At 27.1% G+C, this 117,928-nt stretch overlaps 3 protein-coding genes and 1 pseudogene across 3 annotated transcripts; 2 read left to right on the top strand and 2 right to left on the bottom strand.

Annotated features, from left to right (window-relative positions):
* Window positions 1-15,233: 15,233 nt before the first annotated feature.
* LOC107169535 (uncharacterized) lies at window positions 15,234-116,875 on the top strand. The gene is made up of 15 exons (XM_089226592.1): window positions 15,234-15,322; window positions 15,407-15,699; window positions 53,558-53,694; window positions 54,740-54,843; window positions 67,008-67,106; window positions 68,460-68,558; window positions 77,648-77,851; window positions 105,047-105,244; window positions 109,717-109,815; window positions 109,889-109,987; window positions 110,114-110,212; window positions 110,918-111,013; window positions 111,165-111,381; window positions 112,513-112,641; window positions 116,196-116,875. The coding sequence occupies exons 3-15, from the start codon at window positions 53,589-53,591 to the stop codon at window positions 116,273-116,275; spliced, it is 1,629 nt and encodes a 542-aa protein (XP_089082718.1). The 5' UTR covers window positions 15,234-15,322; window positions 15,407-15,699; window positions 53,558-53,588; the 3' UTR covers window positions 116,276-116,875.
* On the top strand, window positions 78,856-81,733 carry LOC149056446 (uncharacterized). The gene has a single exon (XM_089227816.1). The coding sequence runs from the start codon at window positions 79,130-79,132 to the stop codon at window positions 80,960-80,962; it is 1,833 nt and encodes a 610-aa protein (XP_089083942.1). The 5' UTR covers window positions 78,856-79,129; the 3' UTR covers window positions 80,963-81,733.
* Window positions 85,310-91,368, bottom strand: LOC149056444 (uncharacterized). The gene is made up of 8 exons (XM_089226547.1): window positions 90,936-91,368; window positions 87,556-87,770; window positions 87,272-87,481; window positions 86,858-87,124; window positions 86,544-86,758; window positions 86,284-86,446; window positions 86,044-86,146; window positions 85,310-85,464 (listed from the first exon to the last, which is right to left on the bottom strand). Exons 2-8 carry the CDS (start codon window positions 87,767-87,769, stop codon window positions 85,359-85,361), a joined length of 1,278 nt encoding a protein of 425 aa, XP_089082673.1. The 5' UTR covers window position 87,770; window positions 90,936-91,368; the 3' UTR covers window positions 85,310-85,358.
* Window positions 88,181-90,325, bottom strand: LOC149056445 (uncharacterized; annotated as a pseudogene).
* Window positions 116,876-117,928: the final 1,053 nt, after the last annotated feature.

The raw sequence follows: 117,928 nt of genomic DNA, 5'->3' as shown, positions 1-117,928 counted from the left end.
TTTAAGATCTAATTTGTATACAGGCGTATAAATAAATTTCAAACCGTTATTTTATGGGTTAATAATTTATAATATTTTGAAAGAAGCTTCAAGTATTTCATAAAATATATACCCAAGACCCAACCGATATTGATTATCTGAAAGTTTAGTCAGAAAATAAATAATATATAAGTCATATAAGTATTCAATTTTTACGAATGAAAAACACATTTTATAATTCTCACATGTTTTCATTTTTAGCTTACGAAGTAATAACGCAGCGACGGCCTGATAGAAATTCGAGTTACATAAGATGTAAACCATAATATATAAAATATTAGTGTTTTTATTTTTATTTATTAGGAATAAACTATAAAGTGGGTTAAAAGTCTTACGTGGGCTTAAATTATACAAGTTGTTTTACATTATACTGATAATACCTTGGGAATATGATTTTAAAAATGTATAGATACTATACCTGGGTATTTACATTTGAAATGTTTACTTAGGTAGGTACATCGTGTTTATATGTCTAGTGGTATTGTAAAAATTATAAAGTTGATTCAGAGTTTATAATAAAAACTTCTGCAAATGCCATACCTATTATTATTACTCGAATTAATATCGTTATTATTTATAAGATGATATTAAACATATATCATTTTGAGACAGCACTCTCCAACATTTTGAACGCAAAACAATAGGTGAAAAGAAACGGGTTAATTATATTTGGTCGACAGCATTACTTGCGCAAAACGAAGAATGTTCTTTTCGGACGAAAGGAGTATTGCCTACTATATTGCTTGGTTCGCTTACTAGCCTACTGGTCAACTTAACTTTCCGACAACCTATACTACCGAAAGGATCCACATAAACTCAATAATATCATTAGAGTTTACCGTAACGATAAGTATATGTTGAGATTTCGTTTGACGGATTAGTCGATGATAGAGATGCAAGGGCATTGAAGGAGTCATTTATGATTAGTGCTTTACTTATAGAAAAGGATTCGGCCAGTATAATTGCTTTTTCGATGAAAAAGTTTTCTGCCGTAAAGAGTATCTTCAGCTAGTATGGCCTCAGCAGGTAGTTTGTAACCTTTTTACAGTTTCGGAACAGAATACTCTACCTGCAGTGCCATTTTTTTTTTTTTTTTTTGACGATTCTGTGTTGGTAAATAAGATTAAAGTGACAAAAATCTGAGCTAATAGTTTCATTAAAAATCTAGATGATGATGGAATGATGAGTGGAATTTTCGTTGAAACAGTTTAGTATGAACTTTAGAATTGTTTATCCAAAATATAGTTGATGATATCTCGATCTTACGTGCAGTGTATGTTTCATTATTGTTTCTAGTTCTTTGTGTTTTCTTATTTGGATGTTAAATTCAATGTCAGGCTTTTTGAAAACATTTTAAACTTAATTTATGGTTAATATCATTACACAATACTACACATATTTGACATGTTTATCAGGTAGGTAGTGAACAATAAACAACTGTCAAGAACATCATATGCAATCACATAAATAAATATAATAATCACAGGTAACTATATAAGACCCTTCGTATCTATTATCTATGCATTAAAACGAATAGATTATAATGCACTTTGTGCATATCGAAAAAGATTATTTACGGATTCAAATATTTTATAATTTATTGCAAACATTTATATTTTATGTAATTATTTTCATATATTTTAAAAGCGTAATTTAATTTAATCCTATAGTTGAACAGAAAAATGAATGTTGCAAAAGCGTACCTATACTAAGACGATTTAAAAAATTTGACTAACTATTAATGATTTATTTATTTATTTGTGTAAAATCAACGGGTCAAATCCCTTTAACAAAGAAAGAAAATATATTACATATAAATAGGCACAGTATGAACACTAATAGACGAGTGATAATAATAAAAATAACCAGAAATTCAAAGACAAAATTTTAGTCTATAAAACAAAACTATAAAATAGTTATTATTAATTTTTTTTTGTTTTTTTCCAGATAAATGTGTTAAAACAACAACAGATAATTATTGAAGCTAAGTTTCGACTCATACGAAATGACAACATGAACCGTACACGCAAAGTAAGCATGGAGAAAGAAAAATCTATTTTAAACGTACCATTATGATCGTTTCATCAACAACAAAATTAACTTGATTGATTATTTAAAAATATTAGGGTGTAAGTTTATTTCAATTTAATTATATATATTTAATATACTTTTTAAAACAACGAAATTATTGTTAATTAATACATTTTTTTTTTTTTAATAACATTAAAATATATTTAATTTTTAACTGTCAATCAAATGTGTGCAGTTTTGTACTATAGACCTTTCAGATTTATTTTTTTAACAATAAGAATAAATATGTGCGGTATTGAACGATGTAAAATGTGTGGTTATGAACGGTAAGTGTGTGGTTTTGACGATCACCGACGTTATTAACGGAAAAAGATATGAACAGAAATTCATTAAAGTAATTCTATATCATTAAAATACGTGCATTCCACTATTAACATGGCAGTGCTTGAGAGGTGTTGGAATTTCATATAAGGATAGAATAAAATAAACTTAATTTCATGGTGTCGATTTCTCGGTTGTTGAATTATAATGAACGTAATATTTTTTAGGTACCTATATAATGTATATTATATTTTGTAACTCAGAACTCTGGCTGTCAAGAAGTATCTGCAATATGTCTAGGTATACCTTAACTATACCGAAAATATTATTCTTGTGGCTAAACGATGACATTTCGACGTACATTTCGGGTAGGTATCAAATATTATAACAGAACATCCTGAATTAAATCGTATTCTCTAATAAGAACGAAAATACGAAGCGCCATCAAGAGCCGAATCGATAAATAGCAAAGTATAATATTACGGCCACTTTTATTAAACTGCTGAAATAATGCAAAAGTGCATGGCTGACGAAATATATAATCTAACGTGTGTTAAATGGCAGTCAATTAATGTAATAAAATTAGATTGTTTATACGGGCGTATATCGATTCCGCCGATTTTATATCAACTCCGTCGGCTACTGTTTATAATATCTACACATCGATTACGCCGGACACTTTTCATCCCCCCTTCACCATTTTATATGTATTTTAAAACATATAGTCTAATTAGAAAGTTTCTAAGTTCACTTATTTAAAATACGTGTCCAAATATTATCAAAAGTAGTTACTTATATACATTTTAATTTTATACCTACATACAATTATTACTATCAGTTTATTCAATTTAGACATGTGACCAAATTTGATCAAAAGTAGTAACATTTATATATTTTTATTTTGAACTATAAAATTTAGATTATATATTTTATAATATATTCACATATTAGTTAGATTATGCATTTTCATTTTGAATTATATAATTATTATAGTTTTATTTAATTTAGACATGTGAATTTCAATATTTCATAAAATTTGATCAAAATTAGTTACATTTATACATTTTGAAATAGACATACAATTTGTGGTGGGGGGGGGGGGATGAACAGTGTTCGGTGGAATCAATGTGTAGATATTATAAACAGTAGACGGCGGAATCAATATGTAGATTTTATAAACAGTAGCTGGTGGAATCAATATAAACACCTTTTTCCTAAGCAGGTAATTTCGGTGGAATCAATAAATCCCCGTTTATACTCTCCGCACCTACTATCCAGCACACCTAGTTTGTCAGTTTTGTTATTCGTGTATCTATTATTTAAAACAATTTATAAATATTGTACTGATAAAAAAAATAATCCGTTTTATGAGCTAAGTGATAATGTATTTTTTTATATGTGTAACAATGCTCAAATTGATATAGCATGACTACCTGTATACCTGTCCTTACCTTTTTTTCTCCTGTTCAAAAACCAGGAACGGGTGGAAATTGTTCAACACAATACTGACATCTGTTTACAATTCAATTTATACAAAAATGGGGACCTCTAACCACCCAGAAAAGTTGGGCTTCGGACCACAGAAAACAACACTTTTTATCCTACCTGACGTGCTCCCGACAGTGCTTGGGCCATGTAGAATGACACATTTACTACCCTTGACTGATTCACCCACCTCCGGATATCCGGATTAACTTCCACGTCCACGCCGTCTTCGTTTGTGGTTCCACAGTTCCTGCCACTCGCGCAATATGACCTCCAGCTCTTGCCTCTTGATGACTGCTACCGTCGTAATTTTGCACTTGCGCTCCTTGATTCTGAACCGCTCTTCGGTCAGAAAGTGGCCAGGGGGTATTATAGCCAGGATATAGTAGGTACATACCTACCCCTATCTAGTAAGTAGGTTAGGTTAGGTTAAGATCATTGTTCTACTATTTTACAAGATAATATACTTGAATAATATTTATAGTTTACGTTTTAATAATATTAATTTGTATAAATAAATCTTGAGAATTCTTTGAAAAGAGATGTCAGTTCAACAAGTATTGCAGACCGGTAGATGGTTTTAATCATTGATAAAAAAAAAAAAATGGGTTAGAAAAGTGTGTAGAGTTCTCATCCTAGACGTCTAAGAATCCGTTTTACAATCATAGTTTAAACCTCGGTTATGCTTGAACCACTCATTTTACCGGCCGAATTCCGTGGTTTAACCGGAGTTCAACTATTGTAATACGGGCCCTTAGACGTCTTGGTGTACCATTGTTTATCAGAACCACGTTTCATTATGTCACTAAATTCGAAATTTAAATACTAAACATGTTAATGTATTTTGAAATTACAAACAATTATCTTAACACTTTTACAGCTTCGTCGACAAGAAAAAAATGTAATAATTATTAATTATAGTGAAAACATTGAAATGATTTTGATTCACGTTGGTGAATATATTGAGATTTATCCGACTTTTGGTCTCAACCTGAAAGATAATTTTTTGGTATGGTTATACATACATAGTTCTGTTCATCAGTTTGTATTCATGAGTTAGTAACATATTTCAAGTATGAAAAAGAATTTAGAATATCCTTATTCAAATAAAATAGATTTGAAATGCTGACAAATATTTTAACAAAAAATATCACTATTTGATTGTAGTTATAATGTTAATAATATTAAATTTAAGTTAATACTACAGCAAGTCTTATGTTATGAAATATTATATTAATTTAGACGAATTAGCTACACTTATAGAAGAAGATCCAATTAGATGACCTACCTATTTAAATATAACATATTATATTGCAATAATGAAAAAAAATCAAAACTTATGATACTGAGAAAAAAAATTCACAATATCAACATTTTATATTAGTTGCGACAAAAAGTTAACAATGACATAAAATATGGAGTCAACAATTTCAAAAAATAAATGGATAAAAAGCTTATATCTACATAAGACAGTTGTTGTACATTTGTGCGAAAGGATTTCCTGTTTCGTAGGCTAACAAATGATGTAGAAACGCAGGAAATGCATTGGAACTGTTATAGAGGTAAACACTATTGTATTCAAAAAAATAACAATATATATTAACTTTATAAGTAACAGATGATGACTTTTATCAGTGAAGTGCGAGAAAAAAAGTTCGTAAACAGTTGTATGTTAAAAGAATATTTTATTGTGCGTGAGAAAAATATATTGACAGTATACGAAGTACCAGATAAAATAAACACTTGAAGAACAGCGTTGATAGTAAGAAATACACTCGTCACGAGTGACTCGAGAATGCCAGATTTTATCTAAATAATATAAAAAAAAAAAAAAACATAGTCTTGCTATTGAGCAGGTCTTTGTAATCAATGTGTTAAATTTAAATCCAATATAGGTAACAAATCATAGTATAAAAAAACGATTCTGGGTTGGAACAGATTCTATTTTTAATGATTTATTTTTATAATTCATTCATATGACTATGTATAATTTTTTTTCGATAATAATTTGTGTAGTGATAGTGTAATACGCTATATTGAACTGTTTTTTTTTCCAACAATATAGCTTAAACATACCCGGCAACCCACAAAAAAGGTTGAAAAGGCGGTGGTGTAGGGACCTATTAGTCTTGATCAATCTAACTCCTTTTGTTCTTCTTTCTATATCTACCTTTGCTATTTCCACTTATCTTTCCTTATGATATTTTTTAACATTGTTTAACACTTTTTTTTCTCATCTCTAACTGTAAAAGTGCCTTCACTGGAAGGTATCTTTAATCCGTCCTTCACGCCACAGTTATCTATTTCATCAATTTCATTTATTGTTCAAAATGTATGTAACAGATTGTGGGTTAAATATAAATAAAGTAAAAAAAAAAAAAAACAATATAGCTTACATATTTCAAATGTTTATAATAATATTTATCATAATTATTTTTTTAATTTTTAATTTTATTGATCTTATTTTTTAAAAATCAGCAAATATGGTCATGCCATTACCATTTTGTAGAGGTGTTATGGTAAGTTGAGAAACACGTGTATGTGTGGCAAGAATTCGTCACTAAAAAACATGGTGGCTATACCTATCCGAGAATGAGCAACGTCAGCCAATGCTTGTCCTCAAAATACATTTGTGATTGAGACCAATTGCTGAGCCTAATATAACCTCACCACACCAGCCTCTAATAATTGTAATGTTTTTAACTCACGATAATGGTGTAATTCACTAAAAAAAATGAATATCTTCACGTTCAAGTTTGTTTTTTTTTCAAACGAACTAGTTCACGTTTACGTTCTTTGAAAAAATAAACGTGTTCATTAAGTAATCGATTATTTTTTTTTTATGAATAGTTTACCAGCAGTTAATATAAAAACTCATAAACATATATTAGGACTCAACCCAAAAATTAAAACACAATTTAGACTTTAGAGCATATAATATTTTCTAAAGTATCTAAATTATATACATACATTTTATCAAATAGTTAATAAATTGAGCGTCTTAAAAATCGTTCTAATTCATTAAAAATATAAACGTCGTTTACTTTCACGATCTATTTGAAAAAAAAAAAAAACGAGTGATGTTCGCGGATCGTTCAACAAAACGATAAACATGAACGTGTGGATGTGCGTTCACGAACGACGATCTTTCCTAATACTGGTGTAAATGATTTTGAAGTATAAGAAGCTCATTGTATTAAGAATAAGAATTCATTGTGTATAAAAACCAATAAATATATTTGCGATGTTTTTGTTGGTATTTGGTTGTTAGTACAATACATTCCTAAGCTTTAGTAGGCCAGATACAAATTTAATGATTGCTTTCGCATTCTTTCCAGTACATGCATACCTATTGCAAAAAGGGTTCCTATTTTAAATCAATTATACATTTATTTAAATATTTATTTCAAATGGATACTGTTTTTTGAATTCAATACCTAGGAAATGTGCAAGAATAGATATATTGATTTATTTTGATACCACAAGTGTCTATGGCCCACTGCAAACATTAAATTCCCAGTGATTATAACGTATGTATACGATTCTCCCTTTGATAGTTCCAAAATAGAACTGAATAAAAATTAATAAATTTACATTTATTCCGATGAAGACACACGAGACTGTTTAGGTGAAATGGTTGAAAATGTAATTTATATCTCTTACATATAATAAATCTACTGTATTAATATTTATTATGATAAGTTGTTGATAGTATGAACAAATTGAATGGAGTTTAATAACTATATCATACCTAATATAGTATTTCAATGCTTGCGTTATTTTTATTTAAACATAATATTATAGTACACAGTTTTATGGTTATTACTTCTCAACTTGTGATAAATTGCCTAATTTTACTGTAATATGTAATCAAATGTTTTTTATCAGTATGATTTAACCATATTAGGTTAGGTTCAATGAGAAATAACTTATAATACTTATACATTAATATAATATATATTACGGTACCGATATGTTCTAAACAACAATTTCTTTGATGTTAGTATGTTACAAAATTATTGCTTGTGGCGTTCGAACAAAATGTTTGATCGTTTTACAAACGAGAGCATAATTATTATTAGCTATTAATCGCATAAATTGGTTATGAAGAACTATATAATCGGGTACGTCGTAAACAGATTTTTCGATATCAATAGGTATAGCGTTGGTTATATATTATATTTTGTAGTAATGTTTCTAAACCAATTGTTTCTAATATTATGCTTCATTCAGTTGTTCTAAAGGTTTTAAATAGTACGTACATTATTCTTAGTAATTTTTTTGAAACATATTTTGAAGTTAACCAGTAGAGCCGTAATCATTATATTGTGTTACTTTTAAACTATGGACGGAATTACTAAAAAGTTGGTATAGGAATACAATATTATAAGTTAACTCCAAAATTCTAAAAACAAAATAGTTTAATAATTATTCTACATGCATATTAAAATGTATAGTTTTATTTAAAATAATATGTACTCGTATGTAACCTGTAAGTTACATTAAATATTATACTCAATTTGAGGAAAGTTACATTTTTTGATAATTAAATTGCATAACGAATACACTTTCAAAATTGTAATTAAATTATTTTTAAGTAACTTTTGTTATCTGGCTAACGGGCCAAGTCATATTACGTTTTAAATAAAAAAGTAACTTCGTTACAATTAAAGTTACTTTTATTTTCTAAATCAATACATTAATGGAATAATGACAATTACAATATATTTTTTTTAAATTTTTATTAGACATAAACAATCTGTAGAATTAGAATAATAAGATTATAGGTAGGTACTATAAGAAGTTTCATACGAAACTACTCTACGGACCCCGGCAACAAGAGCTGTAATCGACGACCGGTACGAACCCGTGCACAACTCACATCGAGATTTCCCGCAAATCGTTCATACCACACGACGACTCCTGGGTGTTGCGGACTGCCAATTATTTATCTCTGTCCACGGAGCTAATCAAGTGGTAACCTCTCGTTATATCCGACGACGGAGAATGGTGTAAACCTGAACTTCGACGCGGATACTCGATGCGCCACACATAGATTCGTGGTGGTGGTATAGAGACATAATCCGGCGACCCCGAAAATCGCCAGAGTTCTACGCCAGGCGTGTACATCGAGCGAATCATAAGACGGGGGAATCGTAAGTTCTTACACGAGAGTAACAGGTAGACAATTATATACGTTAATTCTTACCTATGTGATGTGTAAGTTCCTATACGAAAAAAAAAGTTACGTATGTTAGTTCCTACACGGCGGAAGACAGATACCTATGTTAGTTCCTACACGACGAAAAACAGGTACATGTGTAAGTTCCTACACGGTAAAAAAAGGTACACGTGTAAGTTCCTACACTAGGAATATTATAAGTTATCAATCTAATAACAGTTATATCATTATTTTTAAAATTATTAAATATTATATAGAATGGATAATTTATATTTATATTTTTTTCAATAAATGACGAATTATTATTATATTATTACAATTATTATTTTTAAAATTATTAAATATTATATAGAACGGATAATATTTTATATTTATATTTTTTTTCAATAAATGACGAATTATTATTATATTATTACAATTATTATTTTTAAAATTATTAAATTGATAATATTTATAAGGTAAATTATTAAATATTATAAATAATTATATATTAAATAGAATAAAGGGTTAAAATGTATGACAGTATTAAAATATGATATATCATTATAACTAATATCATATTGATAACTTATAATATACTTAGTGTAGGAACTTACACATGTACCTATTTTTTACTGTGTAGGAACTTACACATGTACCTATTTTTTACTGTGTAGGAACTTACACATGTACCTGGTTTTTACTGTGTAGGAACTTACACATGTACCTGGTTTTTACTGTGTAGGAACTTACACATGTACCTGGTTATTACTGTGTAGGAACTTACATATGTACCTTATTTTATCGTGTAGGAACTAACATATGTATCTTGTTTACCTGCAAGGTCTCGTGTAGGAACTTACATTCGCCCATAAGACGAGCCAAACTCAAAACTGTCCTTTTCAGGACAACCCGTAAATAAAACAAGTCCCCCCAAGCGCGCCTACCTAGGCTACGCTTAATTCGAACAAATATTGTAGTTAGACGCCACTTATTTGAGCGGGCCTAAAAAACAATATTTTTGTTCATTCCATTAAATGTAAAAATAATTTTATTATGTGTATATTTGTATTCAACTATTTATAATGTATTTAGATATATGATAAATAAATTACATTATTATGAAAAAGGGACGTATTCATATATATATATAAATACAAAACAATTACATTGCTACACGGTGTGAACTGTTACAAGTATAGGGAAGAAAAAAACAAAACAAAAAATAAAAATAAAGAAAATTACGATATGAAATTTAAAAAAAATAATAAATTGTTTAAATTATAATATATTTTTATGTATTTTTAAAATGTATTATAATTTATTTTCCAAATTACTAATTTAAAATTTCAACTTATTAAAAATAAACTTTTGTTATTAAAAAATCATACTATAAGTATAATACGTTACTAAATTACTTATGCTAAAATACAATTAAATTACTGTCAAATTACTTAAGTAGTGATTTTATTACAATAACTTCTAACTTAAGCTACTTCCCAATATTGGTTAAACTTATATTATGTAAATTAGGTGAAACATAACAATCTTTTTTATAAAACACAATATGATATAAAGTGTAGACGGAGGCTTTATTTATAATTGATAGTAATTCCAATGAGTAATATAATGAAATATTTCAAACCACCCAAACTTGTTGACGTACAAATTTTAAATACAAAGCGATCACATGAAATCTACCACGAAAGTGCAAAAAGAAAAACTTTAGCTAAGAGTTTTTGAAAAACTCACTGGTTAGAATACGGGTGAATACATTTTTCTATTTTTTTTTAAATTGTTTTATTTATACAATACTCTTAATTTATTATTATTTTATTATTATCAATGATCTGGGTTATGATCCTGTGTTATTACCGACTTTTGTTTACCAATCCATCACTAAATCGGAGGTATTTTTCTCCCCGAAAACAGTGTGCACTTTACAATATTGTGGTTTAACACATTTATGATTAAAATGTCAAGAACATTCATACTTATATGTCTGGTCTTTTCATATGTTTGTCAATAACGCTCAAAAACCAATGTTAAATTGTTGTTTTTGGCGATATTAATTTTGGATGGATTAATAATTTATCATCTAACCGTATTTTGTTGATTTTTATTGTAAAGTTAATCGATCGAATCCCTGCATGCAGGTAGCTAACTAGCAGAATGAATTGAGAAAAAAAAATTATATCCCATGTCATCAGACATTCGATTCAAAAGTTTAAGAATAAACTGAAATCCTCTTGCATTAAGATCCATATAATAGCTTAAGGTTTTTCATATAAAGACACGGTGTACGATGATAGGTTCGGATATGATATATAATATTTTATTATATAATAATATCCATTAAAAATGAGATTGGGTGATATTATGATCATTGAAAATAACTTTATTTACACTGTTGGCATATTTATGAATTTATTGAATTTTATATTAATGTTCATGCCGTGAACTTCGTGGTGTGGTTCATTTAACTAATAACTCCAACTATGTGGGCTCGGACAGAACCATAAACCTACCTATATAAATCACAAACAATAAAACTCTAGGTCATAAAAAAAACAACTACAAATTGACACAATAATCTAAAATAGTTTTTATTTATTTCATATACACCACAAAGGTATGATTTTGTTTTAATTTATTGATTTCGAAATATTTTTTTAAATTGTTATGCATATTAAAAAAGTAAAAACCGTAATTCATTGTAAGTTTATGACAATTTATAAATTGATGACACCGAATTGATACTATAATTATTGCTAATAACATTATCATTTTTGCTGTACCTAAGAGCAAATCACAGAAAATTTATTTTTTAAATTTTACTTAAAGCCAATAGTTATCATTCATAGAAAACAATATATCACTGCACACTGGTTAAATCAATCTTTTGTCTGTAATGTGAATAATTAGTCAATAGTCTTATATTTTCTAGTTTGCAGAAAGTTGCTTTTCATTCGATTTCCTTGTTTAAATATTAATCTTGTTACATCAAAAAGTAACAATACCAATCGAATGTATGCTATAATAATATAGTCGCTGTCACTAAAATCGTTTTCGTAATGAACGTATCGCCTCTGTTCTCAGACAACATAAAAATAAATCACCAACTGGATAAAGTAGTTTAGAAGTACTGCGCGGGACACTGATAATTTATTGTAAAACACAGGTTAATTCGACAACAACAGAAACTGTAAAATAAACAGTGAAATATCAGAGCAATACGTATACAATTTTACATAATGTAATCAAACTGTGTAATAATGTTTTTTGGAAAAGCTATATTTATCATTACATTTTAATAGGAAACGTTTATAGTAAAGGTAAAAACACAAAAATCAAGTAATAATAATAAATGTCAACTAAATTATAAATCCGACAACAATAAAAACAATTTTAAATATTAAAACTGAATTTGTATGACTTTTTATTTTCAAATGCTATATAAGTTTTTTTTACATGCACACATATAATATTATTATGTAAAATAATTATTTAGAAGAGTCTAAAAAAATAAAAAATATAAACAAAATGCATGGAAATAATAAATTACGTATAAAATATCAGTCTATTAATATATTATTATAAACGCATTTAAACATTTTGCTAATAAATTATTGATTTATGATTAGTTGGGTAAATTTCTTGCGTTATTGTGAGGTCTAGGACAGTACGATAGCCAATTTTGGTAAATATTTTGCCATTTAGGACATTTCCTGGGGTACACTACGTGACGTGGAAGCGGTTTATCGTTGTAGGTATCCCAAATAACTATACAGAGCTATAGAAAATACAGTGGAATGTCTTAATTCATTAGATATAACACGTTTAAAAGATAACACTTGCCAATCACACTCGCCATTACTAGTTAACCATTGCTACCTTATTTATAATATGATGTAATTTTTTAATTTATTAGCTTATTTAATACTGTATTATGTTAAATCGTTAATTTAAGCTATACAAAATAATGAAAATAAATCTTTCTTTTTATCTTAGAAATTTTAAGATGTATTTTTTAAAAACAACTCATGGCAAAGTTTTACGACATATTATTATGTATTTGTTGGTATGAGAATTTGGTAAGGAAATTGATTTTTTTCATTCATAATGTATTGTCATGTATAAAACAAAGTTTGGAGTTTGCTGGGACGTCCGAAATACGAAAGCTTTACCTTTACCATTGTATATTGTACCATCCTTCATGTTTCTGTCGTATCTTTAAACGTAAGTAACGAAAACAAACGAGAAACGACACGTGTTACTGGGACATTTTCTACCACTGTTTAAATAATAACGCGTTTGTAAGAATAAAACAAAAAACCCAACACCTTAGTAAAATTTGTTTACGCTTTCGATACGGAATTCGCGAAAATTACACATTTACTTCTGGGTAGATAAAAGGGTGAATTTTTTAACATAATACGATACGAGATTTTATACCTCAGCGTAGTAGTGGAATTTCTAGTAATATTTCGCTGTATTAATTTGTACTACTTATGTATGTATTTTTTGTTTTGTAGGTAACCAGAATAAAACTAAAAAACTATCACTATTTCGAAAACTATAAACGATTTTGAACACGTTATTTTTACATAATCTGAGTTCATTACTACAGATAACATTAATAAAAAACATATATTTTTATTATATATTATTAATTTAGTTTTCTGAGAATTTTGATGTGTAAAGATTTTAAAACAGTAGTTATGATATTGGTCACTTCATCTCATCCAAATTTTAATTATTTGTAATTAATCAATTACTCGTTCACTATTCAATTGATTTTTATGCATTGAATTTATAAAAAAAAAAAAAAAAAATGTAAGCTGACATTCAAAAAAGGTAAAAACTTAAAAAATAACCTGAAAAAAATGTTTTCAAAAATTTTGTTTCGTAATTCCAAATCATAGTATTTTCAAATTCGTTAGTAATAATAAGTGAGTTACGTTGAACTACGTATCACTTTGTATGTATTTATCTATAACACACCAAAATAATATAAGATTTTTAGTTTTTGAATTTTATTTTTATAATTATTATTATTATTAAAATTGTTATTGATTATAACTATAATTTTCCACAAATACTCTTTGAATGAAATCAGACTATAAATACGATATTTAATATAACGATATTTCCAAAAAATTGTTATTCGTTGTAGAAAACTTTAATTTCACGAGTAACCTGAATTATATGTTTCTATTCGTTAATATTACTATCAGAATGACGTAAATCCATTATTTTAGGTCTACTAATTTGATTATTATTTTTTTACCAAACAATTTATTTTCATTCTATACAGTACAATTTAGTACATTGGGTAAATTCGATACAAGGTTAATAACAGGAGGTATCGTTTATGGACAGTGCCACTCGACTAGGTACTATTTAGGTATTGCTTAATGTAAAATTTTTATTATTTGAGTAGGTCTCTAAAATACTGTATTTCTAGTCTTTTGCGATATTAGCGAGAAGTGAGGTGGGAAATAGTTGTTTAATTAATGGGCTATGAGAGTTTAATTTTGAATAAAATGTAAAGTCATAATATAATTTTGATAGTTGATTAAAGGTAGGAATTTTAAAATCTTTGTGAAGATTATTTTGATATTTATTAATTTTTATTGAAAATTTATTCAAGTTTCGGATATAAAGGCCATTAGCTTTGTGTGAAGTGTTAATATTTGTTTATAGGTGATATTACACCTATTAAATTACGGATATGTTATCAGACCTGATACTAAAGCGTCGCTCATTGACGCGTGTTGAATATTTCTATTATTATTGTTTAACAAAAATTAAAAACGCTTTGAAAAAACTTTATTTTTGTTTCAGTTCTTTCACTGCGTGCTTTTATTTGGCCACACGATGCTGATCGCGTCGACTGCGGAAAAAAAACCGGACGTAAAACGCACCGTTACACGCCTATCCCACGCGTGAAATCATTGCCTTCCGACGTCTCCAACCCCCAATGCCACCGCTTTCCCCTTACCTATGCCATTTGCTACCCCCACAACCCCTCCTCCCAACCAACCAACATTATCGTCGACGACTGTCTTCGTCGCTCTTCCACCGTTTAATAGAGTTCGCTGATAGCGTCGGCACCAGCGCAGGAGACATCCACCCACTGCCATTGATGGGGGGTGTGGGGGCAGACGAGTACACGGCGAACACCACCAGTGTGCGAGTGACGAATATCCGCCGCAGTCGTCACCGCCATCGCCGACATACATGTCCGTCAATATCCCTGGTCATATGGTCTGCAAAATTTCGGTATAATTTTGTATACGCGCCTGATCGACGGACGAGACACGTCTAATACAGAACCATAAAACAATTTTTTTTTTAAATTTTCAGAAAAACCATAAACCACTTTTGGAGTGACTGCTGCACGCATACTCGAGAGCTCGTGCAACAATGCTCCGAGCCCGTTGTCGACGTTTATAGTATTATTGTTATTATAATCTATCCGAAAACAGTGTATTCGCATCAACTCAACCGGGTTCAGACGTTCGAACTTGTTTTTGTATAAACTTAACTACCGAGTGCCGAACAAAATAAACAATATTATTGTATAGGTACGTAAAACCGTGCTGGACTCGCGTCATCATCACGCTGTCAACGGACACCAGGATCGCCGCTCGACCCAAGTGAGTGATTTTGTATACACAAATTTTATTTCTATTTTTTTTTTGTACCCATACGAAAACACGTGCAGTGGATCTCGTTTGATCGATTGTTCAAAAGCACGGAAGTATGATGGCATTGCACAAACAAGACCGTTATCAACGATTTGTTTGTTGAATTAATGTATTATTTATGTACAATATGTACATCCATCGACCGACTATCATCGTCGATATTATTATTATTGTTATTTTACGGACGAGACTTGTTGCCCTCCGTGTAATCAGACGTGCTGGCTGGTTTTTCAAACGGAATTAATCACTGCACTTTCATGGTAAACGGGACTGATACGTGCATATCAATCACCCGGACTATTGTTTTTTTTTTTTTTTTTTTTTTGTAGTCTGCAGGACGTATAAAAAAATAATAGTATGGATGAGTATTATAATTTATTACGATTAATTGATATAATATAAGCAGACAGAGGGATTTGAATAGGATTCGTGAACACAATAGATTATATTATTTAGATATATTTTAAAATAATATATTATTAATTATAGCGTCAGTAAACAAATAGGTTTAGTAGTTTTTAAATGATTTATTTTAAAATATTAACACTTAACATATCCATACTCAAATAAAAATAAAAATATCGCAAAAAACTAACGATTGAACACTTAGAGTTCTTACGTTTAAGTTTAATAATAGATCAAATCACTGTGATATTTAAGCAAACAACATAATATTATTTGAAAGCCTTAGACAATATATGCGGGTACAATATCATCTTAAAAATGATGGCATGATCAAACTCTAATATTTTGATACAAAATTCAACAACTATCATTTTCTTTTTAGTGTTTTTAATGTGCCCAAAATAACTAATAAGCACAAGTTTAATAAACTCTATTTTGCTTATAGTATTTAAAATTCAAAGTTAACGAGATATCAAACTGGGAAAAAACATGATTAAACAATCACATTTATTTAATATTTGAAAGGATAAAATTATGCTAAATGCTTATAAGAATATTAAAATTAAATGTGCCTATGTATACATGTATATACATAATTACATTGTATTAAAAAGGAAACCCGAGATTAAATAGGATATCTGAGCAACAAAATATTATAAGAGAAGTCAAATTGAAAGTAATGTATACAATTTATTCTAAGCAGGGGTTAGGTAAAAAATGTAAAACTATAAATTTCTTAAATACCGTGGATCTCAATATATGCTATTATTGTACCTATTTGGTTTTTATTTCATGAAAATATTTTTGGAACTCTCGATATAGTATATACCGTTAAAAATGTACATAAACTAAAAGATAAATTATTTATGAATTTCGTTTGGATTGACATCAAGAAATGTGGATTAATCGAACAAATAATTTATTAGTTGGAGTTTGAAAAAAATGTTCATCTAACACTATTACAGTGAAACCTTTATTAAAGAAAACTTCTAAAAATAATGGACACTGCACCATTAATATTGGGCGCCGTTAAATTACCCTTCCAACAAAATACACATGTAATCTATATGTTGTAAAATCTTAATAATGGATGTTCATTGTTCTTAGAAGTTCACTATTCGCTGTGTAAATGTACAATACAAACTGGTCCTAATTTTAAAATTTTCTCCCTCTTTTTGGGACACATTATTAAAATTATTTAATAAAAAATTATTTATTTTTCATGTTTTTACACGATTAATAGATATTATTTCTATATTTATGCCATATTTAATAAACCAAAACAATGTAGGTCAATGTGCAATTTTGAAAATACCAATTTTGAGTGAGTTATCTATTGTATGTAAACAAAACACTAGCCACATTAAAAGATATAAACATATTACATGTACATAACGAACAATAACAGCATGTTAACATTTATAACATATTTTTTTTTATTACTCATGACTGTCCAACATAAAGAGGTACATAAAGCATCAATAAATAAAGTACCATTATTGACAGATACGTTAGTATAACTAATTTGAAGTTTATATAAAATCGACAAATAATTGTTGTAAAAACAGATGAATTTTAGGAAAAATAATTTAGTTTTTTTGCACACTAAACACTTTAAAGTTTGTATCACTAACTATATCTTCTTAAAATACGTATTATGCGAGCGAAAATCGTTTGTACAGTATACTTTTGAAATCTTAAGCATTTTTCATAAATTGTATTATACCTAAGTAAATGCTTAGAATGTGGAGAATTACGATTTTTTGTCCAGTTTTAAAATACTAAAGATCCTATTACAATGATTAAAAATGTTTACAAGATTATTGGTACAAATAAATATTAGAAACTACCACCTGATCCTTTGCGTTAGAAGTAACACAAATATTAAAGGATAAACTTGTTATATTAACATTAAAATAAGAATTTTTTAATAACTATACAAGATGATTTATCAAGTATGCTCACGCTCATACTATTTATTCAGTTATGGAGTTAAGTATTCAAAATCTAATTTTTGAAAATTTTAAGTATACTTGAAGATTACATTAGTCATTAAGATTTTTTGAACTACCTACTAAAGGAGTGCAGTACTATGGAGATACAAACATTTGTTTTTCAAATAAGAACCTCCATCACGCCCAAATCTCAAAAATTTGAATATATAATAGTCATGAAATATACGTTAAAATTTTAAATATCAGCATTTAAATAAATTAATTATCAATTTTAAAATAGATATGAGCAATGGTTGGATAAATCACTCTGCATAATAATATTATTTTTTTTTTAGTGTTATACATGCTATCATTTATATAAAGTCATGTGCGCTAATTTACTTTTTTAATTAAAATAATATACTACGAGGTAAAACAAAAATATCATGTCAGTGTTTTGATGTTTAAAATATAAATTAGTAAAAGATTAATATAAAATATAATTCTTCAAAAAGTATCAGTGTTAGTATTTATTAGCGACTCATGCTGATTTTTAAATTGATAAGTAAATTGGTTATAAAGTTTTTATTACAGTCACTGCATCGGAATAAAAACATAAATCGTGAAAGATGGAAATTTTTTAATTATTAATAATTACTAGTCATATTCACAATTTGTATGATTGAAAATATAACTAGATTTTGATAAGATTATTCAAAACTTCACTATTAAATTTAATCAGAAATTACAAGCGATAGCATTATATTTTCTTGAATACCATTTTTAAAATGTAGGCATAAAACTACAAAATTATAACACATTATTGGGATTAAAGACTATCATTTTATCATTTTTCTCTTGCTCTGTAAGTTAAATCAATTGTGTAGATTCTTAGGACCTACTATTAAACATAAAGTACATAATATATTAATTGTACCTCTGCTTTTGGCATTTTAAATGTTTGATTCAATTTAGATATGATAGATATTTAATTGGTATTTAAAAAGCATATTAATAAAAATGAATAAATTATGTTAAAAACTCATCGAGTGAATAAAAATAATTACGAAACGTTTTAAGAAGTTTAAATTTATTTGAATAAATTACTTAAGGTTTTATCAATTCATTTAATTGAAACGCATTTTTTTTTTAAATTTTAAGTTTTAAACCTGATGTTATAAATGCATATTATAAAATTCAAATTAAATCTTTTGAGATTTTTTTCCTTGAGTGCTAAGCATTTTTACAACTAAGTAATACTAGCATATGTAGTTTTTCATTACTTTATAACGTATATAAAATGATTTATTTGTATATGGATACTAAAAACTTAAATGTACATTTTATGATGGTAAAACGTTAGCTGTATTGTTTTGAAATAAAACATATTATCATTATTTGGATTATTTTGTAACATAATATTTTTTTTTTTTGGAATAATAGCCCGACCTCTAAAGTGTATGAATCGTATTATTAAAAATCAAAAATCAAAAAACAATATTATTATTATGATAATATATCATTTGTAACACGGCGCTTTGTATAGGCAATTTAGCACAATGCGCGTATATTATTCCCTATTTATAATCAAGCACAATAATAATATTAAAACAAAAATAAGTCAAACTTTAAATAAAACATATCTTAATATTGGATTCTAAACGTTTTACGATGATGTTACTAGTGTAGGTACAACAATTATTTTTATGATTAGTCAATTTGAAGATGATTTTATACTAACCTGCCATAACTCATAATTCTTAAGGTTTTGAATAAAATATAACCTTGAATAAACATAAAACATGGTGAAGAATGAATATAATATTTTCTTTTCCCATGAGACATCATAATAAAATTATCATTCTTAATTAATTAATTTTTTGTTTATTAAAATATATCCTCGGTAGCAGTGGATATTGGGATACCTACTCGTAGACATTGATTCACATTGTAAATTTATTTTATTTAATAAATAAACGGATAATGTTTAACTTTGCTTTTTACATCAATAAAAATTATAATGCAAAACATTTTATATAGCTATAAAATTGTTTTTTTTTTTTTGTTTAGTCGAAATTAATTAAGTAGAAAGTTTCATATTATTAACTTGGTTGCAAACACGTTTTGCTATTTTTCCAATATTTATATTTAATGGTACGTAACTCATGACCTGGAAAACTAAATTAATTCAAATTTAATCTAATATTTCAATGCAGCTTTTAAGTTTTTGTTGATAGAATACACTACCTATATAGAAATTGATAATTTTTTTTGTTTATTTGACGAAAACAATAAAGTAATATTATAATAAATAAAAATTTAATTTTTTTTTTTATTAGAACTTTCAGTGATAACTATTATAACTAGTTCAACAATTACAATTATAACAGTGATACAATTGTATAAGACAGTGATAATACATTTATAATACATGGAAATGAAGCAATTATATAATATTTAATGTGATAAATAAGTCAGATCAGAAAAGACACAATATTAGTGTAAGCATTATCATGTAATACAAAAATGATTGGAATAGATGCACTAATTATTTTTTATTTGATATGGTGGAAAGAAAGAAATTATAATTGAGGTTAAATTGGAAAAGAATTTTGAAAGAGCTAAATTTAAATTAGAATTATGTGATTTAAAATTTGGTTAAAAATTGAATTTAAACATTTAAAAATTACAATTAATTTGATATCTGTGTAGATCAACGTTTGTTAAACTGTGTTCCGTAGATCACTTCAGGGTTCCACGAAGCTTAAGTAATTTTTTTTAAATTTTCAAGAAAGTTACTTACTTTAAAATATCCATTGTGGAAAATAGTTTATTGTTTATTAAATAATAATGTAAAAGCCATATGGAATAATCTATCAGCTAACTCTATATATTAAATAATCTATACTTCTATACATATTATTATTATTTATTTGCAAATAATCCTAAAAAAAAACTAAAAAGTTAAAAAGAAGTAGGGGTTCCACGATAAAAGTGGACATCAAAAAGAGTTCCACCGGATAAAAAAGTTTAAGAAACGCTGGTGTAGATTAATAACTTATGTTTCATGTTTTTGTTTCTAGTATTAATATCCAAAAGTTATATCGTTCAAAGCTGATATAGGTATTTTTATTTCCTTATAAAGTTATAACATATAAATTTTGATAATTATGATATAGGTATTTACAGCATACAAACTTATTTATTATTATACATAGCTTGTGCTAAAGTTAAAAAGTTTAAGAGTAATTTTCAGTTGATTTTTATGCTAATTAATCAACTTATTTTTCTTCTTTCAAATAAAAGTTATTTTGATCGAGAAAAAATACTGCCTACTCATTATCTTTTTTTACTACCTACTAAATGTATTATAATGATATTATATTTAGTTAAATTAGTTAAGTCACTATATTCATGTACAAATATTTACCGGAATAGATTTTATTCTTCAAACATGAAAAGGGATAATAAAGATAATAAAAATATTAAAATCTTCATGATTGGTTATGTATTATTGCTTTTACTTTCTAAAAAAATTGTTAAATTTTGTACAATACCTAAAATTTAAATTTAAATATTTATGTATCGACATAACTTACCTACCTTACTTAATTGTTAAAAATATTTTGTTCTGAAAACTATGTTTTATTTATTTTGTTTTAAAATTGTTTAATTATAAATAAAAATACATTTATACATTTTATCTAAAAAATAGGTTTTAAATAACAATGATTTAGTTTGTGGTGTTTGTTGAAATGTTGACTCATACCTCTACTAGTTTAATATACTAAATTGTCTGTAACTCAATGATTCATGCCTTATACTTTATGCATATTAATACTAAATTTATTTATAATCATTTTTACTATTATATTGTAGTAATTTAATTTTAAATCATACACAAAGCAAAGTTTGTCATAATGCCATGAGATATTATAATAGAGAATATTTAATTCACATCTTAAAACATAATTGTTTTCTGTAGTAAATAAATATTGTTTAAAATACTGTAGGTAACTAAAAGTTTATTCTATAACCTCCAATTTTAATTAACAATGAAAAGATTCACTGGAAGTAAAAATGATTTAAAAATTTTGTTTCTTAGTATATTTTACAATAAAATAATATTATTAATTTTACTTCAAATGTCTTAATAAAGTATTTTTAATAACATTATAATATTATATTGTATCATAAAGGTATTACAATATTAAAACAAAAATTATTGGGCATATTATGTTTGTCTTAATAAAGTAATAATTTTCAATTAGTATGTTTTTATTTTGAAGCAATATTTTTGTTATAGGTAATTTAGTATCTAATAAAAATTTAACTATGTATGAAAAACAACAACATAATAAACTGACGTTTGTAATAACTTTTGAATTTAGATTTCAGTATAAATAGTAGTTATTGAAGTTCCGTTAAACGTAATATTTGGCTTCAATTTATTATTGTACAATATTAATTATTATGTAGATATCTAAATGTGTGCAAATATTCGCTTTTAATATAACTTTGATGTTATAATTATTGTTCCATATAAATCATCTTTGCGATGTATAATAATATTTATGTATAACTATAGATAATTTATTTTATAATTTTTTTTCCTTTTTTTAATTCTAAGACAGTTGAATAATATTCTTATAATGTAGTGACATATTTTTCACCGAAGAGACATTATGATTTGTTGATAACTGAGCCAAGAATAGAAAGAAAACCTGAAATGCTTCATAAGAAACTTGAGCACGTACCGAAAAGTTATTATAAGCCCCAACGGACGTAGAATGATATTTACTCAAGTTTCCCCAAAGAAAAACTTTGCAGTTAACCAAAAACAAAAAAATAAAATATTTTAACGAATTTATCATTGACAGTAAACATTTATTTCTTCTAAAATACATAACAAGTTAAAAATCACCTGAAAGGCGCCGGACACTAATCTCTATACAAGGTGTAACAGATATAGAAGTGACTTTTGGAATAACTTTTGTTCAAATTAATTTTTTTGTTCATTAGTGACCCTAGTGCTATACGTATAATCCTTTTTTTATTTTTTAGTTATATCCTATTTTTGAATCTGATATAAGAACAATTTTAATGGTAGGTAAAAAGATTTATCTAAGTCAAGTAGTTAAATTTTTAGAATTTTTTTTAAAATTCAATATTTTTTTGGTTAAATTAGTTTTAAACACAATAACTGTTTTAAAAATATGATTTTTGAGAATTTGCTGACATGAGTATATTTATTAAATTATTTACTTATTATATAATATCAACAGTTTTTGTCATACGATGAATTGGAATATTTTTTTATTTTTTTTTGGTCAGGTCTTTCCGTTACACCCTGTAACCTACATTTGCTTTTAAATTATTTATTCCTTTATTTTATTATATACGCCTCAGGAGTATGGATAATTGCAATGTTTGTTATAACGAACTATGGTTTACCTTACCTACTATGTGTTGACTTTGTTTAAATTAACTTATTAACAATAAAAAAATAACATTTTATATTCCAATATAAATATAAAGTGGTCATCTCAGTCGCATGTGTTTTCTTCGTACATTTTGTAACATGGAAAATTAACATTTAGTAGCTATAATTTAATTTTCGTCAGTTTAGTAAGATTGCATTAACAGTTTTTAAATTTAAATACCTATGAACATTTAATTTGTTTATTTTATTTTTACGAGGGTATTTTTTAACGTTTTAATTTTTTAAGCAAGTTTTAAGCAATAATTAGATTTATATTATATAGTGATATATTGTACATCTATAGTCTTATTGTTTAGAATATGGTTTAAAAATAAAACCTTCAAAGTATGATATTACTTTATGTTTACATAGGATATAGTTCGTTTTGGTAAGATGCTACACCCCCATAATATGTTGTTACCATTTTCCATACCTATATACTTGTAACATATCAAATTTGCGTTCTTTAAAACCAATTTTGTGTTGCTATCGTCAACATTACAGAGAATTGACGTATTATCATTTTAAAAGTAAAACATATATAGGTATATTATGTGGTGCATCATGTAGGTTTTATTGATGTTTTCATATTTATGTAAGTTACTAGCATTTTAAAATAGTAATATTTTAAAATGATAGAAAATTGTCTAGTTATGTTTTTTTTTTTATTATTATTATAAGTAGGAACCCATGTCAAAATAGGCCATTGCAATGGGTGTGAGATAGTACGGTAGGAGTTCTTTTTGTCTATTTATTTGTAAATTATTAAATTGGTGAGTTGTAACACGTATTTGTGTATGTTTGGCAAGCATATTATGTTACAAAACATCCCAGGTGGTCACCCATCCGGGAGCTAACAACTACAGCCCCGGTACATACGCTCAGTGCATTTCCGCAGATTGAGCGCAAATTGTCCACGTTGTACGCTTGTTAGACGGGAAAAACTTAAGCGGGCTGTCGTTTGGCTTCTTCTCGAGGGTTAATAAAATACAAATTATATTAAAAATATGTAAAAATTAAATTAAGTATTTACTTTATTTATGTGCGCTGAAGATTATATGCGTATTCAGGTAATAGGCATAATAAACTTTTTTTTAGGTAATAAAATATTCAATTAAATACATGTTTAATAATAAAAAAGGAATTTGTAACGAATTTTGGAATAATTTCATAGAAATAAATCGTAGAAATATTAATCAACATTAATATAAGTATGTTTTATTAAAATTGATGGTATTCTTTATTCTTTAATCGTGTATTTATTTAAATCTGGTAAAAATTAAGTAGTATCTAGAAAAAGAATATGCACCGAAATGTTAGGCAAATATTTTGCTTACTATTGTTTATCAAATTACTTTAAATGAGATTCGACGTGAGTCATTCGTATTTAAATAGCGAATGTAGTCTTATACTCAATTGGTGTGTTCACGGAGAGTTTTAAATCGTCAACGTAACTAAAGATAATTTTATAAATAACACAAATTATAGTTTCTGACCTGATTAAATACCAAACATTAAATTGGGAAATTTAATACTTATTTTTACTATAATACAATCACATAATTTTATTTACATTTTTTTTTTTTTTTAATTTTACTTACTACAACTATAAGACACTAAAGTTAATATAATTAAAAGTTGTAAAATAATGCAAAAATAGTTTTTGATAGAAAATTCCAAAAATGACCTTTCTGAAGTACTGTTGTCTACTGTAGATATACATTATACATACTTATTATATATGTGTCTAATGTCCAGTCTACTGATGGTGAATTTCCAAAATTTTTTGAATATTTCTTCTTTAAGAAGAGTACATGCACAACTAGAAATCACATAATCTTAACAATAGATGATTCTTTTAGCTTTAAAATGAAAAAGGGACCTTCTTAAACTTATTGATTTAAGGCTTATAATTGTTGAATACAATTATCGCAGATACATATTACATATTTATTAAATACACTTAATATACTAATTTTGACTTTAAATTAGTATTTAATTAAATTTATTTACATGTATAATAATATATTTTTATTTTATTTATTTGTTAAATAATACATTCATTATATGATTATTAAACAATCCTATAAAAATCATGAAATTATGATAAATCAAAAACAAAATTATTCTTATATATTTTATTAATAACCAATTAAATTCCGATCATTTTACGATTTCGTATATTATATATGATTTATAAATTATAAAGTAAAAACAAAATATTCTGGATAAATTGATCTGTGAAGTTTTGGTCAGGAATAGGCGAAATTAAGCTATTCTTAAACTTGATTCATAGATGTGTGATTAGGTCCAAAGAAATTTATTATACACGTAATATATGCTCCGGTCTGAATTATCCAGTGGGTAGTTTAGACAGTAAATACTGTATATGAATGAAAAAATATAACTGATATTATTAGTTGCATGTCAATGAAATACAAACAAATAGTTTATCTTTAGAACAAAAAAACTGAATGCAATTAATTTAAATTCAACTTTTTAAACATTTTCTTTTTTGTATTATTATATTATTTTCTTAAAACTTTATTTTTGGGATTATTAATTTATTTAAACAATAGTTTCTTTAGTAAGTAAATTACTCTAAAAAAAATGAAATTAACTTTGCACAAACAATAAAGACCTCAAAATCGTGGAATCTTACGAGTAATGACATATAATAATCAGCGGAGAAAAACAATAAAATCAAATACCCAAGATTAGTTAGTTTTTAGCCCTCGAAAATTGACCCATTCAATTGCAGTCTTGTCAGACGGAGGAAACGATTGGATTTATTATATTATTTAAAAATAATTCGAGTGTAATTTAATGTTATAGTCTAATGTAATGTTCGAAACGAATCCTTATGCTTTCAAAGTTTCGACATAGGTAGGTACCAATCAACTCCAGATGAACAACGAGAACGTTCATTCTTGGCTGATACATTTGTCTTTTGTAGACTACAGTGTATTCTTTATTGTTTTTCTTTCTTTTCATATAACTATACTAAATTGGATTTGAGCCTTTTCTTCTTACGTAGGTACTATTATTATTTTACTGTTAAACTGTGCAAATGCCAAATGTACGTATAAAATGTGTGTATAATATTTTATAGGTTGATAGTATTCTTATGCTTTAATATCATGATATATCAAAAGATGAGTCTCCATTTTGCTGTTTCATAATATGTATAACTTTATAAGTGTATATGCACTGCTCGTAGAAATAACACACGTAGTGACGTTAATATTACGTTCAACTGCACACACAGGCATACTTGTTTTTTACGTACTTCAATTTCTCCAGTCAAGAATATAAATACTTACGTTTACTACAGACTCGTAAAGAATACTTTTTTGTCGTATTCCGAATATCTAACCAAATTATTAAAGAACATAAAATACGTGAAAAATGCTATTCGAAAATCGTATTTGAACTATTTGAGTATATCTACTTTACGATGAGCCTACGTACTCTGAACTATTATTTAAACAGGCATAATAGCGATTAAAATATTATTTCATCATACATTTTTAAAAACTGTCATCGATCTGAGATTGTTATTTAAAGTTTCGAAACAAAAAAGTAAAACCTGGTGTATAAAATTAAAAATTGAATCCCCATATTTTTACTTCATAATTTATTTTTAGGAGAAAGCATGGGTACACTTATATTTAATTTATTATTATTTTTTTTTTTAAATTTAATTCGACTTTCTTCTTTTATTTTCTACCTATAGTATCAACGTATAATAACTAATAAGAAGTATATTGAATTCAAGAAAAATAAATCCCAACACACCATAATATCATAGGAAAAATATTATGTTCTAAAAATAATATAATATTGTTATAAAATGTAGTATTCAAGCATGTAATAAAAGTATAGTACAAGTCGATAAAGTCAAAAACCAAATATTTATTTGTATTTTAATGTCGCATATGCAGGTCTATTGTAAACATATCTATCAAAACTACATTGAATTATTTTCACAAAACTTATTGACTTTTCCCCGGTATGATTTGAAAACGAATAGTAAGTCAAGGTCACAACGATGAATGAATCAATCAATAAATTGGTCGGTGGTTTCGAATAAAATTAAAATTACAGCTTGGTATAGTTGAGTCTGAGTCACGTGTACGTGACGTAATAATAACACGAATGTCACTTGCGCACGATGGTATAAAATGTCCCACGTGTATTCAAAATTATTATCATAAAAATAATATTAACACTTATCGAGGGCTTGGCATGACGTGGTTGCTGTAACCAGTCACGCAACGTAATTTAGAGTACGCACCACTCGCTGCCTCTATTTACTGGATGGGTGACCACTCGGTTCTTATAGAGGGATAAACCGTGTCACACGTGTTGTCAGCTTACCAACCCTTTCAGGTAAAAATCTACTAACTATAAGTTAGTAAGTATTTTTGTAAAATATCGTCTTTATTTTTCAGAATAGTTGAAAGTGTACTGGGTGGAATATTAAATTGCTTGGCAATTTCATTTTTTTGTTTACCACTTTTTGTCACCTCACTTATAATGTTCACTTTTTCAGCAATTGTTAATGTAACCAATTTACGTTTAAGAGACATAACTACAAATTGTACACGCTACACAGCGAAGATATACGGCAACTTCCGATTATTTTACAGCACAACAGTGATACATGGGATAATTTAATTTGTACATTTGTGATTGTAAACCGGTTATTCTAACGATAAAATGTAAGAAATGACTTCGAGTTATCTATGCTCAACTATTTTTATATTTGACTTATCGCGACAAATATTGCATTGAGTGTATAGGAATTTCCTATATTTATTTTTACTACTAGAAAATATTAAATATTAGATATCTATAAAATATAATATATTATATAAAACTAAATATGTCTTATATATGTAAATGTGAGTTGTTATACGTTCTATATTTTCCACGTGTGTTATGTATAAATGCAGTTTGGTTCTAATGTGCTTATTAGATTGTTTTATCATTATCCAAGACACGATGATTAAAAATATACCAGTGACGCTTGAAAACAAATTATTAATAATTATCGTTAAGATAGCGATCAACTACGAAAAAAAAAATGTGGGTCATTAGTATATGTTTCAGGGCACTAAAATTCAAAAATTTTCCAAAATGGATCTTACTACACAAAGTTTGAGAACCTCTGAATTTTTGCATTATATTATCATAATAATAATGTTATCAGTGGTCCGACTGTCAGTGACACCCATTACGTACTTTGTAGTGATGCAACTAGATGGGAAAAGGCCTAGGGCAGTTGATAAACTAGGCCCTTTTATAAATTTCGGATGGGCCACGGTTAGGAACTTAAAATAACGATGTTTACCTTGCCATCATTCGTTTATATTATATGAAACAAAAATATGAGTGTATGGCGTGTTTGGCCAATAAAATTACTGTGAAAAATAATTAAAAACAATATTTGCGAACAATTATTATTTTTATAATAATACAAAACATACACGTAACAAGGTTTTTTGAGCATGAACACTTACTATATTAAACAATACATTTAAATAATTAATAAATACACGACATAAAAATTAATAAATTATTTACGTGTACCTACTATGTAAACTGCAGTGACATTAAACTGATGCTTCTTTTGTGTGTGTCACCCAAGGAAAACCATATCGTAGGCCATTAGTTCGATCATTCTAAGTTTGAAAATGTATAAGAACTTGAGGTGTGATAGCTAATATTTGTCAACAGAATCCATAACACTTCAATCTTCTAGAACGAGTGAGATTTATGATGGTCAAAATTATATACAATATTATTATTGTCGCGGTGAATGGGAAGATGGTGGGCATATTGGTCTAGTACTTTCAGGAATACACGACAATTGGTTTGACAAAAAAACACAAAAAAGTTGGAAAAATGATGAGGACCAACAGAAATTCTCGCTGTCGGTGCACTACGTGTGTGTATTCATTACTATATGTATCTAACCTACCTACGGGCTACGACTTATATTGTTTGAAAATATAAATTGAAGGACTATTACTTGAAGATAAAAAATCCGTTTTAAACTCTGCAAGAGTTGTGAGTGAGTGTGCGCGTGTGTATGTGTCCATTATTGTGCAATATGTTGTATATATATAAACACGAAAAGTGTACACAATGATTATTATATAGGATGTATAGTAATATAATATAACAAATGCGTGTTCGACTCTACTATTGTTCACGGAGTAATTTAAGATTTGTGTCCAAACAGTTTAGAAATTTCTTCTCTTTTTTTGTTTTGTGCCAGCCGGGACCACACTCGACTTGAGCCACCGGAAATACGGTATACTGCAGCGCTTTTTATATATATGAAAGTGATGTATTTACATGGAAACGATATGGATACCTGCACTTAGCAAAGTAATAATTTTAAGTTATTTTTTTAAAAACTTTTCAACTCTGAAACTTTTGAAATATTCTATATTTTCTACCAAATGAAAAAAAAAAAAATACTCGCCGATCTTACGAACGAGGTAAAACGTTCACTGTATTCGAATATTTGCTACGTAGTATAAAAGGTATGTGTTATATTATTATGCTTCACCATTGTGTATATTTCCATCCCAAAATCTTCGAGTTACTTATTTATTTTATATTTACAATAATAATTCACCTTGTATGTACATTTTTTCATTATTATTATTTAATTAAATATTTTAGTCATCATGTCCGATGGTCTTGGAGTTTTCGTACAATACATAATTTATTGTAATCATAGCGGCGGAACCTACGCCTGTCAGGTTTTATGTAAAATTTTCGTTGTTGGGCTGATTTTATGTGTAGTGGTGGTATAAATTAATTCACAGTGAATCTTAAACATTTCGACTTTAACAAATTATTAGTTTATTACTTTATACACATTTTAATTAGATTAACTATTCATTATTAATAATATTTACCAACTATAATACATATAACAGAAATGTATCATTATTATTGTTATAATTACGGAGTAAAACTTTTGACTGAATATTACCTTATTTCACATTAGATATTATGAGATTTCTTGACGTGTAATGCATCATGTCAAGACATCAGTCTTTCTAACGATACGTTGTACATAAAAGAAAGTTAACACTCATTATTTCTAAGTTTCTATTCGGCATAATAATGATGAAAACGTCGAACATTGATTTTCAAAATTCATACGCATAATAAGTATATCCTGCGCATTATATTATGATGTACGTGACATTTTTTGTGTTCGGTTGAGAACATTGATATTTAATATGCTACGTAAAAAAATATTGCTACACCATGTCATACCAACATTATTTTTATAATTACGTCCAATATTGTTTTCATATCGTTGTTATTTCATCGAATTATTGTCAATGGAACATTTTTGGGTGGGTAAAAGCGACAGATGAATCATACTGCATCGTTTGGTTTTTTTCTCGAGAGTATAATAATATACAAAACTTGTATATAAACTGTTATGATAACATAATTATAAAATGATGAAATTAAAATTCAAAAAAAATTACAAAGGTAACTGTTAAAAGACAGCCAAAGAAGTTTATACAAAGCTATTTTTTAGGGGGGGGGGGGGATAATTTTTACTGTGCATTACTAAATGCGGTGTAGGTAAATACTATTAATTGATTTTTTTTTAATGGATAAATAGGTCGTGCACGTTGTCGATCCCCGCACCGTCGCAGTCGAATGTAATGCGTCCATAGAGAATAATAATAATACACTGCATAGCAGGGTGATTGTAATTATTAAAATGACAGCATATTTTATTTGATATGATATTCCCACAGGTTGACCGATCGATCCTTTGCACGCAGTTTAACGGAAAATGTAAAATAGGAAAATTAATTTAATAAACCGACATGGTGCGGTTAGGCTGTAAAACTAAATCTCGTTAACGAAAAACAAAGGGTTTGTACACTGAGTTCCATAACTAAATCGTATGTGCATATAATTTCAATCGGAAGTTTGTGTGAACTTGTTTTACAACGTTTTATGAAGTCGTTCGACGTTCGCATTAAAACGCGCCGCCCTTCTCGTACCCGTTGTAATATTATATACAATACAGTATTACGTTCGCGACACGGCGGGAACCACGTCATAAATAATGGAACCATATACAGGGCATATCAAAAAGAACATACTAATGCAATAACTTTTGCTATAAACATGTTGTTGTTCTTTATTATTTTTATCATTTGTAAATAATACTTTATATTATATTTATTTGGTATTAGTGTACAATTTATAATTTTTTGTTTTTTTTTTTTTTAAATGAAAAAAAAATTGGTTAAAATTTGTATGAATGATTTAAAAAAAGCCAATCTGTATGATTACAATAAACATTTTGATGATTAAAACGTTTATTTAAGAAATAAGTAATTCATATTTTAGAATTTTTTAAATATCAATATTTTTTTTTTTGATTAAATTATTTATTGTCCATACAATTTTCAAAATTTTTATCACGCGTATAACAAGCTTCATTTTTTTTTAAATCTGATCTTTGTGTTATATACCCAGCCGAAAAACGCATATAAGTAAGAAAATAAGAGAATATAATATATAAGTGCGTTTTAAATAATATATATTATTAATTATGTATACGATGTAATATTATTGATATACATATGGAATCGTTCTATCGACATTTAATATTTAAAAAACAATGATATATTATTACCTAATAGGAACGTAGTATAAGTAGGTATACAAATAGTATACTACTATTTCCGGCCTTAAGCCGAAGTGCATCAATATAACAGTTGCAGCTGAAACAAAGCTGGTTTGTTTTAAAACGAATTTTCGCTTTAGAACTTGTCATTTCCACACATGTATTGATGTTACAACGATATTATATGTGTTTGTTTTTATTTTTCGAGTCTGTCATCATATTTAGAGCAGAGGGAAAATGCATCGACTTTCAAATTTGAGGTTGGTTCTTGTAAAAAATTGTACCTAGCTGTTATCGAAAAACACAAGTATCGAAAATACGCAGTTAAAACTTTTACGTATTTATTTATTTATTAAGTATTAAACGGGAAAGGCCCTGTTACAATAAACAATAATATTACAATTATTATAATGTATAACAAGAAGAATAGCTTTGATAATGATAATAATAATAATAAGTAGTATTAATAGTAAACATAGACATATAAATAAAATGTCTATGGAAATTGGTTGAGATAAAAGACAATAAATAAAAATTATAAAAATAATATAGTGTGTTTAAGCGTTAAGAGTTAAATAATTACAATATGATTTAAATGAGTCAAAATTTGGTGAGCTGAACATATCAATTTTAAATGTGTTAACAGTTTTCATTAATCTATTGCAAGGAGTAGGTATTATTTGCATAATTAGTAACTTGTAGGCTTAAACGAAAAGTGTTAGTCGATCGCGTGTTAAAAGTGGGAGTATAGAAGGTTAAACGGCTTAAAAAATCGGGACAGTCCACATTACCATTCAAACCCTTATAAAGGAAACATAAGTCAAGACTTATACATCTGTATTCCAAAGTCTGGAGGTTTAATAAAGATAGGATTGGATTGTATGTTGTGTGAGGTTTTCTAGGTATGGAACACTTAAATGATATAAAGCGTAAGAATTTGTGTTGTACTTTTTCCAATCTTGTTTTTTTGCCTGTCTGGTAAGGAGACCATACAATAAAACCATATTCACAGATGGGACGTATTAACGAACAGTAAATTGATTTTAGAGTAAATTTATCAGTAAAATCTGAACAACTGCGATTAATAAAACCTAATAATTGATGTGATTTGTCAATTATCATGTGAATTAACTATACGAAAAAATTTAATATCATCTGCAAACATTAGTTTAGAACAGTTATGAAATTTTATATCATTTATAAATAAATTGAATAAAATTGGAGCTAAGTGAGATCCTTGCGGAACACCAGGTGTAATACGCATTGGGGTAGAACTATAACCTTTGTAAGAAATAATATGAAAACGATCTTGGGTAAAGGAAATTAGCCAGTTAAGGAGGAAACCATATACGCCAATTTGTTCTTATTTTGTAAATAAAATCTGGTGGTGAACTTTATCAAAAGCTTTGGAAAAATCAGTGTAGATAACGTCAACACTATTACCAGTCTTAAGAGCATCAGATAAGAAGTGTTGAAAGACCAGCAGATTAGTAATGGTACTCTTATTACGACGGAAACCATGCTGATCATCAACGATAACATTAGCTAAAAGAGGTACGATTTTTGCGGCAATGATAGATTCAAATACCTTGGGTATAATAGAAGGTAGTGAGATTGGTCGGTAATATTAGACAGATCTGATGATAATTTAGGTACATGGCGAATATCGCTAGTTTTCCATGCATTAGGAAAAATACCAGTAGAAAGCGACAAGTTAAATAGATATAATAAGGGCGGAGAAAAAGTATAAGTACAGTTTTTGAAAAATTAACAAGGAATTAAGTCAGGTCCAGGACATGAGCTAGAAGTAAGTGAGTTAAGCGAATTAAAAATATCAAGTAGGTCTATTGTACATGAGTGCAAAGGCGACAGGAGTACTTTTGGTTGATTAAACTGGCAATAATTTAAATTAATATTAATGTTATTTTCATATACACTAGAAAAATAAGCAGAGAAAGAATTGACAATATCATTTAGGTGAATCAAATTTTTGATTGTTTAAATACATACAATTTGGTTAAAAGTTAGTTTTGCGTTTGTTATTTATACATTTACCAAAAAATTTTAGGATAGACCTTTAAGTTTTTTTGTAAATTATTAATATAAAGTTGATAATCTGATTTTGAGTAGAACTTACATTTGGCACGAAGTTCTGAAAACGCTATGTAGTCACTCACCAAACCGGTACTCTTATACATTTTATGGGCAATTTTTTTCTTAAAAACTAGAGATTTTTAATTTTTTGAAAACCAAATCGGGTAGTTTGAATGACGTTTAACAATTTTAGGAACAAAAATATCAATGATTTCATTTATAACACAATAAAACATATTTACAGCATCATTTATAGTTAATTTTTTAAATAGATTATTTCAATTAACCGAAGCTAGAGTGAAATTAATATCATAGTAGTTACAGTTATAGAAATTATACGTACATAAATTATATTCAATAGGATTAATTATGGTAATGGGAAAAGAAATAAGTAAGCCTGGATGATAGTTATCACAAGGTAGAAGCGGAAAATCTGATCGATTGACTGAAACACTGTTTGCATCAGATAAAATTAAATCTAAAATTGAACCATTGTTATTTACAATATGGTTAAATTGATAAATGTTTAAAAAAGATAATTTTGACAGAAATTCAGACTCTATTAAAGTTAAATTGGATAAACCAGGGAAAAAGCCTATAGGGCTAGGGAGCCAAGTTAACTTTGAAAGATTATAGTCACCAACCATACTTATATTTTTTACATATACATGTACATTAGAATCGGATAAAAATTAGCAGTTGGAATAAATTATGGTCTAACATTTAGAATTTAAAAATATTGTTTCCCAAACGTATATCTAAATAATATTATGGATCTTAAACCTGTACGAAATCGTAAACGAGTAACTATATCACCATGGAGTCAGTCGGGATTGAATCATGCGTAATGCACTTATACGTGTATTAATATTAGAGCTTATCAATGTGGAATTAATTTTTGTTTTGAATAGATTTATCAACATGTCTAATATAATATAACATGCAGTATTCATGACGGTTTTATGTAAAATATACATACGTAATATATATATACAGACGTATGTGATGATTATAATATCGTCCAACGATCATACACATTCGTGTCGTAAACAAGAATAGATTATTTTACTGAAATCGCTATAAAAATATTGTGTCTAGACCGAATGAGTTCTGCTGTGTTGTCCACAAAATGTCACCCTTTGATGTGACGGCTCAAGCATCCCTGTCGTCCGGTTTTAAGAATGTTTCCGGACCAGACTACGGTAATAGAGGACGACTACTACGACGACTAGTCCGTCGTTCGAGTTGGAATCAACCGTTGGCGGTGCCATCGGCTTGTTCAACCTTTGAAGTCACCGCCAAAAGTTCTACAATTTCAAGGACCGCTACGAATATTATGTATTATAACGCTCACGTGGTGCGGGAATTCGTTGTTTTGTGGGTAATATATTTTTCAAAATATTTGCTTCCAACAAAACCATTTTGCAGAATCCACGTCGCTCTGACCATCACGCGATACAATAATTGTCAGACGCGGACGACTTTATAACATAATATTTAACAATAAATTATTTTTGAGCCTCCATGGCTGTAACTAATGACTATAAAGATGCCGGGTTGTATTTAAGATCAATAAAAAAAAAAAATAATAATAATTAGTATTAATATTATATTAGTCTATGCATGATAATATGTGTTTGGCTGTTCCGTATAATAATCCAATATAACCACATCGTTATTTTCTATTACCTATGACATACATATAGAACTAAGGGCACAGCTTTTGCGGACTATATTGTGATATATAAATAATATGACAACGATATGCGTGTGCGTATGAGGCGGTTAGGTGTGGGTTAGGCATTGGCCATATAATAGTGATTATATACTGATAAGCTGAGCGTTATGAAATTGTTTATCTAGTGTCTATCTTCTATGACCCGTCTACCTATATAATATATTTTGCGGAGGAGTATTTTCAATATTTTAACACTGCAACACTGCAATATGCGCGATTTACTATTTACGGGTGTAAACACTTTGATGGTTAACTTATAGATTGTAATATATTGATATAATAGTTGTATTGATTCAACAAAATATGTATATTTTATGTGCAATGTATGGAAATAATAGGACTGCCATAGACCTAATACAAAATAATATTATGTTGCTTATTCATAAAGGTTAAAAATATTTTGTTCATTAATTGCAATTTAAACTGCATTAATTGTTGTTTATTGATTTAGAAGTTCGAAAAATGTTTGTTGCTCTCGTCAAAATTTCAATGTATTTGACGGTCAAAGGTCAAATATATTGAAAAGACGGAAAAAGTTTTCTTATTTTAGTTACCTTCACGAAAAATCAAAATATCATAACAAATAGTCGCCAAAAATAGTTATGAATATAATGTAAATGATAAATTTCGAGTGACCACTTTTATACTGGAAAATGTATCGTAATATTTAATGATATAATAATCATTATATTATATTTTCATAAAAATGGTACCTATATAATATATTATAGTTATTTAGATGATAGTTAAAAATAAGTCTACAATCTAAAAAGTAATACTAATATTTTTTATTTAATATTCTGAAGCCACGTGTTTTTTGTTCATGTCGGTAAACCAATACCTATAGATAATTGTTTTATAAAACTGTAATGTAAAATAACATGCATTTTTTTTTTAATTGTAAATATGTATACCCTCAGCAAAATAGGCCGTTGGGCTTAAAGTGAAATATTTAATTACATATCAATTGTGTAGTTACTAAATCTAAATGTTAATTATATTTTTGTTTGGAGATTGGCGGCTTTAATGAACTGGATATCTATAATATAAATTATAATAATAATTATGTGGTAATAATAATGCGTCACAATATAGTTTAGGCCTAAGGGTATTTTCTGTCCCCCATCTTTTATAAATTGGGAACGGTTATAGTGTTGTAAACAAAATTAAAATTAAAATTAAAAAAATATTGGTAGATATTAGCAATAGTGAGTATTTTTAATTTTATGTTCATTGTTCATATACATTGAATTGTTCAGTTAATTATCATCCTTCTTCAGAATTTAAAACAAAATACGTGCCTATATGGGCTGACATTTAAAAATAATATCACTTAACCAAAATTAATAAAAATATAAATTTCTAAACTACGTAATACACATTATACCTTCTATAATTTCTTCGGTTATACGATACCATGAATACAATACAAAATTGAAGACTATAGGAATATTGTGTTTTCGTGTGAGTTGATAAATCTATTTTATTTCGTTATGCGTATTGAATATGAAACTAAATTGCATCTCTGTTTCTAAACTATAACAACGCAATATTCTTACGCAACGACCTAAACTTAAGACCTAACTTTTAACAATATATTATATGATATATACAATCTTCTTGAAATGTACAAATGAAATTATACATATAAATTTCTCAAAATTAGTAATTACACATACATTCCCATTAATTTTAAATACTAATATGTATTTATAATCAATGTAATTACTAACCATCATATATTAATATATTATTATATGATACTCTATGCATGCAATTTAAAATCCAACAAGAACAATAGACATCAACAATTGAATAGGTACAGGTAAAAGTTTATTGTTTTGGTAGGGTACCGTTATGTAGGAATTCACAACGTCTCACCATATCAATTATTAAAACGATAGTTGATAACATTTTGGTGGCTTGCTTTATGAAGAAACTTTAACAAACAACTATTAGACATCGATTGTATAGGCGTTTAAATGAAAATTTCGTTCAGTGTACATAATATTTAAAATATTTCACGTTCAAATACATATTGTATTTACAGCTTTATAATATTTAATATTTTAGATGATTTTAAATATTATAAACAGTATCACACGTGATTTCCATTTCTAGTAACGTAACGTATATGGTTTTAAAATATTATTCTTATACATTGAAAAGAATATACTCTTATTTATAATAGAAAAATAAAATTCATCTTATTTTAAACTTAACAATATGTGTCATTAATTGTTTTTTTAAAAACATTTAAATTATTCAAACATTTCAAACTAATTGAAAACGTTTGCTTTATCAAAAAAAAAAAAAACTTTCAAGTAATCAGCTAAAGTGGAGAGGGCAATTCGAAAGTAATAAGAAATATCGGAAAAATGTATTAATCAATTCTAATTGATTTGAATGTATATTATACTGTATTATATATAAAGATATTTTAACTGTTTTTAAAATCGTAAATTATTTATTAGTATTAAAAATTTATTTGTAAGTGTATTTCATTCGACTATTATACTCGTATATATATTATTTTTTTAGTAAGACGTACAAACATTTATTTCAGGAAACGTTAAGTCAAAGACTAATATTTAAATTTGATATATTTTATTTTACATACTAATAATATATCTACTAGACAGTTATATAAAATCTTTCAATGGTCATAAGTTTTTGTTAAATTACATTAGATTTTTAATAATGTTATAAAAAAAAAAAATTGAAACTATTAGCTAAATTTTAATATTGATTCTATTGATAAGACTTTTCAATAAACTCTACACTGCAAATAAGCACAACACATGTGTAAAAAAATAACTAAATACCTACCTATTATACTATGATATTCGTTCAAGTAGTACACATAATTCAGGGTTCGCTGTAGGTTATTTCCTGGAATTAAAGCATAACATTTAAATTTACGTAAATCTAAAAAATACAATGAGAGTTTTTAAACACCTCATTAAACTAAAATTCTTTTTCCCAAAATATTGTGGATATATATGTTTAAAGTATTCCTGAAATAGTAGACAAATAAAAATAAAAAATGATATGGAAAATTCACATTAGAAATTTGAGATACGTTATATTTACCTACATTAGTTTTCGTACCGGAAAATTACGTTATTGATGATTTCAAATCTGCACATCCTAGTTGGGTCACGAGTACTAGAGTTAAATCGTAGGTACTACACTAGTTAGGTCCCGGATTTTCACAAGTACTACAATAGTTTGGTTTGGGATTATTTTAAGTAAATAACAATGTATTATATATAAATATATAATTAAAATGAAAAATATTGTCATTTATTACATTGATAAGCTATACAGTGTGTTCACCAAATTAGGGAACATTGAATTTCTCGGTCGGATTTGTTTGGAATAAATCGATAATTGATTTTTTTTTAGAAACTGGTGGTATACACATTTTTCGAGACATTTCAAAATTTTTTGAGGATTTGGTCTACGCATGCGCAGTAAAAAATTTTTTTAAAATAGAAACAACTATTTTAACACCATATTCGGATAGGCCTATTTTTCTAAAGTAATTTTCATGCAACAACTATGGCTCTAAGTTCAATATTGACTGAATAAGAGCCATGTCAATTATATTAAATAATACATTTTTAAACATTTATAAATTTAAGGCCTATCCGCATATGGTGTTAAAAATAGGAGTTGCTATTTAAAAAAAAAAGTTTTTACTACGCATGCGCAGACTAAATTCTCAAAAAAATTTGAAATGTATCGAAAAATGTGTTTGTAAATAAAAAATATATTTATTCCAAACAAATCCGGCCGAGAAATGCAGTGTTCCCTAAATCGGTGAACACACTGTATTCTTAGTTATTACTTTTTTGATATTTTTCTATATGAAATATATCAGTGCCCAATTGACAATTATCTAAGATTATCAATACATTTAAAAAGAGGATATAATAAAAATAAATAAAATTGTATTTTACTAAAAGAAAAATTAAAAAAAAAATAAAATTAATGAAAAAATGCATGAATTAATCGATTTGATTTTGAAATATTAAAATTTTTTACCAACACATGAGTGATTTTTTTAAAGAATATTTTAAGTCTGTTAAAAAAAAATGATATTGTGTATAACTCACAAAAAAAAAAAAATTAAAAAAATAAGGACCTAACTAGCATTGTACTTGTGAAAATCTCGGACCCAACTAAATAGCAATTTTTAATGCGGGACCCAACTTGGATGCAGCCTTTCAAATACCATACGATAGTACATTGACCTCTACTTAATAGAGATAATAAAGTTATCAAGGCATTAATTAACCACTTTCAAATTACTAGTTGGAAGATATTTGGATCGGTCGTCCATTTGGTCGGAAATAGAGAAACTTCTGATTTACCATTAAATTATGAAACTTTTATACCTAAACTTTACCACAACTCAAACTGGTATACCAAGAATTAATTATATTGAAGAGTGGAATAGGGGTTTTAATACATAAGTTAGCTTAAAAAAAGAGCAAATATTTAACGAAATTAAAATAAATCAGTATATCTCTCTAGTGAGTACCATATTTATAATGTACAAAAAAAGAAAAAGGGTTAACTTATATGAAGATTTGTGAACAACGAAACGTCTATAGTCAACACAATTTTTCAGAAGGTGCTTAAAAATGTTTTAAAAATTAATAAAAGATTGAATATACTATATATATAAATTCAAATTAAACTAGTAGAAGTAGTAGCCAGTGAAATATTGTTAAAATCACATTTTAAAGATCTCAAAACAAAAAAAAGAGGATATCGCACTGCTGTAATGTGGATACAAGTGAGTTACAGTAATGGATGGAATTAAATTTGAATCCAATGATATTAAATCATTGTATACGAAAAAAATATTCTGATCGGAGACGGTTTATCTGTATAGGATATATTATAGATTATTATTCCTCATTATTAATACTTATTAAAATATTTGACTTTCTGGTGGACATTTTTTTTTTTTTTGTTAAAGGTAGACAAACTTATAAGGAATCTTAAATTAAATTACAAATCTTAAATTTAAAAATAAAAATTTTTGTGAATTTCTATCTAAATTCTAAGATAATTTGAACATCACCGTAATTTTTACGTATTTAGTCAAAATGTTAACTTTAAATGCTCATAAAAAAAATCGTGCCTATGTATTTTTAATATTTTTCAACTTCTATTGAAACAATATGTTGAATGCCTCGTATTATATTTTGAAACTTTTTGACCCAACCACTAACATTAAAAGAAAAAAAAACTAAAAAAGTTGAAAAATTAAAATGTCAGTACACAGCTCAAGACTAATTAAAATATTTTGAAAATCTTATCAAATATAGAAAATATCTATATAAACATTCGGTAAAAATTCCATGTATCTATGGTCATTTGTTTTAATGTTACACTAAAAGCCAAAATTGATTTTTTCAAAAACTGATTGTGCGTGAAATTTCCCGTTTTTCGCTTAATTTTTAGTTTGTTTATCCCGATTATTAAGAAAAATATTGGAAATTTTTTACTTTCGATCTCCATAAGTAACAACTAGATTCACTTTCTAATCTAACAAGGTACTGATGTCGAAATTCAAAGCATTTTTACTTACAAAAATAAAGGAAAAAGAAAAAAAAACACACATCATGATAAAATCAATACATTCCTCGATCCGCTCAGATTCTAAAAAAATAAAACTGAATACCTATGTCTTATTGTTGCTGCACTAGAAATAATTTAGACATACTCGTAATAAATAAATTATATTAGTGCAAAAACGTTGCCTGGATATTTCTTTGTTTCACTAAAATCAAAACCGGACATCTCCATTTGTATATCTTATCTCATATATATCTTTGGATTTTAGAAATAGGACTTTTCTGAATATTTCGTTGTTATGACGCAGATTAATTTTCTTAACAAAATGTAATCAAAAATTAATTTTGTCCAAAATATGGAGATGTTTTGTTGTTAATCTAGGTTTTCGTATTCAAGTTATTAATGATGATCATAAAAATAAAGAATACATTTATATAAATTTGAATGAGGTATTGATCCAAATTTAATCTTAACGATAAAACGTGTTATTGATTTTGTGGTATAAATATTTTGAAATCTAATATTTTTATTTTTTAACTCAATAAATTGATCATTGTTGACGACTATAGAAATAGAAAAAATAAACTATAATTTATGCATACCTACCTATACTTATACGGCTATATAGTTAATGACGTTTTTTAAATAATATTTTTGTCATTGACGATTTTACGTTTCGAGATTTATACATTTTCTCTGTTATGCTGTCTTTCAACACTTACACGAATGCCAATAATTGTCACCCATTCAATACGATTTGAAATGTTAGTATTTTTTATTTTTGTTTCATAAAATATTTTTCATGTTTTGCTGTATGTCGGTAAAAGAAAATAGTTTTAAAACGTTTACGATGCATGCCGTATAGACATTCCGCATGTTTACGTCGCTGTTATAATTTATGTGTGATTCCCCAACGACTTCTGTGCAGCTGACATATTATATTTGTATATATTTCTCGCAATAACCCTCATCAATGAGCGTACATATTACATATTATGTATGTGTGCCAATGTATAGGTATCCGATATACCATGCACGTGTATTAGGTCCTACTATTGTGCTGCACACGATGCACGATAATGTAATAGCAAGTGGAGTGTGTATGTCACATGTCTGCGAACACAATGGGATTGGCATTCAATGATGAACATACGCGTAAACCAAGTAGTTTCCAATTACAAATGCGTTCTGTTTCCGTAATGTTTGAAATTTAGCGATACGTCCGTGTGCGTTTAAACACGTCCACACCCGCGGGTGATGGTAAATGGTTATATTATTCGTATAATATTAAACATTTGTGACATATTATTATATGCTCACTACACGTTATAATATTTTGTAAAAAACCGTATTTCTGAAAGTATCATTGTATGAGCGTCCATAGGCAAAATTTTAAGAAGGGTCAAAATAAAAAAACTCTCAAATATAAGATAGTAAAGATTTAATTTAATTTTCACATATGAATGTAAATATGTATGTTATAGGTACAGTTGATTAAATAACATGTTAATTAGTATAGAAAAAAAAATAGAAAATCTAATAATCTAATCTAATAATATATTATTCCGTATCGGTAAATAAGAACTGCAAATTTCTTCGTTTTATTCCAAACATATTAATGGCATCCTGAATGAAAATATCCTTGTTTATATTTACTCTTTCACGACGAAGGCTCATCATACACAACCCATTCATATTATTTTTTGTCCAGGGGGGCAAGTGCCCTATCTCCCCCCCCCCTCAATGGTCGCCCATGTCAAATCGGTAAATAGTTTGTCAAATGGCTAATCAATTGGTAGCGATGATAATACGGTAATGATGGAATGAAACGTCTCTTTATCTTCGTCCTCTTTTTACTGCAAAAACGGATAAAAAACGAAAATTGTTCAACGCACACAACTGGTTAGCTGCTCTTATCCGCAGAAGAACTTGATGACAACGATATCGTAATCAGAAATATTCAAGCACTACCAAAAATAAAATTTTTTACATAAATCTATATTTGTGTTTGTGTTTAAGGTATCCACGACCACACAACAACTTGACGGATAATTTAAGAATCTTTAAATAAAGACACACTGTGAAAAAAAATTAAAAACTTGGATATTTATATTTTTTTTAAAGCTTCTATTCATAATATTAACATCAAATTACAGCATAATATTATGCCACAATTTAAACGGTCTTTTCGTTTGATTTCTCTATTTATCAACAGTATTATGAAATATTAAGGCGGTCATATGGAAATAATGAATGATACAAAATGATTACAGCCCAGTGGTTTTTCATTTTATCCTATATAATAAAATATAGAAACAGTTCGCGTGTTCAGCTCAACCGTCTCGGTCGCACATAGCAAAGTCCAACCGTACATCGATAACGTCTCTAACGGCTCAACTCGAATAAAAACAGACTGCAAATTTAAGGTTAGTGAACTTAAAATAATGTAAAGCACACCAATCCCACAATGAGCATTAACACTAAATCGCCCATAAAAAAGGGCCAAAACAACTTCTTTGCCTCTAAAGCCCCAAATAATCTTCATCTCAACAATACAACAATTAAAACACCTAATAATAACATAAAGACCATATCCAAAACCACAAACCCCAAAACCAACTCAACTCCACAGCTCAACAATAATCCAAACCAAACCATAGCAAATCAAGCACCTCCAAATATAAAAGCTAATGAAAACCAAATCTCATTCGCAAATGCAGCAGCTAAAACTCGAAACCCCAAAAAAGAACAAGCAACAATAATCGAAATAACCGACGATATTCAGCAACACGAATATGTATATGCAATAGCAGAAATAACCAAACCAGAAAACATATTATTTATGTCACGCATATCTATAGATAGATTCTGCATATTCCTATCATCAGTAGAACTGGTAGACTGCGTCGTTAATAATCCAACACTAATAACAATCAACGAAAAATCAATTAAAATAAGAAGATACTTTAACCCAGATAAAAGAATAATTATATCAAACGTATGCCCAACAATCCCAAATGAAACAATTCTAAGCGAACTCAACAACATTGGTATAAGCCCCACCAGCCAAATAATCCACCTCAGAGCCGGTGTTAAAAAAGACGGATTCACTCACATCCTAAGCTTCCGAAGACAAATGTTTATATCCACAGAAACTACCGTTAATCTTCCTTATTCTCTCAGAATTTTTTTCTCAGACGACTCACTTACTTGCTTCAAATGTAAAAAAATCGGACACACATCCTCCAGCTACAACGAATTCACAGAATCAACCATAAAAAATCAAAATGACTTAGGAAGAATAAACGACACTCAAATCACACAACAACAACACGCAATAACAACACCTCAAACAGGCAACGATCCAAAAGAACACCCTATAGAAATCCCAATTAAAACCACCGATAACATGGAAATCGACCTAATATCATTTATCGATAACAAAAGGCCCGCGCCCTCCTCTCCAACGGTGTCTCGAAACTCCGAGGAAGATACATCAATCGATAATGAACTAAACACAGTCGCTACAAAAATCCATAAAGACCTCACCGTTAAAAAAGCAAAAATAATACGTTCAACTCGCAAGCAACCATCGAGTTCAACACTATACTAGAACCAGCAAAACAAATCTTTAACGCCAGTAATATATCAATCGGTTTTACACAATTTAAAGCGATTTTAGAAAACGCTCAATCCTGTAACGATAAACAAGAATTATGCGACAACTATAATATCGAACCCAACCACCTAATTAAAATTATCGAACTCGTTTACCCGCTTATCAACAGCAAAGCAATTAAAAACAGGTTAACACGGCTGTCTAATGCACTATTCGAATTAGACATACCTATTAATGAAGATAATGACAAATTAGAACATCAATTATAATTAACTCAAACAATCAAGATAAATACACATTCATTCCATTAATGACATCGCAAAACTTTAATTTAATACAATGGAATCTTAATGGATTCTACAAAAAATACAGCGAATTACAACTAATCATTCAAAAACACAACCCAAAAATATTATGCTTACAAGAAACCAATTTCAATGACAATTCAATAGGAAACGTTCCAGCATATACAGGATACCATAAAAATCGTACAAATGCACTTCGGTCCAGCGGTGGTGTAGCCATCTATATCTCCGACACTCTCTATAGTACACAAATAAACCTATTAACTAATTTAGAAGCAATTGCGAAAACAATTCACGGAAAAGAAATAATTACAGTATGCAATATATATCTACCTAATCAAACATATTTTAACGATAATGACCTAGCCCAAATAATTAGTCAACTTCCTTCACCGTACATTATCACTGGCGATTTTAATAGCCACAATGAAATATGGGGCTCATTAACAACGGACAAACGCGGCAAAATAATAGATATATTATTAAAAAACGACAATCTAACCCTCTTAAACACAGGAGTCAACACACGACTAAATCCCCACAATGGAAACTTCTCAGCAATCGATTTGTCCTTCTCCAACTCAGCATTAGCCCAACGAATTTCTTGGACAGTTGACACCGAAACATACAGTAGTGACCATATCCCAATTTTAATATCCATTATACCTAGGATATGTGACACAAAAGATATCCCCGGCACAAGATGGAATTTAAAGCATCCAAACTGGCAACTCTACTCAGATATAATAGAAAAAGAAATACAAATGAAAAACTCAACAATCAATAATTCAACACCACAACAACTAATCGAATTTTTCACAAATCTAATTATAAATACCGCCGAAAAAACAATCGGCAAATGCACAAATAATTACAAGCCAAAAGTGCCATGGTGGAACGATAATATAAAAACAGCAATTAAACTAAAAAACACCGCACTAAATCATTACAAAAAAACTAAAAATTTCAACGACTTCATTGTTTTTAAAAAACTCAGGGCCCATACCAAATACTGAATCAAAAATAGCAAAATTAACTCTTGGCAAGATTTCACATCAAATCTAAACTTAAAAGTGGACCCATCCAGCGTCTGGAATAAAATAAAATCTTTAAAAGGTCTAAAACGCAACAACCAAATTAACATACTCAACAATGAAACCATAATCTCTCAGCAAGAAGCAGCTAGGAGAATACTTTCAAAAAAATAGCAGTAATTCAAACTATACTACCGAATTTAAAAATAAAAAACTCAATGCAGAAAAATCACAGATTCAATCCAAAATTAACCAAAATAATCCACTTCAAATACAACTCAACGAAGATATATCAATCAATGAAATACTCTATGCCCTATCCAAATGTAAAAGTAAAAGCTCCGGTCCCGATGGAATACCATACTCTTTTATCCACCACTTCCCCGTCAACGGAATGCTCCTTTTATGTCATATCTACAATGTTATCTGGAAAAACAACTTCTTCCCCAAGAACTGGCGCAACTGTACAATAATCCCGTTACTGAAACCAAATAAATCTAAATTTCAAGTGGACAGCTACAGACCAATCTCCCTAATTAACAATATTAGCAAAATCCTAAGAAAAATTGTAAATTCAAGACTATCACGGTACTTAGAAAAAATAAATTACCTATCAACTTTCCAAAACGGGTTCAGAAAAAACAAATCCACTATCGACAGCTTAGAATATATTCAAACTGAAGTAAATAAAACATTTTCCGAAAATCAATCTATGAGTCTTATAAGCTTAGACATAGAAAAAGCCTACGACTGCACGTGGAAACATAGAATAATCTCAAAATTAAGCACAATATTATGCAACGGTAACTTATTAAATTATATTAAAAACTTTTTACAAACCAGATCATTCCAAGTAAAATTAAGCAGCACAACTTCGGAAACATTTTCTCAAGAAAATGGAATCCCACAAGGTTCAAGTCTATCCCCAACATTATTTTTAATAGCCATAAACGATATAACAAACTGCATTACGGAACCTATCAAGTACACCCTCTTTGCAGATGACTTAAATATTTTTTACAGAAGTAAACAATCAAGTACCATCCAAATTTTACTCCAAGAATGTGTAAATAATCTAACAAAATGGTCGTCAGACACAGGCTTCAAATTTTCACCCAGTAAATCTCAGAGCATCTGTTTTACGAAAAAAAGAAAACAAGAACCTCCCACTTTCAAAATAAACGAAATAACTATCCCAAACAATGATACAATAAAAATTCTAGGCATTACATTCGACAAAAAATTATCTAATACCTCATCTAAAACTCATAAAAAAAGAAACATCGCAAAGAACAAATATCATAAAAATACTTGCACACACTACCTGGGGTTCCAAAAGCAAATTACTGATTCAATTACATAAAGCACTTATCCGGTCAAAATTAGAATATGGCGCAGAAATATACCTATCAGCCAAAAACAGAGCTTTAAAAACAATAGATCCAATACATAACACCTGTTTACGTCTAGCCATCGGTGCATTCAAATCCAGCCCGGTAGAAAGTATCTATAATATATCTAGTGAACCCCCTCTCTGGATACGAAGAATCAAAATAGCACTCAATTTCGCCGCAAGACTAACCAGAAATAACAGTGAAAAACTAATACCAGAACACATCAAACAGATTATCACCAAATTCGAATTAGATTTTTCGAATATGATAAAAAACTCAATTATACAAGCACCACCATGGTCTACAAAAATCGACATAAACGTAGAACTTTCAGAAAAGAAAAAAAAAGAAACTTCTCCTGAAATTTTCAAGAACCTGTTTTACAATCTAAAAAGCAATATAATTGTACAAGATATATATACTGACGCTTCGAAAAGCGAACAAGGATTAGGTATAGCTATTATTATCGATACAAAAATAACAACATATAAACTGCAAAAGAATTGTTCAATATATACTGCTGAAGCCATCGCCATACTATCAGCAATAAAACTTATTGAAAATGATACTCATCAGTATTACAATATTTTCACGGACTCCTTAAGTACCATAAACTCCATCCAAAATACATTTCATACAAACGACATTGCCACCACAATCATAAACCAAATAGAAAAATTAAAAAACCTAAACAAAAATATCAAATTCATATGGACCCCAGGTCATTGCAAAATAAACGGGAACGAACTAGCTGACCAACACGCAAAAAAAGCAACATTATCTGAAGTCCCCAAACAAAAATACAACACAATAATAGACACAACAAATCATATAAATATTTTAACACGGAACATATGGCAAAACCACTGGGTAAACCAAAAAAACAAACTACGAGAAATAAAACAAAATATAAATCCCTGGCCACAAACAAAAACAACCAGGAAAACAGAAATAATAATAACCCGACTAAGAATCGGTCACACCCTCCTCACTCATGGTCACCTTATGAACAACCAAACACCAACAGAATGCCCCTCGTGCGGAACGACCCTCACTGTTAAACACTTGCTGACCGAGTGCAGATCCAACGAGGAAGAACGTAAAAAGCATAACATACCTTCCAACCTGTACGAAATTATCGGTCCCGACTGCCAACCAGAAACCATCATATCTTTCCTCAAGGCATTAAATTTAGAAAAAAGCATATAATAATTAATAGTAATAAGTCACTAATATTGTATAAACTGTTTTTTTTGTCTTCCTATTCTATGTAAATATTTATAAGTATATAATTGTATAAAACTCAAAGCTAATGGCCTATGCTGCCGAAGCTGTAACGTTCAATAAAAAAAAAAATAAATAGAAAATTCAATTTGTACAAAATCCTGACTATCATAATAAGGTTTCATCATCAGAAAAACATAACTATGTAATGCTCGAAAAATCTACATATAGTTACTTACTAACATTTTTTTGTTTAGTGGTTAAAAAAAATAATTTTAAATATATAATACAGGGTGTCCTACAGATATCTGACATTCTGACAAATTAAATAACTTTTGTTCTAATCAATATTTTTTAAAAATTTCTTTTAAATATAATCCATAGAAACTTGTGCTACATTTTTAAAATCCATTTTTTATTTTTTAATACTGAAAATAAAAAACTTAAAAATTGATAAATTTTTTTTTCGAAATATTCAATATAGCCACTTTGTATATTTGATTTTCAGAAAAATTTATATGGTAAAAACACTAATTTAAGTCAAAAGGCTGAATTTTTAAAATTTTTTTAAATATCAATATTTTCGTTAGGTAAATTATAGTAATTTATAGTTTATACATCACATATTATTAAAATAAATACAATAAAAAAATAATTAGATTTTAACATGCACTTATTTAAAAATGTTCTTATAAAATATTTTTAAAAAACTTTATTTTTATTTGAAATTACAATGTTTCTAACATAAACTAGATCGTAATTTACTTAGCGAAAATAGAGATGCTTACTTTTGTTATTGGATTTGGTAGATTACTGTAGCGTATGAACTAGAGCATAACAATATAATAACATTTGATTATTTAAATAAGGTATGCACTATGATTATCTGAATTACGACGAATATTGCACAGTAGAACATAATGCCATAAGCACGCTAAAACACAAATTACAACCATCACAATACCTACCGCGTATGCTGTGCAGAAATGAGACTTATCGCGAAAATGTTGTAATTAAAACGAAATGGGTGGATTTTACCGCTGGGCCATCTAATACACAAACACTAATAGTAGTAAGATATGCTAAGATTGTATAAAGTTATGAAGTTTAACGTACAGAAACAGACAAAATAAAATGAAGCTACTCTGTATACAATAAACACAGTGCGCACCACTATATTATGCCGCACCAGTCTCCTCAATTAAGAAGAATAAATTATCTATTTACGTTGTTCGTTGCATTGTCATTTTCAACAATAATCGGCAAGATTTAACCATGCGATTAGAATTATTTACCTAATTAATAATATAAGTGTCATAAATATTATTTAATAATAATAAGAAAAATAGATGGTACTATATAGTTAAAACATTGTTCATTGTAAACTAAAATGAATAATATATGTTATAACTATAATACGACTCTATTAGGTTCTTACGTCACGCAGCATATTACATTGTTGATTGTAATACATACAGTAAAACCTCTTTATAACAGACCCCTATAAGACGGAAATCTCCATATAACGAAAAATAACAACAGTCCGGTATAACCTAATTATGTCCCATATATTTTAGTCTCCCTATAACTGGAAACTCAAGGTACATCAATTAAATCATTAATAATTGCATTTTTATATTTTTACTTAGGTTTCATAATATTATGGTAGAGTAAAATAACGTATTTGTTAAATTCAAGTTGTTATTATATTTTGATCGTTGAGGATGGTTTTCAATTAAGTCAACACTGTGAGTCTACATTCTACAATATTAATATTATATTAACTAAGTATGGATCCAGGGCATGAACAGTAAAAAATAAATGTAATATTTTTTATATCATTTTAATCTATATATATTTTTTGTCATTTTTCTTTTATATTCTCTGAAAAAAAGTTTCAAAAGAAAATTAGATTATATCTTCATTTTTTACATATATATATATATAAACATGTAAGTGGTTTTGAGTATACGAGTATGATCATAAAATTGCTGAATAACAAAAAATCACTTTTGTTTACTATTGTCATGTAAATATATACACCCCATGAAGTAGGTATTTTAAAATACTTCAAACTAAGTGCATACTTCAAAATAAAACAGTATTAATTACTTAAGTGAGAATTATTTTTAAATTTGATGTTAAACATTTTATACTATTTAGTTTTACATTCTGTTAGCTGAAAAGCATTAAAAACATTAAAACATCGACGCTCTAAGTCAATGTATTTAAGTAAATTTCAATTCATAAGATGTCTGTAAAGTACTATTTGTTTTCTTCGACTATAACATATGTGCAACCTAAGGCAAATTTTGGAAACTGACAGAATCAATCTTGAGTTGTTTAATTTAAAATAACAGTAAATTAGCATAATATTATCAAAGTTTTAAACTTAAAGTTATGAAAATTGTTTATTGTAGTTGCCAGATTAATCTTATCATGATATTTACATTTAATTTTCTACGATATATGTTCATTTTATATTTTACATATTTACATAAAAAGTTTAAAATCATAAAAAACCAACGTATCTACAAACATAGATAATGCTTCCGACCCGATGTTTCACAATAGGTCAATCTGCATTAGTTTTAATTTTTAATTTTAATAGATACATTACTAAGGGTAATTTTATGGCCAATAGCAATTACTTAGTAATAATAATAATAAATATTGAATATTAATTGAAAAAAAAATTAAGCTGTTAATTACTACCTGGATTATTAGAAAATATTAAGTAAAATAACATTTAATTCTAAAGATAAACACGAAACTTGTATATAGTTTTATATGTTATACAAACATTATGTAACGATTTAATTGTGAATAATATAAAACGAATTTTTTTTTTCATATCGGTTATAACAACTATACACTGAGATGCTTCTCAATAAATTGAAACAAAAACAATAACAATTGTCGATGATGTGATTAAAAAAAAAAAAAAATTATTTTATTAATCGACAGGACCCTATTTGATTGTATATTGAAAAATTATCGAGAAAAACAATATATAGGTAGTGAGCTACCATTGATTAATTGTAACATACATTATGTTTGGGTATTTATATGTGAGTAAAAAAAATTAATTGGAATACTATTTAGATAATGACGATAATGTAGTCATTGCATTTTTGTATTATTCGTATCTCTTGTAATAGTAATATAAAACTAGGCCGTTAACATTACAATAAACAAGATATTATTGTATAAAAATATTATCATGCGGTAAACAGTTTTGAAAACTGTGTGTTTACCCGCATTTTTTTTTTCAAGAACAAAATTATAATATTACTATTTTTATAGGTAACATAACAAATATAATTTTTCATAGCAATTTGTAATATGTTACAATTCATCAAAAGTTTGATCAAATTGTGTTTTTGTTTAATAGTAACATTTTATAACTTGTGTTTTTAGTTTATTACCAGGAAAAAAAATGAAATTTAGGTACTACTTTTCGCACATTCTTAATGTTTTGACGAGTTTTCACTTATTTTAATAAGTTACAAATGGAAGACAATGAAAGGGCATTGAGTAATGCTTTGTTATCATTGAGCTTTAAAAAAATACTACAAGCTTTAATGGTTTTAATTGAGTGACTATCATTTTTAATCATCTTCATCACATAAAATGTATGGTATACATTTTTGTTTACCAAAAAAAAAAAAACCTTAATAATAATTATCGGTAAATACTGTGGGTATTGAGTAATAATATATAATTAAATATTATGAAATATACAATTAAATTCATAATGTTTTGTCATTCGCTTTTGTGGGGTAGAAAAATTGTATAACATAATACGTCATACAGTTAATACACTACATATACGTACTATTTCTTACTTCCTATAAAATATCTATTTCAGATGAAAACGAATTGACGTGTTAAATCTGTCGTTTGCACAAATTACATAACAACTAAACACAAAATAAAGAAAATCTCAAATTACATAGATATTATATATATTTTTGTCTCGCTCGTGTACATACATTTCGTCATTATTACATAACCGCGACGATTGGTGGTGATGCGCCCTAGATAAATATTTGCAGAAGTGAAATAATATTATTATCGGCTTAGATGATAATATTATGCAGACGCGTAAAAGCAGTTCGGTTTACGATCGTTTAACCCGTTTATCGTCTGCGAGCGCGTACATGATATTATTATAGTGTTTATTTTGTTATCGTCTACATTTCAAAACCGCCTAAACAATATTATGCTATATTGGCCTGAATGTCTGAATGCGTGGTATTGATATTAAACGTTGTGTGTGTATTGATTTCAGATGCACTTCGGGTAATGCCGGTAATAATAATATGCTCAGGGTAGACGACTGTGTGGTGTTGAGACGAGTATCCATGGGTGGTGGCGAAGAAAATCCAGAGCCACCAACTGAAGTAGGATGTCGTCGGACAAGCAATGGTTTGTATTGTATTTTATATTATAATAATAATCTATAATTATGAATGTGATTTGTCCTAAAAAATGAATATTATAATAAAAAAAGAGTGTGGTTTATGATTAGGCACGTTTTCAAAAAGTTCGTTCCTGAAAGTGGGACTCTAAAGCTTTAAACGCAGAATCGTAATTTTAATACAATCGGACATAATGTTATTAGTACAAAACGATTGGTACTATAATTAAGATATTATAGTGTTATGTTAAACAATCGCATATGGTTCTCAATTGAATTCGTTGTGACAATAGAGTCAAATTAAACTAATTAAGAGTACTTAAATCAGCTCTTTAGCTGTTACAATAGCGATAACAAAATGCACCTCACATGAATCAAAAATATCTACGTGTAATATTTTTAAGCACCAATTTGTTATGTTTTATTTTAATATATCTATTTTATTTATAATTATGTATGGTGAGTTTGGAATTTAAAGTAAAAGGAATAATACATTTTGAAAAAAACAGTTGAGAAACTCCTTAATAAACTAAAAACTATATAAACATGATCTTATGTATATTGGATGGTAGTATTATATATTAAGTATAATATTATTTACCATCTTATAATAGCAATAGCATAGTGCGTATCATCATAATCGTTGAAAATAATATATAATTTTAACTTGTGACACTGTACTATAAAATAAAGTGTAAACAATTTGAAATTTGATTAAAATTAAAAAGCAATATTTTTAAATCGGTTTTGAAGTGAGAATTGTATTAATATATTTTTTATAATTGAAAAATAACAATTTGAAATTTACAGATTACAATACATACTATATACATATATATATATATATATTATATGATTCTTATTATTTGTACATTCGTGGATTCCAATTAATGCTTAAACTGTTATATCGAACACTTAATTTAACTACCACAATATTTTGTTTAAATTAAAATTATTGTTCATGTACATTGATCATAATTTCAGATACAAACACAATTTAATTTTTTTTCATTAGCTGTACTTAATAAATGATATGTTTTATATTCATTTCAGTACTTAAAAACGAACTTTTGTTACACGAAGCTGTTATAAAAAATGACCCAGATGCCGTAAAAAGAGTAATCAAAGAACCATTAGATGTAAACTCCCGAAATAATGTGAGTATACGTTAATACTTGTCTTATTTAATATTATGTTGAAATATGATGAAATATATATATATATATATATATTATGATATTTATCATTATTAAAAATAACGATGGTACTACAATATTATTGTTATTTCATTTGATAAACAATAAATTCAACATTTTATAATAGCACTAGTAAATTGCTTAAAATCAATTTTGAATAGTATACAATTATGTTTAAAATAATATGATCATAATTATATATATATGACTCACGTATAACATACCAAAGTATTTAATGCATTTCATAAAATATGGAACCCATAGCTCTATATGGTATTATTTAATTATGTGCTTATTTTTTTTTTTTTTAATAATGAGAAATTCGATAGAGTTATTTAAATAAATTATACTTAAGAAAAATATTAAATATTAAATATATCTGTCGAAATCCAGCTAAGTTATGTCTTGTACGTTTTAAGCTATACATTTAGATTTACTAGTATAAAGAAACAGTAGCCGTGAGAATAAAAATATTCCCTAAATTTATATTAATGAACACAGATGAACTTTTTAAAAATAACATTATTATTTATGGTATTTCCGAGACATTGAAAATGTAAACGAGAACGTGTTTGAAATACTTAAACATTTAAGCTTTAATTTTGGAATCCCTGTTTTTATATACGAAACAACTATTTGTAATTAATCAACGTATAATTTAAATATAAACACTCTATAAAAATGAAATAAAAATGAATATATAAATCATCATAAGATAGAAATCCTCTAAAAATATTGAACGGCGTAAACAAGGAATATTAAGTTTCAAATAAAGTTGTTAGATTTTGGTTACTATCATATTAAGATATAAAAATTTCGAATAGTTTTTCTTTTTATAATTATGTAACTGAATGCGTCATGTAATATAAAAGTTATGGTATTATCACTAATCAGATTACCTTGCTTGATTCAAAATATGAGCTTAATAATTATATTTGTATTAAATTATTAAATTAATAGTTATTACATACGAACTGCATTAAATAATTGAAAATAAAACAAAAATTTCAAATTATTTACCATCGTTTGAATTTCTAATGTCTATAGGTATTACATAATTACGACTGTAAAAATGATTTATTTGTTTACAATTATTTTTTATACAGTGTTATTAATCTTTAAACTTTCCGAATGCGTTGGTCCCATGGTGCGTTTGAAACTCTTTTAGAAGTAGTGTGCCGGATTCCCAATTGTTCATATTATTATTATATAAAGCTGCTACACCACGGGATACTCCATGTTGTTAAATCCCAGTTGCCTTTAATGTAATATTTGTTGAAGTTTTATTGATTTTTTTTTTTTGTTATGATTCAACAGTAATTATTAAAAATGTCTTTATGTAAAATCTTGAAAATGAAACCAAATTACCCATGAACTAAAAACTATGAAACTCGTAATTATGTTTACGGATGTTAATTTTTTCATTATTATTTTTAATCTTTTCAACACCCATCAAGTTTATTGTAGTTTTTTTGTAGAATTCAAAATTCGTGAATCTTTAAAACCTTAAGCTACTAAAAATTAGATAAAAAAATTAAAATGCATTTTTTTTTCATTTAATTTAACAACAAAGTGTTACTATTCGTCCAGACTTTTAACATAGTAATTACGCATTCTTCCCAATAAAAAATCCAATGAACTGTTACCCATATTTATAGAGTTAAATATGTATACTTTATTTGTGATATTACACATAACAGATACAATTCATTTGCTACAACCCATATGTCCAAATAGGAGCTTATTAAATTATCATACACAGTAATAATGGTCAATGGAACAATTATTATTTAAAAATGACTACTATTGTTCTGTCGAATCTTAAGCAGCGTGAAAATTCAGCCTAGTAACTCATGGCTGAATAAAAAAGAAGATGAAAAAAAACACATAAACCTAGAATTACAAGCTTAAGATAATAGTGGATTATATAGTGTTAGATTTGCATGGTCCGGCTCAGACAAAATAAATACACAAATCTCAATATACTGCTCAAACACTAAACAATAACCAAACTATTTAAAATGTGTCTTAAAAGCATATGCCAGACAACTGTTAAGAACTTTCCAATAAATGTTCGAAGACCCTTCTTATATAGGGATATGAATATTAGGTGGAATGAAGCGGGTAAGAATAATGATCAATAACATAGTACAAAATACTAAGTAGTATATCTTAATAGAATCCTAGCTATTGCCATCAAAACAAAAATATCGATACTTAATAATAACTTATATGCAATATGTATATAAAATGATCACAGTGCTTAAACAAACTACAGCTATATAATATGCTAATATAAACTATACAATATACATTATACAAATTATAATTACAACTTATAAATTACGAATTAAGTAGAACATTAAATTACATAAAATACAAATAATATTATCATAAAACAACAATTTCAGGTAATCATCTCTTCTAAAGTTTAAACCTGATTTGTGAACGATTGTTGAGCACAATTAACAACAACAAAATAAATGTATATTTGCATAACATGTAAGATAGAATATATTTAAATCCATCTTTATATAGTTAAATATTAATGTTTGAATGTACCTACGATATACAACTTTTTATCAAGACCTATGCATGAAATATTATGACAAAAACAAACATTTATTTTTTAACAAATAACGATGCGACATGTGTACGCACGAATATCTTATTTAACTGTATTATTTACAATCTTTTATTAATATAAATCAGACCGGAAAGAAAGTTATTATTTTGTTCTAGCCATTCCTTTCTTAATGTACGTATAATAGTATAATCATTCTGTTATTTAGTAATAAATAATAATTATTTGTAAATTTCACAAGAAAATATATGAATAATTATACATTTTATTTAATGGTGTATTTACTGTTTTTTCTTATCGTTTACATAGTTCTCAACTTTTCTAAATATATAAAAGTTAGTTTAATGAGATAGAGTTCAATAATAAGTCCTATTTATAATAGTAATAGCTTTTTATTTAGAAAAAAAAATCATTATTATACGAAAAGCATTAATATGTTTTTGATTAATCTCTTCAATCTAAATGAGAGATAATTAGAGGATACGTAGCTTAATTTCATTTATATATATACGGACGTGAATTTTATCTTAGTTGATAACCATTTACTTATTTGTCAGAACAATATAAAGGTGATAAAGCAGTTTTTATTTAATTACTATTCAATTCTAATTATAAAACAGCTTGGCTTGCAGGGTAATACTTGGGACCACGGTGTCTTTAAAACAAATTTTAAATATAATGAGTGGTAAACCATGGGGAAATTTAATTCTAGAATTACCAAACGAAAACGACGAATAAGAATGGGTTATATAAGTAAAACATACAACGTGCATAGGTGTTGAGATGAGAAAACTGATATGAAATCGGAGTGGAGAAAATCAAATTTGACACGAATCAGGTATTTTTAAAAGTTTGGATTTCAGAAATACCTCTATCGGAATAATCAAAAACGACATCTACCGCTACGGTCTGGCATAGGTACATAATATTATTATAAACAAGTATCGGGTGAGACGAAAAAGAACCGTTGATATCCCAAACGTCACAAATACAATCTAAATGTTTGGACCGAAAAGACAACCTGATATTGTAAATTCATGTCTCTTGTGCTTAAATATTCAATTCAATTTAATGTATATTGGCGTGTGATAAATATAGTAGTAAATAAAATACCAACGGTCGAGATATCAAAGTGAAATAAAACAATGAAAATAAAAGAAAAACAATCTACATGTTACACAGTTTTCATGCGCAGGTATCATATTAAATGTTTTTTTTTCAATAGGCATACATACATGTAACTAGTCGTAATTTATTATAAATTATTGGTGATAAATATACAATATTGTAATCCATTTGTCTATGAAAATAATATCAGCTACGCAATAATAATTAAGCCATCAGATTCATTTATCTAAATTATTTGGTGCATAATATTTTCATAATATCCTTGACCTTAAGAACAGGTATTGATTATTTACTATATTTTTTAACTCGCAGTATTAGCCTGTGAGCATTATTTTATAAATATACTTAAAACAAAACCACTTAATACATGGAAAACCTGTGAACGCTTTTGACGTGATTTAGTCATTTTTTGTACTTACTGGTAACTGTTTCGAGATAATTTTACCTGTTAGAACTTGGCCCCCAACTTTCATTTTTTGATTTCTAAATTTTCTGATAATTTACGAAATCGGGGATTGAGTTTTCAATTATCTAAAATTGTTTGTAATACTGTAAAAAATTTTTCCAAAAGATCTGGTAGTATACTTACTTCATGTTTTAGATTCTAAGTGGAGTAAGGAATGTATTGATTTTACCATGATGTGTGTGTGTGTTTTTTTTGTGTCTATCATCACGTTTTGGGACGGTAAAAATGTTCGATTTTTATCTTCAGTACCTGGTTTGATCAGAAAGTTAATCTAGTTGGTACATTGGAGGGGGGGGGGGGTCAGGTTTAAAAATTCCCAACATTTTTCTTAATAATTGAGATTAATTAATAAATTGAAAATTAAGGAAAAACGGGAATTTTTATGCACTATCAGTTTTCGACAAAATCGATTATGGATTTTGATGTAACTTAAAAAAAAATTACCATAGATACATGAAATTTTTACTGAATGTTTAAATAAGTATATCCACCATACAATTTTTAAAACATTTCGATTTAAGTTGAACTATTTATAGGCATATGCAATTTTTGATCATTATTAGTTTTAGATTCTGAGCGGAGCGATGAATGTATTGATTTTACCATGATGTGTGTTTTTTTTTTTTTTTTTGTGTCTGTCATCACGTTTTGGGGCAGTAAAAATGCTTCGATTTTTTACTTCAGTACCTCGTTCGATCAGAAAGTGAATCTAGTTGGTACTTTGGGGGGTCAAAAGTAAAAAATTCTTAATACTTTTCTAAATAATTGAGAAAAACAAACTAAAAATTAAGGAAAAACGGGAAATTTTACGCACACTCATTTTTCGACAAAATCAATTTTGGTTTTTGATGTAACTTTAAAAAAAATGACCATAGATACATGAAATTTTCACCTAATGTTTATATAAGTATATTCTATCCACCATGCAATTTTCAAAAAATTTCGACTTAAGTTGAACTATTCATAGACATTTCAAATTTTCGATCATTAGTTTTTTTTAAATTAATATCGATAAAAATTTATTTGTTAGGCAGAAAAGCTTGAAAATTTAATATAAGGCTCTTAACATATTGCTACAATAGCAGTTGAAAAATAAAAGAAATTCATAGTCACAATTTTTTTTTATAAGCATTCAAAGTTTGAATTTTGACAAAATACGTAAAAATCACGAAAATTCACAAATTATTTTAAGCTAGAAATTCATAAAAAATTTTCTTTTTAAATCTAAGATTTAAAAACAAGATTCCTTATAAGTTTTTCAATCTTTATCACAAATAAAAATTCCACCTGAAATTCAAATTAAATTTTAATGAGCATTTGAAATTTAAATTTTTACAACATTGGATTTTCACTTTTAGCGATTTCCTTATTTTGGTGTAACTCTAAAACAAATTACCGCAGATACTTGAAATTTTGACTGAATGTTTAAATAGGCGTTTTATATATTTGATAAAATTTTCAAAATATTTAGATTTGTTTTGAGCTGTTTACTGACATTTTAATTTTTCAACTTTTTTAGTTTTTTTTTCTATAAATATCGATAAAAATTTATTTGTTCGGTAGAAAAGCTTGAAAATTTAATACAAGGCTTCTAACACATTGTAACAATAGAAGTTAAAAAATATTAAAAATTCGTAGGCACGATTTTTTTTTATAAGCATTTAAAGTTCAAATTTTGACTAAATACGTAAAAATTACGGCAATGTTCAAATTATCTTAGATAGAAATTCATAAAAGTTTTTCTTTTTAATTCGAAGATTTGAAAATCTAATACAAGGCTCCTAACATATTTTTACAATAGAAGTTGAAAAATAAAAGAAATACATAGTCACAATTTTTTTTATAAGCATTCAAAGTTTGAATTCTTACAACATATTATGTAAAAATCACGAAAATTCGTAAATTATTTTATGCTAGAAATTCATAAAAATGTTCCTTTTATATCTAAGATTTGAAAATTTAATACAAGGTTCATTATATATTTTTACAATAGCAATTGAAAAATAAAAGAAATATATAGTCACAATTTTTTTTTTATAAGCATTTAAAGTTCAAATTTTGACTAAATACGTAAAAATTACGGCAATGTTCAAATTATCTTAGATAGAAATTCATAAAAGTTTTCCTTTTTAATTCTAAGATTTGAAAATTTAATACAAGGCTCATAATATATTTTTACAATAAAAATTGAAAAATAAAATAAATGCGTAGTCACAATTTTTTTTTTACAAGCATTCAAAGTTTGAATTTTGACAACATATGTAAAAATCACGAAAATTCGCAAATTATTTCAAACTAGAAATTCATAAAAATTTTTCTTTTTAAATCTAAGATTTGAAAATTTTTAATAATCTATAATATATCCTAGACAGATAAACCGTCTTCGCTCAGAATCGTTTTTTGTATACAATGATATAATATCATTGGATTCAAATTTAATTCCATCCATTACAGTAACCCACTTGTAACCTACTGTACAGCAGAGCGACATACACGACTTACCCGCTTTTTTTTTTAAATTAATATCATTAAAAATGTATTTTATTAGGTTGAAAAGCTTGAAAATTGAATACAAGGCTCTTAACATATTGTTACGATAGCAGATGAAAAATAAAATAAATAAATAGTCATGATTTTTTTTACAAGCATTCAAAGTTTGAATTTTGACGACATACGTAAAAATCACAATAGTTCGCAAATTATTTAAATCTATAAATTCATAAAATTTTTCTTTTTAAATCTAAGATTTGAAAATTTTTAATAATCTATAATATATCCTAAACAGATAAATCGTCTCCACCCAGAATCGTTCTTCGTATACAATGATATAATATCATTGGATTCAAATTTAATTCCATCTATTACAGTAACCCACTTGTAATCTACTGTACAGCAGAGCGACATCCACGACTTATCCACTTTAAAAAAAAAATTACATTGAAATTGTAATTACGGTGACACGGCGTATTGTATAGGCAATTTCGCTACATGACTGTCGTACATCCTTTTTTTATCGACATTTACACGCCGAACACTCGTACATCAAAGATTTTCGTACTTGAGCTGTACCGCTTGATGGCTAGACACTCGTTACACCTTTATGACTTCAGTACATTGTATTCCACCAACCTAGTCAGGATTTATCTTTAAAATATATATAATAAATGAAATGTATAAAAATAACCTGCTTTATGAGCACTGAATTCAAACTGACGTAACGCATTCAAATCACATTTTTACCAACAAATTCCAATTTTCTGGTAGATTCAAATCACTGATCACTGACGGTTATTAAATCGCCTTTACATTGGTTATATTATACTTTGGTGTTTCCGAAAAAGAAAATATCATAAACATAAAAATACGATAAAGTTATATTACTTGATCAGACGTGTTTTCTGTAGACTATATAATGAGGATAGAATAAAGAGAATTATTATTTTTTGAGGTAATTTTACATTGGGGCAATTGCAATATTGTTCTCAAATGTTCTTCGTACCTAAATTGCGTATACGGCAATATACAATATGTATGCGGAACACGTTTTAATATAAGATTCAACGGTGGTTAAGATAATAATATGTACGTCCGTTATCCACCACTGGCGTAGCTATTATATTATTGTATTGTCAAAAAAGTTGGATTTGAATATTCCATTTTCAATCGATTATCGTGGACGATGTATACTTATCGTATCATATTAAATATAATACGATACTAATATATTATATTTATTTCATTAAATTTTGAAGATAAGAACAACATGGTTTAAAATCAATATTTAACGGATTGTTCTAGTCAGCTGACTATAATTCCTTTCTCATATATTATTTTAAAAATCATTCCAATTTACTTTCTTGAAATTATTATAGCATGGTACTCATGGTATTACACGATAGTTCAATGTTCAAAATTCAGCAGTAAATCGTTAAAAATGTTTTTAAATGAAAATGTATCAACTATAATGATATTAGATTTACAGTGAAAAATAAATATAATAATTTAAAAAATAGTATTCAACTATTTTATAGTATGTAATATTATTTGACTCTTTTTATTTAACAATATGATATTCTTTTTTATTTATGATGATTTCTTTTTAAATAATCAACAAAATCTTCAAAAAATAATTTCAGTTTTTTTTTTTGTTTAATATCAGATAACTGTTTTATTTTTAAAATGATATAAATTTGATTATTGATTATTTTTTATACTATCATCATATTTGGTTTATATTGTATTTTCAATATACTTGTAGAATACTACAAAAGTATGACTAACATTTTAATAAACAAAAAACAATATGTCACTACTTTCAAACAACTCTAAAATAAATATTTTTATTTGTTTTCTAAAGCCAAAGTTTTTCAATACCTACTTTATTCTTATTTTATAGATCCTTCATAGAAAAAAAGAACTGTTGCTTTGAAAAACAATGGGTCATTATTTCTAAGCTTATAAATAAAAATCAGAAAATGTATCTATTTTTATCAACTCATTTTTTTTTTCATATAATAATTTTTTCGTTTAAAGAAAAAAATTGTAAGTATTAAAATAATCATTAGGTATAAAAATGATAACATTGTGGTACTTCGATGTAATGAATTTTCAATTTATTTAATAACTTCTCTGTAAATGTAAGAAAAACTACAAGATATATATATATATATGCAAAATATAACAAAAATTTGTTTTAAACAATTGTGGTTTTAACCGAATTCTGTTAGAAAATTTATTTTTAAATGTGATGGAATATACAAAAATATGCATATAATTAAAGTAAAACGAGTGATCAAATGTAGTCACTGCGTTATGTCCTAATTTTAATTTAATATAAAAATAATTTCACAAATCAATTTTTAAAAGTATACCTAATTTAAGTTTTCAATCAAATAATAGTTTCACTAATCACTATCTGCATGTGCAATAAATAATTCTTGACGTGTAAAATTCTATTGCCTCAAAACCAAAAATAAAGATGTTTACTATTTACTTATTTAATAATTCAAAAGTCTTAAAATAAATAAGTAAGTAGTTTATAAGGTAAAATAATACGGTGATATTAAGAAATTATACGCGTCATTAATCCTCGTGTTATCTTATTAGGCATGGGCAACAAAATAAATCACAGTTAAAATATACAAGACATAATGAAACGATCACGTTACGTTAAACTTTCTTTGAATTCCTACGTAAATATTGCTTAGTAAATGTATAATAGTAAATAGGGTCAATAGTATATTCTATGTTAGCTGCATTGATGTTATATATCATTAATCAATAGTTTTTTTAATTACAGTCCACGTGTTTCGGAAACACATAAACCAAATTAAATGGTAAACTCTATATACTGCTCATGTAATACGGCTAGTGATCGCAAAAACATTTAGTGTCATCTAAACAAATATATGACATATTATATAATGTTATTTTGAAGTATCAGAGAATGATATATTGTGATATTACAGTGGCAACTAAGGCAAATGACTTCGTACAACTCCGTTGCTTCCAATCAACAATAGTTCGTTGTGCAGTGAAAAAATATTTTCAGCTTAATAAATTCTCTTGTAGGTCTTTGAAATATCGCTGTTTTATACAAATTGCCATACACTTTAATATCGTCCTTAGTTTTTAGATATTATGTGTGTTAGAATATTATAACTATGGCTTAAAGAGATGTGTAAGGTGAGTAAAAAAAAAAAAATAATAATAATAATAATCCAATCCAGGTCAATTCGCAGTAATTGGGCCGTTTGTCTTTAATTGGACGGTCGATTACTCGCACATTATCATGGTTTAGCATGAATAGGGATCATGGGACTGTTTTCATGCTAAGTATCTGGTGTTTCGCTTGGTCGGTTATCAAAGTGCGTCCGACACCACCGAAAACAAATTTAACGATATAAATAAACGTCTTAGTAGAATTTTGATAGGTAGTTTGAGTTTGCAAAACTCATAATCGTACGGTCTATAACGGAATCGTTTATGTAAATTTAAGAAATAAACTTTCTAGTATCATACTTTAGGTACTGAGATAGACCTTTATTGCTATTTTGTATCGGATAGGAACATGACATCAGACGCGAAACGTTAGATAAATAAATATGTACCTACCTAGTACCTATGTACCTTGTTTTTATTTCTTGAACTCTGAATGGGGTTAAATTAATAAATTATGATTTGAAGAAAATAATGATTAAAAAACATTTTTTTGACCCGATGGACAATATTAGATTTTCATATAGAAACTATAGATTAGTATAAAACTTTTCGCTTTTAACAAAATAACTTATATCAACTATAATAATCGTTTGTTAACGGAAATATTATTTTGTATATCAACTAATAAAAAGTAATTAAATTATTAGTATAAGTTAAAACATTTGATAGTTTTAATTTATAATTATAACCCTCTACCTTGAGCTTTTACTTGAAATACAGAGTTATGGATTGTATAGACAATGAAAAACTAACAGTTGGTAATAATTAGTGTACATAGTTAATGCATAATATTATTATGGGACAATAGTTCAAAAAACTTGTACTAAATACGCACATAATTATATGAAAAATGAGCATACATTTGTTTTTTTTCTGTTGAGACTATAAATTATTCACAATTTATTAAATAATTAAGAGATTCAAGCTCAAATTATGAACTAAAACCTTTTAAGTTCATTTTTGAATATTTATATATGCCATATACATTATAGTATTAAATAAATTCTATGAAATGCATTAAGTGGTTTTTATTTTAATGTAAGTACTTATATGCCGTGGATTTATTTTTGTAGTGTTTATGCTGTTTATTTTTAATAAAGTAAAAATATAAAGATGGGGAAAATTCAACCTTATAGGTTTTAGTGTCTAACTTACCTTGGATAATCTGGGATAAAAGTAAACTATTATAGCATTTGACATTTTTCCTTAAACCTTTGTGGTTTCGAGAGATGCGTTAGGGTCTTAAAACCGTTTCATGGATGTGCTGGTTTTCAGTTTATGGGCAATGATTTTATCTTTTAAATTCTTCTTTGCTTTTATTTTATTATTATTTTAACTAATAAAACTCGAAGATACATTTAAGAAATTACTCACAGACATATGTTTAATAATTAGAATTAATAATTTAATAAAATGTTTTTATTTGTTTGTTTTTAATTATTTTGAATAAGTGCTATAAAAATGAATCTGCTGAATCGTTACTTGAAAACGATGTACTTGTTCTATACTTGTACTATTTTGTGAAGGTATATGTATAATACATCATGCTTGTGAAACATCATTAATTCAATTTTTTTAGAGAAAATATTTATTTTTTTTAAAAGCTTAAATTCATCCAAGTATTTTTTTTAAATTGTTCAATTTGTGTAATACCTACGTTAATTATTTATGATTAATTATTAATAATATAAAACAAAAGGAAAATCTGTGAATTCACTCAATCGAGACGCCTACCTAATGCTTTTAAAAGTTATTTAAATGTTCAGGTCGTGAAATATCTACAGTTATTTCTGCATTGGGGACGTTGTTTGTTCTCTTTAAGTGTTCTGGAAGCTTGATGGTTGTTAAGCTAGCTGAAATTGGATTGAAATTTTATACGGAAATTTCTGTAAAAATGTGTAGCCATTTAATTTATTGAACAGATTTTGGGGTCAGATTTTAGTATTTGGTTTAAGATAAAACAAAGAACTTCTTCTGGATTAAGCGAAAGCATATATTTTAGAAAAATTAAATAGCTTTTCTATTGGAGTTCTTAACAACAGCCTAGATGGCAATACCATAGTGGTTGTAGTACAGCATAATTAAAATGTAGTTACATTTTTATAGTTAAATTAATGCTGCATTAAAAATTTCATTTATTTATTTTTTAATATTAAATACAAAAAAATTTGTTTAATACAGTTGAATATCTTATTCACGTACAACAATATTTTATTTTACTTTCAGTATGGCAGAGCTCCTATTCACTGGGCATCTTCAAGAGGAAATACTGAAATTATGGAGATGCTTATAAATGCGAAGTGTGATATTGAAGCCAAAGATAAAGTAATTATATAAACACAACCATCTATAGATGGTATTTAAATTTTAAATTATGTAATTTATTATAATTTACAATAAACTATTTAAATACTATGTAAACACATAATCAAAATTGTAAATTTATGACATTGTAAAAATACTTGGTGTATTAACACAATTAAATTAATAAATAAAAAAAATAAATTATTTATAGCAAATAATATGCAAAGAGTATCATGGTATATACGCCATTATAATTTCTAATTAATTATATGTTTATTAATCATATTTAGTTATGTTTTGAATATTTTGAATTTTATTTTTCATTATGGGTTCCGTAATAATACAGCGTATATGTATATTATTATAAAACGTTAATACTTTTATTTTATGACACTGCATATTGTTTCTAAATGGATGACACATTTAAATAATTTTCAAATTAATGTTTTTTTGTTCCAAAACGATATTTCTTTTTATTTGTTAAGCATCAACTGCACAAGTTATTAGCTTTTTACAAAAATTCAATCAAATTAAAATAACGTAAACCAGATTAGATTTTGTAATTGAAAATTATAAAATAAACTGGAAAGATTGACGTTAATTCACTGATTCCGCTCTGTTTATTTTCGATTATTATTAATTTGACAGCTTATAACAATTTTTAGTATTTAAATTCTAATGAAGTATTAGTGTTTTTTTATTGATGAAATTTCAATTGTAAGCATGCAACACTAGTTAAATATATAATTATTTATTATATTATTTAACGCCATTAACGGCATAATAAATACCTCGCTAAAATGTTCACTAACTGACTAACCATATGGGTTATAAAAATAATTACAGTTTTTTAATTATAATTATAAGTAGGAGTTATATTAAATTAATGAAGTACCTAGTTTAACTGTTTGTAATTTAATTCAATGATTCAAATGACGTTATCCTTATTGTTTTAAACAAAAATAAATATTATTATATACGGGTGGAAGAATTTCGAAAATAATAATTTGATATGATATATCTGAGATACATACCTACACTTAATATTATCATTGTACACAATGTTTAAGCTCTCTTTCAACGTTCTATTACATTATGTCCGGTGTTTTCGGTGAACACGCAAACTTCATATCTGTAACAACAAAAGTATAATAATAATAATATATCATCTGCTCGTTAATGATAAATTTTAAACCACTGACCGCGTGCTTACTGTCCTAAATTCTACAAATATCTTTGACTATTACGATCCTGCGTTGCAAAGACTCAGCGCGGTGCGTGTTTGCCTCAAATATATTATGAGCACTGAACGTTTCCATCAAAACCTTATGGTACGTGTGAAATTTAATAAATCGGTCGTTTAAAATGTTTCAGTACGGGATGCGTCCAATATTAATGGCCGCATGGCATGGCCACACCGATGCTGTCCAGATGCTTATCAACTACGGAGCGAGTGTAAACACGATAAATAAGGTGATATTGAATAATAGCTATGATATGATGACGATAATAACAATAATATTATGTTGACAATAAAATGTTAATGCGTTTAATGCGAGAATATTCTTAGACTAAAAAAAGTATTATTATAGATGCACTTGAGATCACCTATTTTACTATTAGGGTCTGTTCTAAAAAAACTCGATTTTTTACCTTCTGAATAATAATAAACAAAATTCACCTAAAAATTGTTTGTTTTTTTTTTCTATTCAGGAGTTATAAATTATTACTTCTGAATTCAATAATGCCAACCGGTGTCTACCTTTTTTACCTTCCATTATTTATTTATTTATTATTAAGGTGGCTTACATTTCAAACTATTTTCCGAATCGACCTATAGTGCGTAGCCTAGCGTCGTTAGTATATTTTTTTATTTACTTTTCAGTCAGTAGGTACTCATATTCAAGACCTATTCAAACTTGTAATATTGCCTGTATCCCACATACTAATATTGCTACAAAAAAAAAATATTATTTTATACCAAACTTCAACATTATCTTCAAATTCTATTTCCAAATAGTTTAATATTCGAATTCTGTAAACGTACTAAAATTATTATTGTTGTCCGTATATAGGTATACATATACACTTTTTTGATTCCCATAGCCAAATTTTGAACGATTAAATAAATTTAATTAAAATAGTTTTTAATCTACAAAAACATAAATCAAAAAACTGTCGTAACATTGTGGAAACTGTTTTTATGCGAGGCAAAATACGTGATGTTGGAGAATTTTTATTTTCCAACAAATTATGACACAAATATGTAAATTATAATATTAATTTTATATGTTTCAAATTGTTGTAATTATAATTGGAATAAACTTTTAGATGTAGGCTAATAATCTTTGTAAATGAAACCTTTAAACAAAAAAAAAAAAAAAATGTTTAGATATCATAATCTAAAATGTAAATATATTTTTCCCTTAAATTATTTCCAATTATTTAATTTTTAAGGTTATTATTTGTTTACTAAAAATTATTTATACCTTTAAAAATATCTAAAAAACCTCGAACTTTCTTATATTTTTATATAATTTTTTTTTTATAGTCAAACTCAAAAATTAATATTTATAAATAATTAAAATGTAATTATGTAATACTGATGACTAACAAAAATTATATATATATATTAACTAATAATAACAACAATTTTACTTGGTATAATGTGAAATCTGGTCAGCTATTATTTAAATGTGACCATATTCCATAACGTTGTATAAAAAAAAAAGGAAATAATCAATATAATTTATAAAATATTAATATCCCAAGTTATGAAAAAAATCGGTACTACGGGAGCGTTTATATCCCTATCAATTGTCGTTATAATATCAAAGTAAAATAAGAAAGACAATTAATTAAATAAAATAATTACTAAAATAAAATAATTTAAATTTTTAATATTATATGTATAATTTAATTAAAGTACTTATTAACAAAAACATGTATTTATCATGATTATAATTACATCTGTAAAATTGAGGATGGTCACTGTAAGTTATATGGTTTTTATTGATATAATAAATAATCATACGATTTTTCAGTAAACTTATACCAGTTTTGAAATTTAAAAATCGCTATTTTATTTTACATCCAATTCTGATCTATATTAGATGGTATGAGAAACTTTTGAAGCTAACACACAATCTGAAATTCACTTGTTATTAGATTATTATTATTATTACTTATGTGTACAATTATAAAATAATCATTATGAAATATTAGAATATGAAGTTCTCTATATGTGGTAAATACTGGTGATTGTGATAGCAAAACATATTATTGATAATGACCAATGCACCAAATAATATTAGACTAAATTATATTCAAATATTACAACGAAATAATTATATTTTAACGTGGTGATAGTTTGGAGTTTCGCGTGTAGCAAAATGTATGATTAAATGATTTTATTTTAATATTAATATGAGTTTCCCAAATTATTTGAGTCATCTTTTTAGAAAATAGCTAGTGGTCAGTCGCAAGTCCGATATGTATATGATATATGGGATTTCGAAAGTTTGATTGGTTTCAAAATATTTGAACCACATTAAAGATATTCTAGAATGAGTAGAAACACGCGAGTCTCCTTAGAACATCGTTTTAAATGTGTGTTAAAACATTAAAATTTAAAACTTAATAATAGTTGTAAGAATTATAATTAATATAAATGCAGAGATTTTGAAGAAAGTGTAAAAATACATTTTTGTATGGTTTTATAATACGCATAAATACAATAATACAATAATCTTTAATTAAAATATCAAATCCAGTTATAAAATGGAAAATTATTTACGTAGCTGTAACTTATAATTAATGAAATAATGTTTGGTACTTTTAATTATTAAAGTGGATCTCAATAAAATATTATAACTGTACTTTGATTTATTTTTCTTAGAGTGTCTATACATACTTAGTTGACGAGAATGTAAAAGTGGTTCAAGTGTCATTATTTTTTCAAGCTTTTGAGTGTTGGTTGATTTTATTCATTTCAGTAAAGCATAGTCCCACTTCGTTTTAATGATGGTGAAAGATGAATTTTCTTTGCGTTATCAACACTTCTTTTGTAAGAATCAAATATGTCATCCAATCTCATAATTTTAATTTAAGTTTCAATCATGCTTAACTCCCCAAAGTTTGTTTTAAATAAAAATTTTGAGAAGGAAAAATTAAATCGTAGAAAAAAAATTATACTTATAATAATATTGTATATATTTGAGTTTTTTTCTATTATAATATTTATATATTATTTTATGATTATTTAAATGTAAAATCTTTGCAATAATTTTTTTTTTATTAAATATAGGCAATCACGCGTAGGTGATTATAGCGAGACTTTGAATGTTTCGAAATATTTTGATTAATTTTAAGCTATTTATGCCTCTACCTATTCGAGCATTTATGAGATAATATAAGTTAACAACAGTTAATAATATTATATGAAATATGTTGCTTTAAAATTTAGATCAACATCACTTAGAATAATTAATATAGGCTAAAAGACCATCTCTATTCATTCGTTTTTCGTAATCCAATGATTTATCACCAAATTTAGATTTAATATATTATCCTCAGTGCCTATGGTGTTAATTATGTAATGACAAGTTAAATTCAAAACCGTTTGGGTAGGCTTTTTGTTATACACAGTAGAATGAGTGACAACACTTTCCCGGTCTTATACAATATTGTATCTATCAGGTTTTATGAATATTGTATACAGAAAAATAACTGAATGTTATAACATAATCAATATCTAAACGGTATCGACCATCGTATACCATCCTATATAAACAAATATAAATTGATTTTTAATAATATGTTATCAAATGTAAGTTTACAATCACCAAACAATGATATTATAATAATGTATAATGTATGTAAGTACAAATCAAATACATTTTAAGGGCATAATTTAAATAATGGGTACAATTATTATCAAAGAAAAAATGGGTTTCCTATAAATATTAGGTTTGGGTTTCTAATTTTCTTTCAACGAAGAATATTGTATTTTTATAACTTAAACCCAGATGCGATGAAATAAACCAATCACATTTTTTTAATAGATAAAAAAAATATTTCCATTGATGAAATCCTTTATTTCTTTACAGCACAAACCAAATTATTGAGAAAAATTGTTTTTCCATATATTTGTTTTTATACACGTCTCATCGTGGATTGCGTCCGTCATACAATCGAATTATAAAAAAATTACTTTTAGTCGGGGCTACACTAATATTTATTCGTAAATATTAAAGATTCTTTTAAATGCTTGAATTGAAAGAATACAACTTTGACAGCTGTAATATGTACGGTAGATTTTTTAATATCTTAATTTTTAAATTATTATTATTATTATTATTATTTTTTTTTTTATGGTTAGGGCTTCGACAACTGAGGTCATTAGCCTGGGGAACTGTAGTGGAAGGTACTGTAGGTTAAAATTATTATTATTATATATTATATATTATTATACAAAAATATTTAAACTACATTTTATATTGCAAAATAAAAATAGAAAGAAAAAATTCAATGATTAATCGTTGACAGTGTTTTTCATTTTTAAATTTGATAATAAGAAATAAATTCTAATATTTAACCAATAATACACAAAAAGTAAATTGGTTTTGCTGCGTTCCAAGGTTTGGTGTCAAAACAACTGTGTACGCGTGGCTGTAAAACGTATTGTTTCATATCATAATGATATTAACGCACCTACGTCAAATAGATCAGAGTTTTTTTTGAGATTTATTAAAAGGATAGTAATGGATAAAAATCTAATAAAATACACATTAATTATTTATTTTATATAGTATCTTATATGCTATGAGGCGTGTAAATCTTAAACTTGTTTGTCTTAAGTTTAACACTCATGGCCATAAAAATCAGCAATATGATGTACGATCATCTAAAATCTTTTCTCATGAAATATAAAACTGAATAAAAACTTACCATGCATTCACTCTTTACAATATGTTATAGATCTATAGTAATTATCTAATAATCATAAAATGTTACGTTTTCTGCAATAGTAATAAAAGGAAAACAAATTTACGCGACAACACACGCTTTTAAGCAGTTAGTCAGTTATAAAGATATATAAATGTTTATTTTCACACTTAAATCGAAATTCATACAGGTAGTTTGTAAATTAATAAACTTTATGCAATAAGGAATAATACATGATAATATAGATATAAGTTTATGTGGAATAGGCTAATTATGTAAATAATAATCATAATTATTAATAACAATAAATAGTACTTATTGATCATTTGTAAGAATTTCCCAATCATAATAAGCAGATACTAGATTAAATATAACATCTATTGTATAGGTACCTATTTAATGTAAGTGCATTATTAAGGATGTACTTAAAGTTTATTAACTCAAATACTGCTATACTTGATTAAATTATAATGTGTTAGTCGCGTCACAAGTATACAACATGATTATCGTTCGAATAAAATAAGTTTGTATCATGCAAGATGTATAACATACTTACTCCCCGCAAACGGTAAAACAAGTAACTTAATTAAAAATCTATAGATAAATGGTCCGTACCTACACGCGCGTGCTAAAAAAAATTCTAAAAATCTTGATTTTGATACCTAACATCATTGAAGGATAAAAAAAAAAAATGAACAAGCGTGATCGGTAAACCATTCTGTATAATATGATATCAAACAAATTGTATATGGCGAGCGTTACGCGTACGCATAATACATAGTAGGTAGGTCTACCTATCGTTTCATATTTAGTATGGAAAAGATAAAAAATTTTACACCAGTGTTTAATGTTCGTGTCAGGCCATATTATAAACGTGTCGTTTTTGACAAATAGGTCGAAGATTGATCGGTGAAATGGAACTAACCAAACATCGTGCGAGCCATCAAAACTATATATTATACAGGGTGAAAAGATTCCAGGGCGTAAAGGCGTAACGGACGGGTTCGCATTATATCGAAATGCTGTCGTAAAAAAGTCTATATTTTCATGCACGCGTGTCCCATAAAAAGGGATGGCTGTACAGTCGTATACCCATCACCTGTATGTAATACTATATCGTATCATATTATACGCTAGTACGCTACTGATGTTGAATATCATATTATTCATAAACTGCTATGAAGTCGAACACATCATATTATTATTATCATTATTATATTTTCGTGCCGGGTACAACATTAACGCGAATGCGATATGCGCTGATGCCGAACTCGTAAAGACGAGACGTTATAGTATTTTCTATAATATATAAATAAAATATAGAATATAATGTGTGTTATATTATAACGATGCAAGTGTTTTCTTCTTCCACCGAGTGATGCAATAATATTGATATCGTGGTTCGTGGTTTGATGTCATGACGTTTAAAAACACGATCGATTCACAAGTTAGTCATGTATGTAAATAATGCAATGGCGGCCTTTTGCATATAATATCATCATCCGTTTCACTCAAAGTTGCTAACAATCGCATATTAATTAACGATTTCGTGTAGGTACCACAGTAGTAAATGGATGTTACAGATGTCAGTATCGACAGTAACCTTTAATTTCTGTCCGTGTTCGATATTAGAACTAGAACGCGTTTCATCGTAATATGTTTACAGTGAAAATTGTGTTTACGACTTAGGCCTTCGAATTTCAGCTGTCTATTACACGTATATAATTCTAAGTTTAAAACCAACACAAATGGCTTGACATCACTCGAGTAAAAACCATTTAAAACAGCACTGATAATGGTCTTTATCTACCATTCTACCTACATAAAGTAAAGTCGAACTGTTGAACCCACTCTCGTAGATACACCTACGTAAATTATTATTAAATTTGTTACACAAAATTATGATCAATTATTACTATCAATGTACCGTCGATATGTCTAAAATCGTTTAAATTCAATTTATTCCATAAATGGTGCACCCTTCGGTATAATTATTGTTGGATGTGTACATATATAATATTAATATAATAACACAATATAATGTAGAACATTCCAGAATACGTGAACAGTTGTAGAATTTCAACAGCGGAAATTCACATTAATAACTTACTAATTAATAATAAATTAAACGACACACTGACTTTGAGACTGCAATACGACAATATGGCATTATAAAATTTGTTTTTCTGGTTGGATGCGCACAGTTTTCTGACGTTGTTTTCACATAATTTTTATATTAACCAAGTTATAAGTGGTACATTAGTGCACTACACTCTAAGCCCACCCAAAGTATAATCTCTCTCACCCGAAATATGTGATTTCTTAAGAAATTCAAATTCATCTGTTTATTTTCCATCATTTACTTTACTTATAAATATAAATATAACCCATAAAATAAAACTTTTAACCCTACATAACTATACATTTCTGGGAAAAAATAACGAATTCAAAAAGTAATTTGTTTATTATATATTTACTATTATTATTATTATTCTTTGACTTTACAACACTTGATTACAATCGTGTAAAATATGTACTAAAAATTCACTTTAACGTATTCTTGTAACTTTGGGTTTTCACGTCGGTATTTTTTTTAAAATAAATAAATATCAATAAAATATAAAAGTTGTTAAGTGTCTTGCGTAGGCATATAATGTTAAAATTTAACAGCATAATTTTACACATCATCATGACAGTATCGTCAGTCTCTTACAGAATAACAAGATCAAACTTAATTTAGTTTTAGATCAAAAGTGTTATGAGATAGGTAATCAACAAAAGTTTTGCGATTTTTGATCATATAATTAATGCATAGCCTACATGTCTGCCTATTAGATTTGCAGGTTGATTTATAAAAATCTGACAAGTAGTGACTGTTGTACACTTAATGGTGAGCATAAATTAAAACCAAACCTAGATTGAGTTGCCTAGTCCGTCGGGTATCCGTGGTTCGTGATGGTATAGAAGCACGGTTTGTACATAAATCTGTCACAGTATTATGCATAATTCAAAACGTTTATGTAATGCGACGGTCCATATAATATAAATTTAGACTGCGCGGATAACGTTCCTGGGGAAAAAAACAGCGATACGTGTGGTTATACATACATAGATAGGTTAAGTTTAAAATGTCTAGAAGATAGAAACAAGAGTAATTTTTACTTTCAAAAACTAAATTTATTACCCTCACTACATTTGAACCCATTGGCGTAACCCTATCGCGTAAACCCCTAACATTTTATTTACTTCACGCGTTTAGTGACGTAGTCTGTTTTAAATATTATTATACGCATACTAAGGAACTAATGCAGTTACAGGTATAATAATATGTTATACATTAATTGATAATAAAATATTTTTTTAATGTATTTATTTATATTTCCATTATATGCTCAACAATCGGTCTAAAGTTGATAAAATGTGTTCGCTACCTACCCAAAAAGTTTCACTGAGATAATCTTGTGCCTTTCATTATACGTAAGATTTTCATTTACGTCTATAGAGTTCTGTTTTAATATAAACTTGTACAAATATCATAAGGTATTGTTGTACTCTATTGTATTGATAATATATACAACCTAGATTAATACAGTATTTAAAAATTTCACGACGAATTTTACTTTGGTGAAGTAAAACACAAGAATGTTTAAAGGTTTAAACACCTGTGAATAATATTACTTTTCCTTGATAAAATAAATATATTATAGCAACAGATTCATGAATAAAAAATGTTAATTTACTTAATAGGATACAAAATATGTTTAAGCTCTAAAAACTTTACGGATTAAAATATTTTATAAAACAAAAAAAAAACAATTTTGAGGGAACCATTTATTAAATATTACATCTTTGAATTTGAACACTTAAAAAACATACTATGAATTGTTAATTTTTAAATAAGTCTATTTAAAAGTTCAAACACAATTTAATTAAATGACAACTAACAATGATAATCAACATGACTACCCATTGTTGAATTCAAATACTATATTATTCAAAATAATCATTGAAAACAAACTATTCTTTTCATAAAACAATTTTAAAAATTATATTTCTATTTTATCATATTAAAAAAAAAAGTAGATAATATTTATATTTTTAGTACGTTTATAGATATGTTCAAATATAAAGTGTAGGTTCATTTTAATATAGTGAAATTATTACACTTTTTGTACCTAGAAGCTAGGGTAACAACGTTTACTGTCTATATATATTTTTTAAACAATTTATAGAGTTGCGTTCATTAAATTAACACGATTCAAATGTTTATAATATTATAGAACCAGAGTTTAACAGCCCTTAAAAAAAAATTTTCAATAATTGAAAATGGGAGATTATTTGAGTGCAACTTGTGATATAATAAAATTACGGTCGATATACCTACAATATTATGATATATCTATTCGAAGAGTGGTTGAGCTGACTTTGTTATTATTGTAGATTTATAATTTATACACGATTACATTGAAGTCATATACTTGGTATACATTTTTATCTTAAGACCTAAGAACATTTTATTTTAAAAATCCGATATCCGTATTATTTCGTAGATAATATAATGCTTGTGAATGTTTTTCTAAAAAAGTTTTATACGGATGTGACGATATTTTCCACAGAAACAATACACGTTGCTGATGTGCGCGGCAAGAAACAACCGTCTGTCGGTCGTCAACTTCCTGTTGGACACCATCGAGGACGTTGGACTGGACGCGTTTGACACGGACCATCAGACGGCACTGCATCACGCGGCGATCGCAGGACACACTCACGTGGTGCGTAGGCTAGTGCACGCCGGAGCCAACACGAGCACCACGAACAAGGTATATAGGTACAACATTATTTTTTTCGCGGTATAATATAGGAACTTGCAGGAATCTCAATACACGTGAATTTCGAAAAAAAAAACTTGAATATGAGATATCGTCGAGTTCAATAGTTTCATCCCCTAAATAAACATAACGTATGACGTTATGGTAGGCGAATGCTCCGAGTGGGTAACGCCCTTCAGTCGTCGCGGTTGCTGTGTATAATATTGTCGTTAAAACCTATTTTCGAAATGCACGATTGAGTGACAATCACGTGAACAAATGGTATTTAGGGAAATTGAGTATAGTACCGATATTGGTCCTCTCGACAAAACTTACGAGTGGCTAATTATTAGTATTACAATACGTCAATACGCCAAGTACATAATAACATTATGATATTCGACTTCATTGTTGAATTATATATTTCGCTGAAATACGATTATTTTTAAAACGTCATCGTCAGCCGCACAACCTCAAAAAATTAACTTTATACCAACTAGGTACTAGGGTGGTCCTTATTTATAGAAGTAAGAAAAAAATATTTATATTTTTAATGTAAGACCCCCTCATTTTTTTCATTGTTATAAGAAAATAATTTTGGTTAATTTTGGTCGTGACTACTCACTCCCTTCCCGTGCCCCTGGGGGGTTGAAAAATAGCCAACAAGGGTAGTTTTATCATTTTGTCGACCTAACTAAATAAATATGATACCTAGCGAAAAAATGTATAGAACTTAAATTGTAGAACGTAAAGTTTTCAATAAAAAGTTAAAGTATATTATTTATTGTAAGTCTATTACTTTCGAAGAAAAATAACAAAGTACAACATTAAAATTTTTTTTTACCAAATTGATAATTTGTAGTTATTTGAATATATTTGTTGAACGGATGAAATTATAAAAAAACATTTTCTATAAAAGTTATGTAAAATTAAATTTCTCATTAAAAAGGTTATAAGTAAAAAGTTCATATAGTTGTCCATTTTATTGTTATACCGGACTATTGTAACATATTTTAATATTATTGAAGAAAATTATAATTTTGTTATATTAATTTCAGTTAAGTAATTTACTATAAATACCTTTTAATAGGTACGAGATATGATTAGATACAAAGTATGAGTGTTTAATAGTTTTATCTTATCTTATCATGTCCATTATTTAATGGGTATGATAAAATAAGTTGATTTTATACGTATTTCTCAGTTACTGTGGAGCGTATGTTAGTACAGTACGAGTGTCCCAACGTCGTCACGTTGTTTAATATTTGAACAGCTCTAATTTTATTCTATATGTTTAATAGTTTATACCTATTTCTATTTATTGTTCTTTTTAAGTTCTTTTTAAGATTAATAATGGCTGCTAGAATATTACGTGATAAAATATATTTAGTCGATCATTATACTAATGCAATAACTGGAAGCAAATTACCGTCTAATGTTCAAGTATTAAGAACTTTATTCTTCAATCTACGCGTTGTAAAACTTAATGTAAGAGATAGTGCAAAGCTTGTAATAAAAGAAGTGTTGATATTTTGGGAGAAAGCACGAATACCCACTAAAACGGATAAAATTTGTATCAATAAAGTAGAAATGTTATATAATGAATGGAGAGAATTACAAAAACATGCAGGAAGAACAACGGCGAGCCACAAAATAAAAGAACAAAAATTTATTTCTAATCTACATAATATCTTCGATATAGCACACATAGATGCACTAAATATTTTAAAAATAGAAGAAGATAAACAGTTCCTAATAAATCAGCGAAGAGTTGGACGGCCGGGTTTTATGTATGGAGTTGATTATGAAATGCAGCGGAAAGAAGCTCGAATTAAAAAACGGAGAGAGGCAGAACATATAAGACAACAGAACAATGTGAATTTAATAAAAAATGTGGAGGTATTAGAATTATCTTCTAGTAGTGCCGAAGATGAAAATATGGATATGGATATTGTCAATGCAAATACAGACATCAGTGTGAAGCCTATATCACCAACAAAAAGAGGTAAAACTAATATTATCACTCCAAAAGTTGTCGGGGCTTTAGATAAATGCAAAATAAGTGATAGAGACGCTGTTCATATTTTGATAGTACTTTCTGAAGCATTAGGACATGATATAAATGATCTAATAATTAATAGATCGTCTATTCGTCGTTGTCGAATGAATTTGCGTCAAGAAAGAGCAGATATTATTAAAAACAAATTTAAAGAAATAAATTTAAATGCTGCTGTTTTACATTGGGATGGTAAACTACTTCCGGCTCTAACAGGTAAGAATATTATTGACAGACTTTCAGTGATTATTACGAATGGAGATGTAGAGACATTTATTGCAATACCAGAGTTAGAATGTGGTACAGGAAAAGAGCAGGCGTCTGCAATTTATGATACATTATTAAATTGGAATATTCAAAAATCGATAAAAGCATTAAGTTTCGATACAACTGCGGTAAACACTGGTCGACTAAATGGTACATGCATATTATTGGAACAACTTTTGGAAAAAAATTTACTATATTTGCCATGCCGTCACCACATTTTTGAAATCGTTCTTCGTAGTGTTTTTGACGAAAAAATGAGTAAGTCAGTAGGTTGCGATGTACCCATTTTTAAAAGATTTCAAAAAGAGTGGAAAAATATAGACAAAACGAAATTTAAACCAGGTATTGAAAATAAAAAAGTAAATGAAATCCTCAAACCTTATATTAACCATATTGTTTTTTATGCCAAATCAAAATTGTCTGAAAATCAACCACGTGATGACTATAGAGAGTTATTAGAACTAACATTGTTTTTCCTTGGTCACGGTGCTAACCAGACATTCCGTTTACCAGGAGCTTTTCACCACACAAGGTGGATGGCTAAGGCAATATATTGTCTAAAAATATATTTATTTCGCTATGAATTTAAATTAACAAAAATAGAAGAGAAAGGGTTATGTGACATTTCAATATTTTTGGTCTTAGTATATATTGAAGCTTGGTTTGATGCAACGTTAGCTTCGACTGCACCTTATAATGATCTTAATATTTTATTAAAAAACTTTATAACTATAAAACAATTGATGATAGTATATCAAGAGTTTCATTTAATAAATTTAAAAATCATTTATGGTATTTAAGTCTTGAATCAGTTGGTTTAGCTTTTTTTGATATCAATATATCAGTTGAAACAAAAAAAAAAAATGGTTAAAAATCTTAAACTTGAGAAAGAATCACCTGGAATGTGTAAACGAGTTCAAGTAAATGACCAATTTATTGCGTATTTTATGAAATATAAAATTGAACATTTTATATCAAGTGAAACTAATGAATTTTTTAATAGATTCAATTTTGATATTAGTTTCTTTCAAAAAGATCCTTCTACTTGGCCTCTTGACGAATCTTATAAAAATGCTTTTGATATTGTAAAGAAACTAAATGTTGTAAATGATGCGGCGGAAAGAGGTATAAAACTCATTGAAGACTACAACAATTTGTTAACAAAAAACGAAGAACAAAAACAATTAGTACTGCAAGTAGTCAGTGACTATCGTAGCCATTATCCAGACTGCAAAAAAAATAATTTGAAAAACCCATTATAATTTTATAAATAAGATTGTTCAAATTAATATAAATAGTTAATAATAATTGGTTTGATATATATTTAAGAATTAAGTGTGTAAATTGTATTAAAACATGTTTAGTTTAGTATTAATTAGCATAGAAACATATTTTTTTTATGTATTTATTAGAAGATGACTGTTTTTTTTTTATCTTAGTATTTATAATATTTAATAAATCTGACTCAAACAATGCAATGAAGGATCCAATAAATATTTTACATATAACCTTTTTAATGAGAAATTTAATTTTACATAACTTTTATAGAAAATGTTTTTTTATAATTTCATCCGTTCAACAAATATATTCAAATAACTACAAATTATCAATTTGGTAAAAAAAAATTTTAATGTTGTACTTTGTTATTTTTCTTCGAAAGTAATAGACTTACAATAAATAATATACTTTAACTTTTTATTGAAAACTTTACGTTCTACAATTTAAATTCTATACATTTTTTCGCTAGGTATCATATTTATTTAGTTAGGTCGACAAAATGATAAAACTACCCTTGTTGGCTATTTTTCAACCCCCCAGGGGCACGGGAAGGGAGTGAGTAGTCACGACCAAAATTAACCAAAATGATTTTCTCATAACAATGAAAAAAGTGAGGGGGTCCTACACCAACAATTTCAAAGTTCAAAAATAAGGACCACCCTACTAGGTACTGTATAAAGTTTGAACAATGTTCTCTTGAGTCATGATGACCACGGTCCGCGAGCGAACCGGCACAGAGAAATTAGTAACCGCAAATCGTACGAAAAAGTTATAGCGACCACAAAATATATATATATATATAGCACATGGTATGGCACAGATTTTACGCTGCGGCCGCGACGGTTCGTATCGCGATTATATTATCTCCGTTCGGTGGACCTTTGAACACATTTCTCTACGTTATTTTACCGTAAATGTTGAGTTTGGTATATTTTATTCTATACCCTGGGCCACTAAGCATAATGATTCGCGCATAAAAGTCATGGAATGGATAGATATTAAAATAACTTATCCGATGGAGAAAAAATAATGGACTTGGGCACGCTATACGGTGGCGATTATACGATAAGTCCGTAAAATAATGCGTATGAATTGTTGGACGACAAAAGTCACTCGATATCGTTTTATAAATCTCGTGGGACATGGTTTGTCCAAAAAATAAAAAATAAAACAAAATAATTATAATAATAATAATATGCTTTACAATTATAGTGGAAGTTAGGTTAGGCTAGGTTAGGTTAGGTTAGGTTAGGTTAGTATTATTATTGTAGTACACGCTGTTCGAAATAGCGTAATGCGCAATATAGAAATTGGTTTTTAATATTTTAGTCTTGTTTGTAAAAAGAATATTCTTAAAATCATTTTTACTATAAACATCAATCAACTTTTACACTACTTCAAAAGATTCACTAGAGGGACTATACATTCCATTTCATGCTATATTGGATTCACATTCATAAGCCACTTATGGCAAGTGCATTACCCTGATTATAATATCTTCTACCATGTTCAAATAAATATTTCGTATCATGAATCAGTTATCACCCTTCCGGATAAGTTTAAAATTGATTTTAGTTTAAAAATATCTCAGCGAGCTATCTCGTGCATGTTATGAGTTCATACTTATTTTATATTTATTATGATGAATACCTATTAAATATAATATGTACATTTTCACAGGGGCTGAATTGAAAAAGAGTTTAGGTCGAGAAATTTAAATTTATCCAGGAGAATTTTTTTTCCTGCTGCGTTAAGCTCCAATTAAAATATTCTAGTTATTTTTAGAACTTACAATATTACATAAAAACTAATACATTACACGATTTCATTTATAATAATATCTCTATTTTTAGTATTATCAAAGTATTTTAATCTCTGTTTTCTATTTCTTTTAACTTAAAGTGTATGAACACTAATACCACTAATACCTGAGAAATAAAAGTAGTATACTTTATAAAGAAATCAACGCTTTATTAAAAATTATATATTGTGTTTTAATAGTTTAGGAATAGGGTTTTATGGTTTGGGTTACAAATACATTTATAATTAATAAATATATAACTAAATAATAAACAGTATAGCAAAATATTTAAAATAATATAATAAAAACCAATTATCTATAAAAAATATTTATTTACATATTATAGATAAGAGTTAAGATTTCTTATTTACAGCATTTATAATAATATTGTTATCTAATTCTATGAGAATTTTGTTTTCAATGGTCATAAGCAAAAAAGAATAAAGATTCAAGATGTTCATTGTGAATTTCATTTCTGAGTTTGCTATTCAAATATTTCATTATTGAAAATTTCCTTTCACCAGAAATTTGAGTAACAAAGAGGGCTACAATGTGTGTATATAATTAGTAAACAAAATAACTTAGAAAACAATAATGGTTCAAATAACTATAGGTACTGAAAATATTAAAAGAAAATAATATTTTCGTATGGAAATATACGGTTACGTAATAATATAGCCTTCAACGCCCTTGAGGCCTTAACCACATCACTTTGGTATGTGAATATTTATTTGGGTTTATTACAAATATTATTTATACAAATAGCAATCACAAATCACATAAACTAATAACACAATATTATGTAATATGACGGATTATAAGTTATTATTCCATTAGCCAATATAATATCACTAAGTTCGCTGCGGTTCTATAGATATTAGTCCCAAGTAACAAAAAAATATTTTTTTAATGTTTTAAAAAAGATTAAAAATATGTTTTAAATTGCATTCAAAAATATTTATAAAATGTTATAATGGCCAACTTTTCATTTAAAATACAATATTAAAAAAACAAATTTTAAATATTTTTTAAACATTTTTTTTCTAATGTAATTTTTATAATAAAATATCATAAAAACATTTTTTTCAAATCAATTAAACATTTTTTAAGTACTATTTTGATGTTTTTATAATATTTTTATTCCGTTAGAAACACCATTTAAATATATTTTTAATATAATAAATTCATTATATCATTATAATAACTGAAAATAGCTATAGGTAGGTTAGGTATTTAATAATAAATATGTTTTAAAAAAATCTTTTTATTGCTCTGGTTAAAAAATATAATAATATATATAAATGTTAAGAAATGTAATGACTAAAATATATATAGTTGTAATACATTATATATACAATGGTTATAATACAATATAAATGCTTATAAATATAATATGTATTATTATTATACAGTAATAATATATAAAAGGAAAATTTTTATAAGACTTTTTCGTTTTTTTTTTTTAAATTTTAAATTAATAAATACACAATATACTTAAGAAATATAATAATATGTATAAAATGTGTGTTTTATAATGGTATACAATATATATTAATAACTAATAATAATATATTAATAAAAAATTACTTCTGTTTTTGATATACACATTTTTATAAGCATAATATGTATTTTAGTTATAATATATAAAAGAAAAATTGTTAAAATGATTCATTTTTTTAAACTAAAATTCATAAATAGGTATACAATTACATTTTATAGGAAATATAATAATACGTTTTATATAAACTTATATATTTCATAATACTATAAAAGTTAAGATATATAATTGAAAAAAAAATACTTGTAGATATATGTCCGTTCTTTTTTCTTTTTTACTTAAATTAATATACAATATACATTTTTATAAATTTATAATATGTATTATAGTAATATAATATAATATAATAAAAGAAAAATTGTTAAAATGATTCATTTTTTAAAACTAAAATTCATAAATATACAATTAAATTTTATAAGAAATATAATGATACGTTTTATATAAATGTATATTATTATTTCATAATAGTATAAAAATTAAAATGTATAAAATCGAAAAAAATTACTTGTATAGGTATGTCTGTTATTTTTTTTTGTTTTAATTGTAATGTAAAATAATATTATGTTATAGTGATATTTTTATCATTTGCAATATTATTGTCGCCATCATCATCATCATCGTGATGATAATCTGCAATTTCTTTCTTTTTTTTTTGTTTTTCTTTGCTGTAAAAATACAGAACAATGAGGATCATTTTAAGGTTTAAAATATTTTACTATTTATATTCCTGTATCGGTTATACATTGTTTAAGTTTATTGTATAACTTATGCGCTAAATAATAATTAATAAACATAAAAAGTGGTTTTTATCAATCTTTATAATGTTAATTATACCTAATAATTTTTGTCAACATAATAAACGCTTCAAAGTTTTAAATAGTTCTAAAAAACATCAAATTCATATTATTTGTATATACCTACACATACAAATTTAAATAACCAGTGCTTGCAATATCATCAAAACAAAGTATCTCATTTAAAATCAATTATTTGCAATTTGTTATTTTTCATATTAAATAAAAAATAATAATTTACTAATTAGGTATCTCATTATTTAGGAATTATTTTAATCTGTGTAATAATGATCTAAACTTTTTGAAAATGTTAACATAAACCAACTTTGTCGATCAATAACTTTTTAGTGTTAAGAAAAAACATATTAGCTTATAAATCATATATTAATGTTTCTTCAATAATAATTATATTTTCAATTTTCTAACAATTAAAGACTAGGTTATTATTACTTTGCAATCCTTGTTGGTGCCTGTGCCAGCCATGACATAATACTATTGATAATATCATTTCTGATATCTTTTATTTGTTCAGGAAATTTTTGTCTAACAGCACCTTTAAATAATAACAATTAAATCATAACTATTTCATCATCAATATATAAAATACCATATTTAAACAATACTCTATACAATATATTATTGGCATAATAACAATAATATCATCTAATGAAAAAATAAAAAGATACCTACCTATAATGACTTTACAAATTCTAAACTCTGAAAATGGTTTTTTATTTTTTTGACCTTTCCAGCTGTAATACTTGAGGAGCTCATCAGAAAACATTATTTTTAAGATACTATAAGTGACTTTGGAAATATTTTTTCCTTCAGAGGCAAAAACTAGTGTTGATATCTATGTAAAATAAAATGTATATAATATACAATAAACAATATATACTAGAATTATTCCATAATGATAAAAAAAAAAAAAAAAAAAAAATACAACATACCAATTTGTTTGTGTAGCTTAATTCTTCATTTTGCAATGTTGATTCTATTGCTAAGAGTTCACTTTCGGTTTTTAATGGAAAACATGATAAATAGTGTTCTTCAGAATTTGTATTTGTATTTATTGTCTGACGATTAGGTGCCGGTTGATCTTCAATAAAGGATGAAACATCTTGTTTTACATACTTTATACTTGACTTTACTTTATTCATATCAGCTTTAAAAACATAGTATGTATGGGTTAAAATATTACTCTTGTAGTATGTATAAATATAATTTATCAAATAGTATTCAAATTAGATGTTGGTGCAGTTACCTGATAGCTTACAAAGTTGATGACCAATAGCTTCTAATAAACTTTTATCTTTGATATCAAAAGTACAGGAATGTATAACTTTTTTGGCTAGTTTACATTTTTTCAAATCTTTTGATGGTTCATCTGGTATAGGAGTAGAAAAGGGAGTACTGCTGCTAGACTGAACTGATGTCTTCTTATTGGTAAAACATGATGTGTCAAACTCATTTCTTGGTGGAGAAATATTATCACAATAATTGTTGGTCTCATCAAACGATTGTGACTGTTCTAGTTAAAAAAAATTATTATTATTAACTGTATTATAAAATACTATGATTGAAACATATTATATACAGACTAAAATAGCTTAGACAGTATAATAAAAAACAAAAAAAAAAACATAAAATAGTTTTTTTTTTAGAAAATTCAATTTACTTTTTTGTTTCTTAGGGAATGCAGGGTATGGTGTGGGCTTATCTTTGAGAAGTATATCATCCTCATCAGAGTGTGAAGAGTAATATTGGTCTAATGATCTTTTAGCTTTAACTTTTAATCTTTGTCCACGGCCTCTTTCTTCAACTTCTGAATGGAGGTTGGAATTCTTATTTAATTTATACATCAGTTTTAATCCATATTCATAATTGTCTAAAAATATAAATATTACATTTATGTACATTGCATAATACATTCATACTAGATTGCATAAATTTATAAATTACCAATATTTTCTTCTATAATGTCAATCTTACATTTTTTCCACTTATTATAATCGGGGTTTTCTTTTGATTTTGCATATTTTTTAATTGTAGATATTTTGAAATCCAGTGGATACCAACAATTTAATTTATTAATTATCCAACCATTTGGTATTAAATCTGGACTTTTTTCAACTGCATCATCTTCATTATCATATAATAATATTAAACACCACATGCTGACAACAAATTATAGCCATCATAAACATATATTTTAATAAAATAAATATTAGTCTAGTAGTGAAATATAAAGAATAATAACTACCTACTATAGGTAATTATTTAAAGACTTCGATGTACTAAATATTCAACTTTTGTATTATATAGAAAAACCTAAACTTCAATACATTATGTTTAAACATATAAAACGATAAATTATACACATAATAATTGCTATATACATTATGAAAACAATCTGATAATATAATACTCTTATACACATCACAAAAAAAGTTTATACAATGTAACTTGGCCGGAAAATAATATATATATTTAGCTCTAATATAATATTATGAGTATGAAAATAAATATGATTAGGTTATAAATAACATTTATTTATATAAATAATAATAATTTAAACACCAAGTAATTATTTATTCGAATGTAATAATGGAAATACAATAAATGCATTTTTGTGAGAAAAATATACATATTTGTTAACAATTTCATGAACTGGCCAAATTCGCATTTCTGATAACTTTTCGACTTCATATACTCCAATAGACGAACTTTCACATGGAATTGTATAAAAATTGTTTTTTCTTAGAAACATTCTACCAATAATTACACAACTGTTCATGGCTTGTGAAAAACAAATATTGTCCACCATTATAATATCACCAGAAGCTGAACCACAACAATTATCAGGAGAACTAATTTTGATTTTAAAATCACTAAACTGTATATTGGAGTATTGTGGATTAACACATGAAAGGACCAAAGGACCATTGCAATGCATTTTTGAGTAAATAGGGTATTTTTGAAAAGTCTGAGGATTGTGTGTTGCGTTTACTGTTAACAATTCGGCCATTCTATTTCCTATTTGCTCTAATGGTTTATTTTTTCATCTTGTCATTCTTTTTATTTGTTGAAGGTAATTCTCAAAGGGAAAAGCTGATATAGTATCTAATGTTAGCATAGGAATTATTGGTGCAAAGTAGTCAGCGTCATCGACTAGATGAATCAAATTATGAAAATTATGAGTAATGAAGCTTGGGTGATATAAAATCATAAATGACTGCACAAAATGTCTTAATAGTTCTCTTGAATAATCTCTTAATTTATGGTCTTGAATACTGGTTTGATTTAACAAAATAGATATAGCTACATTTAATGTCATAAAATTGTTGTATTTTTCTTGGTTTAAAATGCCTTTTAAAGCAACTGGACCAAGATAGAGTAAAAATGACCGATACTCAACAGCTTTCCATCTTAAAAGATATTTTAATTCCCTTGGTTTTCTTACAAATTCTACCGGTAACCTTGCACTACACATAAAATCTGAGATTCTCTGAATTAATAGTCGCGATAGCTTAAAAGGTAAATCTCCATCATACCAAGTTAAAAGCATGGTCCGCATCACTCCTAAGTACACCAAATGCATTATGTCGAGAATGATTGAATGTACAAAATCAATTCCGGGTATTTTCACCAAACATGAATCAACTAGTCGATAATTTGGATCTATCCAATTAATAAAGTCATCACTTGTTCTAGTTGGACAGTTAATATCAGTAAAAACACGCTTATTATTAAGAGTAGTACCTCGAACGGTACACCTGGTACAAGAATAATACCCACCATGACCTTTAATGCCCAATATATCTTTTTTAGCAGGTGCATCACAAACAAAACCGAGAATTTTAACTAACATATTAGTGTCATTATCAATTAAAATACCTCTTTCTGACAATTCTATGATTTCCAATACAAATGGAGTTAAAAAATTATCCATGTCTTTAGGTTTTTGAAAACCATAGTATAGTCCAATGGGAAAAACTATTTTGTTAAGTTCAGGGACATTAACAACTGAAACCAATATAGGAATTGCTTGGCCTGGAGAACTTTTATACAAAGGTAGTCCATCAATATTTATTAATAAATGTAATTCATGGACATTACAATCAAATGATGAGATCAAGCGTTTTAATTGACTTTCCAAACCAAAATGAATATAATGTCCTGGTTCAACTGTTTTTTTTTCAAAAACAATACTTGTTTTTAGCAAAGTTCTTGAATCTGAAGGCAAAATGTGACTTATATTTTCAATATTTTTTTTTAAGCCAACCAACAATTCAGATAGTGCACTAGCAGTAATATTATGCTTAACAGCCCAAACACGAAAGAAATTTTTAATTGAGTTTTCGTCATTTATCGAATGGTCAACAGATTGCCTACGAAATAAATTATTAGAATCAAAGTCCAATAAAACATCTTCATCAATTATATCATGTTCACTAGATGAGGTACTTGATAATACTTTATCATATTCATCATAGTCAATACTTTGGTTAGTAAAATTTGAAAGTGTCTGGTTGAGTGAATTTATAGGTGCATTTATAACATCCTGTTCATTAGAAGTATTTAATTGTTTATTGTTATCATTATTAGAAGAATTATTGCTATCTGAAGAACTATAATGATCAAACATATAAGAACAATCCTTATTTTCGGCCACACGCCTTCTTTTACTTCTGTTTGATAGGTGATGGAATTTAGAAAAAGGTCTAGGCATCCTAAAAACAAGATAATGCCCGACACAATAATTGAATATTGAAAAAAAAATTCACAAATTTATAGTTAAAATGCAATAATAGGTATAGTTGGCCAATATTTTAAATTATTTTTAACGCAAATGTAATTAATTAATCAAACAGAAAGCTTATTAAGTACCTATACTTTGATTTCTTAAATATTTAGCAAAACTATAGACGCCAAAGAAAAAAAATGAACAGATACTAAAAAATTCAATTTTTAACAAATTAGGTAGGTATACTACAAATTAAATAATTAAGAGAATATCTTTGTATAGTATTTGTTATTCCTCTCTCTTTCTGACCCACACGCAACATAAAAAAGTTTACGTTCACAACAATGATTTGAACCATAATATTAATTTCTCAAACTAAAGTTAGTTATGAGCTTTTTAAGATGTAAAAACATTTACTTAATTACCTAACAATTGATAACTAGATAGTATTAAACATAATATTGGTTTGAATAAAAAAAAATATTTTTAAATATTGTACTAGATTAAAAAATATATGATAAATAGTAATAATAGTTTATAGTTAGGTAATACTGGTAATAGATATGTATAACATTATTATTATTTGTATTCTTACTTGGCACTTCGCGAACTTTTTCGAGTTTCTTAGACAATATAGCCAACAAGTATATAGGTAAACAGCTATTTGAACGGCGTAATACGAACGGCACTATTAAAAACATTAACGAATTACGAAACTAGAAATGCAAACAACAAGCAAACCACGATGGCGATGTACGTTGTAGATTTGAGTATTTACTATTTGACAGAAGAAAATATAGAATATAATGACTTTATAGACGTATTAAACCATGATGAAACCACGGTTAAGGCGAACACAATACAATATTATTATTATTGATTAAAATTTCGTTTAACCAAAACGGAAAATTATTTAATATCATACCGTTCTAAATTTATATTTTAATAACGATATAATTAGTAATTACCGCCGGCCGTTGTGCGTGTGGTATGATATCGAGCAAGTGCGCAACGTTTCGCAACGGTAGTACGGTACGGTACGTTTACTGCATCAGTAGGTATCACGGTTATCTAGTGTAGATAACCGTGGTAGGTATAAATTCTGTTTCATTCATAGATAATCTTTATTATCTATGATTTCATTAGAGCGCATAGAGTAATAAAACTAGAGAGTCATCCTTATCACTTAAAATCACTGCGTTCTTATCTACATTAACTATTACTTAATACTTATTAGTTATTAGTCTTTAATTAGAAATTGAGAACTTAATATTATAACATATTTTATTATTATTATTAATATCTTTGATTCTTAGGCATTGTTCTAGCCTTCTAGGTTCTAATGTTTTATTATTTTCTGTTTTCATATATTCAGTTTACTTGGGCTTATGTTCATCAATATATTAATAATAGGAGCTAGGGATAATATTTGTTCCTATTAATCTTGTTAAATATTATGTTAAGGTCGATTCATTAATAATGTTAATATTTATATAACAGAGAGGGTATCTATATTTCATATACCTACACAATATATCTAAGCAATCAACATAGACATTAAGCTCTAGCTGTAGGGAATTATAAAATCGGAAGGAGTGTTACACTTGACATATGATTTTTAAAATGTACATAACTTAAAAATTTAAATTGGACTTTATTAAAACCAGATATTTCTGAAATAATGTATATCTATTATCCTAAATTGCGATTCCTGAAGACACTGATCTATAATTATAGTTTCAAATATGCATATATTTGTTAAAATAAATTTAATACTTAAACCTTTAATTTTGACTCTTATTCTTAAAATAAATATAAACTACCCAGGTTTTTAACACGCAGTTAGAAATGTTTTGACCAAGTAAAAAATACTGGCTTAAAATATTATATAAAATTGGATTGATGATGGTAACAATATAATATAGGTATATAATATAATAAGGTATATTGGTAGGAACACTACATAAAATATGATCATTGTAATTGTGACATTTTGTTCATACCTAAGTATTTGATTTTATTAAAAGATTTTATTTTTATTTTATTTTTGATTTGATTTGTAAAAATATAGTTTGTATGCTGGCCATTATCATATGTATTTCAACACTCATTTATCATACTACCATAAAAGTATATATTAATAATATACTATAATAGTAAATATTATAATCTATATAGCCTGCAATTATGGCAACCATTTTATTAGTTTAAAAAAAACTCAATATTTGAGAGCCAAAATTAAATTTAGTTTCTTCATTAATGAATTGCATATTTATGTATTAACTATATGTATAGCAGGGGTTGAAAAAATATAAGCAGTATAATAACAATTGTTCTAATAATTTATTAATTCATACCTCAGAGCCTAAATAATTTAATTACAAATAACTGGTTTTGGGAGATAAATGGTCCAGTGTATAGATGATATATATGATATGATGATATATGTGATGATGATGATGATGATGTAAAGGCGATCAGAATCTAATATTATATATTTTAAACATTATAAAAATGATAGAAAATAAACATTATAACTTAATATTTTTTTAATATTTTAAAATGTTTAGAAAAACATATTGAATAATAAACATTATATTGATATTTATTTTATCTTTTATTAAAAATCTTATAAATCTAATATTTATTTAATATAAAAAAAATATATTTTTTGAAAACATTATTTTTGAAATGTTGTAATATTTATTAAACGTATAAAAAACATTCCATTGTTACTTGGGGTATACAACTTTAAACAGGCACAGCGTCAATGCGTCATAATATCTATTATTTCTTAGTATAATCAGTTATGCTTGAATGCAGTCGAAATCACACGCTATCCGAGCGTTTTATTATGAAAATAAACATCCGAAAGTGGCGTTGAGATATTGTTTTGATTTTATTTGATGTCCGTATTTATGTAATATTTAAAACATATATTCGATACTTCTTTCTCGTACTCATACGAGACTATTAAAATGTAATATTCTTGTATAAATAATACAATAGTGTCATAGTTTTTATATTTTTTTTAAATTTTAATGCATACAAATTGTTGAAAAATCTATGCATTTTGTAAATAAAATCTAAATTTAACTACCGAGCCATTAGAATATTTGGAAAATTCCCATTTCCAGACCGACTACTCAGCCTATGACTATACATGATAATATTATATAAAAAAAGCCGCTCTGGTATATTAATATAAATTACACTGAAAAATAGTTCATACATCAGCTATACACCATTTTTAATAAAATTTCGAATACGTAAATATATATTAAATTAGGTACCAGACCCATTATTTATATTGTATTACCTATTCCAGTTGTACTTCAAAAACTACGTATTGGTTAATTTCCAAAATACAATATTAATTTTATTTGTAAACTATTAATTAACAATAAATATTAATCATTCGTACTTACGAATGATATTCAGTAAGCATCATAATTAGGGCTTGGAGGTTGATGACCTTAAAAACATTAAAAAATAACCTAACCAAATATGCAAATATGACATAAAAACGCCAAAAAAATTCTTCAAAAAACGACCTAAAAAAATACAAATATTTGTTTTAAATTAATATAAATACGTTTTTTAAATATTTATTATTATTTAAAAAAGCTTTAAAATTACTCAAAATATGACATAAAAGTTACAAAAAAATAAATGTCCTCACAAAATGAAATAAAAAATTACAACTATTTGATTTAAATTAAAAAAAATAGATTTTTTAAATCATTTATTATTAATAATATGATATAATTTAATTGTGGGTTTTCAATAAACTCGACATTTTCTATACACTAGTGGGAATTCAGTAAAAATGACAAAAAATGTGGACAAATTATCGAAAAATGTCAAAAAATCACTTAAAAGTAAATCAAGCCAAGAAATGCGTAAAAATGCAAAAACCAATTTAGTTATTTAGATTAACATGCTTTTTTTTGGCCAGGAGAGTATCGTATTTTAAGTTTCGAAAAAAAAAAATGCCTCAACTTTAGAGCCTTAATTAAAAGTTATATCAATGAATTAAGCGTTATAAATAAAAATTATGATTAGTAATAACTGCAAATTTTAACTTAAAAATTTATTTATTGAATAATAATAATAATACCATACATTTTTAATAAATTGTTTGTTTTTGAAAAAAGTATTCAAGTTTTTATATAGAATTAATTTTAATTTTTTTTTTTTATGTAAATCACAAATAATATTCTAATGTTTATAAATATAAATTATATATTTATACATTAAAATATTATTTAAGTACATAATACCTAGTGTTATGCACATTTTTCATTTTATGAATAACACATTTTGTAGTTTGATTGACAACGAAGTTAATTCAGTACTATATTACAGCGGTAAGTAGTGACTAGTAGTGTAGTAAAAAAAGAACAATATAAAAACATGAGTTATTCGACACCAAATATTTTTCAAGTCCTGTTAAAATTTCTATTTTTCTATGTATTTATGTATTTTTTTTATCTAAATTATATTATATAATACAATTCCATCACAAAAAAATTCTAGTGCATAATTTGAATGCCAAAGAAAGTCCTAAAATTTACATTTTCGTTCAATATCTTGCCACAGTTTATTAAAATATTACAAATATAATAATAATCCCATGATTTTTAACGTTATGGACATATTTTAATATTGCACCGAACTCATGCGAACTAAATCAAAATAACTCTTGCATAGCTAACATATTTTACATTCTAATTTTATTTATACTTCATTAAGTAATTAAATTTATATTAATATGTATACCTACTGTATTTTTTATAAAATATTCCTTTATTTATTTTTTATTTTTTGTAATTCAACTTACAGACGTATAAAAAAAATAAAAAATGAACGTTTGAATTGGAATTTACTATTTAGCACGTTAATAAGGATAATAATATTAAACCTAATTCAGTTTTTGATATTTTTCCTTTCAAAATAACTTATCATTTAAAGAAATTCAGTGTATCGATACCATATCAATAATGTATACGGCATATAAAACAAGATCAATAATACTGTACGCAGCGTGTACAATTTATATAACTATATGATATGGAATTATTGTTTTTGATTTGATGTTTATTTAATTTGCATAATTAATATGCTACTCCTCCGTTGTGGTCACAAATTAATAATAGGTATTATCAATACAAAATAATCATAAAACGTAAGAAATCGGAATTATTAATGATTTACTTATACAGCGAGACCTTTCAGTTTTCGGCAAGATTTGATTCATAGAACTACTCAGGATCGAGATGTTATGGAATTCATCACGTAAATAAGTAATAACCAGCAACGTTATACATAATTTATGATGCCAGTGTTGTTATTGATTATTGAGCAAACATTTAACTATATTATATAATTAATTATGATGAAATAAATTATTATTTTATGAAGACTTATAAACGTATTCCGCGAGCAAATAAACAAAAAACATGTATATTGTTTTGTTTTGTTCAACCCTTTTAGTATACATATTGTACATTACAAAGCACACACGTTTGTATCTTTGATAATAAAATAACGATAAGATCTACGTGTTTTTGTTGTGGTCTCTATGCATTGGTAATCGTATTGTACAGAATTAGAATTATACTTCAGTTTGAAAACGTTTTATATTTTGTGTGTCTCCGTCTTACTTACCAATATTATATTATAAAATACTTAATCAATTAATTTTTGTTCGAAATAAAATAAATACCATAACACGATTTAAAGGTTATTCATTTAAATTTAACATTTGTAATTATCAAATTTTAATTACGAATTGTCAAACTAAAAATAAAAATTGTAAATTGATTAGACGTAATCTTGAATATAAAAATTGCAATACATTATATAGTTCGTATTAAATTGTTATAGTCGTTGTATCTTTTCGTATTTATATTATGGTTTATTTTTTATTATGGTTTTTATATTTCTATAACATGCCCTATATATTATGCATACATTCTTTGGCATATTGTAACAATGTGACCGGGTACTTATAGCTAAGAAGAAAATCGACGTTTTTCATAACATAGGGGACAAATTGGTTTGTTTCTTTCTAGTCGTTTCTGTCATGATGTTTTATTTCAAAAACTGATACGAAAATAAAAACCAAGTGCTGACTAAACTATTTAAAAATAATGCAGTAATTGCACATTATATTTGTTGGTGCAAATTGTATAAGTGTTATTACCAATATTACCTTTTATTACTAGAATCTTGTTAAAATTAAAGGTTCACAAATTTCCAAATGCTATTTCGCTTATACGTTGAAAAAACAGAAGACATAATAATAGCAATAATAACATAGTAACTATTCTTCCTTACAGAGTTTCGTTACTATTAATGATTTTGAAAACAGTTTTACCTTTAATAAATTACACGACATTATTTTAAAATTAATCTATATTATAATATATATGTACACAGTGACTTCATGAAATTTTACTTTTACCCACTTAATTAAGTTTATTTTTATTCAAAAATAATTTTCATCGACATAAATTTTAATATTTTTTTATTAGTTATTGCATGCTGTAGTTCATCCCCATTTATTTTTTGATGTTTGGTAAAAAAATCAAATTTTTACTGAACTTCTAAAACTTATAGTTATATAAAAAATGTATCAACTTAAATACTTAATGTAATATAAATAAATATATTTACACATTTATTACTTTTGATAATCATATATTGTACTAACCTATAATAGTATGTAATTTGTATATTATTAACTTATATATGGAAATGTTTATTTATTTGTGATTTACTTATTAGTGTTTTTTTAATGTAATAAATTTAATAAAATTACAAAATAACGGGTTTACAGATATATATATATATATATATATATATATATATATATATATATATATTATAATGATTGAGGACATTGAAAAGAAAATTATTAATATCTTGAACAAACGATTTTACGTCTTATTAATTTACTTATTTCATAGTTTTTGTTTTATTCGTAGTGCGATATATTTGTCTATAGAATACAGCTTAAATTAGGTAGTTACTATTATAAATACCATATCACTACTAATAGTAAATATGAAAACATTATGAGCTCGAATCATGCTTAAATTCAAAGAAAATATTTTTATTTTGTCGTAACATAAATGTTTCAAAAATGTTGTATAAAAGTATATTTTCGTTACACTCGATGATTTAAAAAAAAGGCTAAATTATGTGATATTCTCTATATACATAACAGTAGAATGACTAGTATAACAGACAGTACTGACTGGGGTCTAATGATTAACGATTGAGGTGTATTAAAGATAATTGTTTTCTGTTGAAGCTTACAATGGACTATATTTATTATTATTTTTTGAGATTTTTCACAAAGGCAAGAAGCCAGTTTCTGTGCATCTTTATCATGGTTGTGAACAATATCACATAGGGAGGACAATGTTTAAGCGTTTTATCATTAAGTTAACGGTGCAAGTTACTCTGTTTGGTATAGATTGACCTTAAAAATGGCCCTTTAATACTTACGTATAAATTGTGATTTTATATTATTAAACAGTAAAAAATGTTAATAACCAAATATATAGTCCATTTAATTATAACAAAGGATGTATTTCTCTAAATCATTTATCTCTGGAACATATAGAGATGAAAATGAATGGCGGCAAATAGAAGCTGAGAAATGAGGAGAAAGTAATATGATCTATTGCCGCAAGTAATGAATGACACCCTTTGGACTGCTAGTCGTATAAAACGAAGGGTTGACTAATTATAAATCTCGTAACAGAAAACGCCTACCTTACCACAACATAAGAAAATAGAGAATTAGTAGAACAATGTACGCCATTATTTTGGGTGTCACTCATGTAATGCGAACCTGACAATGTCGAGGTTGTATGACGTCATTCAAATTTAAATGCTTATCAAGAAATGTTCTCTTCGAATAACGTTAAGTACTTCAAAATTGACTTGAGAAGTTTCCAATTGAAAATTGTTTGAATAATGATAAGATTTTAACTCTAATAGAAAATCAATGGTACTATAATGTAGTTACCTAATAAAACTATTCTGATATGGAATTATTGAATGTAATTTAAAACAAATATTATTACACTACTTTCAATGTTTCAAAAAAACAAAAATCATGATACAGCCTGGAAATGTTTAAAAAAACTATTGTTTAACATCATTATAGTATAATACCCATTGTAGATTAGAATTCTAGAAAAATATATACATATTATATATATATATTTATGTTTTATTATTATAGATTTAAATTCTAAAACGGAAAAAAAAAATTAAAACGCATTTAAATTAGTTAAGTAAAAAAATCTTCTCTATAATACATTAAATCATAAATTATAGTGTTCATACTTTTTATATATTTATTTTATTTGGCTTATGTTATTTTTCTTCTAAAATATAAATAAGCCATAACAAACTAAGCGTTTACGTCAAAGACTATACAGAAGAACTTATGTTACTTTAATCGTATAGTGATTTAATATTATATTATTATGTTAAAATAGATTCCATTTAAGCTACAATTGGGACCGTTTATAATAGCATAGATGAAACAATTTAAAGTGGTCGTCCTGTTTGATATGCTGTATAATGACCCTAGTTTTGTTATGATGTGTAATTAGGATTTCTGCTGGCTTCGTAAGATTATCATAAATTGTAACTAATTTAACAATTTAATTGATATATCTATACGACTGGACTGTTAGTGGTTATAACTTATAATTATTTCGTATAGTTATGTCAATGTTATCAAGTTTAATAATCAAATATTTTGTATTTATATTAATAACAGAAAAAAAATATACAAGAAGAATGTACAAATAAGTGTACAAAACAATTACAAATAAATAACACAACTTGAGCTTTTAAAAATGTCGAAAGTGCCTGAAACTAAGACAAAAACCAACAACATAATATCTGTGTCATGTAATTAATAGTTTTTGTCATGTATATATATAATTATATATATATATGTGTGTGTGTGTGTGTGATCAACTGGGCATAGTAACAAAACACTGTCATTAACATTTATAAAAAATAAAAACAGATAGTACACCTACAAATAACTATTATAAAGGTCAAACACATAATATAAATAGTTGTTTTAATACATAGTAGCTTTTTACTACTCCACAATATAATATGTATAGGAGCGTTTTTACGAGTTCCAAGTCATGATATAATTATCTTTAACTATCATTTCCATTACTAATATTTAGTATTTAGGTAAGTTTTTGCAATATTATAAATTGGTGTATTTTTTTAATTATTATATTATACCATAAGACCTATAACCTAGAGTTTTATTCTTATAGTTGGGAATTTATTTTATCTCATACATCTACTAATCCCTGACAATTTTTGATAGAGATACAAAAAGAAAATTGTTAATTTAATTTAGTGTATTAAAGTAATTTATATTTGATGACATTACAATATAATCGGTTAATATTTTATCAGCAGACCGTGTAATTAAAACATTGAACACCAGAACACTGACGTTAGAATATCTATAAAATATTACTAGTTGTGCAACTTGACTTAACTCTGGCAAAAAAAAATAGCAAATATGAGGTAGAGTACTATTTTGGTTAAGTGGTTATTGAGTCTATAAGATACAATTATACGGATATTATTATTATATAATATAATAATAATAATAATAATAATAATAATATGATAGTGTTTTATTTAACATTCGAATAGCAAACCATTTAAAAAATATTAATTTATTTTACTTTAAACAATCACATAACAACACGTGGTTGATATATCTACTTAAAAAAAAAATATTTGTTATTTGTGAGCCAATTCTCATATGGATTGAAAAACTAAGTAAATAACACTTTTGGCCAATTCTCAAGCAATATTTGCAAAATTTGATACCAATTGGTTCAGTAGTTCCTGTGCAAACGTACATTAATTTGTATCCTTATGAATAATATATAACTATATTTTTCAAATCATTATAATACTACTTTGAATAATTCAAAAATATTCATTTTAAATGCTGTATTATCGGTTTTTATGAATCATATTTTTATTATTATTATTTTAAATATAATATATTCTTAGCCTAAAATTATCTATATATAAGGATATTTGACAATAAATCATATTAAGATGTATTATTACAGTATAATACAATCACACAATATGCAATACACACATTTCATAACTAAGTATAGATACTAAGCAATTATTCTTACTTATTATTTATTAAAAAGCAAAGATAGATATTAACTATTGTTAAAAGTTAATTTTTTATCAGTTTTTAAATAAATAAAAAATTGATTGTAACAAATTTTTCAGTTCATTTAAAGAAATAATATGCCTGCTTAACCTTATTGTTTTCGTTCAATGTCAACTTACCTTACTCGTATACATTTTTTTCATCATTTTAACTACCTTTGTAAAAAACAATTATCAATTAATTCATTTGAGTACGTCTATTAATACTACTCAACATCATGCTAGTTTTATTTATTCCGTTAATATAGCAAAAATTATAAATTTATTATGACTTTTTAAATCATTTAATAGTATTACTATTGATGCAAATATTATATTTTCAGAATTTTATGAAAGTGAATAATAAATTCTTTGTCAACAACGTTAAATATATATATTATGTATCTACATGTGAAAATCAATTAAATGAATACGTACAATGTCTGGTGATAGCATAATATAAATAATTAAACATTTAAACTCGTTACAGTAAAAAATATGCATAATGAAATTATATTAACGATTTATCGATTATATTATAAAATTTCCAATATGTGTGGTAGTATAAATTGGTGACATTGATATCCTAATAAAGTTGGCAACATAATTTTGGTAGCCTACTTTCAAATATAAAAAAAAAAAAAAAAAAAATGTTGGCATGTTGTTGGACATTGTCAGAATATTCCCAAATGTAATTATATTATATTTTCTCGACTCCAGAGCATTTCTTTAGTTTTCGCTGCTATGTTTACTCATATGGTGTAATTTTTTGTCGTTTATAAAATATGCAATAAGCTTCTTTATCCCTCCTGAAATTCAAAAGTTTCAACAATTATTAAAAAAAGATTGTTTTAGATTTTTTACGACTTAAAATCTTAAAAATATCGATACGTTTCATTATTCATTTCAATTAAAATACAGTTCGAACAAATATTAAAAACAGAAATAATATATATATATATATCCATAGTTTATAATACATACAAATACATATATTTGTCTTTATATATTATATTATATACAAGATGTAATAGAATGAAGATGAACTGATAAATGAAATAACTTTTTTTCTAATTGATACCATACATTTTTTTGTATGTAATTATTAATAACGCTCTCGCTAACCATTAAAGTATAAAATTATTTGTTTTCATTTTTAGTACTGAAAATAAAAATTAAATTAAATCGTAATACCTACCTACATTTTTTTTTCTTTTGGAAAAACTCTTAGAAACTGATTTTTAAATCTAGTTTATAGAAAAACGTTAACGATAAAAACATTTATTTCAACCAAATAGTTTATTATTAAAAAGTTTTAAAATATCAATAATTTTTTTATGTAAATTTATTTGAAACGTAATAACTTTTTTCTACATTTTTTGGAGGAATTTTCAGACATAAGAAAATCTTAAATTATTTACAATCCATTTAATTTTAAATTTGCATAATTTTTTCATTCGTTTAACTATAGTATCAAATTTGTATTTTTCATTTGTCAGGTATTTCTATTACACCCTATATATATATGTATAACAGTAACGTGATTAGAAAGTTCAAAATAGCTTTATGAATATTTATCGTAAAATACTTCATTAACGCAAAATAAAAATAAATGCAGGTCAATATTACCTTTAGTAACCGATTTCGAACACAATTTAAACTGCGTATATATATGTATATATCGTACACACACCTCACTTCACATATGGATGTAACTAATTTGTACGGTCAATACTAACAAATTACAACGTTCTGATCAACCTTTTAAAGTTTCTCTCCGTTGTAAAATAGAAACAATAAGATGCGATTAGCCTTACATTTAGGCTATCGCTTGTTTAAATCTTAGTCACATCTTGATACTCGATACATTTAATAGCCTAATGGTTTTGTGGTTTTATATAATATGGAATTTTATTTTTTAAGTGCCTATACATATTTTAAATGTTTATCCACCAATTCAGTTATAACAATACCGTCTTGTATACGCGAGCATGACGTTATTTGTTCATAAGACATACTAATGTCATAATTTATTATATAATATTGTCTAGGCATGTAATAACTGCGTATTTTAAATTTATGGTTAAATTTTCAAATTTATCAAATAACAATATGAAAACATGCAAGTATTAAAAGTATTATATATAGTTTACCCAGTGACATGGCTTTGTAGCAAAGCCTTTGCTAGGGTTTTTTGATTGGTACGTTATACATAGTTTTTTAATGCATTTTAAGTTAAGGTAAGAACGGATTCGAGGGGTTTAATTATTTTCATCAATATGCATTTTCAAATTGTTCTTATACCTACTTTAGTTTAATCACTTAATATTTTTATTTAATATTTAATTGACTTCCTTCAAAAATCATCATCACCCCATACTATGAGTAGTCAGTACATGTAATAGAAATAGACTACAATAAAAATTATTAGATTACTATGATAAAAAAAATTATTTTTACTGACAGACGATAATATAACGTTATCAGTTTTAAAATTACTTGTTTACCTCTATGGCAGACCACATTGCTGTTTAGATAATATGAGCACATTTTAACATTATTATTTTTCCAACCATATTCACTAAAGTCTAGTCATAATACAATTTCACTTGAAAAATATTTTGTTATAAAACAACGATGAACTTGACTATAATGAAATAAAATTGATTGATGATTAAATATCTAATTTTTAATGATAAAATATTATCACTATTGTGGTCTGTGTAGCCTTATAAAACATTTGTAAAACAAATTTTAGTTTGATCAACATTTAGATAATTAATAAATCGTAAAAAAGTATAAATGCATAAAAACAGCGCATAAAGGTTGGCCTGAGTTCAACTGAGTTCAAATTAATATTTCTTTTCTTTTTATATATAATTATATTTGTATGTTGTTGGTTGTCAGCCGTTGTCGTGAGCGTCGACAGTCTTTCGTGACCGACATGTCGATATTTAGTTAGTAGGTAATTGATCCACAACATTGGTATAAGTATTTTACCAAACTACATCAGACTTTATAAGTAGGTTTGAACCTTATATATAATTTTAAGTTGACATATTCACAGTAGGTAATATACCTGCTCAGTGAAAACCCCATTCATCCGTTTAGTCACAGAAATTAAATTGCAAGTTGAATGAAAAATACGATGACAGTTGTTGAATAACGTAACGGCATCTATATATATATATATCAAAAGTTTCTGGTATAAAATAATATATTTGATATTTAAATAATTTAAAAATCACACAATATTCTAGTCAGTTACAATTTCAGAATTCGCTCATATTCAAAATAATTACTTTACAATTCCACGAAAACCCGTTTTATACACTTCCAACTCAAAGCTTAGACACTAAAAACGTCAATTCCTCAAAATAATAGAGCAATAACTGAATAACCCAAACCCACTTGGCCCATGACCTCATAATGGAATTTGTATTACAGTTTTAGACTTTTAGTGGTTTGAAATCGGTAAATGTAATGAGCACATTATTATTAAAAATACTCATGTGTAACAAAATTACAATAACTTCTAGGTACATCCAAAAAAAATGTATGATGATATATTTCTAAAAAAAAAAAAAAATCTGGCTATAATGCTATAAAATGAAATCACGGGATCAAATCATACGCCTATATACCTACTCTGTACAGGTTTTATAAATAAAAAAACTCTTTTTATGCTGTAAGGACTGCGTTTTTAGAATACAAAGTTGAAATAAAATAGGTTCATCCAAGTGGAAATATGATTTTGTCGATTGAACTGTTTAAAGTACATAACTGAATCAAACCAATTTACTGTTATGTGTTTTGTCACAGTAATCCACTACATCATCATTGGATGTAGAAAAATTATAGTTTTTTGTGTTTTAACCATCAGTGAATGATTAGAAAAATAAATAAAAATATTAATTGAGAAATAAGCCGCGATTGAAATGTCTAAAATAAATGATATTTAATTGTTATCGTATGTTTAATACATCAATACATTTTTAACGAGCACGGTGTGCATTAAACAAAATAAAATTTTAACAAACAGTTTTGTTCCATGACATTATGACGCAAGGGAATAAAGAGAGGAATGGAAATATTATATCTTCCCACCGCATTTGTATGCCGATGTTAACAATTCATATTTTGTTTCCTGGATATTACACATCCCTGCGCAATAATGACAAGGAGTTATCATATAATCATATCCATGTAAATTTTATTTACCATTTTTATGAATACTTTATGGTTTGGAATATTTTTTTATAACATCACGATTTATTGATACTATACTCATTTATATATATATATACCAAATTGGTATGAAGTATTTATGTATTATAAGAGGGTTAAAAAAAAAAAAAAAAACAAAAAAAAATATTATATTGAAATATATGAACCTAATTATTATATATTATTGTGTTGTTTTATTTCATGTTACGCTCAAACAACAATGCTTAATAGCAAGGGCGAACACCACTGCATTCCGCGTGCGAAAAGGGCCACGTCGACGTGGTTGACTTTTTACTCGGGCACGGTGCAGACATGCTGGCGAAGGACGAAGAACAGAACAGTCCGCTGCACGTGGCCGTCGAAAACAAACAAACGCTCGTTGTGCAAATGTTATTGGAGGCGGGGAATCCGACGAACTTGGAAAATAGCGTAAGAAATAATTCGATGTTTCGCTTTCTAAGAATATTATTAAATAATACGATAAACAGCACTTGAACCGATGCCCTGCAAACATAGGTTTAGGTGTGTGCAGTATAAGCCTCGTTTGACGTTGTTGTTCTATCGCTGTTAACTCTCATAGAATTTTAATTCTTACATAATTTACAACAGTTTTTCACCACACTACACTGACTGCACCAGTGCATATTTTTATGTTCCATCGGCAAGATTAATATGCACTGAGTGGATTTTTTTATGTTTCACCTCAATATACTGCGCCAGTTGTTTGCACCCAGTACGATGATAATCGCACGAGCTCCAAGAGCTTATCATTATCACGATAAGTACCATTAAGAGGACACTACATCCACGAGATGTTGTCTCCATTTTACAAGTGCATAACATAGCAAATTTTACGCCCAGCAGATAACGGTTAGCTACGTTAGTTTAAAATTTAGAGTGAAATGATTTCTTTTTAAAAATTAAAAATGAAATTATTATCGAGAGCTTCTCATAGGCTTTAAAATTAAAAATAATAAAAAGCAAATGAGAAGCCCTCGATATCAATGGTACCTTTAATTTTCATAATAGGTCACTCTAAATGTTAAGCTAACGGAGCTAAACGTTATCTGTTGAGCGTAAAATTTGTCATGTTACGCCATGTAAGACGGAGACAACACATGCGGGTGTAGCGGTCCTCATAAATATTTTATCATCTTTATATTATATCAGTGATAAGTATAGATTTTATGTTTCATCCACACTTGCACCAGCCCGCACTAGGACGATTATCAGTGAACTGCAGTTCTAGTACCTACCACCTTGGTGCAACAGTGTAATATGGTGGAAAACGCTATTATTATAGTTGTTTTGTGTTACCTATTTATTATTATTACGTATTATATAATATTTTACTTTTCCTCTATTAGTAGGGAAAGCATACTAATCAGATGCGTATAGAAGTGCCTCATTTAATAATTAATATTTTTGTAATATTATATTATTTTCTGCGCGATAGGAATGTGGTATTTTCGAGCCGATAAAAATTGTTAATAATTATTATATGACTAGTATTATTATTATTATTACTATTCTTTACGGCGCCATAAAACCCATCGAAAGAATAAAATACGCTTCAGACTGTTCAGAGTAATATATCGTTAACATATTGTTATTACACGTTATATCAGGGATAGTAAAGCCGTGGCACGCAAAAAAAATGTTGTGGACATGTGAAAATTTAAAATATTTATGGAATTATATTTTGTTTTAATAATAAATAAAAATACCGTAATTTTTATCATATTCATACATACCAATAATATATATAATATTTTTTTTATAACTAAATGGAACGGACGAAAAAATCAGTTAGATTTTGGTACGTAACGTTTAAAAAATTTGGCATAGGTACCTATTTATACTATATTACCAGGTATCGTATTCCTGGATTGCACACCCGTCCGTACATCGTTACAAGCCCTAAAACTCGGTTTTGATGGAACCGATGTGATGTATAGTATAATATAATAAATTATTAAAATATTATTTTTTTTTGTATTTTAGCGTTTCCACTGTGCGTGTAATAAATGATCACGGTAATCTATTGTTAAAATTGGTGAAAAAAAAAATTGTATCATTATTGTAGGTACTTCAAATTTAAAAACTCATACGATTCTTTGACTGTTCCTTAACTTAATATTATATATTATTATTATTATAGTTATAGCTTATACCGTAGTATTCGTATTTGGAAAGGATTCGCGTGACGATAGGATTTTATTTTTCTCAGCACCACCGTAACTCGACATCGCATTGTTACCACCGTCCTGTGGGTTTTCGGTGTTATCATTTTCGTAACGGTAGAGTGTTGCCCCGAGGACAATCCTTAAATTATTCTGTCATCAATTCGAATACGACTCGTTTCATACCAAACGGGTCAATATCAACAATCTGAAATATAATATAAGATATTTCGACTTGATGCAAAACGTCAAAAATAAACTATCAGCCATATATACGGTACGGCTAGTGTGGCGTAGTATTCCCAGACATCGCGTTATGTGGACACGAAAAACTCGTAAATTATCCAATATACCTATAACTTTAAGGTTCTTTTTCTTTATATGAAATTATTGCAATTTTTGATGCCATTGTGTTGTTTTGAGTTGTCGAGTGTTATTATTATTTTTATGAAAAAAAAAGTCCAGATGATTGTTTAAAATTATGATTTCTAGCGCCGTAATAAATGAAAGAAATTAATCACAAAAATTATTAGGTAGGTATATAATGTTTTCATTTTTAAAATGCAAACCCTGAAACATTGTTTTTGTAAAAATAATATATTTATATCTCAGTGAATATCAAAAAACTAAAATATTTTTTGATTATTATTATAAATTACATTTTTCAAGTAGGCAAGTACAATATGTACAATGGCACATATTTAAAAAGTGTTTTTTTTTATAATTTTAAACAATTAATATAATAATAAATTTAAAAAGTACATTTTTAATATTTTCTAATTTTATATATATGTATATGCTAATTGACCATATAATTTTCAAATTCTTGAGATATATGATACCACTTAGAATAAAAAGTGACGATACAATATCCTGTTTTGTAAATGAGAATTATCGTGTTTACCGTGAATTATTTAGTGGATAATTTGTATGAACTTATTGATGTACCTGTAAATACCAAATTTAAAATTCAAACAAGCAGTTTCTAAGTTATTAACATTTTTATATCAAAGATAATAATTATTGTTCTAAAATATAATTGTATGAAAATATAAGTATAATATTATAATATTGAATCTAGAATTAATTATACTTGAACATACATTTTTTTTAATTATCAAATTATGATTAATTAATGATTACTATTTAAATAGTAATTCTACATAACCCCCATATCTTCCAAACCCATTATACTTAAATTATTATTTGACACAAAGTTAAGTAACTCAAAAAATAATAATTTGAATTTTTATCTTTAGATATTAAAATCTTTATAAAAATTATTACCTAATAATTTACAAATGGAAAATGGGAGTTCTTATTTTAAAAACAGAAGTTTGTTGTATTTTCAAGGGAAGCTCCCTAATTAATAGAAATAATCTCATTGGAATAACTGCAGTATTTTTAAAGAAAAATAAAGGTAGTGAACGTACACGATGTCGTGATGAATCAGTCTGTATTATAGTATTATAAATATAATGCGTACATTGAAAAATAATAATTTGAAATTATAGTTTGTTAGATGATAATTTTTTTTCACTTCTGAGTAATTTATTATCGACTTACACACAGGTACCTATATAAAAAGTTTTATGTTTTGATAACCATAGTGTAAGATATTTCCTCGATTTAAAGAAAACAATGGTGCGCATGATTATCTTTAGAGTACATTTAGATAAACCATAAATACATTTGAAAAATGTTTATAAAGAAAACCGCTTAAATTACATTAGCCGTACAAATTACATGGCGATGCTTTCTAAAATTTTAGAGAGCCAATAATAATAATATAAATTATAGGCCTACCTATAAATATTTTACTTCATTTTCAAATTTTATTTGCTACGTTTTGTGTCATGTATGAATGTGTGATATTAACTATTTTTCACTCAATAATTTATATATGATGCTCCTTAAAAGAAAAGTAAAAGGCAAAACAAAAAAATCCATAAAATGCGTGTGAATCAAAAAGGAAACGTCGATAACCTTGTCACATTGAGCCCCTCAGGCTTCAAATCCTACACTGCCATTATTTTAGTCAAACCTTTTTATTGTATATATATATCATTTCATATGGGTGTATATAGTTTTATTACTGTACCAAAATGATTGACGAACCTTTTGTAATACATTTATACTTTCTACATTTTTATTTTCAGGATGCTTTCTAGTTTTTCACACCAGTTTAATTCTATACAACACATTGCACGGTTTTGAAAAATAAGATTATATTTCAACAAAAATTTCAAAATATAAAATATGTCCTCATCGAAGCCACTTTACAGTTTGTAAAAATGAATGACCCTTTTTACGTGTATAATAATATATATAAATATATTTTATCTTTGACAAAAGTTTTGCTGATTATTAAAATTATAGAGTGTACGACCTCATTAAGTTAATATAAATTTCACTGTTTAAGTACCTATTTGGCAAATAAACTGACATCTATATTATTTGAATTAATTTATAAGTTCGTGTAAAACCTCAGTTTTCAATACGTTTAAAAATATTAAAAAATAAAATAAATTAATATTCGCAACTAAATTGCTTTTCAAGTATCAAATTTACATAATACCGCAATACCACATTACATTATATTGTAACTGGCTAATATAATATGAGTATAATTACATGATCCATCATGGTCTACGTGCACATATAATATATATTATTTTCAATGAGATTATTAATTGAATCGTTTTTGGACGTATTTAGAAAGGACTGACTGCGTTGCACATAGCCAGTAGTCATGGATGTCGGGGGATAGTGGAAATGCTATTATCAGCCGATTGTGACATCGACAGACAGAGCAAAGTAAATACAAAAATTTGCGTGGGAAAACGAAATATAATATCATCGTAATAACTGTAAAACAAAATGTTAACAGAATGGAAACACGCCTTTGCATATGGCATGTCTGTCCAACAATGTCGTGATCGCGGAAATACTGATCGCCAAGGGTGCCGATCTCAATGCCTTGAACACGGTGAGTGAACGAGTGAATGAGTAAGGACGTGACATGCTTGTTGGCATAACCGTCGACATATTATAATATTTTATTATTGTATCGACTGTGCAACAATATGAACACAATTATTTTGATGCGTTGCAGAGGTTGCAGTCGCCGATTCACATAGCTGCCGAACAGGGATATTCGGAAATCTGTAAACTACTTTTAAGTGCCGGAGCCAACATCGAACAACGCGAACAGGTAAATATTTGTATCTTGGTTTATTAAAATCTCCTATGAAGTTATAAAAGTTATAAAAGTTATAAAAGCCTATGAAGTCAATCTCACTTATGATAAATTGATAACACGTCACATCGCTGTGTCTTATATATTAATATCGGATTATAAATTATAATTTAGGTACTAGTGCAGTTTCAATCATAAAGTCGTGTTGTTGATATTATGAGACACTATAGGAGTTTATTTTATTATTAAATTTATTATTTTTTTTTTTTTTTTATCAACACCGATACGTCATGTTAAGCATAATGTATATTAACAGTGAAATACAATTTACACAAATTTAAATAAAACTTTTCTACCCGGGTGGGCCATACAAATTTGTCTGTATATTAATTTTACATGACAATATAGGCATACTTCAAAAAGTATCAGTACAATAATTAAATCAGTATGGTTATGTTATTTTTTAATATCATGCGCGTAGGTATACCACAATCATAAAGCATGCCACATAATATAATAATATATAAATTGTTCATTTATTTATTAATATAATTATTATTTTACTATTTATTATTTAAATTTGTTTATATTTAAATTAAAAAATGTGCTCAAAAGTTTATTAAAAATATGCATACCTATCAGCGACATCAATTATTATTGATGGATCGGTTCACGGCTAGTATTTTGTAATTGATGTTCTAAATTTTTTTTTCGACCCAGGGAGGCAAAACGCCGTTATACATAGCAGCTAGAGGAAGTTTCACTGCTATCGTGGACATGATTATAAAAACCGCTCGTTTAGAATACACACCCAAGGTACGTAAATATTATGTTATGAACTAATAATAAATAAAAATATAAAAATGCGATCAGTTTATTCACACGTCACAGCGAAATCATTAATCGTCGTGGATGCACTGTATATTATATTATTAACGGTTAAACTGGTGTTTATATGTGTGCGTAGAAACGAACTAGACCAAAAACTCCTGAAGAACGGAGGAAATGGAAGTGCAATCCAGACTTGGACGTTTCGATAGCGCTGCAAGAGACTGACGAAAATCTAGAAATTATACTACGAAAATTATCCCACAAACAGCTGAGTCCTGGTGAATGGAAAAAGTTGGCTCATTTATGGGCTTTCACGGACGAACAAATCAAAGCGATCGAACACCAGTATATAGGTAATATTTGCATGGTTTAGATTATTTTAATTTTAATTTTTTTCATAACTACAATATTTTATTAGTATAACTACAAAATGTATTTTTATGAACAGACAACTAAATTCGTAGGTACTCGTAAATTCCGAATATGCCAACTCCGAAAAGTATTTAAAAAAGTAAATAATATTGGAAACAAAGCCATTCCCATACTATATAGTACCTAGCATAAAGAATATTTCCTCCCACGAGAGATTATGCGTAATCGAAATTTACTCTCTCATAACTGGCAGTTCTTGGAAATGCAGCTCTTATATTGACTTTTCCGTGTACCTACCTGAAATTAAAATATTAAATACATGATTAGTAATAGCTAGGCGTAAATCTATACACTATATTATACATTCATCTAGTATGATCTCGCCCATTTTTTAAATTCATTCAAATTCAGATTTTTGGAAATTTTTAAATGTACTCGCAGCCAATTTTCAATTTTCTGAATTTTTGTGCACAACTCATGAAGTGTGCTGTGGCGATATTACATTCATTTTTTTCAATTGAGAATCTCATTTTTATACTCTAAATTATTTAGAGAATAATTTTTTGAAAATTGATGTACCTAATTCAAAACTCGTATGAGTAGTTTCCTAGTTAATAAAATGTTTGTACTTAAAAATGTTTTAACGGAGATATAAAATATACGTAATATTGGAACTTTTGTTAATTAACCTGTGAAAATAATATGGTTTATCTAAAATTTCCAAAAATCAAATAAAAAATACTACTTTATTAAAGAAAAAAAGTGGTGATCATACTTGGTGAATCACTCTTTAAACATTTATCGCATTTTCGGTGGAGTTATTATGGATTATTTCACGTGAATTGTATGTATATTTATTTTTTGGATAAAACCCTGCTCAATCTTTTGCCTATATGTGGATGTTTACTAGATGTAGGTGAATTCTTATTCACGTCATTTTATCCAAATTACTGGATAGTTAACATTCGAACATCCGGCAAATTTAACAATATATGGTATTTTTATTTCATTTGATCACTGCAGGCAACAAGTACCAATTTTCAACGTAGTAATATTATTTTGTTTAAATGTTTAAACGATAGTCTTCATAGACGATAAAATTTTGTTTACAGGTCCGTCCAGTTACAAACAACACGGTTATAGAGTGTTGAGAATTTGGGTTGATAGTTTGGGCCCCGATCTTGACCCTATTGAAGAACTCATCGATAGTCTCAATACGATCGAAAAGAATTCACTAGCAGGTAACATTATTTATATCGATACAAATAGATACCCTATCTCATATTAGAAAAGCATATTATTAAGCATAGGTAATAATTATATTATGTACTTGGCTGAAAAATGTTATCAACGTCATTTAATATACTCAAATACGGTAGTGGTGGAGTTCCTCTAAAACTAAAAATAAAGTAATATGAATAATTAAAATATATATAAAAATAAAAATAATTGTTATAGTCACATAGTTTATGAAAACACATTTTGTATAACTACCTATGGAGCTTACTGCTTAGCACTATTCATACATAATCCATTTTTAATTTTCAAAAATCGATTTCAATTGTTTGTTTGTGTGTTTGTTTCAGTCCAGAAAATCTAAATTTCATAATATGATACACTGGAGTATATACATGTTGTGCTGCGCATTTGATACCTTTGCATTATTTATGTATACATACTTTCAGGAATCCTGTATAAATTTGATGAATGTAATTAATTCCATATATTATATATTGTATAGTAAGCACACACACATGCACATTCGACATGCAGGCTAGGTGACATATACATACTGCATAGTGAATATAGTACCAATGGAAATACGTGTAATAAATTATAGTGTGGACCTTGATACCTAAGTCTTTGCTATATTTTTCTAGTTGAAACATAACATTTGATCAGCTATTACAACGTTTAGTATACCGCAGGTACATTCTATTAAATTATTAATTTTGGACAATGTCCCGCGAGTGTTTAGTAATTTAAAGTACTTGGATAATGGATTTTCCATCGGTCGGTCCGCGCTTTCAAGTTACTAATACTACTAAGTAATTCTGGCTACGGTGTAAAATAAATAAGTTAGAATAAACATGTGCGATAATATTATATCAGATAAAGTGCACACCTAACATTCGTACGATTCGAAAGTTTAACGATTAATGCAATAGGTACGCTGTGCTACCAGCTGGGTAAACTTTGAACGATTTTTTTCGTTAAATGTAAATTATTTGGAACGTTATGCAACACGTTTGGTATCGTTAAACGTATTCATATATAGTACAATAATCTAAAATTGATATGTAAAAACTCCAGTCACTCGATAATATGAATAATTTAAGCGTAGAAATAACAATAATAATAATATAACTACAACTGCAGATCCAATCGCAAAAAAAAAAATAATACCATCAACTATGCTTAATAGCGGCGCAAATTATACGCAATATGCCTGCATCCCTATCAAAATCCGTTCACAAAATATAAAATCATAGTTCTTTGTTTTTGTAAACGATAGGACGGAAAAAATGATTTTGATAAAAATTTCAATTCTATGATCAATATTATATGTACCTGCCTCCTGCGTATGGTTAGCTCATGAGAGTACGGTTACGCAGAGTATTAAATGATAAATGAAGACGGTACATGTACCTACTGGTGTCGAATTTTCTTACCGCGCTTTAATAAAATATTGTATTGAATAATGTAAACACGACGAAACAGAAATCGGCACATGAACATTATCGCCGCTCTGACGTATAACGGAATTGACAAGAGTTGCGATTCTGCACGGCTATCTCGTAAATAATAATTATTATATTAAATTATTCCAAGGTACCGAACACCACCGCCATGTACACAAATTACGTTGTAACATAAATTATAGACGTGTATATAATTATGATAACATCAATAAGTCAACTACTCAGGAAAGGCAAACCAAATTTGAAGGGAATAGGAGGGCATTATAATAATAACAATTTATGCGTTATAAAAATATTGCAATGTTACTTGTTTAGTATAGCCCCGCCACTAGAGCGTATAAAATTTAATACCCCGCCAACAAATTAAAAGTAAATGATTACATCAATAGGTATATTGTTTACAATTAAATATTAATAATACTCCTTGCATAATTAATAATTAAAATTTTAGAAGTTGATGTAAATAAACAAAAAAAAAAAAAAAAACAAGACAACAATTCCACAGAGATCCTTAAAGAAGATAACTTGATATTCTAATTTTGTTTTAATTATACGTGTTTGTTGTAAATATTTTAAATTTTAATATTGGTATCTTAAAATATATCTGGGGAAATAAATTATTAAAATTTTTTTTTAACAAAAATTGATCAAGTTAATAACGTTAATATTGACATTTTAGAGTAAAGACTGCTGACGTAAGGTCGCTTGGCGGTATAAATATAGTAGCTAGAATTTTTAAATTCAAAACATTTTTTACGGTTACGCGGGTTAAGGTGTATGTGCCTGTGAAATTGAAATGATACTATGCTACTTTTATGTGTTGGACTTAAGTCAAGATTTGAGATTATTATCTGAATATCTTTGAATTGAGTCCGTATAATTGAAATATCATAACTACCTGTACCTACTTATTATAAGACAGAAAATAAGTAACGCTATAAAAATGAAAGCTGTAGATGATATTTCTGCACGGCTTTTGAAGATTTTACCTAATGAGTTTAAAGATGATAACATTTCAACTCTCCCAACAAACGACAGTAATAGGTAGTTATGATTCACAATTTTATAATTGATACCTTTACAGCGGTGAACAGCGATTAACAGTCAGGAAAAAATACATATATATTTATATTTTGACACTAATGTTGTATATTGCAATTTGATTTTGCCTGATGGCGCCACTATTGTATTCTTACAACCCCGTATTTTCCCCTTTAGATATCGAATTTTCAAAAATCCTTTCTTAGCAGATGTCTATGTCATAATAATTATTTGTATGCCAAATTTCAGCCAAATCTGTCCAGCGGTTTGTCCTGAGCGTTGATGAGTGTATAGGGGTAGTCTCCTATGTGTATATAATATAAAAGATAGATTCATATTATGTTCTTCTTGTATTTTTGCTGTTGCCCACGAAAGATTCGAATATTTATGTTAAAGCATTTCAACATATTATTATTATTATATCACACATAATTACTATTATTTAAAAACATTATTATTATAAACAATGTAAGCAATCGCACACATTTTTGGGAGACTACTCAGCCAACATCCATGTAGTGTCTGCTGGGTAACGCTAATAGACTGATAGGACTCAACTCGAACAACCTAACAATATTGGCTGGACTCAATTCCGATAACCCAAAAATATTTACGGGGCTCAATTCAATGTCAGCCGTATGAGCTCAGTGGGGATATCCACTAGCTGCTAGTCATCCACAATTTCACAGGACTGCTATCATAACATTATGTTGTAATATATATACGATGTCTACATCTACCTATATACAACGAGGTCAGCTCTTAAAATTAATGACCGACCGACGCTAGTACACGTGCTCGAAATAATTTTCAATTATCTCGCTAGAATCAGTTGACCATAAAACACGTCATTTGCATAAAAATTCGGAATGCGCGATCCCGTCGGTTTTTGTCTGGACGGAATAATATACCTATTAATATAGGTACATAATGATGACCATTAAAATAAATTGTTACGATTCGCATTATTCTGGTTCTGTATTTTTCTGTGTACCTATATTATACATATTTATTTTTTGCTTGTATTGAAAAAATATATTTGTTATGTTCAGATGCAATCTGCAAGAAGTTAATGCGGCAGAAGGAAAAAAGTGAGAAAAAACCCGACGACAAAACCTGTGTCGTTTCTTGAACACAATCACGTATTTTTATTGTTGTTGATTCTCAGTTTTTTTTTTTTTTTTTTTTTTGTTTATATTTACCAAAACGACCTTATGAACAAGAACAGTGTACCCATCCACAGCTTGTAAATTGCTCGTCGTTTATAATATTTCGGCTCGGTTATTATATTATATTTGTACCTATATGTTATAATATTATTATATTGTTCGCATGATTGTATAATGTTATCTCACGACTTTTGATGTAACTGATTACATAATATGATAATATAATATATAATATATAATGTAATATTATAGCATATTATTATATAATCCACAACGAACTTGTAAAAAAAAAACATATAAGTGATTTTATACACATTTATTCTCTGTGAATAATAGCAATACTATATTATATTATAATTATTATGATATTTAACGTTTTAAAAATACTTTTCAGACTTATGTTGCTCAATTAATTTTTGCGAAAAACTATTCTACTGTCTGTAAATTATCGCACCCGATATAGATTTAGATATTATATACGCGCCAGTTATTATGCATGCATTTGCGTTAACGAAGTGCTTCAAAATTCAAGAGGAAATGATGGAAGTTATTATGTTTAACACTCGCTTAGTCGTGTCGTCTCTTTGTTCTGGCATTCTATCGGCTCGTCAAAGATGCAACTGTTTTGATAATTCTGTGTTACGATTGAAACGGTTCGCCCTGATGGACGGCCCGTGTCGTGAATAAATGATAAACTTTGTTTTTTGTAATCAGGTGTCTCTATTTCTATGTTTTGAAAAGTATATACACGAACAATATTGGGGCTTAGTAAAGCGTCGATTTGTGCCGACCAGACTTAAATAAGAGTGAGTCGACACAATCAGAGGCGCTTGGATATTAGTCGGGTAGCTACCGGACTCTATTTGTACAATTAGGTATAATTTTATGCACAGTATATTATAACAAAATATCGGGTATGATGGGAGCCGGCCGTCGTCGGTACAAACTTAACTAAGCGGTACCCCGACGATGAACCTGGCTCGGGTCGGACAGCTTAATTAAGCGTCGGGATTGGTGATATGTTGGCCCGGAGTATAGGCGGCACAGGTCACGTACCTCGTCGGCAGTGTTCTGTGTCGTGGTCCGGGTCCTCTTCCGACGGAATTTTTGTTTTGAATTTGGCTTGTAGACGGTTTGAAGGTTTGAAATGGACTGACTAGATTTTTTTGCTTTGCTTTGAGGGGGGTGGCTATGCCGTTAACTATTCCAGGCTTATGCCTCTACTAGTGGGGGTGACTAGATTGTCGAAAGCGTCCGGTATTTATACCCTTTTCGACAATCTAGTCCATTGCTCATTGGTCAGCGTTTATTCGTTCAACCAGATCAAAACCACACTGTTGCTTTACCGTTTCCCTTTACTAGGTGTGGTTTTTACCTGTCGGAATGTATTGTTTTGTTCAATCATCATTGTTGGTCTTGAGAAAGACCTTTTTTGTTGTTTTCGTTAGTTTATTCCGTAACACGATCTACAATTATCTATTTTCAAGAGGAACTCGACATTATTAATGAGAATCCACGTAGATACCACGTAGACGGGACATTCAGGTGCTTGAGTACCCATTGAAATTTTTTCCACAAATATTAATTTCAATTTTTTTAATAACTCATAATTTGCT

This window comes from Diuraphis noxia, unplaced genomic scaffold (assembly GCF_037042655.1).
Source record: "Diuraphis noxia isolate RWA-SAM2 unplaced genomic scaffold, SU_Dnox_SAM2 contig0004, whole genome shotgun sequence".
NCBI classification, from domain to species: Eukaryota; Metazoa; Arthropoda; class Insecta; order Hemiptera; family Aphididae; genus Diuraphis; species Diuraphis noxia.
The sequence above is the reverse complement of the archived record's forward strand: the minus strand, read 5'-3'. Positions and strand labels throughout refer to the sequence as shown.

Bases quoted from the DNA above. Each gene is read 5' to 3' on its own strand.
- LOC107169535 (XM_089226592.1), top strand. From the start codon at position 53,589: ATGCTCAGGGTAGACGACTGTGTGGTGTTGAGACGAGTATCCATGGGT. The intron at 77,852-105,046 runs GTATATAGGTAC...AATGCTTAATAG, and splicing joins ACACGAGCACCACGAACAAG to CAAGGGCGAACACCACTGCA. The intron at 105,245-109,716 runs GTAAGAAATAAT...GGACGTATTTAG, and splicing joins CGACGAACTTGGAAAATAGC to AAAGGACTGACTGCGTTGCA.
- LOC149056446 (XM_089227816.1), top strand. From the start codon at position 79,130: ATGTTTAATAGTTTATACCTATTTCTATTTATTGTTCTTTTTAAGTTC.
- LOC149056444 (XM_089226547.1), bottom strand. From the start codon at position 87,769: ATGTGGTGTTTAATATTATTATATGATAATGAAGATGATGCAGTTGAA. The intron at 86,759-86,857 runs GTAACTGCACCA...ATGTTTTTAAAG, and splicing joins TCAACTTTGTAAGCTATCAG to CTGATATGAATAAAGTAAAG. The intron at 86,447-86,543 runs GTATGTTGTATT...TATTTTACATAG, and splicing joins TAAGCTACACAAACAAATTG to ATATCAACACTAGTTTTTGC.